This window comes from Podarcis melisellensis, assembly GCF_964234715.1.
Source record: "Podarcis melisellensis genome assembly, chromosome: 2".
Classification (NCBI taxonomy): domain Eukaryota; kingdom Metazoa; phylum Chordata; class Lepidosauria; order Squamata; family Lacertidae; genus Podarcis; species Podarcis melisellensis.
The window spans coordinates 102,451,266-102,560,943 of record NC_138529.1 but is presented as its reverse complement, the minus strand read 5'-3'; the positions used below and the strand labels follow the sequence as shown (position 1 = coordinate 102,560,943).

Sequence of the window (109,678 nt, the reverse complement as noted above, 5' to 3'; positions counted from 1 at the left end):
TGGCAGGCTCTTACACCAGGAACCACCTTATGCTGTCTGTTCAGAGTGACACCCTCACATTCTCAAGTAGTTCCTCTTTAGGCACAGAAGAAAGCTTGCTGCAATCATGTGCATAGCCATTTGGGACTAACTCCAACTGAACGCAGGGGACTTACTTCTGTGTAAAAATGCATTCGTGTGGGCTGTGGACCTTTGCAGAAAGATAAATCTGAGCACCAATTAAGATGCCAGAACAAGAGAGCTTTCAGACAGTGAAAATGTAGTTATTACGTTTTGAAGCAATTGAATGAAAAACACGTCATAGGACTTAATGCCTAACCCTTTTTCAATAAGAGTTTACTGTGAGACTCAATAAATTATCATGAGTTTAAATAACTGAGTGGGTCAATCTTGAGGCTGGCAGGTTGGCGTTTTTTTTCTTTCTTGGAAATGTATGTTAGAATTTTGCATTATCCAGTCGAAAGGAACAGTGACTTCATTTTTATCTTTTGAATTTGGCTTGAAAGGGGGAAGGAAAGGAAGAGGAAAGCAGCTGAAATAACTTTTTTTTAAAGGCATGCAAATAGCTAATAATTAGATTATTCTAAGTGGGCTCATTAGCACAGCTAATAGCCAAGTGCAATTTGTACATATTGTGAACACGTAATACTCGAAGAGCAAATTGCAATGACCTTATTGGAGAGGTTATTAGCTAAATATAAACTCACGTGTTAACTAAAATTATAGATGCCACTCACTGTGTATTTGAAAATGGTAACATTCTAGTGGCATAAAATAGGCATGGGCAGATTGAAGGCTTGTAGGATCTACTTTTCCCCATTTCTTTTTTCCCTGGGATGGAGTGGGGCACATTGCCAATTTGTGGCAGAGTCAGCTATTTATTTATTTAGAGCATTTGTCCTCTATTCCTTAGCAAAAAAAAAAAAAGAGGGGAAAAAAGTTATCGCAGTGGCTCACATACAACCAACTCAAACAAGACAGTCCTTGCCCACAGGCTTACAACCAATAAAAAAAAATCCCCATTACACAAAAGGGGAAAGGGATAGGGAGAGAAAATCATACTCAGGCAATCCTTAAGTAATTGTTTTTATAACGACAAGCTTGCATAGTTCAGGGGTAAGGAACTGGACTTTCAGCAAAACTGATGGAATGAGGCCTGCTTTCCATCTCTCCCACTTGTGGAAATATCTACTGTTAGTTACATCTGGGTTACTGCAAATCAATGCGGAGCCTGTTTGACAAAATGGTTAACATTCCAAATCAGGGCCAGAGGGCCTAAGCTTCAAATTCCTACTCAGCCATGAAGCTCAGTGGGTGATATTGGGCCAGTCTCTTATCTCTCGTCCCAAGCTAGGTCTCAGCATTGTTAGGGGCTTAATGGGTGGCGAGAGGATCTTGTACACTGCACTGAGCTCCTTGGAAGGAGGGCAGGATAAAGTATTCAGATGGGTATGTCTAAAGATTAGGGCCTTGCTGTGCAATCATATATACATCTACTCAGAGGGTGAGCCTACTCCCAGGTTAAGTGTGGATAGAATTTCAGCCTCAGAATTAAATCAGTGGCCCAAAGGTGGGAGAATCTTTGGCCCTCTGTTTAAGAAATCAACAACAATGTTGCTGACCAGCAGTGACCAGAAGGAGGAATGACCGCTGGGAGGAGTGCAGAAAGAAGAAACGCCATGGTACACCTGCAACAGCACAATCGGACACCTTCATTTGCCCCACCTGCAACACAACATGTCTCTGCTGTATTGATCTCTACCAGCCACAGGGGGCGCTGTAACTCTCCAGTGGTTTGACTTCACCCCCAAAGGTGCACTCCTCCATTGTCAACCCAAGACTGCCCACCAGAATGCTGCTGAACTACAGCTCCCACCATCCTTGCCCATTGGCCAAGCTTACTGGGGTTGATGGGAGTTGTAGTTCAGCAATAGCTGGAGTGCTAAAGGTTCCCAGCCCTTGCATTTAAGCCCCTAATGTCTATTCAAGCATTATGAGCAGCCCTATCAAAGATATTTATTCTCAAAAATGTGAAGGATGAACCTGATGAAGGGTTTAGAAGTTAAGACTGGCTCCCTCCTTGTCCTTCTGCCTGCAGGTGAATACTTTCTCGTTCCAACAGAAACTGACTGCTTTTAATGTAAGGGCTGGTGCCATGCTGCTTTTCTGTAATTTTTGGTATGGCTTTAATAATTTTGTAAAGGTATATAATTTTAATTCCATCAATGTTCAGTTGGTTTTTTTAATGTCCCCCCCCCCTTTTTTGCAAGCTGGGGGAAAAGGCTAGGTATAATTTGTTGTTAACATCCATCCATGCTGTATTGTTTTTAAAACTCGATTGGGAGCCGCCCAGAGTGGCTGGGGAAACTCAGCCAGATGGGTGGGGTATAAATAATAAATTATTATTATTATTATCTGTCTGGGTGTGTGGATTCAAACCACTGTTTTAGCAACACCAAAGTGACCTCCCTGGGATACAAGCCTGGGCAGTGTGTATGGAGGTTCTGGGCTGCCCAGAAAAAGACCCCCTTCTTGGCCACACTGATGTGGTCCAAAGCAAAGAAGAGCAATACATGTGGCGCCAGCTCGGTATCAGGAGTTGCTGGAAGGAGGTGTACAAAGCGCCATCCAATTCCAGATATACTACTTAGCCTTTTCATCTCCCGAAGAAGCCGTCTGGGCAACCCAGTCATATGGGTGGGGTACAAATAAAATTATTACAAAGTACTATACAGTGGTACCTCAGGTTAAGTACTTAATTCGTTCCCGAGGTCTGTTCTTAACCTGAAACTGTTCTTAACCTGAAGCACCACTTTAGCCTATGGGGCCTCCTACTGCTGCCGCGCCGCCGGAGCACGATTTCTGTTCTCATCCTGAAGCAAAGTTCTTAACCTGAAGCACTATTTCTGGGTTAGCAGAGTCTGTAACCTGAAGCGTATGTAACCTGAAGCATATGTAACCCGAGGTACCACTGTATCCTGCAAGGCAGCAGAGGTTTAGGGTCAGAGCAGGGTAATAATAGTGCTTTTTTCTGGGGGTACTCAAGGATACGCAATACTAGCACTCCCAAAAGCATGGGAATACCAGCACCTTTTTTAAAAAAAGCACTGGATATAAACAAATATATAGCATCAACAATAATAGTAATAATCATCATCATCATCATAACGGCACTCTCCATCTCTAAAGCCCCGGTCCCCCATGCATTCACTGAACTCGTCAGGACTTGCATCCGAATCAATATGCTTGGGAGGATGGAGATAGTTCGCTCTTGGCTCGCTTCGGAGAGGCTGCCTCTCCTCCAGCCTAGGCCTCGCCAGACTCCGCTCCTCCTTTTCCTCTCCAGCCCTTCCCTTAGGAAGGCTTCCCCCTGCCCCTTGCACGAGGCCTCGCGGAGCAAGGCAGGCCCTGCAGGAGGAGGAGGCGGCGCCGGCGCCGGGGAGGAGCCAGCGACGCCGCCGGCCCGGGAGCAGCGCAGAGCGCGCGCGACAAGCCGAGAGACGGAGGGAGCTTCCCCGAGGCGCGCCTGTTCCCGAGTGAGTAGCGGCGGAGGTCGGGGCATCATAAAATGGCGGGAGGGCTGCCCAGGGGACGGCTGCGCCGCGGTTGTTGCACCCTCGGGACGCCTGGCTTCCTCGTCGCGGCGGCGGCGAAGGGGGGGAGGGAGGAAGACCGGAACGCCCGGGCTTCTTACAAAGGAGGGGTGGGAGATGCAGCCCGGACTCCTGGGTTCCTGTTCAGCAGAGGAGCATCAGCAGGAGATGTAAACTGGCAGGATGCTTGGGTCCCTTTTCAGGAGATGCGGCAGGGTCCCTTTTCAGGAGGGAAAGGAGAGTGAAAACCGGACACCTGGGTCCCTTTTCAGGAGAAGAGGCAGGCAGGACGCCTGGGTCCCTTTTCAGGAGAGGAGGCAGGGTCCCTTTTCAGAAGGGAAAGGAGAGTGAAAACAGGACACCTGGGTCCCTTTTCAGGAGAAGAGGCAGGCAGGACGCCTGGGTCCCTTTTCAGGAGAGGAGGCAGGGTCCCTTTTCAGGAGGGAAAAGAGAGTGAAAACAGGACACCTGGGTCCCTTTTCAGGAGAAGAGGCAGGCAGGACGCCTGGGTCCCTTTTCAGGAGAGGAGGCAGGGTCCATTTTCAGGAGAGAAAGATGAGTGAAAGCAGGACACCTGGGTCCCTTTTCAGGAGAGGAGGCAGGGTCCCTTTTCAGAAGGGAAAGGAGAGTGAAAACAGGACACCTGGTGTGTGTGTGTGTTTGTGTGTTTAGAAATTTGTCAGGATGCCTGGCTTCTTATTAAGGGAGTAATCAGGATGTGTCCGAAGAGCCATACTGGATCATTCGACATTGGGCAGCTACCACATAAATATTACACAGTCCTTCTCTCAGGAACGGCGGTTAAAGAGTGAACGGCGGTTAAAGAGTGATCCTCTTGGCTATTGCAGTACAGTACATGCTAATGGGTAACATGGGCATACTTTTCTGTGTTAGTGATCTCATGGTACAGAGTCTGGATATTGGACTTTGTTTTATTTCGAGTTTTTTTTTCGTTTTTGCAGGCGCATGTGAATTATGTCATTAAGGCTGCAATCCTAATTACACTTACCGGGAAATTAGTCCCACTGAACATGCTTGGGATTAGAGTGCAAAATACCTAAAGTTCTCAGTGTGTGTTGGCTTTGAAGGATGGATGATTTCCTGAATTACCTGTTTTTTGTTTTAATGTGTGTGCTGCCAGGATTCTTGGATCCTTCCGTAGGAAGATGAAATTCCTGGTATTATGTGTGACAATTTGAAGCATAGCCAGGACCTCTGTTTTTTGGTGGGGTTATTCCCCTGAAAGGTGGAGGAAAGCATGTGCTGAAGAAGGGTCCCTGTGCTGTTTTGGTTTTTTAAATTGAGTAGGATGATTCTGCCATCCCATTGGGGTATCCAAGCAATAGCCTCTCTGTGTTGTGGCTCTATGGCTTTTCCCTTCTGAAGGTAGTAGTGTTTGGAAATGAAGGTGAAGAGGATCCTTATTTAGATTGAAGGGTGGGGAGGAATTTTTTAATAGGGTTTCTTGTTTGGTCTTTTGCTGGTTCCGGCACAATGTGTTTTCATCCTTGCCAGTAATCCACCCACGATCCAGGGCTGCAAATACTGTTCTACTGTATATATCTTTCACTTTCTGTTCTGTAATTGTGTGGTGCCCTTCTGCTGTTAGTGAAATAATCAACATGTGCACCAACTTTAACCAAATCAATTCCTCCTGGATTATAACCTATGGCAACCATGTCACTTTTGGTTCTTGGAATTTGGTTTAGCTAGCTCAGATGCATTGTTTCGTATAAGCAGAAGTCCAGTGCCAGTCAGTCTGCTTTGCACATGGTCACATATTTCCACAGGGGGAACTGCTGTCAAAAAAGACCGCTTCCAATCAAGAAACAGACCAAGATATTTTGAGGCCTGTGGCAGCCTGGGGTGTGAATTATAATAAGCCAAATAACTGATAATTTGATGGCCTTGTTCTCACAGTGGCCAACCAGATACCTATGGGAACCCTGAAAGGACGTAAGCACAGCAACACGTTCTTTTTACTTGTGCTCACCAGCAACAACTGTTCAGAGGCATCCTGCTTTCAACACTGGAAGCTTTTATGCAGCCTTCAGGGCTAGCTGGTATCCATGGATAGCCTTATTCCCTGTTTGAAAAGCAGATTCACTGCATCATGTTGTCGGTTGTGCTCAAACTTCCCATGGAGACAGGAATAGAAAGTATTAATTAGGTTAGTGGGTTCTGTTGCTGGACGCTCTTCAAGTAGCTCCGCCATCAGAATTTGGAGGGTATGTCAACTAGATCATACATGACAGATGGCCATCCAACCTCTGCTTAAAATCCTCCTAGGACGGAGAGTCCACCACCTCCAGAGGGAGACCGTTCCACGGTCAGACAACTCTTACTGTCAGAAAGCTCTTCCTGATGTTTAGTCAAAATCTCCTTTATTGTACTTGAATCCATTGGTTTGGGTCCCAGCTTCCGGAGCAGGAAAAAAAACAAGCTTGCTCCATCCTCCATGCGACAGCCCTTAGATATTTGAAGGTGGTTAGCACATTCCTCTTTTTCAGGCTAAACGTACCCAGCTCCTTCAACCATTCCTCATAAGGCCTGGTTTCCAGACCCTTGATCATCTTGGTCGCCTTCCTCTTCACATGTTCCAGTTTGTCAGTATCCTTCTTAAATTGTGCTGCCCAGAACTGGACACAATACTCCCAAGTGTGGTCTTGACCAAGGCAGAATAGAGCAAGACTATTGACTTCCCTTGATCGGGACACTAGACTTCTCTTGATGCAGCCTAGAATAGCATTAGCTTATTTTTGCTATTAAATAGATACAAGAAGCTTATTTTTGCTAATCTATCACACTGTTGACTCATGTTAAGCTTGTGCCCATATATGTTGTGATGGACAGATACCTGCTGCATTAGATAGCAGGTGGATTTTCTATTTAGCCACCAAATTAGTTCTACCTATTTATATATTTGGGTAATCAAAGCGGCATCCTCCAGGTGGACTACAGATTGCATCATCCCTGACCATTGTCCAAGCTGACATGGGCTGTTGGAAGTTAGAGTCCAAAGACATCTGGAAGGCACCATGTTGGCTTAGCCATGGTAGACGGCAATGGCTAGTAAATCAGACCCCATAGCATTTGGGAGGTGCAAGGCACCGTCCACAAAACGCTGCAGCTTCTCATCCTCCGTTCATGAGAGAGAGTCTTCAGATGGTCTACATCAGAGGTTGGCAAACTATAGTCTGCGGGCTGGATACGGCCTGAGAGGGTCGTTAAACCGGCCCCTGGCTGGCTTAACAACCCCCTTAGGCCGTATCCAGGAAGTATCCAAGAAGTTCAGCCGTATCAGGCCATATCCAGGAAGCTACTGCAGCCAATAGGAAGCCACAGACGCCGCCTCCCCCCCCTGCTATCACTCCAAAAGCCAGCGGGGAAAGAGCGGCGGGTTTGTGCGCATGCGCATGGGTGCACACGCTCCCGCGAGTGTGCCCACCCCACGCGCTCCTGCGTGCGGGTGATCCGGCCTGACAGCGGGAAAGTTTGCTGACCCCTGGTCTACATAGTAGTATCGTGATGCAAATGCCAGCATATGGCCTGAGTCTGTGGAATTCTGAACATTTCAAGCTTTCCCTGTTTTGGTGGGTAGATGGGAATGTGACTTTTGTTTTTAAAGAACCCTTGTGGAACAGAGTAAGACCCACTTGCAGCGCAAGACTCTACACGTTTAGCAGGAAGTCCCGGGTAAGTATAGGATTGCACTGAAGTTAATGAACATAGAATACAGTGGTACCTCGGGTTACATACGTTTCAGGTTACATATGCTTCAGGTTACAGACCAGGTTACTAAACCAGAAATAATACCTCGGGTTAAGAACTTTGCTTCAGGATGAGAACAGAAATCGCGCGGTGGCAGCGGGAGGCCCCATTAGCTAAAGTGGTGCTTCAGATTAAGAACAGTTTCAGGTTAAGAACAGACCTCCCGAACGAATTAAGTACTTAACCTGAGGTACCACAGTAATAGAATCTTCAGTTTGGAAGGGACCCAAGGGTCATCTAGTCTAACCCCCTGCAATGCAGGAATCTCAGCTAAAGCAACCTGCAGGGTTAGAGAGGTATATAAATTCTAATCGTCGTCGTCCTCCATGTCTAAGCTAGGTTAATTACTTTCAGTAATGAGTAAAACTTAGCTGAATACCACTTGAGTAATATGTGAACCCTGCCCACATACTCAGTAGGACAGGGCAATATATCGATATAACCTGTTCAAAGTCCATATTGTGATGTCAGTTTCATCGTTTTTGACATAGCAACATATTGTGAATTTTGTGGGTGTACACTATGAAAAAAATCACAATGTGGGAAAAACCATGAAGCCAGCCAGTGCCTCTATATAGCTCCATCCTTATTTCAGACATTGTGATACATCAGTATATCGCAATGTTTAGCTGGTGATAATATCATAAAGTTGAAAACCAGCCCTAACTGATGTTCAGCCTGGGACAGATGGGAGAAAACTCTGCAGGGAAAGTAGCTACCCTTCCAGCTGTTTGTGAAAACACTAACGCAGCCCATCAGTCTGAAACGGGATGAGATTGTAGTACAGTAGTTCTCACCATAAAGGGGGTTAGGTAAACAAATTGAGGGCATGGGCTTAAAAATAATCAATACTAGAGTACAGTGGAACCTCGACTTACATCTGCCTCTTCTCGCAGACGTTCCAAGTTGTGACCGCGACAAACCCAGAAGTAAACACCGGGTTTACCGCGATTCGCACATGCGCAGAAGTGGTTTCTGCCATCTGCGCATGTGCACAAGTGGCTGCCACATCTACACATGCACAGAAGTGCGCAGCCGCCGAATGCGCACACGCACAACGGCGCCTCTACTAGCGTTTGGTTTTGCCCAGTGGACAGGCCTCCGGAACGGTTTATGATCATAAGTAGTGGCTGTACTGTAGTTCTAAATAGCCAAGTGGTGGGTCATTGAAAAACTTGCATTTAAAGACCGCTCATTAAATGGTATCATTTTGTTGCTGTATTTTAAATGCTTTCTGACTTCTTATGCTGCCTAGGTTCCTTTGTAAATCTAATCTCTCTGAACATTTTCCTTTCCTTTCCTTTTTAAAAACAAAAATGCTCATGCCGAATTCTTTACATGTTTCAGACAGGGAGAGATTCAGCAGAAATGCCGCTGTAGTTCTCCTTGGAGCTAGGACACATACTCCATCTGTTACATATATAAAATATCTTGGTGCCAGAGGCAGGGATCTTAGTATAATGGGATGCAATTGTCATTCTGCAAACAGCTTGAAAGACTGACAGCATGGAGTTGTGCGAGGAAAATTACAGCCTCTTTTTTAGTTAATTTTTTTTAAAGCCCTTTCAAATTCCAATTTTTGTATTGTCTGTAAAATCTTCAAGGTTTTAAAAAGCCAAGGTACCTCTGAGTGGGACGCGGGTGGCGCTGTGGGTTAAACCACAGAGCCTAGGGCTTGCCGATCAGAAGGTCGGCGGTTCAAATCCCCGCGACGGGGTGAGCTCCCGTTGCTCAGTCCCAGCTCCTGCCAACCTAGCAGTTCAAAAGCACATCCAAGTGCAAGTAGATAAATAGGTACCGCTCCGGCGGGAAGATAAACAGCGTTTCCCTGCGCTGTTCTGGTTCACCAGAAGCGGCTTGGTCATGCTGGCCACATGACCCGGAAGCTGTACACCGGCTCCCTCGGCCAGTAAAGCGAGATGAGCACCGCAACCCCAGAGTTGTCCACGACTGGACCTAATGGTCAGGGGTCCCTTTACCTTTACCTCTGAGTAGTTGTTCACACGGGTAGAACATCAGCCAGTTGCAATAATTTGGGAGCAGCCCACACACACAGTGTTAGGACACATGACTTTTTCTTAGGCTCAGCCTCTGGTGCCACCAGTTAAAAGGATCTTAGGTAAAAGACAGTGAGCTGGATGTTGCTGAACTGCAACTCTCAGAGGTTGATGATACAGCTGTAGCTGTGCTACACCCGGAAGGCCACAGGTTCCCTAGCCCTGGGCTGGGTGGACCAGTGGTTTGACTCTGTATAATGCTGTGCTCTATCTCTGTAACTAACAGAACTGATCACTCTAATTCTGTTTTCATTCTTTTTCATCCTGTCGAAAGGTTTTGCAGCGGCGTGTGAATCATTAGCTGACATTTACACAAGCTGGGCCTTGTGTAATGAAAACCACATAGGTATCACTTTAGGGGATCGTTGCATAGGCATAATACCATTGCTAAGCTTACCCATGTATCCTCCAACCTTTCCCTTTGAAAACAAAGCGAAGCACCAGCTCAGATTTCTAGACGCGAGCTTAAAATTATTTAGTCGACAGCTGGTCAGGATTGACCAGCCGTATTTCCATCTTTCAGGACTCATCTTCCCTCCTTCCTTTTAGGGTTGGGTATAGGAACGCTGGTTGCTTTGGGGAGCAGTAGGGCTTTTTCCCCCATGGCGATTTCCATGCTTGCAGTTTTCTCCGTGCACCTCTACAGTGTCCTGTGTCCAGGGTGGGATACTTGCATGGCAGGCATGTAATGCCAGATTCAGGCTGCTCACAATCTACATGCTCTCTCTCCCCCCCCCCCAATTTCAGGCCATCTGTGCATTGCAGATAGCTGGTCCTCCATACGCTGTCATGCACAAAAGCACACAGTTTGTCTGTCCCCCCCCAGCTGATCTGCGTAGATCTGTGGGGTCATCGTTCTCTCACATCAGATAATCAATCCGATGATCAGGAAGAGGACAATTTGTACCCCTAGCACTGTGCGAGAGATTTTACTTTCTTGGGCTCAATGATCACTGCAGATGGTGACAGCAGCCACGAAATTAAAAGACGCCTGCTTCTTGGGAGAAGGGCAATGACAGGCCTAGACAGCATCTTGAGAAGTAGAGACATCACCTTGCCAACAAAGGTTCGTATAGTTAAAGCTATGGTTTTCCCAGTAGTAATGTATGGAAGTGAGAGCTGGACCATAAAGAAGGCTGATCGCCGAAGAATTGATGCTTTTGAATTATGGTGCTGGAGGAGACTCTTGAGAGTCCCATGGACTGCAAGAAGATCAAACCTCTCCATACTGAAGGAAATCAACCCTGAGTGCTCACTGGAAGGACAGATTGTGAAGCTGAGGCTCCAGTACTTTGGCCACCTCATGAGAAGAGAAGACTCCCTGGAGAAGACCCTGATGTTGGGAAAGATGGAGGGCACAAGGAGAAGGGGACGGCAGAGGACAAGATGGTTGGATAGTGTTTTCGAGGTTACCAGCATGAGTTTGACCAAACTGCGGGAGGCAGTGGAGGACAGAGGTGCCTGGCGTTCTCTGGTCCATGGGGTCACGAAGAGTCGGACACGACTAAACGACTAAACAACAACAACAAGCACTGTGCTTGATTTACATTTCTCGCCCCTCACCCGCTGCCATCAAAATTGGTGGACCCCTTGGGAAGCAGGAGAAACATTTGATCCTGGGGCAGGAAGGCAGTGACCCCCCCCATCCCTACTACTACTACTACTACTAATAATAATAATAACAACAAGCCATTTCTATAGAACAGGCATGTCCAACACACAAGAGACTGTGATCTACTCCCAGTATAAAAATTCTGGAAGTGATCTACCCATGAAGGGGGTGGGAAGCCAAAGTTGTTTCACCTTTTTTTAGGGAGAGAGGGGAAAGATGAAAGTTCTTGACCTTTGGGTGATGGACTATATGGGATTGGCAGAAATGACTGGCAGAATCCGGGACCAGGGAGAAGAGTTGGCGGAAGAAGATTGGAAGAAATTTAAAGATTACTTACAGAAATATTGTAAAATTAATGAATGTTAGAATGATGTTGGATAGAAATTAAGTGGTTTCCAGCTGTAATGCGTTAAGAGAATACGAAAAAAAAGGGTTTGAAATAGGTAAAAATTTAAGGGTAAGGATTTGCTGAACCAACAATTTGAAGTGGAATACAAAAAAGGGAGGTATGAGGAGGTCCGGGAAACAAGCTAAAGGAAAATAAGTAATGGAAAATCTGTGTGTGTGTTTTTTAATTATTTTTATTCTGTATTTTTTTTTTTTTGTATTTGTATTTCTGTTATTTTTTTTCTCTTTTATTTTTATTGTATTATTATAAAAAATCCTAATAAATATTCTATTTAAAAAAAGAGAAAGTTCTTGACCTTTGGGGGAACAGAGCCGCGGCCGTGGGGGCGGGGGCTTTCACTCGCAGACTTGCTTATCACCAACGCCGATTGAGAGGGAGCCCGAGATCGTCCGGGGATCAACCTGTTCATCGCGGTCGACAGGTTGGACATCCCTACTGTAGAACATATAACATCTGGTCATCAGCATTTTAAAAAATGAACCTGGTTGAAGAGCTGTGCAGGTTGGTGGGGCGACCGAAGGTGCTGCCATGGTCAGAGCAGGAAAAATTATCTCTAGTTGCAATTAAAAAATAAATAAAACAGGATCCAGCATCAGCATCTATGAAGCCAAACCTGGACATGGGTAGGGAAAGATGTCAAATAATGTTTTAGGTGCCACAGCGTTGCTTTTTGAGGCACCTGAGATATTTCCAGTCACGCTTGGGACGCTCACTTTGCTTCTGTGTTTTGTGCGTGCCATAATATTTCCCCAGTTTGCACCAGCTTCTCTGTTCATGCTCTTCTGCTCTGGAAATTGCCATCCTGTTATTTCTTGCAAGGAAACATAGAGGACAATGGCCAAGCCTCCTATTGTTGCCCCCAGAAAGCTTACGCGCTCGGACGCATAAAATAAATCAGGGTGCGTGTTTTGTGGTTCCATCGAAATACAGCCCTACAGTTTCCAGGCTAAAGTTGTTTGACGGAGTCAGCTTGTTTAAAAAAAGAAAAGGTGATGTTCTAACTGCATGCAATAGTCTGTCGCTGTGCATAACTTTGTTCCTTCCTTGAAGTGTTAACGTTTTCTAACCAGATTTCTAGATTGTTAGCGGTCCTGGAAACCTACACCAAATCAATGAGGCATCTGCCGTCTGCGCCTCCTTTTTGCCCGTGCAAAGGATGGGAAGAGGCTTGCCTGAACTAATTGCTTTGATAAATTATTCATTCCGGTGCTACGCAGCAGGCTGGCGATCAAATGCTGTCTCTTTCGCCTGCGGAGGAGACAAGAAGATGTAAATCTTCCTTCCCCTGCAAAGAGCAGTGATTTAGGCATCTTTTAAGGCCTACGGGGTCAATAAAGGGAATGGAAATTGGTCACAAAAGCTGAGCTGGTTGATGCCAATTGATTTACTACTCTTACTTTCTCAAAGCAAGAGACAGACATTCATTGGGTGTCACTGCGCTTCGGAGACTGGAGAAAAATGCCCGCAACATCTGACTGTGGTTAATTTCCAATGGGATAGTTATTTATCTCCCCCTCTTGCCCGCAGTAAACTTTCACCTGCAGTGAATTCATAAAAAACTTTCAGTTTTGTTTCCCACAGTTGATGGTTTCGCCATAAGCTGTGTTCTGAGAAAACGTTGTTTAGTCGTTTAGTTGTGTCCGACTCTTCGTGACCCCATGGACCAGAGCACGCCAGGCACTCCTGTCTTCCACTGCCTCCCGCAGTTTGATCAAACTCATGCTGGTAGCTTCGAGAACACTGTCCAACCATCTCGTCCTCTGTCGTCCCCTTCTCCTTGTGCCCTCCATCTTTCCCAACATCAGGGTCTTTTCCAGGGAGTCTTCTCTTCTCATGAGGTGGCCAAAGTATTGGAGCCTCAGCTTCAGGATCTGTCCTTCCAGTGAGCACTCGGGGCTGATTTCCTTAAGAATGGATAGGTTTGATCTTGCAGTCCATGGGACTCTCAAGAGTCTCTTCTAGCACCATAATTCAAAAGCATCAATTCTTCGGCGATCAGCCTTCTTTATGGTCCAGCTCTCACTTCCATACATCACTACTAGGAAAACCATGGCTTTAACTATACAGAACTATACGGACCTCAGAAAACATGGCTTTGGATAAAAAGCTTGCTTAAACCTTCAAGCTGTTTCCTCCCTCCACCCCCTTCTCAACATGAGGTCTTAATGGGAAAAAGAGGAATAATAGATTCTTACAGGTACTGGTAGACTTTAAAGACAAGGTGCTTGGATTACGGTGGGCGAAGATGGAGATCTCTCTGTGAAATCCATTAGCTCCACACCCTCATGTTTGCTCCCCCTTTAGCTTTCTAAAAAACAGTTGCTCTCAGGTCTGAAGGTACGGCTGCAGCTGGGAGCCCCTTTCTGTACATACCAGGTGATCTTATAATATGCAACCTTGCATGGTCCGGGTTCTCAGTCACACAGGGTTGGGAGTCCGTGTGTTGCTTAAGCTTCCGAACTCTTGTAAGGAACTGAGGAACCAAGGCATCTGCACTTCCCTGGTCAACAGACTGGAGAACTCAATTCCCAAATTTAGAGGAGAGTCTGGCTGTGACAAATTAATCAAGGAGTTGACATCAGTCAGTTGCTTTCACTACACAGTTGTACCTTGGTTGACGAACGCCTTACGACTCAAACGTTTTGGCTCCCGAACGCTGCAAACCCAGAAGTGATTGTTCCGGTTTGCGAGCGTTCTTTGGAACCCGGACGTCCGACGTGGTTTCCACAGGTTCTGATTGGCTGCAGGACCTTCCAGCAGCCAATCAGAAGCCGCGCCTTGGTTTCCAAACATTTTGGAAGTTGAATGGACTTCCTGAACGGATTCCGTTCGACTTCCAAGATACGACTGTATTACTGAAAACCTTTTTCTTTAGGCAAGCCTACCAAGCCTAGATAGGATATAAAAACAGCCAACCACTTAGAGGTTTTATTTATGGTGAAGTGGTATACATGTTTTGTTAAATAAATAAAATAAACATTTTCTGATGTTGACACAACTTCTGCGTGTTTTCAGACCTACGTAGGTACGACCAATGGCATGGTCCGATTTGAATATGTCACACAGATTGTGGGCAAAGCGACTGCGCTGGAATGCCATTTTGCGATGTTAGTCTTAGCTTGGGGTGGCTTAGCCCCGGCCTGATCTGGACACCCCCCTCCTTCCAAACATTTATTTTCTGGTCTTCCTTAGCACCCCAAATATGGGTGGCAGCAGAAAAAAAGGGGTGGTGGTTAAAAGTAGATACAGTTCTGTGATGAGGATGCAAATCACTAGTCATCAGATCAATCGTTTGATGAGTAGAGAGGGGCCAATTACTTTTCTCTTAACTGATTCACACAGATTCTCTAGAGGAGAGTGTATTGTGTGTGTTTTGTATGTGCTCCTCTGGCTGAAAATGGTCAACTGTCCCTATTTTAGCTGCTTCCATTTTCTCTCTCTCTCTCTCTGCCCCACCCCCCAAACCTATCTGCCTATGAAAGAATGGTGAGCCAGTTATTTCAAAGCTGGAAAAAAATATTGTTCCAACTAACGAGATGGATATTTGCAGAGGGTGGCAGCAGCACTCCTGTTTTCAGCCAAGCCTTGCATTGTTTTGTTTTGTTTTTACTGTGGAGAGTTTGTGCTTGCGTGTGGAAATGTGGGTCGCTGTTTGGACCAGTTTGTAGCTAGCCGTTCCTGTGAGATCACAGACCTTTCAAAGAAGCTGAGAGCAATTGTACTGGAAGCCGCATTCTTCCACAGCACTCGCAAGGATCCCAGTTTGCCGTCCATTGAAGCTGAAGAGCAAATGCTTTTCCGGTTCTGAGCTCCCCATAGTTACGAAAGGCTCCAAGGACAAAACCGTGGTATTGTTGTGGTGTGTTTTTTTTAATCTTTGCTGCATGACTAGAGAGTAGGAAGAGATCAGATTGAAAAAAAATGTTTTTAATGCCAAATTGGTGGGAGTGGACTATCAATTTGCCCCAAATACAAAGCTTGGGCTGTGTGTTAAGATCAGCAAAGGAGGCCCTCATGGTTGTTCCACCACCCTCAGAAACTGTGTGGGTAGGTGGCTTAGCAAGTGGGCATTCTCTGTGGCAGCCCCTAAGTTGCGGAAGGCCCCCTTCCCACGGCAGCAGCGGGAGGCCCCATTAGCTAAAGTGGTACCTCGGGTTAAGAACTTTATTCGTTCCAGAGGTCCGTTCTTAACCTGAAACTGTTCTTAACGTGAGGTACCACTTTAGCTAATGGGGCCTCCTGCTGCGACAACGGAGCACGATTTCTGTTCTCATCCTGAGGTAAAGTTCTTAACCCAAGGTACTATTTCTGGGTTAGCAGAGTCTGTAACCTGAAGCGTCTGTAAGCCGAGGTACTACTCTACAGCTTTTGGAGAATGCTGAAGACTTTATCCTGGCCTCTGACCCCTGAGATGTGTGTTTTCAGCACCCCACCCTGTTACTGTGAACATAATTTATGTTTTAACTTTTTAATTCTCCTTTCTTAATGGTTGTAATCGGCCCTGGGACCTGCTGGCGAAGTCTGGGTGGTAATAATAAATAACAAAAGTTTTTGAAGCTTATTGGCTAATGGTTATGTGTTGTTTTGTGTCTAGCCCATGGCTGTGGCTATTGCTGTTTGATTTTCAGTATTGGCTCATTTCCAGTTTCCTTACTTTGATGAACTCCTGTATAGGACACACATGGATTAATGGCAACACCTCCCCCATCCTGGAACCTTTCAGATGTTGCTGGACTTACATAATAATAATTTTATTATTTATACCCTGTCCATCTGGCTGGGTTGCCTCACTTCAATCCCTGCCCATTGTCCGTGCTGGCTGGGCATGATGGTTGTGGTAGTCCAAAACATCTAGATCAGGGTTTCCCAAACATGGGTCTCTAACTGGTTTTGGACTACAATTCCCATCATCCCTGACCCCCTGGTCCTGCTAGCTACGGATGATGGGAGTTGTAGTCCAAAAACAGCTGGAGACCCAAGCTTGGGGCAGGTGGATTTTGAGGTACATCCATGTCATTGATTCACATGTCCAGAGCGAAGGATTCCCTTGGCATATGTTTGTATAGGGCAACCTTTGAAAACCGTCTCCTTTCTCCCAGATAAAATATGCGGACCATTTTTTAAAAGTGTGGATCACCTTCAGAGACCAAGTGCTCATTATTTTAACTCAGGCGGCTGCGTAATGATTATCTTTTTCCCCCTGCGAGGCTCAGCGGCTCTCTACACCTGCAAAGGATGCAAGAAGGTCAGTGGCAGGAAGGTAATTTTTTTTTTTTTTTTGCAGGTGATTGTACTTGAGTTTCTTTGTAGCTGGAATGGGAGGCGCAGGCAAAGAGCCTGCCTTTTGAAGGGGTAGAAACACCGCTCTCTTGTTCTTGCTCTTCTCCATCTTGAAAGTGCTCACAATCTGCTCTGCTTTTTTCCTCTCTCCCACCCCCACCAGGGAGGAATAAGCCGTGAATTGCATAAACTTTCAAAAGACTTCCAATAAATCCAGGCTCACGCAGCTCGCGCATTGGAACAGATGGATAATGGAGACTGGGGATATATAGTAAGTATGCCGGCTGGGCTGTGGGGGCATGGCAAATTCTCCCAGGGGTTCTGTGTGTGTCTGCTGGGCACATGTGTTTAAATCTGCCCTCCTGTGCTCCTTTACCAGACAGCTGGCCCCATGCAAATGCTTCATTTCTTCCAGTCGTAATACCCTGTATGTGTTGTTGGCTACAGACCTACAGCCAAAGATTTGGCCAGTAGATTTCCTCTGTCAGCTGCAGGCAAGGGTGGAGAACCTTCTTCCACCCCGAAGATCACATTCATTGGAGACTCAGATAATATAAGCTAGGCGCCAAATGGCTCCTTAAAGCAAGATTAAAGGTAAAGGACCCCCGACAGTTAAGTCCAGTCACAGACGACTCTGGGGTTGTGGCGCTCATCTCGCTTTACAGGCTGAGGGAGCCAGTGTTTGTCCACAGACAGTTTTTCCGGGTCATGTGGCCAGCATGACTAAGCCACTTATGGCGCAACGAAACACCGAAACCAGAGCAGCGCACAGAAACGCGTTACCTTCCCACTGGAGCAGTACCTATTTATCTACTTGCACTTTTTGGCGTGCTTTCGAATTGCTCGGTTGGCAGGAACTGGGACCTAGCACCGGGAGCTCACCCCATCGCAGGGATTCAAACCGCCGACTTTGTGATCGGCAAGCCAAAGAGGCTCTGTGGTTTAGACCACAGCGCCACCCGCGTCCCCCTAAAAAGCAAGATTATAGCTGCCCAAATGGAATGCTTTGTTGTCATTTTGGGTAAGACTGCTCTAAAGTCTTTATTTTTCAAAGGATGAACTGACTGTGATTGATCATCAGTTAAACATCTGTCTAGTTCAGATGACAACCTTGAGCTAGGTTAAGAGCTTTGAGAACTTAAAGAAGAAAAGTGGCGTGATCCAGGGACAGGCCACACATATATATATTGGCCTATTCTGACCTATTATTCTTAATGGTGGCTAATTTCGAACACTGCTTTTAAGCAGAGGTTGGGTGGCCATCTATCATGAATGCTTTAGTTGAGATTCCTGCATTGCATAGGGTATGGCAAACCTGATCTTTCTCATCCGTCTGACAAAACAGGCGACTCCATGGGAATTTATGCTAAGCTGAATTTATGTCACAAGGATCTTTGTTGTTGGCCCTCTTCTAACAACTTCCTACCCATGTAGTATTACTTGTTTATTACAGTTACAGCCGTACCTTGGAAGTCGAACGGAATCTGTTCCAGAAGTCCACTCGACTTCCAAAACGTTCAGAAACCAAAGCACGGCTTCTCATTGGCTTCAGGAAGCTCCTGCAGCCAATCGGAAGCCCCGTTGGACATTCGGCTTCCAAAAATAGTTTGCAAACTGGAACTATCACTTCCGGGTTTGCGACGTTCAGGAGCCAAAACTTTTGAGAACTAAGCTGTTTAAAGACCAAGGTAACAACTGTACTTAAATTTTGCCTTTCAGGGTACAAAGCCTCCCAAGGCTGTTTATAAGTAACATTTACATTTCAAAACAAAACATAATGTTATATTAGGTCATCAGGGTCTTTCACACAGGGCAGTTGGTGGTGGGTAGAAAGATCCTGGTTTGTGCAGGGGGGTGGGCAGGATACTGCAAACCCCAGGTGTCCTTTGCCTACAACCTAGAGACTATATTCATATCTGAGAAAGTTTCCACCTCTTCCTCTTTTCCTTTGAAAGAATGGGCAGTATCCGTCAATAGCTCCCAATGCACAAGAACAGCTGAAATCCCATTTAATAAGGCCTGCACAGGTGAATCTCCTAATGCCAAGCATCCTTTTCTAAAAACCATCCCGCAGGCAACGGAAGAATTAGATGAGCTTCTCACCTTGACTCAAAAGCACTCTATGTCCTGCTAGTTCGTTCATGAATCTGCCACCTGGCCCAGAAGTGAATCTGCCTTGTTTTTTTTCCCAGTGCAGTGGTCAAGAAGTCATTGATGTTTGCAGCCAGAAAGTTTTATCTCCAGCATCAGTATAATATTTTAAAGGAGCCTTATTTTGCTATTTCTATTGACTCGTCCTGGGGGGCTTCTCTGGGCAAATCACGCATTTCTCCTAATTGGCTCTTCATTTCAGCAGTTCATTTGTTCTGTCGCTCTTTTATTTCGACCTAAAAGAGATCCTTACTCAAATCTGGTGCCGCGGGTCCTCTCGGCATTGGTTTCTTTTTTGTTTGGCTGAGCTATTTCTGCCTAGTATATGTTGAATGTGCGTAGAGCAAGGGGGAGGGAGAGGCATTGTGCTTGAATTCAGACTCTATAGCCTGCTGGGCTACACTGTAAAGACTAAGCAGGTTTCCTCCCTTCCAGACACACTGCCACAAAAAAATATCCAAAAGAGTTGTGCAGCATTGTGGACAAAGGCACACGGAGTGCCTAAGTGAGCTCATTCTTGGGTGAAATTGGCCGCATGGAGCCAATTAGTGCAGCCTTCAGGGGGGTACCATAATTGTATAAAGCCCAGTGGGGTTAATAGTAGACCAGTTGAAATGAATGAGCCTAAGCTAGCCATGGCCATGGATTTCAATGGCTGTGCTCTGAGTAGAGCTAGCATTGGGTGCAAACCAATGTGGTGTGTGTGCCAGGAGTGCCACAGGGAACAGTGGTTTGCGACTGACCCTGGGGTGCAAGTACCTTTTTTGCACCTCTTACTTTTTACAGCTTTGTAAATTAAGGCTGGGACACAGGTGGTGCTGTGGGTTAAACCACAGAGCCTAGGATTTGCCGATCAGAAGGTCGGCGGTTCGAATCCCCGCGATGGGGTGAGCTCCCGTTGCTCGGTCCCTGCTCCTGCCAGCCTAGCAGTTCGAAAGCACCTCTAAGTGCAAGAAGATAAATAGGTACCACTCCGGTGGGAAGGTAAATGGCGTTTCCGTGCACTGCTCTGGTTCGCCAGCAGCGGCTTAGTCATGCTGGCCACATGACCCGGAAGCTGTACGCCGGCTCCCTCGGCCAATAAAGCGAGACGAGCGCCATAACCCCAGAGTCAGTCACAATTGGACCTAATGGTCAGGGGTCCCTTTACCTAAATTAAGGCTAAAGAGGCAGTCACGCCTCCCTTCACCTGGTTGCCCACCTTCCCCTCCTCTTTAGACAAGAGGTGGGGACACTTGTGCACAGGGGTGACGGCACAGTAGAATAACTGCATGAGCGGCAGGGTCTGCACTGTGATCTCAAAAGGAAATGGCAGGCCAGGTGAGAACGGGATGCAGAGCCAGGGTGATGCGGGGTGAGTCAGATGCTGCGCCACTGATAGGTGGCTGCATTCAGTCACCCGTCGGCAATTGTTCCTCGGCCCAAGAGAGCAGCTAATTATATGGCTAGATGAATGCTTCCCAGAGGGTGGTTCAGTTGTGTTCCAGATGGAATTGAAAGGCAGATTATAAATACTGTTCTGCCTTATCAGGGGATGAATCCAGTTGATGACTTTGGGCCCAGACAAGGGGCTTTTGATTTAAGTGATGCCTCTGCCAAGAGGACAGACAATTTTTTTGGGGGGGGGCTGTCCCCTCTCCCCTGCTCCCTCCTTGTGCCACCTGAAAATTGAGCTAGGGACCCTCCAGAACAGGGCGGCAGGTGGCAAGAGGAAGAGCTGCAGGCATAGCTGTCAACCGTCCCTTATTTGGCGGGAAACTCCCTTATCCCAGTGCCGTGTCCCGCTGCTGTCCCTTATTGATGTTGTCCCTTAAATTTTCCAGGTTTCAAAGGAAGCAGCTCCTCTCCCTCCCTCCCTGCCGGCCAGGGAGGAGGGAGGCTCCAGCTGTGTTGCTTGGCTGCGTTGCTCACCCAATAAGGAGTCTAAGAACGACTGGGGGGGTGGAGCTTGCATGCCTTGTGCCGATCAAATTGGCCGCGTTGCCTGGGGACTCGCCTTTGCTCAGCGCTTCCCAGCGGAGAGGTGACGGTGGTTTTCCTTGCTGCATCCCCTTTGCCGGGTTGCTGCGCTGTGGGAACGACCGTTTGAGGTTTCGTTTGGCTGCTGGCTGGGCTTTCTGCCTTTGGCTCAGAGGGGCTCAGAAGTCGAACATACCTGTGCTGGGAAAATCCCTTATTTTGGCTGCTGATCCCTTATTTTTGAGGCTGCTGGTTCCTTATTTACAAAACTGTAAGTTGACACCTATGGCCGCAGGTGGAAGGGCAAAGCAGGAAAACTCCCCTCCATTTCTGTTCTTCTGGATCACAAACCCTTCAATGAGCGCAAGTTGGGCTATACCCTAATTAACTTTGGATAATAATGCCCCATGCTAAGTCATACAGGGGGAAAGTGCAGTTCTTATTGCTTGTTTGTACAAGCAATGGTTTTTTAAATGGTCATTTAAGGTACTTACAGGATATTCATATGTTGGCTTGTGAGAGCTCTGAAACTTCTCTCCCCTTCCGCAGATGACTGAGCCGGTCACTCTGAATGTGGGTGGACATTTGTACACGACGTCGCTCACCACGCTCACGAGGTACCCCGATTCCATGCTGGGAGCCATGTTCCGGGGAGGCTTCCCCACCGCCAGGGACTCCCAGGGCAACTACTTCATTGACCGGGACGGGCCGCTTTTCCGGTACGTCCTCAACTTTTTACGGACGTCAGAGCTGACTCTGCCTCTGGACTTCAAGGAATTCGACCTTCTTCGTAAAGAAGCGGACTTCTACCAGATCGAACCTTTGATACAGTGTCTTAACGAGCCCAAACCTCTGTATCCCGTGGATACCTTTGAGGAAGTGGTGGAGCTCTCCAGCACTCGCAAACTCTCGAAATATTCCAACCCGGTGGCGGTGATCATAACGCAGCTGACCATCACGACCAAGGTCCACTCGTTGCTGGAAGGGATCTCCAACTATTTCACCAAGTGGAACAAGCATATGATGGACACGAGGGACTGCCAAGTTTCTTTCACATTCGGGCCCTGCGATTACCACCAAGAAGTCTCCCTTCGGGTCCACCTGATGGAGTACATCACAAAGCAAGGCTTCACCATCCGAAACACCAGGGTCCACCACATGAGCGAACGAGCCAATGAAAATACGGTGGAACATAACTGGACTTTCTGTAGACTGGCACAGAAAACGGACGACTGATTTCGCCCCTTCTTTCCCCCTTTGTTTACTGTCCAGAAGCTATGTAGCAGCTTCTCCGAAAAAGGTATTAAGAGACTGGAGACTGGCTCCCACTTAAACAACATTGGAGAAAATCTCTGCATCTCTCTCTTTCTCCATATATACATAGATATATATATATTTGTTTTAAATATTTATTATGGATTCCTAAGGACCAGAGAATGGGCATGCTCCGGCCTCTAATCTTCCGTCATGTCGTGAGGAAATGTTTGCATGTGCCTGCTCGTTCCATCAAATAAACTTTTATTTTTTTATTTTCGCAAAGGATGAAGCAAGAGGGCATCCTTGGAAGGACTGTGAAATAATTACATTTAGGACACATTTTGTTCACACCGTACAATGTAAAGTGCTAAAAATCGTCTCCTGGTTTTTAACCTGTGTTTAATCCGTCTAGTGCTATTACAAACCACTCCAGAGGCTCCAGTCCAGTGTGAATTATCTCATGGAGTAAGCTACACCAAAACGAATAAGAAACAGAGAAGTTTGTGTAGAAGAAGTTCTCTCTGGGCTGTACCCAGATTTGCTAAAGTGCAGCTGGGGAGAAGAAAAGCTACCATCATGTAATCTAACCTAGTTTTCATAAACTGGTAAGCAAGCAGTATTAAAAATAATTGAGGTACCACCAGGCTTCTTCTGCCCCTGGTTTTATTGTCAGCAGTAAATCTTTTTACAGTTATGAGAACTCATTCTTTCTATGCATTATAAAACAAGCAACCAAATATATTACCTATGGTGATAAAAATACAGTTAGAAGTATTTCCACTGGATTTGGAATGAAATAATAATAATAATCCCCGTGGCAGAACCTTTTTTTAAAATGCCTGGTGCAGTATTATTCCCAGGTGTAATGCTTGCCAGCAAGAAGCTAATAAAAAAATTGGAAATTACAGATTTGGGGTTGGGTTTTTTTGCTCTCTTGACATTATTCCAAGATGCATAGGAGTAAATGAAAATGAAGAAAGAAAACTTTTTAGAGTCACTGGTTGGAATTTTCTAAGCAAAATAATGATAGCGCTGCAATGAACTTCGTCAGGATTTAGGGATCTATATTAAACATGGCAGCTGGGCTGGGCGAGAGGAATATAATTGTGAAGAATTGCATCTTCCCGTAGAATAAAGAAGGCCAGCTGGCACGCTGCAGGCCAGATCTAGCCCTTGAAACAATTTGATCTGGTCCTCTGAGGCCCTACCAAATGCTTTTTGAATGGGGTTAAAAAACAAATCTTGCTTTACAATTTCGCTTGTTAAGGGGAAGAAGTAGCGAGTCTGCACGTATGTTTCATATGCATTTTATTGTATTGCTGTTGCATTTGCATTGTGGAGATGCACAAACGCCACTGCTGATCTCCCGTCATTTGGGGATCTTTCACGAAGCCTTCCTACCCCCCCCCCCGGCTTATGACGTCATACCATCTGAGCGCTTGTGTTCTGCGTCTGCTTAGCGCTAATAGAGGCCAGAACACCCTTTGCTCTCCCAGCCTCCAGATGAGCACTCGGGACAACAGAGGGTTCTCTTAAGAACACAGGAGCCGACCTTCTCTGCCATCAAAACAAACAAAAAGCTTGTTTCTCGTGGATGCAGATAAAGTATTTAGAAATGTACAATGGCAGCAGTCTCTCTCGCTTTGTGTTTGTGCATGGGGCTTGTAGTAACACAGATATAACCGGATTTCCCTTATACAATGAAATACATGAGGTCAAGAAACGTGAGAGGAACAGTATTATAAATATTACAACGTAAGATGCCTTTAAGGTCATGTTTTAGAGCTCGTACAGAAAGCAGTTCTGGAACACGGCATTCGGGTGTGTGTGTGTTTGTGTGCGTACCTATTCATTAAATAATTGTTGCAACCTTGCTTGCGAACGACCTGAAGGGTTTTTAATTAAAAAGTAATTAAGTCTTGCTTTTGCTTCTTTAGTGATGTCAGAGGGAGGGAGGTTTCTGCCTCAGGCAGATAAAGGAGGCTTGTGCCAGCGTGTTTTCCCCTACAGTGTTTGCTTATTTATTTTTTGCTCAGTTAAAGACCAAAAAAAAGAGAGAAATCTAAGCGGCCCTTATGAAAGCAGTAAAAGCACAAAAAAGTTCAATAAAGTTTGCTAAAAATTTCGGGAAAGTTTAGGTATAAGAGGTTTTCAATATTGTGTTCAAGTGTTATAACCCATCCTGGAACCTAAGAATAATAATAATAAGAAGAAGAAGAAGAAGAGTTTGGATTTGATATCCCGCTTTATCACTACCCGAAGGAGTCTCAAAGCGGCTAACATTCTCCTTTCCCTTCCTCCCCCACAACAAACACTCTGTGAGGTGAGTGGGGCTGAGAGACTTCAGAGAAGTGTGACTGGTCCAAGGTCACCCAGCAGCTGCATGTGGAGGAGCGGGGAAGCGAACCCGGTTCACCAGATTACGAGTCTACCGCTCTTAACCACTACACCACACTGGCTCTCTAGAGTGAAGGGTGGGTGATAAATGACAATGGGCAGTATGTAGGGAGGTCTTGGGCTGCCCAGACAACAAGACCACCCTCTCGTCCTCACTGTTGTGGTCCAAAGGAAAGCAGAGCAATACATTTGGCACCAGCTTGGACGCAGGAGTTGCAGGAATAGTGGCAGAGGCTTGTTAATTTATTTCGCTACTAAAGTGAAATAGCTGGCTTGTCCCTCCGCTTTGCAACAGCTGCCTGGTTACTACAAATAGGCTCATTAATTTTGTGAGATGACTTCGATAAGTAAGAGGCTGTTTCAATGGACCTGTATTATCTGGCTGTTTTACCAAACTCTCCCAAATAAAATAATCCCAGAAGATAGAATGCAAGAAGGGGGAATGTGGAATTTGAAGACAACGGAGGCCTGCAAAATTTAACTCAAGACTAAAAACATTTCTAAACATCAAGCAGAGGCCCTGCCAGCTTCATCCAAGGTTCTCTTGATTCTTTACTCAAACCCTTTCCAGCATCTAAATCCAGTTAACAGTAGATTTGGAGGGTTCAAGCACCAATAAATTCTGCACCCTTCTCCAAAAGCTCTTCTCTCCTCATATACATCTCCACTGACAAACCAACAACACCGGTTGTTTCGATAAAGTGGCGTCACGTGTTTTTATTTGCAATGGCTAGAATTGTTCAACGTACGAATAGCAGAATCTAAAAAAAATTGAGCAGCACTATTTAAAAATAGAACATTGTGTGGGGAAGATAGACCCATCACCTCTTGGATTCCGAAGGAAACTATACAAGGGCAAACACCTTCACTTGCAAATGACACTTTCTTTTTGGTTAAAGTACTCATCTCTATGACGCCATGGAGCTACATTGACGTGGTGCATTAATGAGCTACAGATACAGCACAGTGACTTAAGTGTAAGGAAACAAATCCTCTATTCAACTTGTAGCTCAGATTACAAACTCATTAGGTGGCCTTTGTCAAGCTGTTACGATCGCTCCTTCATCTTCACCTCAGCTTGAGGGTATTACCTTTTTATTCTGTGCCTTTCCTCCCTGACTTCAGGACTCCGTGGTTCTTTGCCTTCCACCCCCTTTGCACTTTAACCTAACAACAAATCAATATGGCTAACCTGATCCAAAACACCCACCCACCTCACTCACACACGAAAACAAAGATCACCACAGCCAATCACAAGCAAACAATCACACCCTAGGCCAACCCCAACCTCTCTCACCACCAAAGGAACACAAGTGAACAACACAAGCAACGCTGACACCAAACTCTACATACATTAAACATAATAGAAACACCGCCACCCGACCCCACCCCCATCCATCTTCCCTCTCTCCACCCCCTTTCTTTTTTCTTCTCCCCCTAATGCCTCAACAAACAAAACAGATTTGTAAAAACGCTACGTGGAAGAAGAAGAAAAAAAAATACGAGGCACTACACTTCTGTAAAACAAGAAAATCCTTAATAAAAAATATTTAAAACAAAAACAAAAACAAAAACAAAGGAGGCAGCTAAGATGAGGGAAGGTGACAGCTCAAGGACCAACAAATGAACTTCATGGCTGAGTGTAGATTTGAATCCAAAACTCCTCAGTCCTAGTTTTCATGTTCTAACCACAGTCGGACATGCTCTTAAACTTTAAACGCCAGCAGAGGATTTCCCCCATTCCTTTACTGCGCTCCTTTAATTTATTCACAAGATCATTATTTATTTCTCTTTGTTCCTCAGCCTTCCCCCCTCTTGTAGGAGCTCAAAGTGCTGCACAATAATCATAAAAATAAAATATGCATAAAACCCTTATCAGCAATGAAATACAATTCAACAGACGGCGATACCTAGACTGCTGAACTCCAGTCCGGTCTGTACTAAATTATGTTCTAAGTTTTCAAGAATGATAATAGCCGGGGGGGGGGGGGGAGCCAGCTTTCCACCAGGATGGAATTCCACAACCAGGGAGACACCACCGAGAAGTCTCTGCTTTGCATCATGGCCCCACGGCCCACGTCTCTCTAAGGGACTACAAGCACAGCTTCATCATCTCAAAGCCTGAACTGACAGAAACTGAGGAAGGCACTTGGTTTAAGTACTTGAGTATCAAGCCACTTAGGGTTTTGTACCGATCCCTTGAATCGGGCGCAGTTAGCTCATAGGCAGCCGGTGCAGTGCTTTAAGGATTGGTGAAACACGAGCCCCTCTTGCTGCCCCATGTGTTTACCTGGCAGCAGCAGTAGCATCAGCTTTTGCACAGTCTTCAAGGTAAGTCCCACATGGTGTGCATTGTAGTAGTCTATCACTAAAAAAAGGGGGGGGTGAGATACATATGTATCCCCTGTGTCCTCCAAGGAGCTTCACATGGCATACATGGCTTTCTTCACATTTTATCCTCATAACAATTCATTGTGCTAGGTTAGCAGAGGTGCCCATGGATGAAGCCATTATTCCTTTTATAGGCAGGGAATGAATTTGCATCCCTTCCCCACTTCGAAGCACCTGAATTGCAACTTATTTGCTTAAAAGTGCACTTCCTAAATTGCACCCTCTGATTAAATGGAAGCAATGCAGGTTGAACTCGATCATTAGCTTAATTTCAGCTTTGTGTGCTTCTGTCAGCTGGGTGCCTGTGTGAAATTAATTTAAAACATCTATACCCCTGTCTTTCCTGTGCAGGATCTTTAATTTAGTGCAAGCTCTGTCACCACAGCAAGATTTTAAATTAGAGGTTGTGAGGTGAGTTTGAGAGACCTACAATCACATCCTAAGGCTCTGGTGGTTCTTAAAGGCATCTTGCCGAGTTTCTTTTTTTTTACAGGTTATAGGCACTTGGAGAATAGGTACGTTTCCCTGAAAGTATTAAAAACAAGAATCATCATTACGGACCATTCCATGCCTCTGCTTACATTAGTGCAGGCAAATTTCCACGCAGGACACGTGTGTTAGAAAAGGGGGCGGAATCATTTTTTGGTTGGCTCCAGTTGCAGCCAGTCCTAGGTGGGCAAGCATGCCCCACTGCCAGTCACCTGGAAATCGTATGACATCAAGTGGATCTGATCTGGCTGAAATGGTGCAGCTTGCATTCCACTCCAGATTTACATTGCAAACCCTGCTTGCAAAAGGAACGACTGGGAGACCCAATCTAATGCTCCCAGTTGCTCCTTTGCAGCTGCGGCTTTACCTGAGGTCATATGACATCAAGTGAGTGACAGGTGGGTGTGGCCAGGCCCTGAGAAGAGCCATAGCAATCCCTTCTGCCATCACCAGAATTCTGCCATCAATAAAGTTGCTATGGGGAAGAAGAAGAGTTTGGATTTGATATCCTGTTTTATCACTACCCGAAGGAGTCTCAATGCGGCTAACAATCTCCCTTCCCTTCCTCCCCCACAACAAACACTCTGTGAGGTGAGTGAGGCTGAGAGACCTCAGAGAAGTGTGACTGGCCCAAGGTCAACCAGCAGCTGCATGTGGAGGAGCGGAGACGCGAACCCGGTTCACCAGATTACGAGTCCACTGCTCTTAACCACTACACCACACCAACTCTCTAGGGGGTTCTGTATAAGTGTTACCCCCTTGGTCCTGGTCCGGATCCTAAAGCAAGGGAGGGAATTGTGACGCTCCTCCTAGTTCTGGTCAGCATGACCAATGGTCAAGGATGATGGGAGCTGTAATTCAGCTGTATCTGCAGGGCCACAGTTTCCCCAATCCCAGCCCGAAAACGGCTGGTGGACTGATCTCATGGCAGTAATTCCGGTGGACTGCGCTGACACATACATGTCAGCAAGGGCTGCTGTGAACAGCGAAATAAAATAAAACTTGGCTTATTTGGTGAAGTTAAAAGGCATCTCCCCACCGCCAAAGCAAATTGTTCAGATTCGCTGGCTGCCTTCCGCTTGCCAGGAAAACTCGAGAGAATGTTTTGATGGACAAGACTCAAAAGGCGGTCGGCCACTATATTTTATGGGTTTACATTAATCAATAAACGTTGGTGTTGCTTTGAGAGCAGCGGGGGGCGGGGGGCGGAGGAGCTGCCTCTCTGCTTCATTTCCTCCTTTCACAGCTTGGACAGGGCGTTCCGGAAAAGCGGCTTCAAATACGTCTCAAAAATCCGGTTGTCCTGTTGGGGAGACAGAAAGTGAGTGTCAATCGCATAGACAGTCAACTACTCAGGGCAGAAAACAGAAGCCATTGTGGAGGAGTCAATTTCCTGTCTAACCCTGTGCTTCCTTCTTTAGCGTCAAGACCGAACAGAGTAAAGGAAGGGCTTATGGGCTCTTGCCCAGCTGCAGAGTTCAGCAATGGAACCAGTATGAAGGTCATGTTTGGCAAAGGCGCTGTAGGAAGACGTGCTTATGCGCAGTGTGTTCCTGCAGTGGCCGAGATGCAGGCCACATACATCACCTAATAAAGCCTTGCAAATTAGTGCTGAGGAGGAATTAAAGAACCTCTTAATGAAGGTGAAAGAGGAGAGCGCAAAATATGGTCTGAAGCTCAACATCAAAAAAGCCTAGATCATGGCCACTGGTCCCATCACCTCCTGGCAATTAGAAGGTGAAGAAATGGAGGCAGTGAGAGATTTTACTTTCTTGGGTTCCATGATCACTGCAGGTGGTGACAGCAGTCACGAAATTAAAAGATGCCTGCTTCTTGGGAGAAAAGTGATGACAAACCTAGACAGCATCTTAAAAAGCAGAGACCTTGCCAACAAAGGTCCGTATAGTTAAAGCTATGGTTTTCCCAGTAGTGATGTATGGAGGTGAGAGCTGGACCATGAAGAAGGCTGATCGCCGAAGAATTGACGCTTTTGAACTATGGTGCTGGAGGAGACTCTTGAGAGTCCCATGGACTGCAAGAAGATCAAACCTCTCCATTCTGAAGGAAATCAGCCCTGAGTGCTCACTGGAAGGACAGATCCTGAAGCTGAGGCTCCAAGACTTTGGCCACCTCATGAGAAGAGAATCATAGAATCATAGAGTTGGAAGAGACCACAAGGGCCATCGAGTCCAACCCCCTGCCAAGCAGGAAACACCATCAGAGCACTCCTGACATATGGTTGTCAAGCCTCTGCTTAAAGCCTCCAAAGAAGGAGACTCCACCACACTCCTTGGCAGCAAATTCCACTCCCTGGAAAAGACCCTGATGTTGGGAAAGATGGAGGGCACAAGGAGAAGGGGACGGCAGAGGACGAGATGGTTGGACAGTGTTCTCAAAGCTACCAGCATGAGTTTGACCAAACTGCAGGAGGCAGTGGAAGACAGGAGTGCCTGACGTGCTCTAGTCCATGGGGTCATGAAGAGTGGGACACGACTAAACAACTAAATAACAACAAAGTGCTGAGCATTATTTTGCCAAGACCAGCCCTTCCTGTACCTGCTAGCAAAGCAATTGCCTATTACTTATTTGTTGCTTTTCTCTTAAGGAGCTCAAGGTGGCATACGTGGTTCTGCCCCTCCTCATCTAATCCCCCACAACACCCCTGTGAGGTAGGTTAGGCTGAGAGGCGGTGACTGACTCCCAAGGTCACCCAGTGAGCTTTGTGGCCAAGTGGGGATTTGAACCCTGGTCTCCCAGGTCCTAGTCCAGCACTTGAACCACTACACCACACTGAAGCTCTCAAACGGTGCTCTTTTAGACTACTGATGCCTCTTCCTGCTCTATCTCCTCTTTCTGCCTCTAGGAGCATGTCACCTGTGTCCTCCTAAGGCCCTCAGGAGGAACACAGCTTTCAAGTGCATCAGGGTCAGGCTCCTGAGCCTTGCATATAAGCAGGGCTCTGCACTGAGCTGTCTCATTCTCCCTTGCAGATATGCAAGAGAGAAACATGCCTGCATTTTACCGACATTACTACTCTGCAGGAATAAAACCTGGATTCTATTAAGTGCACAGTTAAGAAAATCACGCAGATGATTTTCCTATTTTGCAGAATGTATCCTCAAGTTCTTGAATCATGGTTTCAGGAAACCCACAACTGCTGCCCCATTTCTCCCTCTGATTTTAGTCAAGAGCTGTGCCCCTCTTTGGCTTCCCTGTGATTCTGGTTTTGCTGTTTGGGGAGAAATCCAAGGAACAGCTCACCCTGTTGGCTGCTGGGAGTCCTATTAAGCTCCCACTGTGGCGCTGAAGATTGTTAGATGCTGACAATGTACTTTAATGCTGCAGTCGCCAGAGGTAGAAAATTGCCTTTCCTAAAAATAAATGTGCCCCATAGCAAATTTGGTGTGCCCCCTCACCTTTCTGCACAGCATTGTGGAGCGCACACAACTCTTTATATAAATGTACCTTGACTCTCTTCCTGTTTCTCCCATCTTTCTGTGTGTTAGATGATGTGTGTTCTTTTCACTCACTGCTCTTTTTTTGTGGCTAATGCCATATCACCCCTCAACTCTCCTTATTTCCCCCGCCTTCTCCAAAGCTCCAGTCAGCCCTCCCCTAAAAATAAAGCTTGCCCCAAACCACTCCAAACTCACTTCCCCCACTACACTTTTTGGCTCCAGTTAACACTTCCCTGCCCTGTTCCATCTACTGTTTACGATGCTCAGGGCTGCTTGTATTTTGGGCTAAATCTGTCACAACAGTCCAGAATTCTGCACCGTGCGAATCCAAACTATGCATTGTGGAATGCTAATATGCATTAAGTTATGCAAATTGAACGCAAATGTTTAATTTGTGCTCAGTCTGCATAGATTAAACACAAATGTGCTTCCCATAATTAAATTTTATTTCGGCTCAGTATGGAAAGCAGGCTTTGCCCTGCTCTAGTGCAGCATGACAGAGGACGCGGATGGCACTGTGGGTTAAACCACAGAGCCTAGGACTTGCCGATCAGAAGGTCGGTGGTTCGAATCCCGCGACGGGGTGAGCTCCCGTTGCTCGGTCCCTGCTCCTGCCAACCTAGCAGTTAGAAAGCACGTCAAAGTGCAAGTTGATAAATGCCGTATTTTTTTGCTCTATAAGACTCACTTTTTCCCTCCTAAAAAGTAAGGGGAAATGTGTGTGCGTCTTATGGAGCGACTGCAGGCTGCGCAGCTATCCCAGAAGCCAGAACAGCAAGAGGAATATTCAGAATATTTTTTTTCTTGTTTTCCTCCTCCAAAAACTAGGTGCATCTTGTGGTCTGGTGCGTCTTATAGAGCGACAAATACGGTAGGTACCACTCCGGCGGGAAGGTAAACAGCGTTTCCATGTGCTGCTCTGGTTCGCCAGAAGCGGCTTAGTCATGCTGGCCACATGACCCGGAAGCTGTACGCCAGCTCCCTCGGCCAATAAAGCGAGATGAGCGCCGCAACCCCAGAGTTGTCCACGACTGGACCTAATGGTCAGGGGTCCCTTTACCTTTAGTGCAGCATGACAATTAATTCACGTTAAACGGGGAAGCACTGATAGGCCTCTCCTTTAGGTTGTCTGGCTGCTTGTTGACTTTGGCATACGCTGTTCTCACCTGATGGTTGGTTGGTGACTTCTTGGCCCACTCGTAAAGCCTCTGATAGGCTTGACCATCGTAGCAGCCAAGGGCTGAATTTAAATTTGCGTCTGAGAAATCAAATGCATCCACTAAGGGCACAGCATCTTTCCTGAAAAAGAGCAAAGGAATCTTAATGAGCCCCAATATACGAGTCACAATTTCTACTCCATAAAAACCAAACAAAACCCCTAATACTTGCTCTGTACCCTAGAAGTGCCAGAAAGGGTTTTTTTGTTCCTTCTGCAGCATAAACATTAACTCTATCCAGTTCTGGGCACCACAATTTAAGGAGGATATTGAAATGCTGCAATGTGTGTAGAGCAGGGTGACCAAATTGATCAATGAGAAACGGTTGAAGGAGCTGGGCATATTTAGCCTGGAAAAGAGGAGACTGAGAGGGGATAATTATAATAATATTATAATAATTTATTATTTATATCCCGCCTATCTGGCTGGGTTTCCCCAGCCACTCTGGGCGGCTTCCAACAGAATATTAAAATACAATAGTCCACCAAACATTAAAAGCTTCCCTGAACAGGGCTGCCTTCAGATGTCTTCTAAAAGTCTGGTAGTTGTTTTTCTCTTTGACATCTGGTGGGAGGGCGTTCCACAGGGCGGGCGCCACTACCGAGAAGGCCCTCTGCCTGGTTCCCTGTAACTTGGCTTCTCACAGCGAGGGAACCGCCAGAAGGCCCTCAGCACTGGACCTCAGTGTCCTGGCAGAATGGGATATGGTGGCCATCTACAAATATCTAAAGGGGTGTCACATGGAAGATGGAGCAAGCTTGTTTTCTCCTCTCTGGAGAACCTCAACCAAAGGATTCAAGTTACAAGGAAGGAGTTTCCGTCTCAACATCACAAAGAACTTTCTGACAGTAAGAACTGTTCAACAGTGGAACAGTTTCCCTCAGGAGGTGGTGGACTCTCCTTCCTTGGAGGTTTTTAACCAGAGGTTGGATGGCCATCTGTCATGCATGATCTAGCTGAGATTCCTGCATTTCAAGGGCTTGGACTAGATGTCCCTTGACGTCCCTTCCAACTCCACAGTTCTAGGATTCTAGCAATATCCTACTACAGCACGAGCAGGGCTGCAACGCTGATAATTTGGCTAATGAAGACAAAGACAGAAGGAGCCCTCTTTTTAAAGCAGGACCTAGAACATTTACAGCTTCGAAGGAAGTGCCAAGATCCTGAACTGGACTGCAGGCAAATTGGCCGTCAGTGCAAGTCAGCCAAAACTGGAGCGAGGTGCTTTCTCTTTTGTTCCCATAGTCATTTAGCACAAAGGTAAGCTTGTAGTCTGTAAAATCCGGGTGGCCCTGGGCTGGCTACCTGAGTGAAGTTTTCAAACAGCCTTCAAGGGCTGTTCCATGTAAAGCGCATTGCGGTAGTCTAGATCAAATGGCATTGTCAATCAGGGAGCACAGGTCTGTGGCCTGCCAGGTGTTGTTGGGCTCCCAGTTCCTATCAGCTCCAGCTAAGAGGGCCAATGGTTTGGGATAATAGGAACTGTGATTCAGCCACAGCAGGATGGCTATAAGTTTCCTACCCCTCTCATAAATGAACTACCGTATTTTCCCGTGTATAAGATGCCCCCATGTATAAGACACCCCCTATTTTTAGGGACTCCAATTTAAGAAAATAGGGGGGGGGGAGACTGCCCCTTGTATAAGACAACCCACAGTTTTCCACATAATTTTAAAGTAAAAAACCCTAGTCTTATACATGGAAAAGTACGGTAATTGTAGGCCAAAATATCTGGTAGGTTGGGTGGTCTGACAGGAGACCGTCCTTACTGCCTTCTTGTTTACATCTTTTGGCTATATCTACCTCCATCGCTAGATAATCAATTTGTCTATTGACTGCACAAATAAATCTGTTCTCAGAGCTAGGTATGGAAGATACTATTTTGATATCCAGGAGCACCCGTTGCTTTGGGCTTTATAACCCAGAATAAACCCTGTAGTGTTATTCTATGCTGGGTAGATATATTGTGATCCCAGACAAATGAAAGGGGATACACATGGGATAATTGAAAATAATAAGAAAATGTAAGTTTCACAGGGGAGCCAGCAGAACAATTTACTTTACCATCTATCGGTTACAGATTGTGTCTCTTTAATTTCAATCCACCAAGGTAAACCCCGAAGATAATCCGTTAATGGCATGCAAACGATAGCTTTACAGTGGTGCCTCGCAAGACGAAATTAATCCGTTCAGTGAGGCTCTTCGTATAGCGTTTTTTTCGTCTTGCGAAACAAGCCCATTGACAGCTTAGCGGATTAGCGCTATTAGCGGTTTAGCGGCTTTTAGCGATGAGCTGTTAAGCGGCTTATCAGCGGATGAGCTGATAAGCGGCTTAGCGGCTTAGGAAAAGGGGGGGAAGGGGAAAAAAACGCAGGAACTCGCAAGACATTTTCGTCTTGCGAAGCAAGCCCATAGGGAAATTCGTTTTGCGAAGCGCCTCCAAAACGGAAAACCCTTTCGTCTAGCGGATTTTCCGTCTTGCGAGGCGTTCGTCTTGCGGGGCACCACTGTATCTTTTAATGCTTTTACGCTTCGTGGTGAAGTCATGACATCATAGTCACCCTCCTTATTGGAAGCGATTTGATAAAAGTCTTTAGAGTAAATATTTCTGACTTCTTTAAAAAGCCCACGTAGCTGATTTCGAATCAAAACCACCCGGCGGTGCTGAGGCATCCGCTTCCGTTGGGAAACGGAGAGGTCGTGGCTTCTGCGCTTTTCAAAATTTCAGAACCAACAGGAACGCCAACGCCTATTGCAATATCTTTATCTGATTGTTTTTATTAAAAACAGACAAGATCTCAATAAGCCACAAGAGACGTCATCGGAGTAGGAAACTGACCAAAAGGTCAAAGAGACATTTTCTATTTGACGGGTGAATAATGGCTTTGTAGCTTCAATGCCATTCAAGCATACCAAATTGACAAAGGCCACATACATTTAAAGCAATCCTAAACCACTTGAGCCTCAAAGAATCCTAGGAAGTGTAGTTTATTAAGGATGCTGACAGATGTTAGGAAGACCCCTATTCCAGTGTTTCCCAACCTTGGGTCTCCAGCTGTTTTCAGACTACAGTTCCCATCATCCCTAGTCCTGCTAGCTAGGAATGATGGGAGTTGTAGTCCCAGAACAGCTGGAGACCCAAGGTTGGGAAACACTGCCCTATTCCCTTCACGGAGCTGCAATTCTGAGAATGGTTAAGCATTCCATCCCTCTTCCCAGGAACTCTGGGAATTGTAGTTCTGCGAGTCTCCTCCTTCACCCATCCTAAAGATGGGCAGCTTGCTAGTTTCATATACAGTATTGTTTAATGACTGTTACAACACAACGTATGTTCCAAACATGGAACCAATGGCATTAAGCCCTTAGCAGAAAAAGAGGATAACCTCACCGAACGACAGCCAGGAGATCCAGGTACGATTCGGTCACCATGTCAGATTGCTTTGTAGAAAGGTAGCCATCCTGCACAAAGTCTCCCAAGTCAGAAAAGATCCCATGCAGGGCATAGAGGTCGCAGAGATGCTTAAGGACCCTCTGGATGGCAGCCTCTTTTCCAAACGTCTCCAGCGCTTTGACAAATTTTTCCACCACAATGTATTGGCTGTGAGCCTGGCAAAGTAAAAACAGCTAGAAGCAAGCACCATTCACCTCTGCGCGATAACTCGCCTTGGGGGGAAGTGTTGGCATTGTGGAACCGGGTTCCACTCCTGAGCTATGTGGTTTCTCATTTCAAGGTCACAGCTGCCAGGAATTGTCTCCAGCCTAATTGTTAGAGGTCACAGCACCGTTATAAAGGTAAAAAAGGATCCCTGGATGGTTAAGTCCAGTCAAAGGCGACTATGGGGTGAGGGGCTCATCTTGCTTTCAGGCCGAGGAAGCCGGTGTTTGTCCACAGACAGGTTTCCGGGTCATGTGGCCAGCATGACTGAACTGTTTCTGGCACATCGGGACTCCGTGACGGAAACCAGAACGCATGGAAATGCCATTTACCTTCCCGCCGCAGCAGTACCTACTTATCTACTTGCGCTGGTGTGCTTTCAAACTGCTAGGTTGGCAGGAGCTGGGACAGAGCAATGGGAGCTCACCCCATCGTGGGGATTCGAACATGGTTCTGTGAGAGGTCTTCTAACAACTCTCAGCATACGACAGATCCCAGGTTTCTTTGTGGGAAGAGGGCTTTAAATGCCTGGTGCGGATATGACCCCAATATCAAGGTGACCGCAGTGCCTTTCAGACTCAGCCCCCAGCTGAGTGGGAGCTGATTCTCTCTAGTGTGCTCCCACATGACTGGGGGCTGTGTCTGGCATGCCTGTGTTTCCACAGCAAAGGCATAAGCCTGCAAATTCGTTCCTCACTCATTTCCCAAAACCTCCTCTCCACTACTCTGTCTATTATGGGGTCCTGCTTCCACAACTCTTAAAAGAAATCCTGACCTGGATTAGGTGGACTGAATTTATGCATCGCTCCCCACAGCAGAAAGTCCCAAATCGATTTACAGTGAGACAAAACGGTCTCTCGTCAGTTCTTTCTACTGTTCATCACCACACACACCCATTTAGGGAAAGTCGTAGCTCAGGGGAAGATCATCTGAGGGCCCCAGCTCCAATCCTTGGCATCTCCAGGTAAGGTTATTGTTATTTATCCGTTTCATAAAATGTATAGACTACTGGATTGTTAAATTTTTTTAAAGCCCTCAAAGTGGTTTACGAAAAGACTCCCCCAGAGTTTGCTGGATTCTAACTCCTATCAGTCCTGGCCAGAATGATCAGTCGCCAGGGATTATGAGAGATGAAGTCCAGCAAGCTCTTGAGGGTCAAAGGTTAGCCCCTCCTCCTTTAACAAGGTGCTGCTTAGACCTAGAAACATCAGTATCATGTTCTTATACAAAACAGGGCTTTTAAAATATGGGATCTGGATGCAACACAACACATCAGTACAGTGGTACCTCAGGTTACATGCGCTTCAGGTTACATATGCTTCAGGTTACAGACTCCGCTAACCTAGAAATAGTGCTTCAGGTTAAGAACTTTGCTTCAGGATGAGAAAAGAAATCATGCTCCGGCGGCGAGGCAGCAGCAGGAGGCCCCATTAGTTAAGGTGGTGCTTCAGGTTAAGAACAGTTTCAAGTTAAGTACGGACCTCCGGAACGAATTAAGTACTTCACCTGAGGTACGACTGTACTGATTATTATTATTATTATTGGCTTAGTTTTTCAAGTGCAGTTTACAAGACAGGATTCCTGGCAGAAGGGCCAGTAGTGGGTGAAGCTACAAAGTTTTTACCAACCATGGCAGCCTGGGCAAGTTGGACAGAGCACCTGTTCCACGCATCGTGCTGTGCCATTCCCTGCTGAACCAAACCCTGGAGTTTGACAGCTACGTTTCTTGCAACTCTGTAGGGAAAGAATAAAATAATAATAGTAATTTATTATTTATACCCCGCCCATCTGGCTTGGCTTCCCCAGCCACTCTGGGAGGCTCTCAACAGAATATTAAAAACACGACAAAACATCAAACATTGAAAACTTCCCTAAACAGAGCTGCCTTCAGGTGTCTTCTAAAAGTCAGATAGTTGTTTATTTCCTTGAAATATGATGGGAGGCCGTTTCACAGGGAGGGTGCCACTACCAAGAAGGCCCTCTGCCTGGTTCCCTGTAACCTCACTTCTCGCAGTGAGGGAACCGCCAGAAGGCCCTCGGAGCTGGACCTCTGTGTCTGGGCTGAATGATGGGGGTGGAGATGCTTCTTCAGTAACTATTATAGACACCCAGAAAACTCTCAACAATTTTGCAAATATTTACGGCTATTTTTAAAAAATACACCTAAATGGCAGAAACAAAGGTCTGGTCTGCACATGGGGGAGAATGTGTGGGACGTAGTTCAAGCTTAAACACCGTTTACAGAATGAAGGTGACAGAAATGTATCATGCAGGTGTCTTCACCAGTTTCGAATGGTCCATGATGTAAAGCACAAAAACAACTCCATGCAAATTAAAACAGCTCTTAGAAAAAAATGTTGGAGCTTTTTTTTTCAAAAAGTCATGTGGCCTAAAGTGATGGCAATTCCTACTACTACCACCTAAGTACTCTACCACCCTGTTTTGATGAATGTATAGCTTGGGCAATATGCACACGTACCAGCCTCTCTCCACAGAAGCTCTTATCCCGCTTCTAGATTTTTCGCTCTATAAGACGCACTTTCCCCCCTCCTAAAAAGTAAAGGGAAATGTGTGTGCGTCTTTTGGAGCGAATGCAGACTGCGCAGCTATCCCAGAAGCCAGAACAGCAAGAGGGATTGCTGCACAGCGATCCCTCTTGCTGTTCTGGCTTCTGAGATTCAGAATATTTTTTTTCTTGTTTTCCTCCTCCAAAAACTAGGTGCGTCTTATGGTCTGCTGCGTCTTATAGAGCAAAAAATGCAGTGCAAATAAGTCCCCTGTCATATGATGAATTTATCCTGCGTTCAGAACATTTGCGTCTTGCTCTTAAATTGCATTTTATCGCATTCCCCATTTGCACTCCATAGATTTGAAATTGTAACAAGATAAAATACAACATAAGAAACAAAAGAAGCAATAAAAAAAATACAATTTTTAAAAAATATGTTTTTAATGCAGCCATGACACAAACTGCCTGAATGAAACTCGTAGTTCACTGGTGGTGCACAAACTACAGTTCGAGAATCCCTGATAAAAACCATTTTAAAAAGCATTCTAAAAACAGTTAATACATTCAACTAGTAATTTCAGGGTCACGGGGAACAGAAACTTTCAGCCTTCAACTAGGGCATATGTAATCAGCCCTTCATCAAGGGAGTATGGGGGAGCAATTGTAATATGACAAAACAACCCCGTGAGGTAGGTTAGACTGATACAACTTGGCCCACAGCCTTCCCTGATCACGATTACACCTTATTTGATCTCCTGTTGTTTATCATCCTGTGCCTTTAAGATGGGACTTGCAAGAAATCCCCCCCCCCAAAAAAAACACCACCCAAGCAAAACTGTTGGGTTCCAGCATCTCTGTGCCAACCTGAATGCTCTGTGCCTGTAAGCTTCAGTGTAAACGTCAGGATTGAGGAAGTCTCTCTTTTCCTGGGCTCGGCATTTTCCAAAGCTTTCAGAAGTCAGGTAAGCCACTGATGAAGGAAGAGGCTGGCCGCTTTGTGCCATCCCTAGGCACTTGATCAGAAACCTAATGACAAAGAAAATGAAAACTGAGCCACATCCTCATCCCAGAGGCATTTGCTGAACTAGGCACCTTGTTGGCAAACACTTATTTTTCAGCGGTTAAAAAGCAGGGCCACAGATAAGGCAATGTTTCTGTACGACTCATGATACAAATAACTGGAAAACAGGATAGTTAGTAGGCAGGCCAGGGGGAGAAAGATATTTAAGAACATAAAGGTAAAGGTAAAGGGACCCCTGACCATTCGGTCCAGTCGTGGCCGACTCTGGGGTTGCGGCGCTCATCTCGCTTTACTGGCCGAGGGAGCTGATGTTTGTCCGCAGACATTTTTTCCGGGTCATGTGGCCAGCATGACAAAGCCGCTTCTGGCAAACCAGAGCAGCGCACAGAAACGCCGTTTACCTTCCCGCCGGAGCGGTACCTATTTATCTACTTGCACTTTGAGGTGCTTTCAAACTGCTAGGTTGGCAGGAGCAGGGACCGAGCAACAGGAGCTCACCCCATTGTGGGGATTCGAACCGCCGACCTTCTGATCGGCAAGTCCTAGACTCTGTGGTTTAACCCACAGCACCACCCGCGCCCCAGTTAAGAACATGCATCATGGCTATATCTCAGGATATTGACTCTGCTGCAGAATCCTCAGCAACTCTATCTTGCATTCTTAAGTGTGCTGGGTTTGCAACCCTACTTGTTGCAGAGAAAACACAAAAAATGTATTTGTCAGGATTACTATTCCAGAGTCTCCTAAAAGGCCCACCTCCAGGAGGTCACTAGATTAGTCACTCAAAGACTCCACTGAGTACAGACTTCCCACAAAATACCTGCTGCCACCAGCAGGCCTCTCCCTTTATATTCTTACCCAAATATATCTGCAGAAACCACGTGGGGTGAGACGTATGGACCTTAGAATCCACCCAGACCAGAACACAATTTAAATGCTAAGCAGACAATTGATTAAGGAACACAACATCCAGAACAAGCAGTTATTGCATACAGAATATTCAATGGTATTTCAAAAACAGCTATCCTCTTTTACAGTTGCTTGCTCTCTGTCTGCCTGTCTCTTTCATCTCATTCTCCATTTCTTTCTGTCTCTTGCAGTCAGCCAACTGTCATTTTCTAATCAACGCTCAATTCGCTTAAGTGATTTCTAACCCCACTCTTCATTAAAAATAATCCTAGAGTGGTGTTATCTGCCTATCACTCACTCATAGCTCCACCCAACATTTGACTCCATTCCTCCACTGTCAATCATTCTTCCACTCATTCTTCTGCCAGTCAGAGTCCATAACATCTTACACACCACTATCTTTCCTTAATCCTTATCTTAGTCCCCAGGCACCACCACAACAACCAAATTATGTAATCCTTCCATTTTCTGAAATTTGGAAATCCTATTTCTTGAGCCTACAAGAGGTTTTAGTTCTGGCCAAAATGACAGTTTTCCCTTCCCTCAGAAGAAGATTGGCTGCAAAATATGCTTCAACAGCATTGACCGCTGAGCAATTGGAATGTGCCCTGAATTGGAATGTTCTACATGAGAACTGTAAACACCTAAAAAAGGATGCAACGCGTGTCAGTTTTCCCCAGTTGCTGAGTTTGGAGCTCGTCATTTCAGAATTTGGGAGTGTCAAGCACTCCCTTAAATAAGTTGCTTAAATAGGTTGCCTGAAGTTGCTTGGGACACAACAACTTTGGCTGCCTAGTTTCAAGTAGATTTTTTAAAGGTGTTTTCAGTTCTCATGTAGAGAACTGTACTTTCCAAATTTCTGAAAATGGACCAGTGACATATGAAAAGTCTGTGCTCTGTGGCAGAGTTTCAAGGTACAGTGCAAAGTAACAATACAAATACAAGGAGATTGGGATGGATGTGGGTGGCGCTGTGGGTTAAACCACAGAGCCTAGGACTTTCCAATCAGAAGGTCAGGGGTTCGAATCCCCGCGACGGGGAGAGCTCCCGTTGCTCGGTCCCTGCTCCTGCCAACCTAGCAGCTCGAAAGCATGTCAAAGTGCAAGTAGATAAATAGGTACCGCTCCGGCGAGAAGGTAAACCCTGTTTCCGTGTGCTGCTCTGGTTCGCCAGAAGTGGCTTAGTCATGCTAGCCACATGACCCAGAAGCTGTACGCCGGCTCCCTCGGCCAGTAAAGCGAGATGAGCACCGCAACGCCAGAGTCGGCCACGACTGGACCTAACGATCAGGAGTCCCTTTATCTTTACCTTTACAAAGTAACAGACAAAATACAAATATTCAAATTAAACAATTAATGTCTAACTCAGAGTTGAGACCCCCTGGATAAATGGTTTTAATCATGAAAATAAACTGTGAAACGTATCGTGGAAAAGCTTCTGATATCTAAAGTGGCTTTGGCAAGGGCCTCGGAAGCAAGATGGAAGACAGATTTGGATAGATTTTCAGTGCAGTTACCTGGCTGTCTGCAGGAGGAGGACAGTGTTTTCCCCCTCATAGGTGCAACCAGCCACCTGCCTGGTGAATAAGGAAGGCAGGCCGCTGAGAAGAGAGTAGCCGTGCCCCCCACAGGCCTTCCGACAAATCTCGACTCCGGCCGAGCAGTAGTCTGTAGCGATGACTTTAATTCCTGCAGCAAGAGCATGAAGCTGTGAATTAAGGCAGAAAGAACAGTGTTAAGAGAGGACCACTTCTGCATTTCCCATTCTACAGAACAGCATCTCTGGACCAGTGACGTATAAAATGTCTGTCGGTTTATATCCTTTCCTATTATCCTCCTCCTCAGCTTAAATTCATAGGTCATCTTTTATGGCTGCGGGAGTGTTACCTGTCCTAAATTCTTGGGATAGGTTACAAAACTTATTTGCGATCAGACCAAAGAATAAACTATGACAGTGCTCTACAGCGGCTAGAGCAAGTTTTGTTGATTCCTGTGGGAGTCAGTTAAAACCAATTAAGACTTTTTACTGGACACCAGCGAGGCCTTAAAAGTGCTGGATTTTGAATGGATTTTGTGCAACGTCAGAAACTCTGGTTTGTATTTATGGAATTAGCCAGATCATCAATGATACTGGGAATATTCAACATGGTGGCCTCTGGTGGATTCTGGCTCTCCTCAGACCCAGACAGCATGGTCAATGGTCAGGAACGTCCAACGGCATCTGGAGGGCATTGCAATGACTGTCCCTGAACTAAACCTTGAAACTACAGGTGCCCACAAAGGTAAACTTCACTTAACAGATAATTCAGTCACGAGGACAGCAATGAGTATATGCTCCCCTGAAACTCTACCATTTCAAGATGGTAAGTGTGTTTGTAATGTGGTGACGCATGTTTGAATGAACCCTGCATGTGAAAAGGGAAGTACCTCAGGAGCAAAGGTTTCCGTCTAGCTTTCCACGCCTAGCGAGTGTTGTTTTTGGAAATGTGGGAGAGGCACTCGGCTTTGCCACCACCCAGAGCTTGAAACAGCACAGTCCGAAGGGAATGTAACACTTGCCTTTCCTGCATATCTAAAATCAGCTCCAACAGCCAGGTTTTAACAAGCAGGTTTGTCAGTTGAGGGGGGGAAATACATCAGTTGAGGAGGGAAGGCCTGCAGCAGCCACACCACTTGTGTCACTTTTAAAATAAACTGTTACTTTTTCTTAGTCTGTTTTATTCTTGTGGATTGTTTTTAGCATTGTTTTATTAATATTCTATATGGAGGGGGAGAGTTTTTATTGTTGTAAACGGCTTTGGATGGGGTTTGCATGTAAATATTTTTAAAGTAAATGTAGATAAATATCACCTCACACATTCGATTGCAAACCAAGCAATGCAGATATATGTATGGCGTAGCCTTCTTCCTGATTCTTCTTTTCTTTTCTTTTTAAAAAAGATTTCAAAATCTTCTGGGTTTCTTCTTCTGATCATTTGTTTGTTTTATTACCCACCTTTTAAAGTTTAAAGGTCTCTAAAGGAAGGCTCGAAGGGATATTGCTTATCTTTCTTCACGTTACCTCAGGGAGCAAGTCAAACTTTCCTTCTTTGGTTTCCATGTAGCCCCTGTCAAAGAAGTCCCGCAGATATTTTGCAACGAAGTAAAAGGCATAGGCGGTTGCCAACTGAGGGAGAAGCTTCTGTTGCTGGGTCTGATAGTCAAGAATCTTTGCCTCCTGGTCACTGAGGTGGGGGGGGGGAAATATTGCAGATTATCCAAAACGAATCACAAATGAATAACCCCCATTTACCCTAATGAGTTTCCATTTTGCAATTACTCTTTCATTCTGGGAAGCCAGCACAGGGCGGCCATTTTCTGTCTCATGAACTGACCCAACCACATGCCCCCAAAACATCCACTCACAGATGGTGACCGGCTTAGCAGTGAGATCTTATTCCAATGTTAACAGGACAGCATTTTCCACCTGACTAGCTTAGAGGACCAGCGGTGGCCATGCGGCAGGTAGAGGGGCTGATTCAAGCAAGTTTTTGCCCTAGTGGAAGCCACAGAAATGAGTCCCATTCCAGGAAACATCCCTTGTCGAAATACATGGAGGTAACTTGAAGTCTGCATATGTACATTCTAACACCTTTAAAGTAAAGATAAAGGTAGTGAACCAGATTTAAGCAGAGGCTGTTTTCGATAGCCTTAATGTACACACACAGAATCCAGGGTTCCCTCTATGTTTGTGTCTTTCCTGACCTGAAATAAATTCTGAGACAGCATGAACACACAGCCAGGAATCTGTGGTCACAGAAGGAGGAAGAACATATTGAGACAAAGAGACATGGTCACCCCAACTGAATGGGAAACTCTGGGCGGCTTCCAACAAAGATTAAAAATACATTAAAAACTTCCCGAAACAGGGCTGCCTTCAGATGTCTTCTAAAACTTGTATCGTTATTTATCTCCTTGACATCTGAAGGAAGGGTGTTCCATAGGGAGGGTGCCACCACCGAGAAGGCCCTCTGCCTAGTTCCCTGTAACTTCGCTTCTCGCAGTGAGGGAACCTCCAGAAGGCCCTAGGAGCTGGACCTCAGTGTCCAGGCTGAGCGATGGGGGTGGAGACGCTCCTTCAGGCATACTGGGCCGAGACCATTTAGGGTTTTAAAGGTCAGCACCAACACTTTGAATTGTGCTTGGAAACGTACTGGGAGCCAATGTAGGTCTTTCAGGACCCTTGGGGCACCCAGTCCCTCACACTAGTTTCCCAACCCCCCTTTTTTCGGCCCCACCCCACTCCTGGCTCCATCAGCTTCACTGCCTCTTCAACATTTGCAAATTCATCTGCTTGCTTAATAGTTTAAGTAGCTGTATCAAGAAAACAAGGGGTGGGGATTAGGGGCCAGAACACCGAGAGCTGGTATGAAAAGAGGAAAACAATAATAAAAATAGTCAACAGAAGAGCAGGACATTTAATGTATCCCTGCCTGGAGCCAAGCCCTCCTTTCCCGCCATACCCGGGCTTTAACTCAGACTGCCGGCGCACTGCGGAATATCGGATTGCGATGGTGCATGCCTTCATCAGATTGGGGACAACTTCATTCTGAAGCATGAGGACGCGGACCACAATCATAGTAAGGTAGTTAATTTGTGCAGATCCTTTTTTCATATACCGGCCATCTGGCAGGACCTGGAAATTGCGAAATAATAAAAAAGGAGGTGTGTGTTAGCAAAATTTAAGTCCAGGACTCAGAACTCTGAAGCATTTACAGATGCTGCAAATGTCTTTCAGACAGTGTTTTTTTCCCTTCCTGTCACCCGTTTCTCTGGCACCTCTTTTTTTGCTGCCCGTGGCAGCCATTTTGTGCTATTGCCCACAGCACTTTTATCAAAATATGACTACTGGCCCCTCATTTAAAACAAACAAACCCTGAAAAAGCACTGTTTTCAAACATTCCTCGATTACCATGAGGACTAATCTCTTTTAAAAAATGAAATAAGAGTATGAAAGTTCATGAAGATTCTTGACATTCTGTCTTCACCACCTGATAGATTCCATATGAAATTCCACACGAGAGAATAACTAGAGGCCTTTGCTATGGTGCAACTGATTAAACCTGTTTGATATCCACAGGTAAGTTTACCTGAGAGAACTTGGCCAACATGTTTTCCCTTGGAATCCGAACATTCTTCAGCAAGAGAAAGCCATTGTCAACATTTTCAAAGCTCATTTTGGGACCAATATCCCCTGCAGTTACTCCTATGGAACAAAACAAGCAAGGATTCAGACAGACAGACAGGTTTAAAGGATTATGTAGATTTTCCACAAGTCTGTTTTGGAAATCAGGATACATAACCCAGCATTCTGCACAGTGACATGGTTAGGTAACAACAGACTCTGGACTTAATGGTCTTATGCCTACCACTGAAAGCATACGTTTCTTCTGCCCAACAGAAAGCACTGAAAAATCTATGAACTCTTTTTTATTAATCCCAAATTAGACGGCAGTATGTACTACTTCACTTACAGCGCAAGTCTATGCTTGTCTACTCAGCAGAATACCCCATTGAGACAAATGGGACTTTACTCCCAAGTATGCATGTATAGGACTACAGACATTACAGTGGTACCTTGGGTTAAATACTTAATTCGTTCCGGAGGTCCGTTCTTAACCTGAAACTGTTCTTAACCTGAAGCACCACTTTAGCTAATGGGGTCTCCTGCTGCCACCATGCCGCCGGAGTGTGATTTCTGTTCTCATCCTGAAGCAAAGTTCTTAACCCAAGGTACTATTTCTGGGTTAGCGGAGTCTGTAACCTGAAGCGTATGTAACCCGAGGTACCACTGTACCTTCAAATGGTGGTAAGCCGGACACCCTTGCCCCCTAAATATTCTTCCTTATTCTGTCCACCTCCTTTGCACCCCCTCATTTTTTGCACCTGTCAATAATATTTTAATACTTTAATAGATTGGCTAATGTATTTCTGTATGTAATGGTGTCTGATGAACTCTGCTATTCTACTCTCCATTTATTTTTTTTATTTTTCACTATTATTATTATTATTTAGGCACAGCCCCAAAAGTGATGAATATATCCGAACCACATGACAACACGAAAGCATTTTTCTGAGCTTAAAAATAATGTTGGAAACCAGATTTATTTTTGCATTTAGAGGCTCCTTTGCTCATTCTGATGACAGGGGCCCAAGATTGCGATTGCAGGGGGTTGAACTAGATTGAGCCTTAGGATCCCTTTCAACTCTCCAGTTCTATGTTTCTATCTCCCAAGCCTGCCTTGATGGCACCACTGATTTCAAGGCACCCCTGTTTCTGATGGTCAAAGACCAGTATTGGCAGGCTTGAAACAGATAAAAAAACACCACCCAATAGAATCATCTTGGGACCCTCTGGAGTAAGTCACCTGGTTCCAGAGAATGATCTCGGAGGCTGCGGATCTGCACCATGAAGGGATGCATGCCATACGACTTTCCATTCAGGTAAAGCTGAGCAAAGACCACAGCATGAGTCGCCGTTCGTCCCACTGTAAGGGTGAGAAAAATAAGCCATCAATTCCTCAAAAAGTTAAGCGGTGTTTTCAGAACATAAGAACAGCCCTGTTCAAAGTGTTGGTGCTGACCTTTAAAGCCCTCAACAGCCTTGGCCCTGTATACCTGAAGGAGCATCTCCACCCCCATTGTTCAGCCTGGACACTGAGGTCCAGCTCTGAGGGCCTTCTGGAGGTTCCCTCACTGTGAGAAGTGAGGTTACAGGGAACCAGGCAGAGGGCCTTCTCAGTGGTGGCACCCACCCTGTGGAACGCCCTCCCAGCAGATGTCAGGGCAATAAACAACTATCTGACTTTTAGAAGACATCTGAAGGAAGCCCTGTTTAGGGAAGTTTTTAATGTTTGATGTTTTATTATGCTTTTAATGTTCTGCTGGAAACTGTCCAGAGTAGCTGGGGAGGCTCAGCCGGATGGGTGGGGTATAAGTAGTATTATTATTGGAAGAGGCCAAAGGCCTGTGAGCGCAAGAGGAATTCTCCTTACCTGCCATTCCCAGCTACAGTGACATGAGAACATAGCCTATGTAGCAAGGAACCTTAAGACTTCTACTGTAGTCTTATTCTCCATGAATTTCTCTAAACCTCTCTTAAAGAGAAAACTTTTCTCTTATCTACTTTCTCCACAGCTAGGCTGCTCCCTGCTACTTGGTTTCTCCCTAAAAATGTTGCAACCTTTCCTCACAGGAAAACCTGCTCCTATCCCGCCAGTCATTTTGGTTTCCCTTTCGCAAACCCTTTCCAGCTACACAATCTCCTTTTTTAAAAAAAATCATTTTCATTAATTTTCCAATAAAAAAAATCCAATTAACATATCAAATCATAATCCAATTAAACTAAAATAACTAAAATAAAAAAGACCAAATTATCCTCCAAATTATAATTATTAATTTTTCGGGACTTCCCATAGTCTAGACCTTGAAGCATACAGTGGTAGAAGAGAAGAAGAGTTTGGATTTGATATCCCGCCTTTCACTCCCTTTAAGGAGTCTCAAAGCGGCTAACATTCTCCTTTTCCCTTCCTCCCCCACAACAAACACTCTGTGAGGTGAGTGGGGCTGAGAGACTTCAGAGAAGTGTGACTGGCCCAAGGTCACCCAGCAGCTGCATGTGGAGGAGCGGGGAAGCGAACCCGGTTCCCCAGATTAGGAGTCCACCGCTCTTAACCACTACACCACACTGGCTCTCACTGGTACCTCAGGTTAAGTACTTAATTCGTTCCGGAGGTCCATTCTTAACCTGAAACTGTTCTTAACCTGAAGCACCACTTTAGCTAATGGGATCTGCTGCTGCTGCTGCACCGCCGGAGCACAATTTCTGTTCTCATCCTGAAGCAAAGTTCTTAACCCGAGGTACTATTTCTGGGTTTGCAGAGTCTGTAACCTGAAGCGTATGTAACCCAAGGTACCACTGTATCTCCAAATCTCAGTCCTGCCTCTCCTCATTGTTTCCATATTTTTCACGTTGATTGTAACGCTCACAATCTCCTTTTTCAGGTAGGGTGCCTGGAATCGTACACAGTATCCCAAGTGTGGTTGCACCATAGATCTGTATAATGGTACTATGATACCTTTATATTCCAGCATCGACCATATTCAAAGCTGCACTTTAAGATGCTGATTGGGAAGACAAGTAACCAGGGCTTTGGGAAGGGACTCTGGGTTCATCTGGACTTCCTGCATGTCTAGACACAAATCTGGGATTTAAAGCTCTGTGCCCGAGCAATGTTTTTTTTGTTTTGTTTTCTGTCCTGGTGCTTACCCCAGGAAAACCAGTGTTTTCCTGCTGAAATGCAGCAAATGGAAAGCGGCTTTTCCTCTGTACGTTTCCCAAGTGGATTCATTCATAGTGTTCCACTTACAGTTTTAAAACACTCAGCTATAATACACCCTTTAAAGATTTCGGAAACAACAAAAGCACAGAACGAATGAAAAGGCCCCACCCCTGAGTGTGTTTGCTACCTACAGTCTCCCGGCCACCACTTCATGGCAGATATGCTTGGCGTGTTGAGAACAAACTCCTGTGTCGCAGCATCAAAGGTGGCTGTTGTCTCCAATCCCCGAAGGTAAGTTCCTTTAATAACAAAGAACACGGTTTCTCAGAGCATCGCAAGACCACCAGCAGATTCCACATTCACTAGTCAGCTGTGCTGTTCTCAAGACTGGGTCCAACTTCTCCTTTTTTTGTAAGCAAGCTCCACCCTCTCAGGCATCTCAGTTTTTAATTTGGGGCTTCCTTGACTCAGGGTCAGTGTAGCCCGTGCTATTTTTCTAGAAAAACAGGTGCCAGAAATCACCATGAACGCCTTCCTTGTTCTCTTATAATGGCAATTGCGCCCACCTGAGGGTTGCCGGAGCTGAGTTCTGGCAAGTTCCGGCTGGGGGGGAAAAAGCCCTGAGTGTGGCTAACCCCATTTCCCCATGACCTCTATTCTCCAGCTGTCTTTCAAAAAACGAAAACAAAAAATAGGGATCTTCCCTACAATCAAAACTCAGGTGTTGAACTTGACAGTTTTAGACTACTAGCCATTTTCCTCTTGTGGCCTTCAGGGAACAGAGCCCCTAAAGCACTGCCAGACAATTGCCAATGGTCGGAGTCTTCTGGGTGGTCAGCTGCCCACTATGCTGCAAGGCAAAATGCCAGCTGGAGCTGCCTGGACTCAGACCTGGGGGGTTGACAGCAAAAGTTCCCCACAACTGCTCTGGAGCAATTGCTACATTAGGTCCCCATTAGCACAGTGGAATTTGACATTGTGGTGTTTGTATGGATTCTGGCCCTAAGAGCCACAATAAGTTAGGAAACTTACCGTGACCCAGTTCGGTCTGGGCATAGGTCCCTACGATGTAAAACTTTTCTGCCAAAGGGAGCCACTTAGCGAGCTGTTCGTCTGTGGCCAACCCCATAAGGCTCTTAACAAAGACCACATGGACGTTGAATGCCAGGTTGGCAGAAAGAACCCTGCAAAAGGATATACAATTCCTGTCATCTCCTTGATCTTAGTCCCTAAGTGTATGATCCCTGCGCAGAAATGCAAAATTGCAAAGCGCAGGGCGATAACATCAATGGAGAACGTGACATTTCAGCAGGGCATTTAACTTCACAACACCTGTCTTCCTCCTTGTGCCGTACTGCTCCCTGATAGATACGGCTGATAAAAAGCACATTTTGTCCAAAATTTAACCCAGTCTTTGTATTCCATTTCATAACCTAAGTCTTGTTCCCACCTTAACTTTTTATTCTTACTTTTAATTTCTTGATCTATTTGTATATTATTTGATAATTTATACATTTCTGTAAGTATTTTTTGTCTACTCTGTAGGATTTCTTTATCTAACTTTTTTAGATCAAGTTAGAAAAGCACATTTTGAAATAGCCAGTCAACATTGCCTAACATTACTCGTTTGTTCAGTTTGCCCACAAAAGCCATTGACAACCCTCGCTAACTCATTGCGTGGACAGGCGGAGTCCCCAGATCCTGCGCGGTCCCCCCCGTCATGTGGAATAACGACTCAAGACAACGTGCTATGGGATTAAATTGGCCACAACTTTATTAAATTTCAAATGTGGGTAGACCTTGGCTCAGGCATTGGGCGTCCTCCCTCCCCAGTCCCCAGCCGGGGACCTAGGGAGCATCAGGGTTATCCAGTGTGTGTGTGTGGGGGGATGGGTCGGCTCTGGAGAACATATATTCAAGCAGAGATAGCCGCCCCTGTAACGCCGCCGCCGCAGGGGAGAGCAATGACGACCTTTCGGCGTACGGTCAAAGCCTCCCTTCAGAAACCCCTTTAACGGGGAACCCTGGTATCGCCGCCGCAAAGAGGAAGATGGACAAAAGGATTCCGCCCAAGGCCTGATACCGCCAAAGTTGTGACGTTTTGCTACGGGAAAGGCGAAACCTGCCAATGCAGGGAAATTCCTTTCCGGCCCTTTAACAGCGACCTTAACGTAGCAGCGCCCGCATACCTGTGAAGAAAAATTAACCTGCAAAACCTGTGAGGAAAATTAACCTGCAACATAAGACATTGACTGAGGGTGGGTAGGGTGGGAGAAGCTCTGGAGCCAAGTGGGAATTCCAAGGTAAGATCCTCCCTCCTTTGTGTGGGCAGGTAATCCCTCCCCTACCTGGCCTGGTCTCCTTGGCAACTCTTCCCCCAGGTGGGATTGGACAACTGACTGAGGTAGGCGGAGACTTCCCAGGTAAGATCCTCCCTCCTTTGTGTGGGCAGGTAATCCCTCCCCTACCTGGCCTGGTCTCCTTGGCAACTCTTCCCCCAGGTGGGATTGGACAACTGACTGAGGTAGGCGGAGACCTCCAGGTATCCCACCTGAGGGAAGGCAAAGCCTAGCCTATGCTGTTGAAGCCGCTCCAGATCTAGGGGCTGCACGCGTCCACGCAAAGGGCGCCCCCCGTTTTAAGTGGAGAGCGGTCATTCCCGAAATCCAAGGGACTCCCACAAATACAGAACAATATATATTTGACCTCACTGGCGTCTACAGTACAGTTCTACCGTGCCGTCTGATGCAAACGGACTTACAGTAAGTGTGCACAGAAAGGGGAAAGGGGCTTTTTTCAGCTCAAGGGTTAGGTGCCAGTGGTGAGCATGGCCAGCAACACACACACACACACACACACACACACACACACACACAATGGGTGGAGCAGTGGATGGAACTTTCACCTGTATGCAGTAGGCTACATGCCAATTATGCAGATGTCTGAGCTCTTTACAACCAGTATAGGCAATTAAGAGGCATTAGCATAGTTCAAGGACATGTTCTAACCTGGCAACCACAGAAGGTATGGAGCAGAGTCAGTGAGGGGGGCGGGCTAGGGAAAATCCCAAGAGCAGGGAAGGGGGGAGTTTTGGCCTTGTATACGTGAAGGAGCACCTCCACCCCCATCATTCAGCCCAGATACTGAGGGTCCACCTCCGAGCGGTTCTCTCACTGCAAGAAGTGCGGTTGCAGGGAACCCAGCAGAGGGCCTTCTCGGTAGTGTTGCCCCCCGCCCTGTGGAACGCCCTCCTGTCAGCTGTCAAACAGTCAAGCAAGTACAGTCATACCTTGAGTTTTCAGGTTACAGACTGCTGAAACCTGGAAGTACCAGAATGGGTTACTTCCGGGTTTCGGCGGTCATGCATGCACAGAAGTGCTAAATCACGCTTTGCACATGCACAGAAGCGCTAAATCATGACCCGTGTGTGTGCCGCTGCAGGTTGCGAACGTGCTTCCCGCACGGATCACGTTCGCAACCCGAGCGTCCACTGTATCTGACTTTTAGGAGACACTTGAAGCCATTCCTGTAAAGGGAAGTTTTTAATGTTTGATGTTTTACGGTTTGTCGGAAGCCACTCATATAAAGTGGCATATAAAGTTGTTGTTGTTATTAGAGAGTGGGGGCTGGAGGGTGTCCTTTGGGTTTCCCATCATCACATAGCTAACCTTGTGTACTCAAAAGTAAGCCCCTACTTAATTCAACAAGGTGTACTTCCAAGTAAGCAAAATTAAGGCTGCAACATTACTTTCTGTTCATGCGCTTAAATTTATACACCACCCTGATTGCAACTAGAACCTCTAAGCGGTTTACGAAAAACAAAACGGTAATGAAGTCAAAAGTAGCTGTTTTCTTTAAAAAAATAAAATAAATAGAATTAAAATCAATAATTAAGCTAAACATAGATTGAAGTACATGTCAGCTTCTAGGTGTCCAGATAGGCTTGCAGGAACAAAAATGCCCTTAGCAAACACCGAAAAGGGTACAGTGAAGGAAGCTGCCTGGTGTTTGACAGGCAGGGAGTTCCAATGTGCAGGTGCTGTCACACTGGGAGATAGACTTATTTATTGCAAGTATAGGTCTAATATTGCATAGAACCTGCAACAGTGCCCATTCTGAGGAATGAAGGGGTCCAGTGGGCTTATATAGGTTAAGGTGACCCATCAAGTAAGCTGATCCTAAGCTGTTATGGCCTTTATATGCTAATACTAACACCTTGAACCCAGCCCAGTAACCAATCGGCATCCAGTGCAGTTTTCTGAACAGCCAGGTGACATGTTGACAGGGTCTCACTCTCGCTCACTTTCTGCATTTATTGCCATTTCCAGATCAAGTGCAAGGGAATCCCTACATCGCACGATGCCGATGTTGAAGTCACAGGCGCCTGAACTACTGTGCTCAAGCTCTCCCCCCACACATTTCCTTTTTGAACCTGAATCCAAACCCTTTCATTCTACGGGTGCCCAGAACGTGGCCATATGGTCATAACTGCTCCTTTTGTGTATTTAGAAACACTGACACGTTGCTTGATTGTAACCGAACGAAACCTCGCAGCAGATTACAAAAATAATAACATTATAGGTAAATTTTCAAATCAGATGTGGCGTCCTCTCAACTCTGAAAAGGTATAGGATCCACAACAGGCACACTCTCTCGGAAGCCAGAGATTTCCCTTGACTGTAGCAGGCCGCCTCGCCTAGCTTAGGTGAAAGCAGGCACTTTTTTTAAGACAGCTAAAATACAATTCTAGCAGCATTTTATTTTTTTTCAAATCACCTGTGGCAGTAAGTCAGTTCAGGTCCGCCTGTTGCCCATCCCATTTTGGCCGCCATCTTTGAGAGGTGAACGGACTTCCTGACAGCATCTTCGTATCTTTCATTCTGGCTCATGAAGTACTGGTTTTCTAGGCTGAACACCGGATCACTCTGGATCATGGCTTCTGCAGAGTACACAACGATCCTTTAAGCAGGCCAAGGCACAGGAATCACACACAGGAAAACCAAGCTGCAATTACACTGATGTTCACCACGAGATTTACAGAAGAAAATGCAGTTCTGGCAGTGAAGCATCTATAGCAGGCTTCCTCAACCTCGGCCCTCCAGATGTTTTTGGCCTACAACTCCCATGATCCCTAGCTAGCAGGACCAGGGGTCAGGGATGATGGGAATTGTAGTCTCAAAACATCTGGAGGGCTGAGGTTGAGGAAGCCTGATCTATAGCATTTTACAACGTAGCAGAAACCTCCAGGCCATTCACATTAGCCTAAGGCTCTTTTTCACCGAATCGCTGAATCGGGGGTGACCCAAAGGAGGCCATCTTAGTCCAGCCTGATGACAACTTGTATGAAATCCACCATCATTTAATACATGCAAGTTGATGGGGGAGAGACTACTGCCAGCACGTTAATTACAGCGCTTAAAAGCTTGTGCTAGCTGTTCATACATTACTGGACCAGTTTCAAGGTTCTTGCACAACCACGGTTTTAGCTTTTGCACAAACTTAATCAGGTTGAATGTGCAATGAACAGGTCATTCCGGAAGAGCCTCTTTAAAACCAATCGTCTCATTAGTCCAGTTTTTGAAGACTGCAAAAAATACAATGGGTTTGGCTACGCCTTTTGTTGCAAACAAAATTATCCAGCTCCAAAAATTGTTTTTAAGCGCTGCGAAGGAGGATACACCAAAAGGCAAACGATGCATATTTGGGGAAGCATTTAAAATAGCGTATCGTCAACGTTCAAAATAACACAAATACCGGTACTTATTTCCATGTGGACGACTTACCCACTGTCCTCCGCATCTGTGTCTTTTCAGCACCTCCATCCAGTATATTGGTCAGTCGTTCGACACTGAAGGAGGCCGTTTTTCTTTCAGTGTCAAGGTCAGGGTTCACAATTTGTCTAGTGGAATTCTGGATGTTTTTATTTGCATTCCACGATGCCATTCTAAACGTTGGTGGAATGCTGAAGAGACAGAGGATATTAGTTACTGAGCATTTGCAGAAGTCTTACAATGAAGTTGTGGGGTTTTATATTCTTGTCTGCAGAACTGATGCTTCTTTAAGATGGCCCTTGAATGGCTATCAACACAGCCCCATGTGCACTTTACTTCTGAGTAAATGTGCGAAGGATTGCTCTCTGTGAGGACACCTTTAAATCAATTGGCTCTACCTTGAGAATATGCTAATCTGGGAAGAGCCTGCTCATAATTATAATAATGGGTAGGCAAACTAAGGCCCGGGGGGGGGGGGGGTTGGATCCGGCCCAATCGCCTTCTCAATCCAGCCTGTGGGCGGTCCGGGAATCAGTGTGTTTTTGCATGAGTAGAATGTGTCCTTTTATTTAAAATGCATCTCTGGGGTATTTGTGGGGCCTGCCTGGTGTTTTTACATGAGTAGAATGTGTGCTTTTATTTAAAATGCATCTCTGGGTTATTTGTGGGGCATAGGAATTCGTTCATTCCCCCCACCCAAAAAAATACAGTCTGCCCCCCCCCAAGGTCTGAGGGACAATGGACCTGCCCCCTGCTGAAAAAGTTTGCTGACCCCTGATTATAATCATGGGTGGAAACACTGAGATCCCTTGAACGTGTGCCCAACTGCAGAAATCACCAGTGTTTGAAAGGTTTGAAAGGGGACCGGAAAAATTCATGGGTACTGGCAGCTGGTAGTTATGAAGCTTATCATGTTTTAATATTCTGTTGGGAGCTGCACAAAGTGGTTGGGGAAACCCAGCCAGATGGGCTTGGTATAAATAATAAAATTGTTGTTGATAATAATAATAATAATAATAATAATAATAATAATAATCTTATTATTAAATATACCACCACTGGGTTCATAGGCCTCCAGGCCTCTCAATACCATCTGCAGGAGAATAACAGAACTCAAAGATCCAACAATTGGAACAGGTGCAAAACAGAGAGAGACTTGAGGACCAGGGTGCCTCTGAGCATATGTTCAGCCCAGGAATTTGTTTTCAGAACCGGAACTGATTTTCCAGTCCTCTCACACACACAAAAATTGACTCCTGGTCCCCAACTTTCATTTCATCAACCTTTTTTTTTTTTTTGGGGGGGGGGGGAGATTTTTGCTGTTGCAGCTATTAAACAATTGGCAGTCAGAATCCTTGCTGATCTATTGCAAATCAAAGATCTACCAGTAGATCACAATCTACTTTCTGCAAACCCTATTTTAAGCTGTTGTGAATTAATAGTTCCTGGGGGCTGGGGAGATCTGCCCTCTTTATAAAGCCAAGTGTCCTTACTTTGCCTCTCCCCCCCCCCCCATTTCCTTGGCACGGTGCATTAAACCTCAGCTTTGTACCTAAGGACACAGGAGTTATTGCAAAACCTCAAACTTTGTGCTGATTGCAGCTGTAGATCTCACACTGTACCCTCTTGCACAACAAATTCAATGCCTGTGCTTGCACATCCCAAGGAACGTGTTTTTCCTTCTGTGCACGCACAACATGGGTTAAACATTTTCAAAGCTGCGAATTATTATTTTGCAATAGTAAGCCTTTCCTTAAAATCGCACTTTCTATAAAACTGATAGGGGAATTTCCCTACCTCTGATCTCAAAAGAAACGTCTCAGACAGGAACAACCCGGGCGATATCCAGCGAAGACCCTCGTGGCACCTTTAAAGTTGAACAAATTTATACTGTATAGGCATCCCTGGACTAAATCGCCCTCCATCAGATGCATGCAACGTCATCCCGAGTTGCAGGTGTGGGTTTTTGAGCGTTGCTGGGTTGTAAACAGGGAGGCAGGGAGGAAATGTAGTGCGGAAAAGTATAGGCGGTGATAACCGTGTGGCCATTCACGCACACAATCAGAAATTAATAGAACGGTAGAGTTGGAGGGGGGACCCTGGCGGTCATCTAGTCCAGCCCCTGCAATGCACGCATCTCAACTAAAGCACCCGTGACAGATGCTTAAAAACCTCTCGTGAATCCTCTGCTGTTTCCGACGGGCAAAGTGAACTCAGCCAGGAGATTCTACCGAGAAGTTAAAGTCCCACCGAATTCGGGGGAGGGGGTGTGGTGTGGGGGTTTAACTCCCGTGAAAGCGAGTCCAGCTCCAGCCAGGTCCCCCTCATAGCTGTCAACTTTTCTTGCGAGGAATCCTATTCGGAATAAGGGAATTTCCCTTTTAGAAAGGGAAAGGTTGACAGCTCTGGTCCCCCTCCGCCAACGCGCACGTGGGTCCTGCAAAGTGACTTACCGCCCTTCGCCAAGGGGAATAGAATCCTCGCAAGGCTATTTCGTGATCCGAGCGGCGGACGGAAAGACTTCCACTGCCGAGCGCCTTGCTAAGTTTGAATGCCCTTTCCCCCCCTTCTTTGCATATGCGCGTCTATGGTGTCTTCTCCCTCGTCTCTATCGTACTGGCTGAGCGAGCAGACGCGTGTCGCCACCGCCTTCTCCTGGCCGGAATGCCGTGCTGCTCCCGGGAACAGAGGAAGAACGCCAAGAAAGCTTTTTTTTTTGCCTTCTCAGATCAGAGAGGTTGTCTCTGTTAACAGGATCAGAGTTCATCCTCATGTAACAGATGATGAAATCAAGGCTTTATGCTTAACTCCATCCTCTCCTAAATGCTCTCAACCAAGCAGCGCCGGATTTATTATTATTATTATTATTATTATTAATAATAATAATAATAATAATAATAATAATAATAATAATAATTTATACCCCGCCCATCTGGATGGGTTTCCCCAGCCACTCTGGGCGGCTTCCAACAGAATATTAAAATACAATAACCTATTAAACATTAAAAGCTTCCCTAAACAGGGCTGCCTTCAGATGCCTGCTAAAAGTCTGGTAGTTGTTTTTCTCTTTGATATCTGATAGGAGGGCGTTCAACAGGGCGGGTGCCACTACCGAGAAGGCCGTCTGCCTGGTTCCCTGTAACTTGGCTTCTGACAGTGAGAGAACCACAAGAAGGTTTATGGAGAAATTTGTGATTTGCTTATGCACAACCATGGATGCATTATTGTACCAAATTAAGCCGTACCATTGCCGTTGTAATACCGCAGACTGGGCTCTAGTTCTGTTTTCCTGTTATACCCCTTTTTATTGAAAGAAAAAAAAAATATTGAGGGAAAACACATTTTTTTAAAAAAGTTTCTTTTTAAATCTGCCTGCTGTTGGATTCATCCGTGTGTTTTTTTAAAAAATGGTTTTTATTGGGTTTGTGTGTGTGTTTGGATTCATCCGTTCTCTTCTCACTTCAAAAGACGAGAGGGTGATGTTCCTTGGGGTTTTAAGTTGCACCAGGAAAACAATAAGGCATCAACAGTGCTTCAAAACATATACCTCAGCAGCTGCAGTGTGTGAAATTGTGCCTTAGGCTATTGTCCTTGGGGAAAAGACTATATAGCTCAGTGATTTACCACTGTTTTCCACAGAACTGCCCTGCTGCCGCCCCACCTGGCTAGGTTTCTACAGCCGCTCTGGGTGTCTCCCAACAGAACACTAAGAACAGAATAAAACTTCAAACATTAAAAACTTCCCTAAACAGGCCTGCCTTCAGATGTCTTCTAAAAGTCAGGTAGTTGTTTATTTCCTTGACATTTGATGGGAGGGCGTTCCACAGGGTGGGCACCACCACCAAGAAGGCCCTCTGCCTGGTTCCCTGTAACCTCACTTCTTGCAGGGAGGGAACCACCAGAAGCCCCTCAGAGCTAGACCTCAGTGTCTGGGCTGAATGATCAGCATATGCCTGGGATCAGATGGGAATTGCTTATGCAATCCCCACCATTGCACCCCCATGTTAGGAAAAAGATGCACTGAATTTTTTGCCTGTCGTGCAGTTGTTCCAGAGACCCAGCTCAGGGAGAGAAGGGGTTAAAGAAAAGTAATAACAGCTTTGGACTTTGAGCATGTGGCTGCTTTATCAGCCCCGAAACTGGAACAGCAGCATTGTGCTGAAGTTCCTTAACAGTGTGGAGGTTTATTGCTGGGTAGCTCAGTCAGAAGAGCATGAGGAACTTAATCTCAGGGTCGTGGGTTCAAGCAATGCAGGGGGTTGGACTAGATGACCCTCGGGTCCCTCCCAACCCTACAATTCCCTGATTCAGTTTCACATTGATATACCTGCCACATTTTCTTCTCAGGGAGCTCAAAGTGGCGTACATGTTTCTCCTGCTCCCCATTTCATCCTCGCCACAACCGGGTGAGGCAGGTTAGGCTGAGAGAGGTATGTACGGCCCAACATCACCCGCTGATCTCCATAGCTGTGTGGGGATTCGAACCCAGGTTTCTCACCACTCTAATCATTACACCACACTGGCTGACAAAGGAAGGCCGACAAACACTGCAAATTCCTGCTAGTTTCCCTAAGACCGGTTTATACAAATTTGATGGCCCTTCAGGGAGATCCACTTTCGCAAGGCCTTCGTTTCCCCTTAGGCACATTTTCAACACAAAGGGAAGGGGAACATTCCTCCTTTCTTGAGACAATTTTTTTCTACACGGGTAATCTAACCCACTTCATAAGAAGGCAAAGGATTGATCCTGTTTTATAACTGGATTTGGATGAAGGCAAGTGGAAACAAATGCCCTTTAATTATCAGGCTCAGCAAGGACAGAAAGCGTGGTTAATAGTTTCTGAACTCTGCCCATAGCACTATAACTTTCACCTGTTAAAAACCTGCTATAAAATCTTTATGAACCAGCTTAAATGGAGGTTGCTTCTAGGGAAGTGGTTTCCAAACTCCCCCCCCCCAGGACCACTTGAAGAGCGCCAAGGGTCTTGCTAGACCACTTAGCGATCCTTCTGCCTGCTGTAGCCACTATAATGCACTGTGCTAGTTGCTGCATGATTTTTAATGGCATTTTTATTGCTTCTTTTATTATATCTTGCATTTCATTGTAGAATTCAAATTGCAATACAATGTAAGAAATAAAAGAAGCAATAAAAACACAGTTAAAAACCAATACACGTATTTAATACGATGGATGTGCCATCAACCTGCCTTCAACCACAAATCCAGAAACATGCTGCACTGGCCAATAATCAATAATCAGCATCTGCAGATTTTCTTGGGTGTGTGTTGTACTGGGGATAGATACTGGGTTAGATGCAGAAATCGTTTGGCGTGGACCGTATTTTTAAAACACTGTGATGCCGTACTACTTTAATATCCCTCTCCTCCTCCACCATCAACACCTTAATGCTGAGATTAAGGTAAATCCTTTATTGCGTTTTCTGCAAGGATTGTCCAGGTGTTTCTCAGATTAGGCTGAAGACATTCCATCTCTCCACCCTCTTAAACTGGTTGCAGGAATTGCAGTTTTCCAAGCAAAATGACAGTTCCCTTCTGAGTTATGCAGGCCAAATGTATTGGGGCATGCGTAGCAACGCTCAACTTCCCTGGGCATTGGCCATGCTCGCTGGAGCAGGTGGGAGGTGTGGTTCACCAACATCTGGAGGGCCAAAGGTTCCCCATACCTGGAACGGGGATGAATTTACATGCGTATTTTGGAGCAAGGGTGGGAAACCTGCCACCCTTAGGATACTGATGGACTACAATGCCCATCATCTATGCTCACTGGCCACACTGACAATAGGACAGTAGTCCGACAACATATGTAGGCCCGCAGGTTTCTCAACCCTGAGCTAGAGTAAACTTTGAACTACTTCTTCTCAGAATATTGTATAAAAGCACCCCCCAGTGGTGAAATTATGTTTCTGAGCCTGCAGAAGGTAGATATTGGATGTAAGTTAACATATTTATTAGTACCGTATTTTTTGCTCTATAAGACTCACTTTTTCCCTCCTAAAAAGTGAGGGGAAATGTGTGTGTGTCTTATGGAGCGAATGCAGGCTGCGCAGCTATCTCAGAAGCCAGAACAGCAAGAGGGATTGCTGCTTTCGCTGCGCAGTGATCCCTCTTGCTCTTCTGGCTTCTGAGATTCAGAATATTTTTTTCTTGTTAACCTCCTCCAAAAACTAGGTGCGTCTTGTGATCTGGTGCGTCTTATAGAGCGAAAGATACGGTATGTAGGCCCGCAGGTTTCTTAACCCTGAGATAGAGTAAACTTTGCACTACTTCTTCTGAGAATATTGTATAAAAGCATCCCAAAGTAGTGAAATTATGTTTCTGAGCCTGCAGTAGGTGGATACTGGATGTAAGTTAACATATTTATTAGTATATTCTGTGCCATTTTTGAGCATGCTGCTTTGCAGTGTACCAGAAGAGCAGAAGGTAAATAACTGGGTTGAGAGTTAATTAAAAAAGATTTGATTTGGGGGGGCAGGGTGCACCCTAACCCTTTGGGAATCTTTCTTTCTCTTTTTTGGTATTACTCTCTATGGCATGGGTCATAAACCACTTTGAGGTGTTTGTTTGTTTTACAATCAAGCAGTGCATAAATTTTAGGTAAAGGTAAAGGGACCCCTGACCATTAGGTCCAGTCGTGGCCGACTCTGGGGTTGCGGCGCTCATCTCGCTTTACTGGCCGAGGGAGCCAGCGTACATGTGGCCAGCATGACCAAGCCATTTCTGGCAAACCAGAGCAGCACACGGAAACGCCGTTTACCTTCCCACTGGAGCGGTACCTATTTATCTACTTGTACTTTGACGTGCTTTCGAACTGCTAGGTTGGCAGGAGCAGGGACCGAGCAATGGGAGCTCACCCCATCACGGGGATTCAAACCACTGAGCTTCTGATCGGCAAGCCCTAGGCTCAGTGGTTTAACCCACAGCGCCACCCGGAAACAATAAAACAACAAATAGGGGAGCTGCTGTCTTGTATTGTTGTCTATGACAGATTTCCAAATGTGACTGTAGGTCCAAAGAATAAGGGTACCGTATTTTTCGCCCCATAGGACGCACCGGCCCATAGGACGCACCAAGTTTTTTTGGGGGGAAATAAAGAAAAAAAAAATATTTCCCCCCCCAGGTGCTTGTGGGGCCGGCAGCGGGGAGAAGCGCTCTTCTCCCCGCCGCCCGCCTGCAGATCAGGTCCGGGGACAGAGGGAGGACGCGCTGCGCCTCCCAGCTGTCCCCGGAGCTTGCGGGGCAGGCAGCGGGGAGAAGCGCTCTTCTCCCCGCCGCCCGCCTGCAGATCAGGTCCGGGGACAGAGGGAGGACGCGCTGCGCCTCCCAGCTGTCCCCGGAGCTTGCGGGGCAGGCAGCGGGGAGAAGCGCTCTTCTCCCCGCCGCCCGCCTGCAGATCAGGTCCGGGGACAGAGGGAGGACACGCTGCGCCTCCCAGCTGTCCCCGGAGCTTGCGGGGCAGGCAGCGGGGAGAAGCGCTCTCCGTCACAAAACCCGTTCCCTGAGTCCCCAGCTCGCAAGGGTCAGGCTCGGAGACCCTTGGGTCCCAACCTACAGCCCGTTTGCACAGCAACGGTCCCGTTACTTTAGCAATGGTTCCTTCCTCTCAGGGGTTAGGCTGGGTGACCCTCAGGACTCCGTCAAAAAACCTGTTCCCTGAGTGATGGGTCCGAGCTCGCAAGGGTCAGGCTCGGATACCCTTGGGTCCCCAAGGTAAAACATGTTTCCATAGCAACGGTCCCATTTCCATAGCGATGGCCCCTGCCTCTCAGAGATCAGGCTTGGGACCCCGTCACACAACGTGTTTCCTAAACAAAGGTACTGAGTTTGCAAAGGTCAGTATGGTTGTGCTGTGCAGGCCCAGTGCGCAAGCCATTTCCATAGCGACAGTCCCATTTCCATAGCAACGGTTCCTGCCTCACAGGGGTTAGGCTGGGTGACCCTCGGGACTCCGTCACAAAACCCGTTCCCTGAGTGATGGTCCTGAGCTTGCAAGGGTCAGGCTCATAGACCCTTGGGTCCCCGCCCCGTTTCCATAGCGACGGTCCCGTTTCCATACCAACGGCCTCTGCATCACAGGGGTCAGGCCAGGTTACCCTCAGGACTCCGTCAAAAAAAGTTCCCCGAGTGATAGTCCCGAGATCGCAAGGGTCAGGCTCATATACCCTTGGTTTCCTGCCCCATTGCCATAGCGGCAGTCCGATTTCTATAGCAACGGTTCCTGCCATGCAGGGTGGGAGACCCTCAGGACTCCGTCACAAGACTTCAAGTGATGGTCCCAAGCTCGCAAGGGTCAGGCTCATAGACCCTTGGGTCCCCGCCCCGTTTCCATAGCGAAGGCCTCTGCCTCGCAGGGGTCAGGCCGGGTGACCCTCCGTCAAAAAACCCATTCCCTGAATGATGGTCCCCAGCTCGCAAGGTCAGGCTCGGAGCTGTTTCCATAGCAACAGTCCCATTTCCATAGCAACGGTTCCTGCCTCTCAGGGGTTAGGCTGGGTGACCCTCGGGACTCCGTCACAAAACCCGTTCCCTGAGTGATGGTCCCCAGCTTGCAAGGGTCAGGCTCATAGACCCTTGGGTCCCTGCCCTGTTTCCATAGCAACGGTCCTGTTTCCTTAGCAATGGTTCCTGCCTCGTAGGGGTCCAGCTGGGTGACCCTCGGGACTCTGTCATAAAACCCGTTCCCTGAGTGATGGCCCCTAGCTCGTAAGGGTCAGGCTCGGAGACCCTTTGGACCCCAACGTAAAACCTGTTTCCATAGCAACTGTCCCATTTCCGTAGCGATGGACCAGGCTGGGTAACCCTTGGGAGCCCGTCACACAACGTGTTTCCTAAACAAAGGTACTGAGGGGTCTGGCTGGGTGACCCTGGGGACTCTGTCACAAAACCCGTTCCCTGAGTGATGGTCTCCAGCTCGCAAGGGTCAGGCTCATAGACCCTTGGGTTCCTGCCCCGTTGCCATAGCGACATTCCCATTTCCATAGCAACGGTTCCTGTCACACAGGATGGGTGACCCTCGGGACTCCGTCACAAACATGTACCCTGCGTGATGGTCCCAAGCTCAGAAGAGTCAGGCGTGGAGAGCCTTGGGTCCCCATCCTAAAACCCCTTTCCATAGCAATGCTCCCATTTCCATAGCAACAGTTCCTGCCTCGCAGGGGTCAGGCTGGGTGACCGTTGGGAAACAAAACCCTTTTCCTGAGTGATGGTTCCAAGCTCGCAAGGGTCAGGCTTGGGTACCTGCTCCGTTTCCATAGCAACGGTCCTGTTTCCCTAGGAACGGTCCATGCCTCGCAGGGTTCCAGCTGGGTGACCCTCGGGACTCCGTCACAAAACCCGTTCCCTGAGTGATGGTCCTGAGCTTGCAAGGGTCAGGCGTGGAGACCCTTGGGTCCCCAACCTAAAACCCGTTTCCATAGCAATGGTCCCGTTTCCTTAGCAACGGTTCCTGCCTTGCAGGGGTCCGGCTGGGTGACCCTCGGGACTCCGTCACAAAACCCGTTCCCTGAGTGATGGTCCTGAGCTCACAAGGGTCAGGCTCGTAGACCCTTGGGTCCCCGCTCCGTTTCCATAGCGGCAGTCCCGTTTCCATAGCAACGGTTCCTGCCTGCAGGGGTGAGGCTGGGTGACCCCTGGGGCCCGGTCGCACAGCTCATTTCCTGAGCGAAGGTCCTGAGCTCGCAGAGGTCAGGCTGGGTGACCTGTGCGACCGCAACTTTAAGCTTGTTTTCATCGCGACGGTACCGTTTCCATAGCGTCGGATCCTGCCTCTCAGGGATCAGGCTGGGTAACCCTTGGGACCCTGTCACACAATGTGTTTCCTGAGTGATGGTCCTGAGCTCCCAAGGGTCAGGCTCGGAGACCCTTGGGCATAGCTGTCAACTTACAGATTTGAAAATAAGGGACCAGCAGCATCGAAAATAAGGGATCAGCAGCCAAAATAAGGGATTTTAGACAACCAGCTGAAATACGAAATTAAAAGGGACCAGATAATTTTTGAGAGCAATGCCGCTTTTTAGCCCTTCGTTTCTAGAGGTTGCTGCTCAGTAAACCAGCTGATGAAACACTTCAATTAAATAACTACAAGCAGCAACCACTTTTTGCGCAAAACGAAGTCCAAGCTACGAAGATGCTGCTGCAGTTCTGTATCTTTTCTCTCGTGCTCCATCTGCAGCTCTCAGTTCCATCAGGCGGGGCGGGAGGAAGGGGGGGGGGATATCACCCGAAGTAAACCCGCAGATCAGACCATCTATGCTGGTCGACCACTACAAATCTATGGGAGAAGCGCTTGCGGTCCTTCCCTTGTAGCTCTTGGAACACCTACCTGCGCCTCCTCCTCCTCCTCTCTCTGAACTGCTTTCTCTATGGTTGCCCTTGCTCTCGTCTCATGGCTCCTGACCAATTCATAGGCCGCGCCAGGCTGCCCATCTCATTTGGGTCCTTTGGCGGTGCAGCCGTAGTACAGCCTAGCGGGAGCGGCGGTGGCGGCAGGCAAAGGGGAGGCCCCAGGCAGAGACGCTCAGTTCGGCAGCCACAAGGGGATGGCAGCGGAAGGGCCCGAGGCTCCCACCAGTCCTGGCCGGGAGGGGCTCCTGGGGGCCGAGGCTGAAGAGAGGAGGCCGGAGGGGGCTGGGCCGGGCAGCCAAGCAACACAGTTGGAGCCTCCCTCCTCCCTGGCCGGCAGGGAGGGAGGGAGGGGAGCTGCTTCCTTTGAAACCCGGGAAATTTAAGGGACATCGTCAATAAGGGACAGCAGCAGGACACGGCGCTGGGATAAGGGAGTTTCCCACCAAATAAAGGACGGTTGACAGCTATGGGCAGCATCGACCCCACTATGTGGGAATCCCTTGCAGACGACTGCAGTGCCTGGAGACAGCCAGCCAGGACGTTTATCCACAGCGGTGACCAAGGGAGGAATGACTTCTGGGAGGAGTGCAGAGAGAGGAAACGCCATGGTGCATCTGCAGCAGCACAACCGGACGCCTTCATCTGCCCCAACTGCAACAAAACATGTCTCTCCCTTATCGATCTTTATAGCCACAGCAGACGTTGCAACCTTCCAACGGTTCAACTCACCCCTCCATTGTCTCCCGAGACAGATGGAGGCAAACCAATGTGTTTAGTGGTTTAAACATTTTTGTGAGGCTCAGTCTAGATCAAAGCCTTGTGCAACTTCACGCTGAAGCGCTGCGAATGTAACTATACATGTATTAACTGTTACGTACTGAAGTTTTCACCCTGTAGATAGTTTTCACTCAGGTCCACATATGCAAATAAGGAATTGAAAGTGACATTCAGTGATTGGATAGTTACAGAAAGTGGTTACTGTTGCATTGTAGTAGAGCTCTATATAAGCAGGCTGGCTGAACCCTTCAGTTCAGTTCTGTTCTGGCCTGTGAATAAACAAGAGCTGTTTGAAGAATTGCTGTGTCGTCTGATATGTTCACCCACAAGTTAACATTAACTGCAGGTGCACTTGCTATAGCCAAACACTAGAAGACAGTAGACCCGAAGCAGTTCTGGCAGCAGCGACACTAGAACTTGTCCTTGGTGCAAGAGTGCAAAACAAACCATGATCCTGGGTTTGGATGCTGTGCTAACCTAGTTCCTATGTGGTTCATTTACCTGCTCAGGTGAAGGTGGGTTGAAGTGGGAGGGCTTGGGCTGTGGGCATCGATATGCAACTCGTACACAGGGCAGGCTTGCCTGGGGATGTCGAAACCTCTTTGATCCAGGGCAGGATTTGCTTTTGTCTTCTTTGCCAACACAAGGTGTTCTAAGGATAATTGGCATCCTTGCCAAATGGCTGTTATGAAATGAGGCCGGATGGAGCAAGGATCGCCAACGCTCCCAGGTGTTCATGGGACCCCATTAATTACCGTATTTTTCGCTCTATAAAACGCACCAGACCACAAGACGCACCTAGTTTTTGGAGGAGGAAAACAAGGAAAAAAAAATTCTGAATCCCAGAAGCCAGAACAGCAAGAGGGATCGCTGCGCAGCGAAAGCAGCAATCCCTCTTGCTGTTCTGGCTTCTGGGATATAGCTGCGCAGCCTGCATTTGCTCCATAAGACGCACACACATTTCTCCTTACTTTTTAAGGAGGGGGAAAGTGAGTCTTATAGAGCAAAAAATACGGTAAGTATCTCAGCCACAGGGGGAATATTGTGAACAACGAACGGGTGAGACACATCAAAGGATTTGCCCTCCCAAAATTAATAATGGGGAACTGAATCTCGCGACCTTATTCTCCTTTTGAGATTCTGCATCGTTCAAAGATTCTAAATATAATCACCATCATTATTAATGCATTTGTATCCTATCCTGCTTTTGAAAAGCAAGGTAGAAGCATTCATGAGGTCCCCAGGCTTTTACCCAGACGTTGGCCAAACCCAGACCTGCTGCTGCGTTCCAGACAGCTGGCTGCATTATACATCCTTGAATTGTGAAGCGCTCTAATAGATTTCACGATTTCCACCGAAATAGCGAAGATGGCATTGCTTTGTGGATTCTTTGCAGGGCTGGGGTCTTGGAAGTAGCTCCACAATGTTGCTGACCTGAACCTGACCCATAAGTGACTAGAGGCTAATATACCTGACCAGAGTAATGAGGGCAGCTGTTTGCCTGGGTTTAGCATCTTTCCAGTGACAGTATATGGGTTCCCTCGAGGAATGATCTTTGGGCTCAAGCTCAACCTACACTAGTAAAAGAAAAAGAAGTTATAAATGTGTTTTAACACTTTGACACCAGATGGTGCTGTAGAGCTGAAATAAGAACTCTATGAAATTTTCCATTGCGAGCTTTAAAATGGTTTTCTCCACAGCATTTTCAGAGCTTTTTTTTTTTTAAAAAAAGCTGTGTAGATGCAGCCTCTCTTTCTGCCTCACACACAGAAACAGAAAGGGAATTAGACAAAGGCTGCTTTTACACCACACATTGAAAGCCACTTTCCAAGCAAAATTCAAAGTGTTGGCGCTGACCTTTAAAGCCCTAAACGGCCTCAGTCCAGTACACCTGAACCCCCATCGTTCAGCCCGGGCACTGAAGTCCAGTGCCGAGGGCCTTCTGGTGGTTCCCTCACTGCGAGAAGCCAAGTTACAGGCAGCCAGGCAGAGGGTCTTCTTGGTAGTGGCACCCGCCCTGTGGAACGCCCTCCCACCAGATGTCAAAGAGAAAAATAACTACCAGACTTTTAGAAGACATCTGAAGGCAGCCCTGTTTAGGGAAGCTTTTAATGTTTAATAGGTTATTGTATTTTAATATTCTGTTGGAAGCCGCCCAGAGTGGCTGGGGAATAAATAACAACAACAACAACAACTTTAAAAATTTGTGGCTTTTCCGCACAGAATTCTGGGAGCTGTAGTTTGTTAAGCTGTTGTTGGTTAGAGTTGGTTAAAGGTAAAGGTACCCCTGCCAATATGGGCCAGTCGTGTCCGACTCTAGGGTTGCGTGCTCATCTCGCTCTAGAGGCCGTGAGCCGGCGCTGTCCGAAGAAACTTCCGGGTCACGTGCCCAGCGTGACGTAGCTGCAGCTAGTGAGCCAGCACCAGCGCAGCACACGGAAACGCCGTTTACCTTCCCGCTATAAAGCGGTACCTATTTATCTACTTGCACTTAAGAGTGCTTTTGAACTGCTAGGTGGGCAGGAGCTGGGACCGAACGACGGGAGCTCACCCCGCCGCGGGGATTCGAACCGCCGACCATACGATCAGCAAGTCCTAGGCACTGAGGTTTTACCCACAGCGCCACCTGTGTCCCTAGAGTTGGTTAGGAGCCCCTCTTTCCCTCACAGAGGCTACAGTTCTCAGATTTCCTCTTGAAGATGCATTGATTGTTAAACCACTCCAGTAACTGCAGCTCTGTGAGGGGCACAGGGAACCTCCTGTATAGAAACTAGCCAACTGTTATGAAGATAAAAGCTACATTTTTGCTCTGTCCACTTTCTTCTCTGGTTGTGTCCACCACCAGTAGAACGTTGCCCAGAAAGGAATGTCGCTCCTTGTCTCCTTCTCTATGCTTTCTTTCTCCCTAGATGGGTCCTGGGTGGAGATCCCAGTGTGCAACTCTTAATTAAAAGGTGGTCACCTGGGGGGGAAGACCACGAAAGTTGAAGCACCCGCCTTGATTAAGCCTGAAGTTGTAGATTTAAAAGATCATCCGTTCCTTAGAAAAACGAAATCAGTTTATTTTGGCTGCCGGCTGTTTTCATTCATAGAATATCTAGCAAAATATACAATTACTCATCAATTCAGGTTTTGTTCTGTTTTTTTCCCCTCTTGATAAAATGTTCTCTCCCCAAGAAAGCAATGGAGGCAGTTAATATGAACATGTGCAATAATATACATGCAGCAGGTGCACAGATATCACTATGTTTATATAGCACAGTATACCTAAGTAGGGTACAGAATGAGTTTCTTTGGGGTAAAAATAAGAATAATATGCGCTTTCGAGGAAAAGTAACAGACATTTTGGGAAGCACAATTTCCAGTACCTCTGTATAGGCTGAATTCTGACTCGTATAGTACAAGATCCCTAGGTGCTGTTAAAACACCGCTCAAGAAAGATCTCTGCATAGCCTTCAGACGTGGTGCCCCGGCTTGTTCCAGAACATTTGGAATGGCGAGCCCCAGTGTTCACACACACAAATTCCTAGTATCTACCAGTAGGTTGTATTATGAATTAATTGGTCCCAAGCCAAGCCTTCCTGTGTGAAGGCACTTTGAGGCTCTCTTTGAACCAACTTCTCATTGCTTTTCTAAATTCTTCCGTGGGGAAAATAGTTCTCAACTTTTGTTTCTTGCTTTAAGAAGAATTCCCCACCCAATTCACATTGTACCACTGAGAGGGGAAGGAACTAAGACCTGACAGCTGGAAGGGACCTATTTTTTTTAAACAAAGAAATAAAGATAAGGGAATTACTTTTATGTGCAATAGAACTGCTCCTTCTTCATGCAGTGCAGTTAAACCATGAAGCTCCCTCACACGGGAGTCAGCAACTGCCACTAACTCAGAAGCTTTTAAAAGAGCATCCGGCAGATTCATGGTGAAGGCTACAAGCCACAATAGCTATCTGTCTCCACGGTCTGAGGCAGTACGGCTCCTGAAAATCTGTTGCGGGGAAACCACAGGAGAGGAGAGCACTCTTGAACTCGGGTCCTGCCTAAGGGTCTCCCTCTGTGAGAACAGGGTGCTGGACTAGTTAGGGCAGACATGGCCAAACTTGGCCCTCCAGCTGTTTTGGGACTACAATTCCCATTATCCCTAGCTGACAGGACCAGTGGTCAGGGATGATGGGAACTGTAGTCCCAAAACAGCTGGAGGGCCAAATTTGGCCACGCCTGAGTTAGGCCATTGACCTGAGTCCTCACAGGCCTCTGTGTGGCCCCATAAGGCCCTCTCTATGCAGCTGATGTGATTCTTATTAGGCCACCACTTCCGGTCTCTCTGAGACCACCATTTTCTTCCTCCATGTTCTGAAAGCAACACATTTGTAGGCATGGTTTCTTATTCCTTCCACACAGCTCCTAAAGGCCCCTTCTGAAATATGATCCCTGCTCCCCATGTCAGAGCACGAGGGTTGAGAAGGTTTTGCATCCGACCGTATGATATAACCCGGGCCTGCTCTTTCTGTAGTAACATGTTAAGTTGCAGAAAGAAACGCGAGTGCTATTTTACGACTGAATCTAAGAGAGGACCAATACATCCTCATAGACACTAAGAGACACCACATGCTTCCCCCACCATCTCAGCGGTGCAATACATAGGAGGCTTGCCTTCTTGTGAGTCAGACCATTGGCTTGTCACTCAGTACTGTCAACACAGGCCAGCCGTGGCTTTCTGAGGTTTCAAGTGGGGGTTTCAACCTGGGAGCCTTTCACGAACTTCAAGTGAAGTACGGAAACTCACACGCTTATTGACATGGTTGCATTTTCTTGGTGGGTGTTGCTTCGACACAGCAGAAAGTGACAAAAGCGTAGCTGAGTGAGCTCTAGCGGTTAGCTGGCGCTGATAGCCTCTTCCCTTTTTCGTTTCTTTCATTTTTTGGCCCCCTTCTCTGGTTTTCCAACAAGCTACTCCAAAGATTAGCTCGACTGAGCCTGAAATTTATTACAACCATTAGTTTCTGCTGCTGAGCGTCTTGAAGCCCTGGCATTGATATGGCGGCCTAGTCTTCATAGACCATCGCCCACACATTGCACCTCCAAGGTTTAAGCCCAGAGCTAACAAGGGATGGGATAGGGCATCAACATTGCCTGTTTACTCGAGAGGAAGGCTCAGGCCATTATTATTACTCCCCACCCAAACGCTTCTACTAGCATAGCATCACAAACTTTCCCAGCCCCCCACACACTGATGTTACTCCTTCCTAGATGTACAGCAAAAGCCCATGTTGGGGAGTTTCTACCGGAGCAAGCGTTAATAAACAGTAAGCAGCCCCAAAGACGTAACTGTGAATGTCCACCATATAAGAAGATGTCAGCATGTAGGTATTCAAGCGAGCAGAGAAGGTCCTCCTCTTCCAATCTGGTCTCAGCTGCTCCCATCCGCTAGGCGACCTTCTCCGCCCCAGTTAGCGTTGATGTCCTCCTCAGGTTCTCTTTTACTTTAATAAACTCTGGCGCATTTTCTTCTTGCTTCTCTTGCTCCCTCTCCAACTGATGGGAGAAGAAAGGAGGGATATATACATTAATAAAACTTGTATGTGTTTGTATGTGGAGAGAGTAGGGGAGGGAGACCTCAGGATGGGATGGCAGAAATGCAGCTCTACATGTCTCTCCATCAGGCCCCCAGCACTCTCTCTATTATTATCTATTTAAAGATATTTTAATCCCACTCTTCATCCAAGAAACATTTGCAGATCAGCATACCTTAAAAAGCAGAGACATCACCTTGCCGACAAAGATCCTTATAGTTAAAGCTATGGTTTTCCCAGTAGTGAGGTATGGAAGTGAGAGCTGGACCATAAAGAAGGCTGATCGCCAAAGAATTGATGCTTTTGAATTATGGTGCTGGAGGAGACTCTTGAGAGTCCCATGGACTGCAAGAAGATTAAACCTCTCCATTCTGAAGGAAATCAGCCCTGAGTGCTCACTGGAAGGACAGACCCTGAAGCTGAAGCTCCAATACTTTGGCCACCTCATGAGAAGAGATGACTCCCTGGAAAAGACCCCGATGTTGGGAAAGATGGAGGGCACAAGGAGAAGGGGATGACAGAGGACGAGATGGCTGGATAGTGTTCTCAAAGCGACTAACATGAGTTTGACCAAACTGCGGGAGGCAGTGGAAGACAGGAGTGCCTGGTGTGCTCTGGTCCATGGGTCACTGTACAAGCAGGCTACATTCCAGTCGGAGGTTTCTACAAACAGGAGGTTCATTGGTGGGGAGCGGGGGATGGCTTTGCAGGGGTGGCCCTCCTTGCCACCCTATGCCAAAATAATCCCCTTCTCTGGTTTGAGAAAGGATGTAGAATGAGAAGGAAGGCTAATTAGCAGCACGGACCTCCTTGGAATGTTGCCACACTTTTAGCAGGGGAAATATAGGAAGTCTCCTGAAACGGACTCAGACCCATTGGTCCACCTTGCTTAGTACTGTATACGCTCACTGGCAGCCCCACTCCAGCCTTGGGGTCAGACTAGGGTCTCTCTCTGCCCTACCTGGAGATGCCAGGGACTGACCATTCTGCAAGATGCTGTACCACTAAGGTACGGGGAGAATGCATTTTGATCTCCCATTCAAAGTCCCGCTGTTGCACCATCTATCCCCCCTTTTTCTAATGAAAGGCAGCTGCGAAAATCTTTAAGTGGAGGGGAAAAAAGGGATGCTCGGATCATGTATTTTGCCTGTCTAGCAAATAGCTTTAATTGCAAATAAGCCAGAATAATTAGGAAATTGCTGAAATCAGGTTGAGTTGCGACAATAGTAATTAATAATCGTAATAATCAGGAGGCTTTAAAATAAAATAAAAGGAGTTAAGAACTCTTAATTAAATGCTTGAGGAGCAGAGTATTTCGTTTAAATTGTATTGGGGTATGTTTTTTTTTTTAAAAAAAACAAACCCCAAAAATAAAAGCGCTTAATTACAGCAGATTTCCAGCTAAGCTCACGCTACTTGTCTTCCAAGCCATGGAACATCCACTAAGCGATGTCTGCAATTACCAGCTAGCGTGAGAGAAGGGAGCAGCCTGTGTTAATGAAAACAAGAAGGATGAACATGGCAACATGTTGATAATTGTGCCTTCAAGAGATGTGTGTGGCGCTCTGCCGAAAATTTAATTAAGATCTCTATCCGGTAAGAGTGCAACGTGCAATGTTTTGGTTGCTTTGCCTGTTTCGCCAGGCTGGTTTAAAAATTTTGAAATCCTGAACTGGTGTTTACAAGCTTAGAGCTCTCAGTGACTTCAAGGGGATTGAAGAGCTTGTAAGTGGTGTTAAAATCTGGGGATTAAAGCCAGGATAGAAAAACAGCTGCTCTGCTGCTGGGGCAGGAAGCTTAGGCGGCCTGGTGGCTGCAATCCCATTACGGACGGCAGAACCTGGATCAAAAGGGTTTATCCAGATCATCAGGTGAAAGCTTGAGGCATATTCCTGCGAGTCCTGAGCAAAGGTAAATTGCACGAAGTCAAGTAAAGAACTGGGGTTTAGGGGTGCCCTTTGCCAATGGTATGAAGCTTGACAGCAGCACTGCGCACGAAAACCCACAGATCCTTTTCGTAAACTACCAATGCAGAGTTGTTTGTGAAAAGACTGAAGAGCGCCATGTGATTGTTTAGAGTAAATACAGGGTGGATTTCTCTGCACTTCTGATGTGGTTTATTGCAACAAGATTTCAAAACTGCGTCCTACCTGGTCCAGCTTCTGTTGCCTCTTCAGGAGCTCTTGCTCAAAGGGAGATTTCAACTTCTTCGCCTCTTCCTCTTCTTTCCTCTGCCTGATCAGCTGGTTCCGCCGCCGATGCTCCAGAACTCGCTGCAGTTCTGGTTTGCTCTCGACTCCCAAGCCTCTGTGAAACGAGGAGGGAAAAGGGGCAGGTTAATTAAGGCTGAGCTGCCAAGTGCAAATGGTTGTATCCTACGGGGAAACAAACAGGGCAACCCTGCTCAGAAGTAATCCCCAGAATTCAATGGTGCTTGCTACGAGAAAAGTGGGCAAAGAATTGCATCCTTGTGTTGCAATCCTATACATGTCTACTGCTAAGAAGGACATCCCATTGAGTTCAATGGGACTTACTCCCAGGTAGGTGTGTAAAGGACTGCCGGTTGAAGTTAAATCCTTCGAAGACAGAGGTCCTTTGGCTGGGTTGGGACGATATGGGATTGGGGGGGCAACTCCCATCTCTTGCGGGGGTGCAATTAGTGCCAGCACCGTCCGTTAAGAGCTTGGCTGTAATCTTCGACACCTCCCTTTCCATGGAGGTACAGATTGCAGCTATAACAAAGGCGGCATTTTTTCATCTCTGGCAAGCTAAGCAGTTGGCTCCTTACATCTCTCGCCCTGACCTAGCCACTGTGATCCACGCGACGGTCACCTCCAGACTGGATTATTGTAACTCACTCTACGTGGGGCTGCCCTTGAGACTGACCCAGAAACTCCAGCGGGTGCAGAATGCCGCGGCAAGACTCCTTACGGGGTCCTCGCTGTGAGATCACATTCACCCGGTGCTATACCAGCTGCACTGGCTCCCGGTGGAGTACAGGATCAGGTTTAAGGTGCTGGTTTTAACCTTCAAAGCCCTATACGGTCTAGGACCCACGTACCTCTCCTGGTATGTCCTACAGAGGAATTTACGGTCTTCAAACAAAAACATCTTGGAGGTCCCAGGCCACAGAGAGGTTAGGCTGGCCTCAACCAGAGCCAGGGCTTTTTCGGCCATGGCCCCGATCTGGTGGAACGCTCTGTCACAAGAGACTAGGGCCCTGTGGGACTCGACATCTTTCCGCAGGGCCTGCAAGACAGAGCTGTTCCACCAGGCCTTTGGTCAGGGCGCAGCCTGACTCCCTCCTTTGGAAATCCTCACAGAACTCTAGCCCAATGGTTGCCATTAATCTGATTTGAATTAATTTTATAATGAAATGATTTTAGAATGTTTTATCATTTTACTGTTGTTAGCCACTCTGAGCCCGGCTTCGGCTGGGGAGGGCGGGACATAAATAATTTTTTAAAAAAATTATTATTATTATTATTATTATTATTATTATTATTATTATTTTGAAAAACTACTTAGGTATAATGATTTTGGACAAAGGTGCCCCAGCTATGGAATCATTTCCATAAACAGAGTCACCTAATGCCCTTCAGGTGCCGCATAAACATTTTTATTTACCCAGAAATTTAAGAAAACATTTCTTCCCTTTGCTGATTAGCTGTCTCCAACCTGCTGCTTTAGTTCAGTTCTGTGTTTTATTCTATTGTTTTCTTTTGTGCACTACGCAGTCTGAAATGGAAGATGATGAGAGGCGACTTATCTATCTATGTCTTAGAATTCCAACAGGTGTTGCTTAAAGGTGCTACAAAAACCTGTCCTTTTTACCATTTGGCCACCCTAAAAAAAGAGAGGGGGCAGGGAATGGTAGCGGGTTAGTGGTGTGGTCAACCATGTGGTGTGCCTTTCTCTCAGCCAAGGATATGACAGGAGGTGTCTGGTGGCGTCTTCCTGAGTAACCAATTCAGGCTGTCTGGGCACAGGAACAGTTCCATTGGCCAGAAAGAAAGTGATGAGAATTTGTGGTTGCTGGCAGGGGAGGGTTAAGGCAGATGGTACCATTTCCCCACCAAGTGGAATAAGCAGGAGCCCCCACCCCCAAGACAGAGGACGGCTGGCTTGCCACCTTTTAGAGTAAGCAAGGCAATGCACATGGCCATCTAAAGGGCATTCCCCAACCCCTTAAGACTGCTAAGTTGAGAGTCTAAAAATGACCCAACTGCAGCATGGATGGGAAGGAGAAGGGGACTCTGTGTTGGCCACCAGGCGAGGGCTTTTCCCACCTGCCTTGCCCCACACTTCAGCCCTCAGAGTCCCTAGAGATTTCAGAAGGAAGTTGCTACCATGACCATAATGTGAATGTGGTTTTTGATGAACTGAGTGGAAGACTATGAGTCATGGGGAGAGAGGGGGAGAGAGAGAGAATTCAGCAGTGCTTAGTTTGTTTTTTGCTTGCTTGTTTATTAATATTGTTGTTAATATTGTTGATACAGTGGTACCTCGGGTTACAGACGCTTCAGGTTACAGACGCTTCAGGTTACAGACGCTTCAGGTTACAGACTCCGCTAACCCAGAAATAGTACCTTGGGTTAAGAACTTTACCTCAGGATGAGAACAGAAATCACACGACGGCAGCATGGCGGCAGCAGGAGGCCCCATTAGCTAAAGTGGTACCTCAGGTTAAGAACAGTTTCAGGTTAAGAACGGACCTCCAGAACGAATTAAGTTCTTAACCCGAGGTACCACTGTACTGTTTTGTGGATTGTAAGCACTTTGTGAACTTTATAATATGACTTTTCTCGTGGTTGGGCTGTTATCTATTTTTAAAAAGTTGTTTTGTTGATGTTTTATAGGAGGTGGTCACTTTATTGATGACTTGGTAATTTGTATATCATCTGTGTTGCAATTGTGACGTTCTGCTATGTTGTTATTTATCGTATGTAAGCAGCTTTGTGACTCATGAGAGTAAAAAGCAGCACAGAAATATAAGAAATGAATGAATGGGAAAAGGAAAAAAAAATTCCTTCCAGTAGCACCTTAAAGACCAACTAAGTTAGTTCTTGGTATGAGCTTTCGTGTGCATGCACGAAAGGTATCTGAAGAAGTGTGCATGCACACGAAAGCTCATACCAAGAACTAACTTAGTTGGTCTTTAAGGTGCTACTGGAAGGAATTTTTTTTGTTTTGACTATGGCAGACCAACACGGCTACCTATCTGTAACTGGGAAAAGGAAAGTTACAGACTTCTGGAGGTCCCACTTCATGACAATGGAAAATATTTGAGAATATTTGATCAGTGAGGCAACTTTATGTATGACAAATCACGCATCAGTGCATAAGCTTTATCCTAAATTATTCCCCACCCCATTACTCTCTGTGATCAACTGGGTGTACCCTTAAAATCGTATGGAAAAAGTGTAAAAAGAAAATGTTTTAATTAAGCATAACATTTCAAAGTTTGACCAACTTAAAAAAATAAAAATAAATCTCAGCCACTTCTTTACCATCCACCAGCAGGGGGAGTAATTCAACCAATAATCTTAAACTAGAATACCTCTGGCAGTTTTTGCTGCAAATAGTTCCTGCACAAATTGATCTGCTCTTAAGTTCAGGGCTGTAAGCAGTGGCCATCGCCCACCATACTGACTTGAGCAAAGCTGGGTCAGGATTCAATGGCTGTTAATGTGGCATGAGATTGCTATAACTGCGTGGTGCGGATGTGTGGCCTTAGTCACTGTGGTGTGTTTGAATGGGTTTTTTGCTCTAATGCTACTGTTTACATTCTTTGACCTTTTGGTCACCCTGCTCAGATGACGTCCCTTTCAGCTTATCAAGATCTTGACTGTTTTTAACCACAACAACAAACATCAAATGAATTGGCAGAGAGCTTAGAGAACATGGTCAATCATGTCTGGAATGGATGGACCAATGCTCTCGCTGTATAAGGCAACATCTGCACCCTATATTCATGCCTCCTCCCCACTCCACAACTAACCTTGGGGATTGTGGTTTGTTCCCTAGGAAGATGAGTTGACTGTTAAACCACTGCAACTCTGTGAGGCAAACAGGCAAACTCCCAGCACCCTTAACAAACGACAGATGCCAGGATTCTTCAGAGAAAGCCCTGACTGGGTAAAGAGGTGTGATACGGTTTTAAAAGTGTAGTGTAGATGGAAGTGTTAGAGAGGCCCCCTTCTATGTCCAAGCTTGTGAAATAAATATATACAGTGGTACCTTGGTTCTCAAACACCAAAAACCCGTAAGTAAGTGTTCCAGTTTTCAAACATTTTTTTGAAGCCGAACATCTGATGCGGCTGTTGTTTCCGGGGCACCTGCACCAATCAGAAGGCGTGCCTTGGTTTTTGAACATTTCAGATGTCAAACGGACTTCTGGAATGGATTAAGTTTGGTGCTTTTGTTTTTGCTATTTATTTTGGGTTTTTGTTTTTGAGGATTTTCTGGTTAATTTGTTTTTGTGACTGTGTGGAACCCAGTTCAGCTACCGTTTGATTGATTGTGTGACTGTGGAAATGGATAAAAGCCCCCCATCCAAACAATGACTACCATCAGTACAGGTAAGGGGGGGGAAATTGTAATTTTTATAATCTACAATACTGTCTTTTTTATTTTATACTACAGCACATTGATTATTGCTTTCATTTTATGGATCAATGGTCTCGTTAGATAGTAAAATTCATGTTAAATTGCTGTTTTAGGGGTTGTTTTTAAAAGTCTGGAACGGATTAATCCGTTTTGCATTACTTTCTATGGTAAAGCGCACCTTGGTTTTGGAACGCTTTGGTTTTAGAACAGACTTCCGGAATGGATTAAGTTTGAGAACCAAGGTACCACTGTACAGCTAAAAGCAAGTGCTGAGGACCCACAGAAGAGGAGAGCAAAAATCTGTTCCTAAGTAGAGGGCACTCAATAACTTGCCTTGGATTTTCAACCTGGAGATAGGGATCAGATCCTGGGGCAGGGGGACCAGAACCTGCTGAGGCAACTGCAGATCTCCAAGATCTCTGCTGTATTTAGATGGGCACTAAACATGCTTCAGGCCTGAGACCGTTTAGAAGATGTAGCGACAATTAAACTGCTATTAAAACCAATACGCTTCCAGCACAGGTAGGTATTAAGATTGTGAAGATGATGAATTCTGTGCCAGATCCTAATCTTATCAGATGGAATCAGGCAGGATACCCACAGCATGGAATAAAAGGAGCTCCTAGCTCCACAGGGAAGCATGCTGGTTGTTAGCTGCTGCCATTATTCTCTGGATTTGGGGGCTGTCTTAATTGTATCTACAGAGGAACATAGGAAGCTGCCTTAAACTGAGCCAGGCCATTGGTCCATCATCTACAGGGCTGTCTTAAGCATATGCGGTGCCGGGGTGCAAAGATCCACCTGGCACACCCCCCCCAGGTTGCCCAGTCCCAGGTGCGCAGGAGGGAGGAGCTGGCCGGCCGCCTCAGCATCTCACTGGCTCAGTTGCCCCTCAACTCGTGGTGCAGAGTTTGAGCCCACCACGGTGCCCTAACCGACGGGCGGGCTCTTCCCCAGACTCAACTTTTGGGCCCTGGACTCTCAGCCTGGTGCCCCTGAGACATAGCTGTCAACCGTCCCTTATTTGGCGGGAAAGTCCCTTATCCCAGCGCCTTGTCCTGCTGCTGTCCCTTATTGATGATATCCCTTAAATTTCCCGGGTTTCAAAGGAAGCAGCTCCTCTCCCTCCCTCCCTGCCGGCCAGGGAGGAGGGAGGCTCCAGCTGTGTTGCTTGGCTGCGTTGCTCACCCAATAAGGAGGCTAAGAACGACTGGGGGGTGGAGCTTGCATGCCTTGTGCTGATCAAATGGGCCACGTTGCCTGGGGACTCCCCTTTGCTCAGCGCTTCCCAGCGGAGAGGTGACGGTGGTTTTCCTTGCTTCATCCCCTTTGCCGGGTTGCTGCGCTGTGGGAACCACTGCTTGAGGCTTCGTTTGGCTGCTGGCTGAGCTTTCTGCCTTTGGCTTGGAGGGGCTCAGAAGTTGAACATACCTGTGCTTGGGAAATCCCTTATTTTGGCTGCTGATCCCTTAGTTTTGAGGCTGCTGGTCCCTTATTTTCAAATCTGTAAGTTGACAGCTATGCCCTGAGAGCCCAGTGCCCTAGTGCCTATGGGTAAGACGGCCCTGATCATCTAACTCAATACTGCCTACATTGACTGGTAGCAGCTCTCCAGAGTTTTAGGCAGGAATGTCAGGGACTGAACCAGGAATCTTCTGCATTCAAAGCAGACCCACTACCTCTGAGCTACAGCTCTTTTCTAGCCACCCACCACAAATGGTTGTTCTTGTTCTAGGGAGGGTGTTGTTGTTGATTTGCCCTGAAAGGTGGAATACAAATTTATAAATGGATGAATGCATGAATAAATACATATGCTAATGATCCAATCTGAACAGCTCACTCCATAGCCTAACTGCCCCCCGCCTGCCCTTTTCAAACAAGATTCATGCTTCATGAAACAAACAATGCTAGCGGATGTGGCTTGGAAGCGGACAGGATATTTACCAGCTCTTCTGCTTCCTTTTATCTAGGAGGACCTTTACAAGCAACCCTGTCTTCCTTTCATCTATAAATATATGTACCTCTTCGGAGAGTTTGGGGAAATCTCGGGCGGGAGCTGACGTTCTTCTGGCTCTATTGACGCTGCAAGAACCCAAGGCGAGATTATGAAACGTGACTTGAATTGTGTGCAGGCTTCTCTGGTGTAGGAGTGTGTGTCCACTCAGACTTTGTGATTTTAAATAATGATATATTTATTTATTTTAAAAGAGAAACAAAAGAGCTACCGACATTGTCATACAATGGACCAGCAGGTGAATGTTAAAAGGGGGAGAACGAAAGAGTAAAGATGGATAAATTTTAAAAGGAAAGGCCTGCCTGTGCTAATTGGAATAGTTATGGAGACATTCACATTGATTTCAGGGCTAGAATTCCAGAATCTGGCATGGATTATCAGAAGCCTGGCCGGTCCATCGATTTCCCCATCGTGCTCCATGACTAGCAGGGGCAGACCAGGGTCTGTGGAGGAGCCACTTGCTACCTGATCCTTTAAAGCGGGGGCGCCAGGGAATTTCTTCATATAAACATTATAAAGCACATGCCCTACTGCTCAGCTATGGTCTACTACCCTAATTGCTCCCAATATACCTGAAGGAGCGTCTCCACCCCCATCGTTCTGCCCAGACGCTGAGTTCCAGCACCGAGGGCCTTCTGGCAGTTCCCTCACTGTGAGAAGCAAAGCTAAAGGGAAGCAGGCAGAGGGCCTTCTCGGTAGTGGCACCCACCCTGTGGAACGCCCTCCCATCAGATGTCAAAGAGATAAACAACTACCTGACATTTAGAAGACGTCTGAAGGCAGCCCTGTTCAGGGAAGTTTTTAATGTGTGACATTTTAATGTATTTTTAATCTTTGTTGGAAGCCGCCCAGAGAGGCTGGGGAGACCCAGCCAGACGGGCGGGGTACAAATTAATAATAATAATAATAATAATAATAATAATAACTGTTCAAAATGACTATATAGCTCTGTTCTAGCACGGATGTGGGTGCCTGGAGGCTTCTGTGCTTAAAATGTCAGCTTTCTTTTTCATTCAACAGAGCAACTTCCTAGTCATCGTGGCTTGTGGGGAAAAAAGCTACAAAAGGTGCCATTTCCCAATGAGACTCATGCTAATTAGAGGGAAGGATCTATTTGCTTCACACCAATCCCTGCCCTTTATTATGACTCCTGGCCTCTATTCTGCAATTATTATTTTTTTACAAAAATAATTAAGGCTCTAAGAAGGACTCTTAAAATCTATTCCCCCCCCCCAACCCCCAGCTCACAGGCCAAAGGCCTGTGGAAGGACATGGCATATTCCAGTTTTCACAAGTGGAATAAACTATGCAGGTCAGGGGTACAATTGTGCATAGACACGGGACCTGCTTCTTCTTCCTAGTTCATAATTCTACTCACTTTGAGGTTAGGGTGCAGTAAACAGCTGTGCTGGATCTTTTTCCTCACCTCTTGTGATTCATAAGCAGCTCCCTGTGAAGTTCTTGATGGCTTTTCGAGGCTCTTACAGGGTTGAGCAGCTTTTTAGGTTTGATAAGGTCAGGGTTTCCGTCAATGTAATCTGGATGAGTCATGATATTCCCAATATCTGGCCTCTCTCTCTGTATTTCAGTATACATAGATGCTAGGAGGGGGAAAGAGGGGGAGGAGAGAAAGAAAGAAAGAAAGAAAGAAGGCCTCTGGATTATTATTATTATTTTTCTTCTTCCAGATATATACCGTATATATGAATCATCTCAAGTCTGTGCCCTTCCGGATTACAAAGACTACCTGAGCAATGTCATTTCATGACAGTAAGTAAGCAGTTTGCACTGGACCTCTTGCATGGCGTTTGAGCTGAGCTCTCTAAGCTTTTGGAGGACTAACTCATGTTTTGACTCTGTGTGTGGAGAGTTCCACACAGACCCCCTCACCTCTTGAAAGAATGTGCCGGAAATCACTACAAACGCCTCCCTTGTTCTCTTATAATGGCAATGGCGTATACCTGAGAGGTGCCAGAACTGAGTTCTGGCTGAAAAAAAAGCTCTCTCTCTTCCTCTCTCTCTCTCTCTCTCTCTGTGTGTGTGTGTGTGTGTGTGATTTATAATTGCTGTGTATCCTGGCATTGCAGGGACGTGGGTGGTGCTGTGGTCTAAACCACTGAGCCTAGGACTTGCTGATCAGAAGGTCGGCGGTTTGAATCCCTGCAATGGGGTCAGCTCCCATTGCTTGGTCCCTGCTCCTGCCAACTTAGCAGTTCAAAAGCCGCCAGTGCGAGTAGATAAATAGGTACAGCTCCGGCGGGAAGGTAAACAGCGTTTTCATGCGCTGCTCTGGTTCACCAGAAGCGGCTTAGTCATGCTGGCCACATGACCCGGAAGCTGTATGCCGGCTCCCTCGGCCAATAAAGCGAGATGAGCGCCGCAACCCCAGAGTCGGTCATGACTGGACTTAACAGTCAGGGGTCCCTTTACCTTTATCCTGGCATTGCACACATGAGCCACACTGCTCACCAACCATCCCTGCGCATAGAGCTCCACAACCCCTGCCCCCATACAAGGGGGATGGGAATCCTGATTGGTCCAGGATCCCCCCTTGCATGGAAGAGATTCATCCATGGCTATTAGCCATGATGGCTATGTTCCACTGTCAGAGGTAAAGCGCTTCTGAAGGCCAGTGGTTGGGAATTCCAGGCAGGCAGAGGGCTGCTGAGCTCATGCCCTGCTCCCTGACTTCTCACAGGCACAGGAGAACAGGATGCTGGACATTGGCCTGATCCAGAAGGGTTCTTCTTATGTTCTTAGGTCCTCCTGTTCTCAGCTTTTGTGCACTGGGCCCCACATCCCTAGAGCCGGTTGGCAATGTGGGTGCTGTGGGAGTGGGTCTGGCAGGCTCAATGCCACTCTCTTCCTCAATGTATGAGTGGTGGTCCTTTGAGTGACCCTCCAGCAAGGTAGGCAACGACATGGTACCCTGCAATGCCAGGGCTACAACTCCTAGTTGTTATCTTTCAAAAAGTAAAAAAACCAGGACACCCCGAAAGTTGTTGAGCTCTTCATTAGTAAGACCCCAGAGTTCTTGAGCTTAAAACACCCCGAAATTGTTGAGCTTTCCGGAAATTCCCCCGGATGTCACTTCCGCCTTTGAAATCTCGGCAATGTCTGGAAAAATCCGGATGTATTTCAGCCCCAACGTCTCCCATCATCCTTGACCATTGGGCCGTGCTGCCTAAAATGTCAGAGTCTGAGCAGAGAGGAAGAAGCAGGGCAGCGTTAAGTGAATTACGACCTGATAAAACCCATATACGTAAAAAACAGAATTCACAGTGTTGAAGCGGCTTCCTGCTGCATTGCATGCTAACTAGGCTAGTGTCCCACCGGGGTGGGGCGGGGGGGGTCAAGGGAAGGGGAGAAAAACAGATCACAACTGATTACATCAGCATAATTGGGGCGAAAAGTTCAATGGTGCAATTAAACGCTGCAGGGTAGCGGATCCAGCCGCTCTGTGCACCAAATTGTTTTGCAGCAGTCGCAAACCCCATTCGGCTAGCAGGGAAAGAGAGGCTGGCTAGTTTTGTCTAGCTTGGCCACCGTTGTTGAGACAAAGACCTGCGGCTCACCCTGGCCTCTTACGAAACAAGAAACACCTGTTACACTCAGGAAAGTGCAGCTCCCTATCTAAGAATGATCCTTGTTGGAACAGCTCCTTCCTTTGTACAACTTTTTCAGTAAAAGTGTGTGTGGTTTTTAAATGCTTCTTCCACAGCTTTGGAAGCAAGAATCTTAGGGTGCTTCCAGAATCCAGACTGTCACTATTTTCAGTGGGGTTCAGTCACATGTCAGCAAATTTGGGTTGACTGGGAGGTTTTTGCACAGCAAACTAATTTCCCCAAAAAGCTGGGTTTCGTTTCATTTTTGCGATAAGCAAAGCGATGGGGAAATGAACTTGCTTTGGCGCAGCGGTGTCTAACATCTCCACCAGTAAGTCAGAATGGATGCTCAATGAATAGCCAACTTCATCAGAACTCCATGCCAAAACAGTTCAGGATGAATGTTCAATGAACAGGTCACCTGGAAGCTTCCTTCCAGGCTATATGGCAATACTACAAGCCAGGTAGTGGAGGGAGAGCTGTGGGGCCAGGACATAGGAGATCCTTGAGCGAGACCTACATTGGCTCCCAGTATGTTTCTGAGCACAATTCAAAATGTTGGTGCTGACCTTTAAAGCCCTAAACCAGGCTTCCTCAACCTCGGTCCTCCACATGTTTGGAGACTACAATTCCCATCATCCCTGACCACTGGTCCTACTAGCTAGGGACCATGGGAGTTGTAGGCCAAAAACATCTGGAGGAAGCCTGCCCTAAACAGCCTCGGCCCAGTATACCTGCAGGAGCGTCTCCATCGCCATCGTTCTGCCCAAACACTGAGATCTAGTGCCAAGGGCCTTCTGGCGGTTCCCTCACTGTGAGAAGCAAAGTTACCGGTAACGAGGCAGAGGGCTTTCTTGGTGGTGGCACCCGCCCTGTGGAACGCCCTCCCATCAGATGTCAATGAAATAAACAAGTCCCTGACTTTTAGAGGACATCTGAAGGCAGCCCTGTTTAGGGAAGTTTTTAAAGTTTGATGTTTTATCGTGTTTTTAATATTCTGTTGGGAGCCTCCCAGAGAGACTGGGGAATCCCAGCCAGATGGGTGAGGTATAAATTTTAAATTATCATTATTAACAAGACCTTGCTTTCTGCATTACGTTGCTATCTCCAGCCTGAGTTTCTCATCTGTAAGATGGTCATAAGATTGACCTACCCCACAAGTTTTGATAATGATTGCAAAATGACTACCAAGTTGCCAGCGATGGTCCTGGATGGTTAGAGTGTGGTGCTGATAATGTCAAGATTGCTGGTTCAATTCTCCATAAAGGGAATATTCCTGCATTGCAGAGGTTTGGACTAGATGATCCTCAGAGTTGCTTCCAACTCTATGATTCTAAGGGAAGGATGTTTCCATCATGGGCGAGGTGAGATCAGGCAGCTCGGTCCCACTTTCTTCCCTCAGAGGATTTTGTTGGGAGCTGCTACAAAACCAGGGAAGAACCTAGAGCCTGTTCCTTGCCAGATCGATACAGTGGTACCTCGGGTTACAGACACTTCAGGTTATAGACGCTTCAGGTTACAGACTCCACTAACCCAGAAATAGTACCTCGGGTTAAGAACTTTGCTTCAGGATGAGAACAGAAATCATGCGGCGGCGGCAGGAGGCCCCATTAGCTGAAGTGGTGCCTCAGGTTAAAAACAGTTTCAGGTTCAGAATGGACCTCCAGAACGAATTAAGTTCTTAACCTGAGGTACCAATGTATGCGGTTAAAACATTTATATCCTACCTTTGTTCCAAGGAAAAAGTGACACACATGGTCAGAGCATCAGCAAAAGGTCCCAGGTCTAGTCCTTGGCATCTCCAGGTGGGGTTTGGAGAGACACCTGTCTGAAACCCTGCAGAGCCTCTGCCAGCCAGTGTAGACAATACTGGGGTAGGTGGACTAATGGTCTGACTCAGCATAAGGCAGCTCCCTATGTTCCTAAGTCCCCCCCCCTCACTTTCATCCTCATGCCCACCCTGAGGTAGATTGGGTTGAGATGTGTGATAGGCCCAAAGTCGTTCAGTGAGCTTCATGGCTGAGTGGGGATCTGGACCAAGTTTCTGCCACTCAGAGTCTGATGCACCAATCACTACACCACACTGCCTCTCTAGTTTATGAAAGTCCCTTTGGCAAATAAAATGCTCTTGCTGAAGTCATACACTGGCTTTGATATCCAATGGTTGTTGACTCCCCCCAAAAACTCTCCACTTGTCCATTGAAATGATTTTTTTGAAACATTAGAGGCAGGGGAAGAAAGAAACAACCTTGAAAACCTATTTAATTTGCCCTCTAAAGTAAAGGAAAATGAGAAGCTGGAGAGCCTTTTGTTTTGCGATCCCTCGGCCTTTGTGACAAACAAGTGTTCCCACTTGGATATTTGAGTGTAAAATGAGAGGAGCAGGGAGACGCCAGTTCCTGGGCAATCTGTCAGGAGAAAGGAACAGCCTCTGGTTGTTATTCATCCCTCTCGCTCTTACGTAACCCCTGAGCTCCTCCTCACTGAAGAGGACTGGACTTTGTTCTCGCAAAGAGAGGCTGAATTAATTTGACGACATCCCAGAATGTTCGAAACCAAAGAAATCGATGGCGATGAGTGGACAGGAAGGTATCTCAAGACTGAGGTCAGGAGCTCCTCCTTGCTCTGGCCAAAAACGGAAACACACATTACACTGAATGGAGGCACAAGCCGTCTTTACACATGTACAAAGGCTTGTGTGAAAGAGTGCACACTTTTCAACACTTGCTGAAAGCAACTCCTATGCTCTTTGCATGCTGCTTCACAAACATCTGACAGATGGCTGGCAAATCTCCTTGCTCTATGGTCCATAAGTGCCTGAAAACCAAAGCACTGCCCGGCACTTGGGAAGAGCCGAGCAAGGGGCTTTGATTGGACAAACCACCCGCCAATATTGTGCTGACATCAAGTGATTGACAGGTGGATTGTCCTGCCCATCTGCCAGAGTTGGCCTATGGGGGGTGGGCGGGGGATCAGGCTTGGTGGACTAAAGAAGTTTCCCACCCTGGCCTATGAGAATAATAGCGGCTTTTGTCTTGTGCAGCAGTACCAGGGCTGGCTCAAGACATTTTGCCGTCTGTGGCAAAAGGCAAGATGGCGCCCTTCCTCCTATTCCATGTACAGAAGCTGACTGGACGGCCGGTTGAATCTTATTTCAATGCTGGTAACAGGACAGCATATCTCCCACCATACCTGAGGGCAGCAGGCTGGCTTAGAGGGTGCAGACAGTCTGTGTGGAAAAAACAGACCTGTCCCCCAACACTGCCTTGCTCCCCAACACCTGCTGCCTGAGCGGGCCACCTCATCCTGCCCGATAGTAGGGCCGGCACTGAGCAGCACGCAGAGCACGGTGCACTTGCAAACATTACCAGGTGCCTGGCTTGACAGAGAACAGAATCTTGACCCGGAGACAGCTCAGAAGGATTGCCAGAAAGATTGTACAGATCAGTGCAGAGCTCAGAGTGACTGAAGCATGAACATACTTCAACAAGCCGAGTGAGTTTCAGACAAATATTTACAAAAAGGAGAGGTATAGCAGGTTTTTGCTGGACCTCACCTTGCAGAAGCACGAGCTTCGTAAGGAATGTGTGGTTCTCTCTGGAAACAAAGGGAGCAGTTTCTGAATATTGACGTGGCAAAGCTAACAGGACACGTAGCACTCAATAACTAGGATCTTGGCATTTTTTTTCTGTAGTCATCAACATTTTGAATCTTCCACCTGGATCCGGAACTTCCTCTTGATAGCTTCTGTCCTTAACCACAAGGCAACATTATTAGGCCATGGAGTAGTGGGGCATTTGGAAGTGCAGAAGCTCATTATGACGTCCCCAAGAAGAGTCCAGAAATGCCAGCAGCTCTGTAGGTCTACCATATGTATATGTACACACATACACCAAAGAGTAGCAGTACACAATAATACCCCATTTATTAGGATCAGCGTGGCTGTAATCCAATGCACAACTCCCTTGAAGTCAGCTTCAATGATTTCAGTGAAGGTTCAGCTTGCAAACATACTGAGCTTCAGCACACGACTTTGGGCTGATAAAATGCAACGTTTAGCTTTAGAATGCAAACGATCTTGCAAAGACACAGCTAGCATGAAGTAGGAACGCCCAACAAAGAAAAGGGAAGCTGCGTCCAATCTCTGCTTGATTATTTTCCTCTTTCTCTGATTTCCCCTCTTCTGATCACTTACCGACAAACTTGAAAACCTCGTTGTTCCCTCGTTCACTTTTGCTTTTCAAAAGGAGCAACGTTATTCCTGCTACAGCACTTTTCAGCGTACAAAGCGTTCTGCAGTTTTGGGTGGGATCTACACACACGTTAAAAGCATTGTGAAATGTTTTTGTTTTTTTTTAAACTGTTTTGAAAAATTCATTGAAATTGCTATAGCTCACATTCGCCATCTGGTGTCACAATTGTATATTGCACTTATGCATTCAAAACATTTCATTTGCAGCTATATAGCCGAGTCCCTTATTTCTTAATATAACAGCCCTACCTTCCTTTACACCAATGAATGTTAAGTCCAATAACAGATATATCAATGATCATGGTCTCTTGGACCAAGATGGCAGCAACACCTTCTTGTTACACACCTGCCTCATAAGAGCAAACTCAGGGCAGCTGGCAATGCTGATCTCTATGCCGAGAGATAGCCAAACCCATTGCAGTTCAAACTAGTCTTAAGACCACATCTGACAGAATTAGATTAGTCACACTGGCAATCATTTACAATCTGTTTGGGGTATTTGGTAATGTTTTAGACTCCATGGCAACTGGAGGAGAAGCGGGGGTGGGGTGGGAAGCATTTTAAAATGTGAACGATCTCTGCTAGGGAAGGAATATCTGAGAATAAGGGTCAGACTAATACAGATTGATGCAGGTTGATAGAGGGGCAGGTGATCTTTCAGGTAACCTGGCCCCAAAGCTGTTTAGGGCTTTTTATTTGTTAGCAACAAGGCCCGGAACATGGCCCAATAGCTGCCTGGCAGCCAATGCAATTCTCTCAGCACGTGTGCAGATCCAAGTGCTCTGATCAAGAACCACTCAGTGTGGCTGAGCCTTTGGGGAAATCCCACCTGTGTGAGTTTTCATGAAAATCAGACCATGGCAAGGCAGTTGCACACTGCCCTGAGTCAAATTCAACCTCTGCATGTTGCCACACACATATTTATATAGGTAAAAAAGGTAAAAGATGCCTGGATGGTTAAGTACAATCAAAGGCAACTATGGGGTTGCGGCGTTCATTTCGCTTTTCAAGCCGAGGGAGCTGGCGTTTGTTCACAGACAGCTTTCTGGGTCATGTGGCCAGCATGACTAAACCACTTCTGGCGCAATGGAACACCGTGACAGAAACCAGAGCGCACAGAAATGCCGTTTATCATCCCGCCACAGTGGTACCTATGTATCTACTTGCACTGGTGTGCTTTCGAACTGCTAGGTTGGCAGGAGCTGGGACAGAGCAACGGGAGCTCACTCCGTCGTACGGATTCGAACCGCCGACCTTCCGATTAGCAAGCCCAAGAGGCTCAGTGGTTTAGACCACAGTCCCACCCGCATCCCTACCTATTTATATACTGAGGCATTAGACGGGTTGTGCTCAAACCCAACCCATGAGTGATGATGTCACAGCAACTGCTACTCCACAGTTGTGAGGAACAGCCCAAGATACTATGCTGCTGATGGCAGACTGACAGCAGATAGTTCAATTAAAAATAAAAATAAAAAATTAGAACCTATTTTTTTTCCCAGCCTTCTGAAAAGAAGCATCACGCTAAAAAGGCCACTTCCATGTTTTGTGGCAAGATAAAAATAGGCTGCATAAAGAAGCATTGTCATTTGCTAAAAGCTGTTGCCTAATAATTCTATTAAGTGAGCACAAGTTCTTGTGCTTTGACAGAGGATGAAAAATGTTCCCTAAGCAAATTTTTTACATCATTCTTTTTTTAAAGAAATAAATACAATTTTTATTAAATTTTCTGTTTTACAATTTCAGATAAAATTTTTACATACTTAAGATATCAACGACTTCCCTTCTTTTCTTTCCATGGTTCATTTTGCATATCTTATATCCCTGCATATTTTACAAAAACTATACCAATTGGTTTTCCATTATTACACAACTTATTTACACTGTTGAATTTATTTTAATGCTGCCAGCGTTTTCAGCTGTACACAATTATTTGCCATATATTCAATAAACATTTCCCAATCTTCTTTAAACGTATGCTCTTCTTGTTCTGTTATTATGTTAAGTCTGCAAGTTGTGCGTATTCTGTCAACTTGAAGTTTCCATTCTTCTTTAGTTGGGACCTCACTCATTTTCCATTTTGGGGCTACCGAAACACAGGCCGCAGTTGTTGCATACATAAAAAACCTTTTCTGACACCTGGGAATTTAATTCTTGATCTCCTAAATCTTTCATAGCCATTATTAGATGTTTTTTATCTAAGCTAAAAGCACCACTTCTTTAAATCTTTCTTAATTAGGAGGACGATCAATTCCTCTAATACTTTCAGCTATTAAACCATACCGCCTACAGCTCTGCTAATATCTTTAGAAATGTGTTGCTAACCAGGATTTTGCACTGTTGTACGAATGTGGCTTCAACACTAACTTTTTCTCTGGAAGTGCTATACTTACTCAACTTTTTTTACGGAGAATCCAGAACACATCATGGCCGTCAAATTGCATTTCCACTGCTTTAGGAGCATAGGATGCTGTCTTATGTCATACTGGCGATCCCTTTAGCTCAGTACTGTCTACCCCCAACCTGCGGTTCTCCAGATGTTTTGGCCTACAACTCCCATGATCCATTTGTGGCTTAGGGCCCTCATATCTACAGGACCGCCTCTCCTGGTATGCCCTGCAGAGGACCTTAAGGTCCATGAATAACCATAGTTTAGAGGTCCCGGGCCCTAAGGAAGTCAGACTATCCTCCACCAGGGCCAGGGCCTTCTCAGTGATGGCTCCGACCTGGTGGAATGCTCTGTCCCATGAGACTAGGGCCCTTCAGGATTCAACCTCCTTCCATTGGGCCTGTACGACAATGCTATTCCGCCTGGCCTTTAATTTGAATTCAGCCTGATCTTTTATTTCCCTTCCCTTCCTTCCCTCTCCCTCCCCTTTTATGAGGATCACCCGCTCTGAGACTCCACAGCTAATTCTCCCCTGGTCTCCTCGCTGGCCCAAGTAGGACCAATTCAGCCATGCAGCCCTGGGGATTATCTAATGCTTATTTCCCCTAAATTGATTTTTGAATTTTATTGTTATTCATGTTTTTATACTGTATTTTATGCTCCTTTTATAATTAAGTGTTTTAAATTTGTTGTTAGCCGCCCTGAGCCTGTTTTTTGAACCAGGAAGGGTGTGGTATAAATAAAATTTTATTATTATTATTATTATTATTATTATTATTATTATTATTACCTAACAGGACCAGAAGTCAGGGATGATGGGAATTGTAGTCCAAAACATCCGGAGGGCCGAAGGTTGGGGATGCCTGGTCTACACTGACTGGCAGCTTTCTTCCCAGTCCTTCCTGAGGAAGCCGGGCATTGAACCTGGGACCTTCTGGATGCAAAGCAACTGCTCTATCCCTGAGCTACAACTCTTCCCACAATGTATGCTTTCCTTCCATGTTTCTCCCACAACAAAATGTAATTGCAACCCAGTCTGTCCAGTATCAAAGCACTGCTGACTGTTTTATTTATTTATGAATTCATAAGAGTACAAAATACAGAACTGGAGAAGAAACAATAGATACATTACGTCAATCCATTATTCTATTCCATCGACTTCCTGTCCATCCTTCCATGGCTCCCTAAGTTTCCCATTCCTGCTGCATAGTCTATTTTTTCTAACTATTTCAACATTCAAATTCTTCTCATTACAGTGGTACCTCGGGTTACATACACTTCAGGTTACAAACGCTTCAGGTTACAGATTCTGCTAACCCAGAAATAGTGCTTCAGGTTAAGAACTTTGCTTCAGGATGAGAACAGAAGTCGGGCTCCGGCGGCGCGGCAGCAGCAGGAGGCCCCATTAGCTAAAGTGGTGCTTCAGGTTAAGAACAGTTTCAGGTTAAGTATGGACCTCCGGAACAAATTAAGTACTTAACCCGAGGTACCACTGTATAAGCTATAACTTAGCTTACTCCAAACCGACTAAAGCTCTAACATTTTTACAATGGTATTTTAGGTAGTCTACAAATGGCTTCCATTCCTCTTTAAATCTTTCCTCTTCTTGCTAATTCCGCCTATTCCATTTCATCTGCCACTCCTCCTTCGTAGGTGCGATCTCCTCTCTCCGTTTTCGTGCATATAGTATTCTTGCTGCTGTAGTGGCATACATAAACAAATTTGTTTGTTTACTTGGTACCTCGGACCTCATTATTCCTAACAGGAAGGCATCTTTGGAAAGGTCTTCTGAAATATTTATTTCAATTCATTATATATCATTTCCCGATATTATTTAAGCACTCTACAGGTCCACCACATGTGACAAAAGGTTCCATCTGTACCTTTACACTTCCAATATTTACCTGAGTCTGACTTATACATTTTCGCTAATTCATTTGGTAACAGGTACGATCTGTAAATCATTTTCCAATAATTTTCCTTAAGAGCCATAGCACGCTGTGAATTTTGTTCCTCTTTTCCCACAGTTTCCCCCACAAATCTAACTCTATACATATTGTGGCCCATATCTATAGCCCAATTGATCATTGCCGTTTTCACCATTTCATCCTTTGTCTCTCATGCTGATATTTTGTAGGGCTTTAGTTAAAAGCTTGGTTTCTGCTCCTTTAATTGTTTCCTGTTCAGCATAGCTGGGCGATAAGTGACTAATTGCTCCTTAATTAGGCAGGTTCTGTTCACTGCACGGAGAAGCTTTAACAGCTGGCTTTCTTTTATTACATTTTGTTTTCTTTCTTTTGTAGCAAAATTATATTGTTTTAGCTACCTAAGAAAAGGGGAAAATGGAAGATGATGTAGTCAAAGCTCTACCGGAGTGGAGGAGCTTATTAATTAAGAGGTACTTAATCATTATTCCTCACAGTCAATACTGAACAGGAAGCAACAGAATGGCAAGAAGCTACAAAGAGGAAGCTATTAATTAATTTTTCAGGGGACCTTGGCTGAACAGAGCTGATTTGTGACTGAACAATACTGAAGGGTTTTGGCCACAGCGTAGGGTGTTGCTGGGTAACTCAGCGCTATATGCTGTGTTGCCTGAAGCCACAATTTAAATTAGCGCTAAACTAAAGTAATTGGACAGTGATTTTTTTTTTTATGCCTTCAGGAGGGCGAAGCAAAAGTAGCCCTCAAAGGCGAAATTCTAACGTTGGAGGGAGTGAATTACCATATTGGAGGGAGTGGATATACCACATAAGATGAAGCAACAGACTATTCCACAGTTTTTCTTGCTTAAACAAAAAGCTGCAACCAAAATAAGTAGCCAGGGCTGTGGTGCTCTTCATTGCCAACAGAATTACCTAGTGCAAACAGTGCTATGACAGAGCATCTTCCCCATTATTTGTAAGAAGAGAAAGAAAGGGAAAAGGATTGCCCACAATGAGAGGCGATACACCACCACTGGACAAAAATCAAGATTTAACTTAAACTGGAAGTCGGTCCCCTTAACATCTTGTTGCACAACTTTGTCAATGAACTTCTTGAATGCAGTCCGTTAATTTTTAGTTTATTTTCATTTCTCCAGTAGTCCCTGTCCCTCCACTGATATCCGGTATACTAGGGATGGGGAACTGTCATCCCACAGGCCGGTCCTGACCCAAGAATAGGTCCAATTTTGCCAGCAAGGCCATTTCCCCCAAACCACACCCACCTGCCCACCAGCTGACATCACTGGCCAATTTAAAGCTCTTTGCAAAAGCACTCTTTGAAGCAGCTCTGCTTTAAGCAAGTGGGTAGGTGGGTGACAAGAGAGCCTTCTCTCCCCCACCATCAGTACCTGTCTGCTCTCTTAAAGGAGACGCCTGGGGCTGCTTCAAATACCATTTTTGCTAAGGCCTTTAAGACAACTCCCCATGCTCCTGTTTCAGTCTATGGAGGCTGAAAAGGCCGTGCGGATGCTGTCGTAAAGCCCTTTGCAATAGTGCTTTCTGAAACAGCCGCCCCAGTTCTCCTTTAACAGCAAACTGAAGCTCTCAGGTTACTTTCCAGAGAAAGGGGCATTACTTCAAATACAGAGACAATATACGTCCCTGAGAAGTGAGACTTGGAATCTTTTCTCCTTGACTAACGCAGTTGGTGTTTCCAAGAAGCTGACATTACAGTGGGCCATTAAAGAAAAGTAGCATTTTGCCTGCCAAAGTACAGATATTAAATACAAAAGGGTTTCCATGCCAACTTGAACTCTCCCTCCTCCTTTTCAAGGTTTCGGTGACCAAATCTGATATTTTCCGAACTCTGTCAAAAAAGCCTTGTCCAAATAAAATGGATTTTAGAAATAATGCCTTAGAGAGAGAGAGAGAGAGAGAGAAAGACAGTGCCTCACCTCCTCTTGAAAAGCAGGAATAGCAAGCACTGTGGAGATTTTGAAGGTGTAAAAGAATATCCCTATTTTACAAGTCTGCTGAAGCCCAACTCAGTTACAGTACAATCGGGAATGGCTGACTTACAGCACAATCCTAACTAACCATGTATACTTAGAAGTAAATCCCATTGAATACTCCTAATTGGTTTAGTTAGCAGCTCAGTCTCACACTCCATGGTATGGGTAGATCAGGATCTACTGACTGATCTCTAAAGGATTTGCAGTAGATTAGCGAATTGGATTGGTTAAATATCAACCTCCTCGGGCCCTAAAACTATCAGGAGAGGCCCTCTTGGTGGTGGTGCCTCTAGTTACGGCCTGGATGGATTTCCTCTGCGACAGGGTCTTCTTGGCAGTGGCTCCAAGTGGTTTTTAAAAACATTCCTGTTTACCCAGGCATTTGACGGCTGTCAGACACAGGCCATGGCAACCGTGAAATTCCTAACGGTGGGGGTATGCGATTGTTTCTAAACGTTCATAGATGTTCTAAATATTTTAAATATGTTTTATTTTAACTATACTCTGTTTTAATTGCCTTAAGCTCTGAGGTTTGCCAGCCTGGTATCCTTTGATGGAAATTTAATGAATGAATAAAGCAGAGATGGCCAAAATGAAAAAGGGCAGCTCCCCCCCTTTTAAATTAAGATGGTGAGGATTTCATTCTGGTCCGTCACCCAAGCGTTGTCCTCTCTGGCCAATGATTGGCCAACCTGAATTCCAGCTGATGGAGGGCTGTCCTGCCCTCCTTTGCGGCCGATCGGGGGAATTCCCAAACAGACTGGCCTAGGAAGGAGAGCCTTTTCCCCCATGGAGCCAAGACCCTTACATAACAGGCTGCAACTGGGTAAAAGGCTAATTTGGTAGTAAAATCTAATTTTGAGTATGTGGTCAGAGGCAGGACCCTGGTCCTTAATTCCACATATTGTGGGTTACTGGGGGGGGGGCTGGTGATTAAAAACCCATATGATTTTGGGGGCACCAAGTGCCTGTGGACTCTTATGACATGTTTTCAAGTCTGCAAACAGGATACACATTCCACTGTGTCAAAAAGCCAAATGCCAAGAGATAGTTTTCATGCGGCTGAGGAGTGGCTGATAATTTATTTCATTTCCATTCCGCAAGCTGACACAAAAGAGGCGAAACTTCACAGCACACAATCCCCCCCATTGTTTCTGAAGGATCTGCTTTGCAGTTTCCACAGTGCAAGCCAACACACTTTGTACAATGGGGCCTACTAGCTAGTAAAACGTGTTTAGGATTGCAGCCTTATTGTATTTGCAGACCAGCAAAGAAGAGAGTCGGATTTCTGAAAGATTAGGGCTAGGGTGGTTTGCCAACTGAAGAGTCAATTAATTCCCTTGCTTTTAAAGTTACCATAATGCCCAAACTTCAATATTAATGCCTTTTTGAGAATACTGAAGGCGAGAAATGTGAAATAACATGCAATCTAGGCAACCTCCCGCCCAGCCTCATTGTTAGACTGAACCTGTGTACAAACCATACTTTTAAGCACATTTAAAGCACATCTCCACAAGTATCCTGGGAACTGTAGTTTGTTAAAGGTGTTGGGAATTGTAGCTCCATGAGGACTAAATTACAGTTCCCAGTGTTCTTTGGGGGAAGTCATGTGCTCTATGTCACCAGAGACATACTTTATATTCTGTGCTTGATTTAGTGCCTCAGTAACACACCTGTCTTAGGCATGCTAATAGAAATGCACCACAGCCTTCTTCAAACTGGTACCCTCCAGATTTCGTTGAACTTCAACTCCCATCCAGAGCCGTCTTAAGCATATAGAATCATAGAATCATAGAGTTGGAAGAGACCACAAGGGCCATCGAGTCCAACCCCCTGCCAAGCAGGAAACACCATCAGAGCACTCCTGACATATGGTTGTCAAGCCTCTGCTTAAAGACCTCCAAAGAAGGAGACTCCACCACACTCCTTGGCAGCAAATTCCACTGTCGAACAGCTCTTACTGTCAGGAAGTTCTTCCTAATGTTTAGGTGGAATCTTCTTTCTTGTAGTTTGGAACCATTGCTCCGTGTCCGCTTCTTTGGAGCAGTAGAAAACAACCTTTCTCCCTCCTCTATGTGACATCCTTTTATATATTTGAACATGGCTATCATATCACCCCTTAACCTCCTCTTCTCCAGGCTAAACATGCCCAGCTCTCTTAGCCGTTCCTCATAAGGCATCGTTTCCAGGCGCCGGGGCTCAAAGTTCTGCCCGGTGCCCCTAGGTTGCTGTTCGCCTGCTGCTCCCCCCCCCCCCCGCTGCATGGCGGCTGTTTCGGCTACACACACAGCGCCCGGAGCGTCATGTAATGTTGTGGGCACTGCGCGACACATCCTGTTGTGTGCGCCAAGCTGCAGATTCCTTTGCTGGCTTTTCCGCTGTTTGCGCATGCTCCCAGCACCACCCAATGTGGGATGCCAGCGCAGAATGCAAGTGGCAGTGCAGGAAAGATCTCTGGACGGGATCCGCATGCTCCTATTCATTGGGATTTTTTGCTGCCGTCGGCACTGTTGGCGTGCGGCAGATCCCGTCTGGAGATGTTTCCTCTGCTGCCACTTGCATTCTCACGCTGGCACCCCACGTTGGGTGGCATTGGGAGAGTGTGCCAACAGCGGAAAAGCCAGGAAGGAACCCACAGCTCGGCGCATGCAACAGGATGCTTCACACAGTGCCCAGAACGTTACACGGCGCTCTGGGCGCGGCGTTTAAACAGTTAGCCGCCATGCAGCTGGGGCAAGAGCCAACAGCCGAGCCAAGCAGAGCCCGTCGGAGTGCCACAGGCTCTTCTGCTGTGGGCGGCTCAACGTGAGTTCAGGGGCAAGTGTTGGAGTTCAGGAAAGAGCCGCCCGCAGCAGAAGAGCCTGCGGTGCTCTGACCGGCTCAGCTCCACTCGGCCGTGGGCAGCTTTTCCCTGGACTCTAACACTCGGCCCTGAACTCTCAGCCTGGCATCCCTGAGAGCCTGGGTGCCGTGCACCCCTAGCACCAATGGTTAAGACAGCCCTGCTCCCAGCATGGCCAATGCTCAGGAATGATGGGAGTTGTAGTCCCTGGAGGGCACCAGTGGACCTTTTATAGCAAAGGCTGAGGATAAGTAACAGCTTTTCTTTACCTCAGACGGCGAATGTGCTGGACAGTGGAACTAACGCACATCACAGGCCAAGACACTTCTGCTTATCACCACATTATCTGATTAGGGCTGCCACCTGAAGGTCTTAACATGATCTTAACATACAGAGGAAAAGGGACAATTTCCCCACATCATTAAAAGTAGTAAAACAAACAAACAAAGACAATAAAAGTCCCATCCCTGGGGTGACCTGGCAGATATCACTTGATCTGCATGGTGAGCCACTTATACCTGAAGAAGCATCTCCACCCCCATTGTTCATCCCAGAGACTGAGGTCCAGCTCCGAGGGCCTTCTGGCGGTTCCCTCACTATGAGAAGCAAAGCTACAGGGAACCAGGCAGAGGGCCTTCTTGGTAGTGGCACCTGCCTTGTGGAACACCCTCCCATCAGATGTCAAGGAAATAAACAACTATCTGAATTTTAGAAGACATTTGAAGGCAATGTTTAGGGAAGTTTTAAATGTGTGACATTTTAATGTATTTTTAATCTTTCTTGGAAGCTGCCCAGAGTGGCTGGGGAACCCAGCCAGATGGACGGGGTACCAATAAATTATTATTACTATTATTATTATTAACGTGGAAATATTTTATACAGACTGTGTGGCTCTGTGGTACAGCATTTGCCTTGCATGAAAAAGGTTCAGTCCCTGGCATCCCCAGGTGAGGAAGTCTGGGGAAATCCTGGCTGGATCCCTGGAAAGCTGCCCAATAATAATAATAATATTAATAATAATAATTTATTATTGGTACCCCGTCCATCTGGCTGAGTTTCCCCAGCCACTCTGGGCGGCTTCCAATCAAGTGTTAAAAACAATACAGCATTAAATATTAAAAACTTCCCTAAACAGGGCTGCCTTCAGATGTCTTTTAAAGAGTAGATAGCTGTTTATTTCCTTCACATCTGAAGGGGAGGGTGTTCCACAGTGCGGGTGCCACTACCGAGAAGGCCCTCTGCCTGGTTCCCTGTAACCTCACTTTTCACAATGAGGGAACCGCCAGAAGGCCCTCGACGCTGGATTTCAGTGTCCGGGCTGAACGATGGGGGTGGAGACGCTCCTTCAGGTATGCCCATTGCCTGTCAGCGTGGGCAATATTGAGCTATAAGGCAACGTCTGACGTTGCCCTGTTTCCTTCAAATTAATGTACGGAATTTGCTGCTGCTGGTGACTAGCTTGGATGGCTATAAAGGGGATAAGACACATGAGTGATGGTGGAAGAGGATGGGTCTATCAGTAGCTGTCAGTTGCAGCGGCAAAACCTCCATTTTCAGAGCTTCACTTGGTGGGAAGCAACGGCCGGCAAGAGCGCTGCTTGAGGGCTTCCCAGCGGTATCTAATTGGCAACCGTGTGGGGAACTGTACGGTGGAATTGATGGGTCTTTCGTATAATCCAGAAACGGGGCCTTTTTTAGTCTCTTAATTAGGCTGCATGCAATGGACGCAACCTTTGCAACCAGACCTCTGGCAGCTGGATGCCCCGTGGTCCTGTTTTGGAAACGGAGATATAGAAGATCGCAGGGCTGTGCCGGAGAGAGGCAGGGAGCTGGCAGGAGGTTTGGAACACGGGCGGGGAACCGTTGTATTCTGTGAGCACAAGAATCTGTGAACACGGAAGAGTTTGCAAATGCTCAAAATTACGAAAAGATAGGCCTCAGGTGAAAATACTGCTTTTCATGCAGGGCCATGGCTGATTAAATCATACATGGCGTTTTAAATGTGTTTGTGGGTGGGGGTTGTTGTTATTATGCGATGCATTTTGTTGTTGTTTTTTATGTTGTAAACTGTCCTGTGATCTTCAGAAGAAAGGTGGTATACAAATTTAATAAATAATGATGATGATGATGAACAGAATTGCAACCTGGAGTTTTTGTCCCCAATAAATTTTGCAAATTAAGAACACTTGCATAAATTTACTTCTTCCTTTGTTTACTTACCTTGTTGCACAGCCAACATTTTGAGCTTTTTTATTTATTTTGAAAAGCGATGGGATGACTGCATGGGGGCTTAGGTAATTTGCCACTATAACCTATGGGGAGAGTTTGTTAAGGGTGATCGGAGTTGTAGCTCTGCGAGGGATAAACTACAGCTCCTTTGCAGGGGGGGGGGAGATACATGTGCTTTAAATGTACCTTGTATACTCAGCCTGATAAAGGACTAGGAGAAACTGTTAATGCCTTGTCTCCTAAGGTACATTCCTACTCTAATTTTGGAGTATTTGCTAATCAAATACTGTTGGTACCTCGGGTTACATATGCTTCAGGTTACATACGCTTCAGGTTACAGACGTTTCAGGTTACAGACTCCACTAACCCAGAAATAGTACCTCGGGTTAAGAACTTTGCTTCAGGATGAGAACAGAAATCGCGCAGCGACAGCGGGAGGCCCCATTAGCTAAAGTGGTGCTTCAGGTTAAGAACAGTTTCAGGTTAAGAATGGCCCTCCGGAATGAATTAAGTACTTAACCTGAGGTACCACTGTAGATTTATTTGCAATCATGAGGTCTAGGACCTTGATTCTTTTCCTTTTTTTAAAAAAACAAAAAACCAAAGCTTTGATTTTCAGGACAGATACTGAATGAGGAACCAGATTCCACGCTTGTGAACTGAGCTACATGGACTCCAGGCCAAAGCTTTATGTGCTTTTCAGTGTGAACAGAAGAGTTCCTACATGCATAGGTTCCCCTGACCACTTCAATTCTAGGGCAGCCCTGTGCAAGTGCATTCACTCCTCTTCCTAATTCCCTAAATAAGGAATTTCTTGTAGGCATGGAGTCGCATGAGTTTGGGGATTAGGTAGGCTGATGCAAACCTTGGTGACCCTTAATTCTTTTCAACCAATTGTCTCTGCAATTAATTGCCTATCCAATCATCTCTAAACTTCTCGCACGATATGCTCATTTAAGCCAACAGTGACTCTGAGCTATTCCTTTAATCACAGAGCTCTTGCTTCAGCAGCTTGTGGGAGTTTGGCTTGCGCAGAGATTCCCACACCATGCCTGTTATCTGCCAGCAAAAAAAACTGAGCATAACTTTTGACGGGGCACCATTTGCTCTCCCGTCACTCACCCGAATGTCAGGCGATGCCCTTTTTTTCAGGAACAAAAGCTCCCAAAGGAAGGGCCGAGCCCCTTTTGTGTGGTCCGCATGTGAAACATTAAATAATTAACCACATCTAATTTGCCCGTATTCATAATGCAGCAAGGCGTCTGGAAACTGAGGCTGACTTCATCTTGGGTCATCGTCCTTACTCCTTATCAGGTCTCGAGGTAAAGGAAGATTAAACCCTATTGCACACGCACCTGGCTAAACCAGGTTTTGCACATGGGAACCCACCCTTAGCTAATACAGGTGCAATCCAACTTCCTATTTCTCTGGGAAAAGAAAGATCTAAAAGACTGCAGTCATATAAATACGCCAAGTTACATATTTCTCCTTCCCCTGATGAGTTAACACAGCGAATGATTTTAAATGCCTCTCTGAAATGTCAAGCATGCTGCTGTTCACCAAAACCACTCCAGTAGCCAGCAATATTTTTCTAAAAATATAATTGCAAAGAAGCAGTGCAGCAATATTGATTCCCCACCTCTAAAGAGTATAAAACGAATCTCTCCAGTCCTGCTGATACGATATACTCAATATGAAGAAATACTATGTAATCTAAATGATCAAAACAACTATTTACTTTTGCTAAGTAAGCAGTGACGGGTGTCCGGGAACAATACAAAAACTACCGATTTGCATCACCACGTCATCATTAATTAGATAATTAACTAGACACCTCGCAGAAACAGGGTTCACTCCCTCAGCCCCAGCTGACAGCGCAGAGCAAATTGTCACAGAAAGTTCAGCAAGGGTTTATTTGCTGGCAGTCTTCCAAAAAGAAAGAAAGAAAGAAAGAAAGAAAGAAAGAAAGAAAGAAAGAAAGAAAGAAAGAAAATATATTTCTAAATGCAATTAGCCTTACAAGTTTTCAAGTTGTGTAATGCTACAACTATGCACAGCAAAATCTTCTGCAGCTGAGAAAGATTTAAAAGAATCTGCCACCAAAATCGGACATCTCAGGATAGCGAAATTCAGTCGGAAAAACAAAAGGGGGGACCCATTCCTATACAAGATGTGTTCTGCAATCCAAGAGAGAAATTCCTAGGCAGTGTGAGATCTACAATCCCTGTTGTCAAAGAAAATGGGTGTGGGTGTGTGCCTGCTCTGCTACAAACCCAGTGTCATATAGATAACTTGCACTGCGCTGCTCAGAAAGCACCCTCATGTTTGCACTTACCTGATTTGACTAGCATTGCTCTGTAAAGTCCAGTCGCCCCAGGTGGGATCCTCACCTGGTCTTCCATCCTCTGGCTCATTTAGGCTTTCAGGTCTTGGTCGCTCTCTCTCTCCCTCAGCTCCCTGGCACAGCCTTAAGCCTCTCCCTCTTTCCCGCACCTCGGCATGTTTCTAAGCGTGCATGACTTTTTGGCAGTATACTGCTAAGCTCTTTCACTTCTGCAAAGACCTTTTCAGAGGCAACGAGAATAAGCGGTCACGTGACCCTGCGAGCGGCTCTATAGTTGCGGCCCTCCCCTGCTGACAAGCACATTCTGCTCTAACAAAAACCGTTTCCCTCAGATCCTGTGATATATTACATTACTTACTGTGCAAAAAAAGAGAGAAAGCACATCAGCCCACACCTCTTAAGAAGGGGGGCACTGTAGACTCCCTTTTGCACTATGTTTGTTGTCCATGCTGTGAACTTTGTCAGTGCCTTCAATGCTAAAAAAGAATATTTTGTGTTTATTATTTCAGGAAATACACACACACACACACACACACACACATATTGGGAGGTGGAAAGTAAATTAGCAAGTGGGCAGTGTACAGCTTTCAAGGAGCTGAGGAGTTGCTAGAATGGCAATTTAGACAGGAACCTCGGCAGCTTTCCTCCTACGCCTGGAATAGCAGGTGCCAGTGTCAGAATTAGCACCCAGGTCACAGCAGCCAAAGAGACTGCTTTGTTTTACAGGTGCACTCTGAAGACTGTTCCTTAGGAAGGAGAGAGAGAGAGAGAGAGAGAGAGAGAGAGAGAGAGAGACCAAGTTGTTGGGCAAAGCCATAGGGACACATGAAGTTTACCTTATCCTGGCCCATCTAAGCTCACTATTGTCTACATTGAACGACAGCGGCTCTGCAGGGCTCCAAATAGTGGGAGCTGCTCCCAGCCCAACCTGGAGATAAAGATAAAGGGACCCCTGACCATTAGGTCCAGTCGTGACCGACTCTGGGGTTGTGGCGCTCATCTCGCTTTATTGGCCGAGGGAGCCGGCGTACAGCTTCCGGGTCATGTGGCCAGCATGACTAAGCCGCTTCTGGTGAACCAGAGCAGCGCACGGAAACGCCGTTTACCTTCCCACCGGAGCGGTACCTATTTATTTACTTGCACTTTGATGTGCTTTCGAACTTCTAGGTTGGCAGGAGCAGGGACCGAGTAACGGGAGCTCACCCCGTCATGGGGATTCGAACCGCCAACCTTCGGATCAGCAAGTCCTAGGCTCTGTGGTTTAGACCTCAGCGCCACCCACATCCCTGGAGATGCTGGGGTATAAATAAATAAAGGACATTCTGCACACAAAACAGGTACTCTGGCATTGAACCGCAGTCCTTTCCAGTGTTTCTCAAACCCCAACTGTGGGTGGACTACCACTCCCATCATCCCTAGCTAGCAGGGCCAGCAGTCAGGGATGATGGGAGTTGTAGTTCTACAACTGCTGGGGACCCAAGTTTGAGAAACACTGGAAGATGATGGTTCCCTACAGTCCTCAGTCAAAATAAGCCAAGTGGTGATGAGTTCCTGTTTCTGGGTCACAGCCTGTTCACCACTGAGGAGGAGTGCTGCGAGGTGCTTAAAAGTGTTTGGGTACACACAGGACCTTAACACAATGTGGCACATGATAATTTATATTTATATGTGCAAATATATGGGGCGGGGGGACAAACTCTGGCCGCCAAGGCTTACTGGGAATTATGTGCCGACAGAATTTTCCAGGTCCGGTGTCTCTACCTGCAACCCTTTGGCAAGAACTGCTGCCTCAAGTGCCCATTAAAGGTAAAACAAGTGCCTCTGAGCATATTAAGAGGGCACTGTGTAGCATGTCTGGTCCCCCATAAGCAAAATCCGTTATTTTTTTTTTTTAAACATCTTAACTTTTCTGGTTATTCTTTTCTGCAAGCTGCTCCGGCTACTTTATAGGAGAAGGGCAGGGTATAAATGCTAATTAATGACTAAGAACAACAACAACAGGTGAGGAAAGTGGTGGGCTGATGCTAGGTCCCAATCACTGAGCTGCGCTAGGTCTGGTGATGACTCCGCTGGCCTCCAGGCCTTGCACGGGCCTCCGGCTTCCGATCGTCTGGAGACGCAGTGTCTCATGAGCAGGAGGGCAAAGTCAGCAAAGGAGGGGGCAAACAGGCAGGCGAGGAAGCGGGCAAGCGACGGAGATGCAGGATGATGTGTGTGTGTGCCCCAGATGTGTCCAGGTTTTTGCGCTTTGGATTATGGCAACCCCGCTTTTCTGCTTTAGTTCCTGTTGGGTCACATGTTGTACAGGGTACATATTCCAGGTCCTTCCCAAACTTTCACCATTTAGTAGCAATAGTAAGCAATGTAACTTATAACTAGGGACTGATTAATCGATCGGTTTTGGTTTTGGTTTCTCTCAGTTTCCAATTTCTCCTGTTTTTGAATTTCTCCACATTTCCACACCCGTCTGCATTCTGTTTGTTCCTTACAGTCCATGTGAAAATTCATCAGCATCTTGTGTGGATTTCTCCTAGTACACATTTTTGAGTGGTGTCTTTAGGATTTATGGTTTATTTATTTATATATGGTTTATATGCAACATGAGCCTACAAAGGAGGGACTTGCAGCATTACAAAGCCTACAAAGGAGGGACTTGCTTCTTCCATAGCCATATGCGCCAGTTTGTGAGGTCACACATGTGCAATGGGTCTCCGCAATGTTGGGCGCAACCTTGTGCCTCTGGGTGCTAGCAATGACTTACATAGCCCTCTGTATCTTCCTGTGTTGCTGCTTAGCTTGAACAGTAGCTTAGCATCAAGCTCTGGACCATAGACTACCCTCCACTTAACCTGAAAAGAAGTGTGTTAACAGCTGCTGCAAAGGTGTTGCACTGCAGAGTGGAAGTGAGATGAGCTTAATAAGGATCTTTTTATCATGTTCTCTGTTAATTTACGCCTACGATTGAAGATGACGCTTTGCAATGCCTCACATGCCACGCGAATGGCCAAGGGACATTGAAAGATCAGCTCCTACACGGAAGCGTCCTTCATTCCCCCTTCACTGACAAAAACATTTGGAAGCTGCAACTGGCGCAAAGTTTAGCTGCCATCGTTCTTATGAGAGTGAAGTAGTCGTTCCCTAGCTGGTGGCCTCCAGATATTGCTGGACTACAGTGTCCATCATCCATTACATCATCATCATCATCATCATCATCATTATACCCTGTCCATCTGGCTGGGTTTCCCCAGCCACTCTGGGTGGCTCCCAACCGAATATTAAAAACACAATACAGCATTAAACATTAAAAACTTCCCTAAATAGGGCTGCCTTCAGATGTCTTTTAAAAGTAAGATAGTTGCTTATTGCCTTGACATCTGATGGGAGGGCATTCCACAGGGTGGGTGCCACTACCAAGAAGGCCCTCTGCCTGGTTCCCTGTAACTTCTCGCACTTCTCGCAGCGAAGGAACCGCCAGAAGGCCCTCGGCGCTGGACCTCACTCAGTGCCTGGGCTGAACAATGGGATTGGAGACGCTCATTCAGTTATACTGGGCTGAGGCTGCTTAGGGCTTTAAAGGTCAGCACCAACATACTGGGAGGCAATGTAGTAGGTCTTTCAGGACCGGTGTTATATGGTCTCAGCGGCTTCTCCCCGTCACCAGTCTAGCTGCCGCATTCTGGATTAGTTGCGGTTTCCGAGTCACCTTCAAAGGTAACTCCACGTAGAGTGCATTGCTGTAGTCCAAGCGGGAGATAACTAGAGAATACACCACTCTGGCGAGTCAGTCTGTTGGTCATGCTGGCTGGGACTGATAGGAGTTGTAGTCCAAAAGTTTGGGAGGGCACTACTTTGGGAAAGGCTGGATGAGGATGTCACTAACATAAGTTATAAATGCTTCTGTACCAGCTACGTTAACATTACCTGCCTGCTAACTATGAAGCTTCCATTCTGAAGGAAATAAGCCCTGAGTGTTCACTGGAAGGACAGATCCTGAAGCTGAGGCTCCAATACTCCAATACTCCAATGCTTAGTTTAGTCGTGTCCGACTCTTTGTGACCCCATGGACCAGAGCACACCAGGCACTCCTGTCTTCCAGTGCCTCCCGCAGTTTGGTCAAACTCATGCTGGTAGCTTCAAGAACACTGTCCAACCATCTTGTCCTCTGTTGTCCCTTTCTCCTTGTGCCCTCCATCTTTCCCAACATCAGGGTCTTTTCCAGGGAGTCTTCTCTTCTCATGAGGTGGCCAAAGCATTGGAGCCTCAGCTTCAGGATCTGTCCTTCCAGTGAGCACTCGGGGCTGATTTCCTTCGGAATGGAGAGGTTTGATCTCCTTGCAGTCCATGGGACTCTCAAGAGTCTCCTCCAGCACCATAATTCAAAAGCATCAATTCTTCGGCAATCAGCCTTCTTTATGGTCCAGCTCTCACTTCTATACATCGCTACAGGGAAAACCAGAGCTTTTACTATACGGACCTTAGTTGGCAAGGTGATGTCTCTGCTTTTTAAGATGCTGTCTAGGTTTGTCATTGCTAGTCCCAAAGCCTAGTTAGTGCTTTCCTATCTTTGAAAAGGAGATGTGAGGGCTCTAGGGCCCCACCAGAGCCTTATGCCTCCTTCCCAAAGCTAGGTGCCATGCTTAGATGGCTTTGGGAAGGCAGTTCCAGGGCTGGGGGCGGAGTGTCAAATTTTGCCCTCGCTCCCACCCACTGCACAACAAGGCAGTCTTCAGCCTGCGGGTTCTGTGTTAAAGTATTCTTGTGGCCCACTTGGTATGAAAAGTTGGGCTTCCCTGTTCTAGAAAACACTGAACGCCATTTGTATTTCAAGTTTTTTTTTTTGAAAAAAGATAAAATGTGCATTTCTTACTGTGGCTTTATTGTTGTTGACATTACTTTTATGCGTGTGTGCAAGCCTCACTGATCATTCCAAGAAAAGCAGTGAAATGTCTTAAAATAAACAGAAGCATTTGTTGGCAGAGTGAGGTCATGATACTACAAGGTTCAAGAAACTCCCCAATGGACTTGCAGCACCAAAGCTCAACATTTAATGTTCCGCAGCGAAAGTCAGTAGTTGCCTATGAAGACATGACACCGTCTTTTCCAAGTTGGACCAATGTTCCATTGCATGCTCTGACATGCAGCAGCTCCAGGGTTTCAGGCAGTTCACAGCATCTGAGACCTGAGAACTTTTCCAGGGAACCTGGGACCTTCTGCATGCAACCAGCCTTTTCAGACAGAAAGTGAGTTTATTCTTGCACTAATCGGCAGTGAGGCACTTCTGTATTGATCAGCTTGTTGCATCATTGGGGATTAAACCACTGCCGGCGTTTCTGTGTTTGCCTCTATGTTGAAAGAAACAGAAAATGAAAATGTTGTCTACCTTACATCATAGAGGACTTTGGAAAGGCTGCTCTGCTGAGGTTGCTTGCACTCTGCTCCGAAGACGATACTAGAAGATTCAGCGCAGATAAAAGAAAGCACATCTACATGCACAGCACCTAGTTAAACTATGGAACTCGTTTCCACAGGAGGCAGTGATGGCCACCAACCTAAGGAAAAGGTACCCCTGACCATTAGGTCCAGTAATGGCCAACTCTGGGGTTGCGGCGCTCATCTCGCTTTATTGGCCGAGGGAGCCAGCGTACAGCTTCCGCGTCATGTGGCCAGCATGACTAAGCCGCTTCTGGTGAACCAGAGCAGCTCATGGAAACACCGTTTACCTTCCCATTATGTATGGATCGCTGGTATAAGAAAGGAAGGGCAAATGGGTGGGTCTTCCTCCCTCGCCTGGCTGGTAGTGAGAAAGACAAAAGGCAGTGTGTGAGAGAGAGCTGAACTGGAAGCAGGCCGCAGGCAGAAGCGTGAGAAGGGAGACATGCTTGATTGTTGCTGGAATCCAAGATTGTGGCTATGGGAGAAGCAGGGCCTTCTTGGGGTGTTAATGCTGTGAGCCCCTCCATTGTAGGCTCAGGTTGTGTTATGTACTAACCTTGGATCCTAGAACAATAGGCAAGTAAGGCAAGTAAGATCCTAGAATGCAACAAGCTTAAGTTAACCAGCCTATTAGGCTGGTAGGATCGTAGAATGCAACACCCGATTGGCCTGCACGAAAAGACCAATCAGGCTCCAGGAGGGAAGCAGAATCAGCCAATCGGACGGGACTCATTGTGTAAATAATGTATATAAAAGCCTGAGGTTTGGGGGGCAATTCAATCACTGTTTTACAAGCTGCAATAAAGAGCATGAAATCACTACAGGACTCTGGGTATATTTCAGGTTGCATATAGGTATAAATAAACCAGATATTCCAAAGACACCACAGTCTCTGCTGTCCCTCATTCCAAGGAGACCAATCCCTGGGTACACATCTGGAACCCCCTGAATCTTGCACCGTTAGGAGATTGTGGTGGCGTTCAGCATTATGTTCTCAAACCTTGGCAAGGTCGCTCCTAGTCAGGGTTGACAATGCTCAGCTGGAAGGAACAATGGTCTGGCTCAGTATAACACTACATCCGAAGTTCTGAAGGAGTCAGGACACTTATGTGAAGAAAATGTCTCAGAAATTTTGGCCCAGCTACAGAAGCAGTCCACATCACCTGGGCTCGTAGTTATCTCAAACACTCACCTGAGCCATTGATAACATGATTCCCGTTTTCCTTGTGACACTTGGGCTGGAGGGAGTATTCTTTCTAGGAAAAAGGGAAAGAATTTTATTGTTTAGTTTACATTTATTTAAACCTTTGAATTGTAGCCACCTCCTTGCATTGTTATGGTAAGAGCTTGATCCAAATGTTATAGGATGTTCTTGCTAGATCTAAGAATTTTGGGGGGATGTAATGGGGAGGTGGGGAAAGGAAAGCTACCTAAAAGACCGTATCCCCTCAAATGAGTATGCCTTGGTAGGCACATTTCGTAGGGACAAGGAACAGGGCCTTCTCGGTGGCTGCTCCCAGATTTGTAACTCCCTCCCTAGAGATGCTAGACTGGCTCCCTCCTTGTTGCCCTTGCACCAGCAGCTAAAGTTGTTCTTATTCCATCAGGCTTTTGAGAACTATCTGCTTTTAATGAAAGGACTGGTGCCATGCTGTTTTGTATGGTTTTAATAGATTATATATATATATATATATATATATATATATATATATATATATATATATATATGCAGGTTTTGGTGTCCTCGGGTGTCTTCCCGTGTAAAAGTTGGGGTGTCTAGGCGACGTTTCGACGAGGTCGAAACGTCGAAACGTCGCCTAGACACCCCAACTTTTACACGGGAAGACACCCGAGGACACCAAAACCTGCATTCCTGTACCCGTGAAAATCTACGAAAGCATATATATATATATATATATATATATATATATATATATATATGCAGGTTTTGGTGTCCTCGGGTGTCTTCCCGTGTAAAAGTTGGGGTGTCTAGGCGACGTTTCGACGAGGTCTCACTCGTCATCTTCAGGCTGGTGCTTTCGGCTTCTTGTTACTGGAACAGAGCAGGATCTCAGTGTTTGAGTTCCTATAAATACTGTTGAGGGGGTGTGGTGTATAGCCTCCAATGTTCTGGGCAGAGAGGAAGTTCCCAGGCTAGTGTGCCTTTTCTTCTTTTGTTCCTTAATTACTTGAGGGATATCTTGAGTGATTTCTTGAGTGATATCCTGAGTACCACTTAGGTGGGTCATTAGGTGTGGATTAGTTGCTAAAGTCTTTGTGTCTTGACCTCTTGAACTTTGTGAAGAGTTTTTCTGAGAAGATGGCTGTACTGCACTTAGTTGTGCTCTGGCTTGGCTTCGTGTATAGGGGCGAGCTGTGGTTTTGTGGCCTGTGTCAGCCAGATCTGTGTAGGGATTGCAGGGGGGTGCAGCATCCGGAGGTGCCACCATGGTTTGGCTACTGGATGGTGTCTGTAATTTATCTGGAAATTAGCCCTCCCCACAAAAACTGACACCAGATCCAGAGGCACACAGAACGCTATCACCAATCAACCACACCAGACCCAAACCCAGACCCTCTCCACAGATAAATTACAGACACCATCCAGTAGCCAAACCATGGTGGCACCTCCGGATGCTGCACCCCCCTGCAATCCCTACACAGATCTGGCTGACACAGGCCACAAAACCACAGCTCGCCCCTATACACGAAGCCAAGCCAGAGCACAACTAAGTGCAGTACAGCCATCTTCTCAGAAAAACTCTTCACAAAGTTCAAGAGGTCAAGACACAAAGACTTTAGCAACTAATCCACACCTAATGACCCACCTAAGTGGTACTCAGGATATCACTCAAGAAATCACTCAAGATATCCCTCAAGTAATTAAGGAACAAAAGAAGAAAAGGCACACTAGCCTGGGAACTTCCTCTCTGCCCAGAACATTGGAGGCTATACACCACACCCCCTCAACAGTATTTATAGGAACTCAAACACTGAGATCCTGCTCTGTTCCAGTAACAAGAAGCCGAAAGCACCAGCCTGAAGATGACGAGTGAGACCTCGTCGAAACGTCGCCTAGACACCCCAAC

General features: G+C 46.3%; 3 protein-coding genes and 2 long non-coding RNA genes across 7 annotated transcripts in view; 2 read left to right on the top strand and 3 right to left on the bottom strand.

Annotated features, from left to right (window-relative positions):
• The first annotated feature begins 3,434 nt into the window (after nt 1-3,434).
• On the top strand, nt 3,435-24,010 carry KCTD6 (potassium channel tetramerization domain containing 6). Of its 2 annotated transcripts, XM_081903318.1 has the most exons (4): nt 3,455-3,536; nt 16,542-16,687; nt 16,886-16,993; nt 21,382-24,010. In XM_081903318.1, exons 3-4 carry the CDS (start codon nt 16,967-16,969, stop codon nt 22,066-22,068), a joined length of 714 nt encoding a protein of 237 aa, XP_081759444.1. In that variant the 5' UTR covers nt 3,455-3,536; nt 16,542-16,687; nt 16,886-16,966; the 3' UTR covers nt 22,069-24,010. The 2 variants fall into 2 exon arrangements, with proteins under 2 accessions (XP_081759443.1, XP_081759444.1); XM_081903317.1 differs by lacking the exon at nt 16,542-16,687 and having other exon boundaries at nt 3,435-3,536.
• A 4,481-nt stretch (nt 24,011-28,491) lies between these two features.
• ACOX2 (acyl-CoA oxidase 2) lies at nt 28,492-56,205 on the bottom strand. 2 transcript variants are annotated; one of them, XM_081902027.1, is made up of 15 exons: nt 56,024-56,205; nt 54,239-54,399; nt 53,232-53,394; nt 49,488-49,639; nt 48,647-48,754; nt 46,542-46,661; nt 45,264-45,379; nt 44,637-44,809; nt 43,196-43,358; nt 41,652-41,842; nt 39,070-39,231; nt 37,325-37,430; nt 35,430-35,647; nt 31,991-32,123; nt 28,492-28,669 (listed from the first exon to the last, which is right to left on the bottom strand). In XM_081902027.1, exons 2-15 carry the CDS (start codon nt 54,396-54,398, stop codon nt 28,607-28,609), a joined length of 2,028 nt encoding a protein of 675 aa, XP_081758153.1. In that variant the 5' UTR covers nt 54,399; nt 56,024-56,205; the 3' UTR covers nt 28,492-28,606. The 2 variants fall into 2 exon arrangements, with proteins under 2 accessions (XP_081758153.1, XP_081758152.1); XM_081902026.1 differs by having other exon boundaries at nt 54,239-54,417; nt 56,024-56,200.
• On the top strand, nt 35,595-37,333 carry LOC309365362. The gene is made up of 3 exons (XR_014166054.1): nt 35,595-35,736; nt 35,787-36,971; nt 37,208-37,333. It is a non-coding gene; the product is annotated as an uncharacterized lncRNA (long non-coding RNA).
• Nucleotides 56,206-68,516: 12,311 nt separating the features above from the next.
• Nucleotides 68,517-101,446, bottom strand: FAM107A (family with sequence similarity 107 member A). Its single transcript, XM_081903424.1, has 4 exons — nt 101,148-101,446; nt 80,985-81,159; nt 73,086-73,242; nt 68,517-70,897 (listed from the first exon to the last, which is right to left on the bottom strand). The coding sequence occupies exons 1-4, from the start codon at nt 101,224-101,226 to the stop codon at nt 70,790-70,792; spliced, it is 519 nt and encodes a 172-aa protein (XP_081759550.1). The 5' UTR covers nt 101,227-101,446; the 3' UTR covers nt 68,517-70,789.
• A 4,602-nt stretch (nt 101,447-106,048) lies between these two features.
• The window catches only part of LOC309365418, a 31,352-nt gene continuing 27,722 nt past the window's right edge, over nt 106,049-109,678 (bottom strand). The window contains exons 2-3 of the long non-coding RNA XR_014166125.1: nt 107,782-107,845; nt 106,049-106,498 (exon numbers count right to left, since the gene is read on the bottom strand). This is a non-coding gene — a long non-coding RNA (uncharacterized lncRNA). The remainder of the gene's footprint in view (nt 106,499-107,781; nt 107,846-109,678) is intronic.

What these genes read in the sequence shown, in the direction of transcription:
- KCTD6 (XM_081903317.1), top strand. Translation starts at nt 16,967, where the DNA reads ATGGATAATGGAGACTGGGGATATATA. An exon ending in ATGGAGACTGGGGATATATA is followed by an intron (nt 16,994 to 21,381) that starts GTAAGTATGCCG and finishes CCCCTTCCGCAG; the next exon opens with ATGACTGAGCCGGTCACTCT.
- ACOX2 (XM_081902027.1), bottom strand. Translation starts at nt 54,398, where the DNA reads ATGGCATCGTGGAATGCAAATAAAAACATCCAGAATTCCACTAGACAA. An exon ending in GAACTGACTTACTGCCACAG is followed by an intron (nt 49,640 to 53,231) that starts GTGATTTGAAAA and finishes ATCCTTTTGCAG; the next exon opens with GGTTCTTTCTGCCAACCTGG. An exon ending in CTCCTCCTGCAGACAGCCAG is followed by an intron (nt 39,232 to 41,651) that starts GTAACTGCACTG and finishes CTTTGTCATTAG; the next exon opens with GTTTCTGATCAAGTGCCTAG.
- FAM107A (XM_081903424.1), bottom strand. Translation starts at nt 101,226, where the DNA reads ATGAGCCAGAGGATGGAAGACCAGGTGAGGATCCCACCTGGGGCGACT. An exon ending in AGCAATGCTAGTCAAATCAG is followed by an intron (nt 81,160 to 101,147) that starts GTAAGTGCAAAC and finishes TCCCCCTCCTAG; the next exon opens with CATCTATGTATACTGAAATA. An exon ending in GGCAACAGAAGCTGGACCAG is followed by an intron (nt 70,898 to 73,085) that starts GTAGGACGCAGT and finishes TTCTCCCATCAG; the next exon opens with TTGGAGAGGGAGCAAGAGAA.